This window comes from Nelumbo nucifera, chromosome 2 (assembly GCF_055504915.1).
Source record: "Nelumbo nucifera cultivar China Antique chromosome 2, China Antique-T2T, whole genome shotgun sequence".
NCBI lineage: Eukaryota > Viridiplantae > Streptophyta > Magnoliopsida > Proteales > Nelumbonaceae > Nelumbo > Nelumbo nucifera.
In genome coordinates, this window is record NC_142650.1 from 57,700,773 (window position 1) to 57,814,960 (window position 114,188).

At 38.8% G+C, this 114,188-nt stretch overlaps 4 protein-coding genes and 1 pseudogene across 7 annotated transcripts; 2 read left to right on the forward strand and 3 right to left on the reverse strand.

Moving 5' to 3' along the window:
• The first annotated feature begins 3,016 nt into the window (after positions 1–3,016).
• Positions 3,017–13,870, forward strand: LOC104586194 (uncharacterized). Its single transcript, XM_010243352.3, has 8 exons — positions 3,017–3,155; positions 3,495–4,792; positions 5,593–5,711; positions 10,925–11,548; positions 11,657–11,963; positions 12,936–13,101; positions 13,331–13,433; positions 13,537–13,870. Exons 2-8 carry the CDS (start codon positions 3,644–3,646, stop codon positions 13,652–13,654), a joined length of 2,586 nt encoding a protein of 861 aa, XP_010241654.1. The 5' UTR covers positions 3,017–3,155; positions 3,495–3,643; the 3' UTR covers positions 13,655–13,870.
• Positions 13,871–14,942: 1,072 nt separating this feature from the next.
• Positions 14,943–49,778, reverse strand: LOC104586193 (uncharacterized). Of its 2 annotated transcripts, XM_088897506.1 has the most exons (10): positions 49,443–49,778; positions 47,405–47,602; positions 47,134–47,256; positions 23,551–23,585; positions 23,257–23,425; positions 16,456–20,370; positions 16,243–16,356; positions 15,717–15,853; positions 15,584–15,630; positions 15,175–15,550 (listed from the first exon to the last, which is right to left on the reverse strand). In XM_088897506.1, exons 1-10 carry the CDS (start codon positions 49,521–49,523, stop codon positions 15,396–15,398), a joined length of 4,974 nt encoding a protein of 1,657 aa, XP_088753632.1. In that variant the 5' UTR covers positions 49,524–49,778; the 3' UTR covers positions 15,175–15,395. The 2 variants fall into 2 exon arrangements, with proteins under 2 accessions (XP_010241653.1, XP_088753632.1); XM_010243351.3 differs by having other exon boundaries at positions 14,943–15,630.
• Positions 49,779–51,761: 1,983 nt separating this feature from the next.
• On the forward strand, positions 51,762–52,187 carry LOC148802249 (pectinesterase 1 pseudogene; annotated as a pseudogene).
• Positions 52,188–73,688: 21,501 nt separating this feature from the next.
• Positions 73,689–75,195, reverse strand: LOC104586214 (RING/U-box superfamily protein). The gene has a single exon (XM_088897310.1). The coding sequence runs from the start codon at positions 74,623–74,625 to the stop codon at positions 73,828–73,830; it is 798 nt and encodes a 265-aa protein (XP_088753436.1). The 5' UTR covers positions 74,626–75,195; the 3' UTR covers positions 73,689–73,827.
• A 3,574-nt stretch (positions 75,196–78,769) lies between these two features.
• Positions 78,770–103,798, reverse strand: LUT1 (Cytochrome P450 superfamily protein). 3 transcript variants are annotated; one of them, XM_010243350.3, is made up of 10 exons: positions 103,077–103,798; positions 101,429–101,725; positions 101,152–101,349; positions 98,737–98,838; positions 80,942–81,082; positions 80,737–80,844; positions 80,414–80,496; positions 79,743–79,905; positions 79,533–79,591; positions 78,770–79,157 (listed from the first exon to the last, which is right to left on the reverse strand). In XM_010243350.3, the coding sequence occupies exons 1-10, from the start codon at positions 103,587–103,589 to the stop codon at positions 79,154–79,156; spliced, it is 1,668 nt and encodes a 555-aa protein (XP_010241652.1). In that variant the 5' UTR covers positions 103,590–103,798; the 3' UTR covers positions 78,770–79,153. The 3 variants fall into 3 exon arrangements, with proteins under 3 accessions (XP_010241652.1, XP_010241651.1, XP_088755211.1); XM_010243349.3 differs by having other exon boundaries at positions 78,940–79,153; XM_088899085.1 differs by lacking the exon at positions 78,770–79,157 and having other exon boundaries at positions 79,366–79,591.
• Between the last annotated feature and the right edge of the window lie 10,390 nt (positions 103,799–114,188).

Genomic DNA, 114,188 nt, shown 5'->3' on the forward strand with positions numbered 1-114,188 from the left:
TTATAAATATTGATTATTAATTAATGTGTAAAAAGAAGTAGTGGGACCCAGGCGGTTCGTGCGAAACTCGACCGAACAACCGGCTAACATTAAAGAACAACTGGCATTCGTCTGTATTAAAAAAATGGCTTGGATTCTACCTTCTTCTCGAGCATGGATTTGCAATAACAGTAAAAAGAGCCGTCGTATTCTATCTTCATATGACTCTTTCGGCCACCGGCAACAACCCATAACTGATCACCGGTGCTCGATGGTCTCATATACATTATAATAGTAGTTGTTGGTCGCCGGTAGTAAAAACAAAAAGATCTAGTTTTGAGGGCCCTATATTCTCAGGTAATGATTTGGGCTAAATTTTAACGGGGCCGACTATTGCTACTTGCCATGCCCATCCTAGCCACCAACAGTCACAGAAATTTCTCGGTTGCAGTTTCGATGCAAGGGGTGATGATGAGATTGTTGGAACAAATTTTTGAAATTCAAATAAATGTTTTGATATATATTTTTTCATGAGATTGAATTCATGAGACAAATATTGAGAAAAAAGAGTTCAATGTGATAAAATACAAAATTGAAACATGTTTGTAAAACTGAGATGAAATGTAAAACTAACCTAAGTGGTTGAAGTTGCAAACATGCAACTGAAAATTGCAATGAAGTGAATATTGTATGAATTTAAAGACCGGAGTAGAATTTAGAGTTTGGAAACTGATAGATTGAATGAGAATGTAGATTTATGGACGTGACTATATATATATATATATTAAGTTTATATTAATAATAAGATTTTGCGGGGCTCACCTTAATTGAATGAATGATGATCACCCATCGCTTTAATCGTACTTGTTTGCTTAGATTAGATAAATTCCCTTTTTTATGAATCTGATGGGTTTGGTCTAATCAAGGTTTTAGTGGTGTTTTACACGCATTGCAAGTTGTAGATATCATCATGGCAGTCAAGAGGCAAATGCAGACAAACTCAGACATTTGCTCATTCAACAATGCACAAACTTTCACACCCTTTTCAGGCCGGATCCCTGGTTAGGTCCCTTAGGTGGCGTTTGGTTTGTCACATAATTAATTTATTATCACTTGGGGTGTACTTTGAAGTCTGATATCTGAAAAGCAAAAAAGTTCTAAAACAAAGTAATTTTAAATTTACGTATTTGACTATTTGTTACGAATCAAACGTCTCTTAGCAAGTTTGGTGATCAAATGAAGGGTCATTGGATTTTTCCCCGAAAATAAGCATCAAAGTTATTGTCAAGAATTCAAAATAAAAATTCTTTGGACTTTTTATATAAACTAAAATAAAATTTTGTACCATGTATAGAGCCGATGTGGACCCTTGGATTGGACATATGGCCAATCCACTGGACCCCCTTTTTGATAGAAGGTCCAAATTGGTTATATGATTCATTCACATGGCAAAATCAGTGGGTTTGTGTAGAGATTAGAGAAGCTCCTTACTTGACCCAATTAAGATTTAGGATTTTTTTTCCCAAGTAATTAAACTAGTAATAGTTGCTCAACTTATAAAAATGTTTTTTTTTTGTCTTGTTAATTATTTAAATTTATTTTCCTTGCAATTCAATTCTCAGCCCAGTTGGGACTTCTTTTGGTAAAAAAAAAAAAAAAAGGTTAGTTGGGTAGTTTGTACCATTCTTTACCTATCTGAGTCAGTAGTCATGGGCCAAACTCAGAAAGCAAATTCAGAGTTGATGCAATCTCATGACTCTGCTTTCTTTAGAAACATTTAAAACCATCCAAAATGAAACTACATAGACAACCAAGTTTTTCCAAACAGAAAGAAAAGGAAATAGAAAACTCCCTATATTCATTATGGTCCTCATGTACAAGCATAGAATATAAACCTTTGCTTAATTTTATGTTTTGGGGTGTGAAAAACAAAAATAAATCAAAAAGTATTTTGAGCATTTGCTAATAATTGCTTTTGAAAACATAGGGTCAAAACACTTTTAATCCCAAAAGCACAGTGCTTGTTGGGCTTTAAAAAACACAAAACATGGAGCTAATCAAATGCATCCTAACCTTACTGAATATATATATTTTTTAATTTTTAATAAAAATGAAAAAAATAGTATTGTGATATTAGCATTTGAGATTTATTGATCTTTTATTTCTTTTAATATGAGATTTATTCGTTTTTCTAATTAAAAATCATGAAAAAGGAAATTGTTGAAGGTGATTTTTCAATCTCTCTCTATTTCTTTTCTTCCTTCCCGTGGCGACTCGCCCCCTCACACAGGCACAGTCACACTCTCTCATTCCTCTAAAGTTTCAAAGTTCAAATTCCCCTCCGAATCTCGATCCACAATTCTAAGGTGGGTTGTAAGATCGGACGGTCACGATCCTTCTACCAACCAATTTAACACTTTTATCCTCTGGTCTATTCTCACCTTTTAGAATGTCTCTTACGGTCTTACCTCATCTCAAATATCACATTCTCTACGGGGAACCCGGAGGGGGTATTAAGATTCTAATCCGGAGGTTCCGATTGAATCATTTCTGTCTACTAACAAGTATCAATGATGATACATACCACTATGTCGTAGTGAGCAAATGGCCCCACAAACCTTGCAATGATAAGCAACAAAAGAAAAACTCAATTGATCTAAGGTCATGATTTCTGGGCCCACGAGCAGGCATTGACCATGACCTGGAAAAACGAGGGTCTACGGAAAAAACCACGGTTGAGTAAAGCACCATAACAAAGAAATATTAACATTGAATTATGATTTATTAATATTAATTACGGTAATAAAGAGTGGTAATTTCGTAATTTTGTGGAAAGGCCAAGTAATTTTGCCACGTGGCAACCGGTTGAGGCTCTTCGATTAATATGATGCGGTTGTCGCGAAAATTAGTATTAAAAGAAGAATTCAACTCGGCGCTTCTCTTGTTATATTATATTTAATAATTATTTATCTAATGAAAAAATAAAAATATATATAAATATTAAAAAGGAAAGAAGAAACTCGTCTTTTGTGTTCCTCTCTGTATTTATATTTGTGACTCCGTCTCCATTGTTGCTCTCTGACCCGAAGAAAATCCTTGATTGTTTACGTTGATGGTTCTGTAAAGTTAGGGCTTTTTGGTTTCTTGTTGTGCGAAGGAACGTCAGAGCTTTAAAGGTACGTTCTTTTGCATTGTTTGATCTCTATTTGCCCTAGAAGCTTATTCAATCCAATTGTAGTTGGTTTGGTTCTTACTCTGTTTTTCGATCTTGATTCGATCGAATTGAGTATAGAAGTCAGGATTCTTGTTATTGTTGTGAATAATTTGGTTGGACTATTCGGTTTTAACCGTCCAATTCATTTCTTTTCTCCAACTGTAATCGGACTGTTCGTTGAGGATGTGAATCGATTGCCCCCTGTTTTAGGGCAGTGTTTGAGCGTAATTTGGATTGAGTTTTGTTTTGTTTCTTTGTGATTTTGAATAAAAGTTTTGGTTTTTCTTTTTATTGTTTACAGGTTATAGGCATTTTCGGTGTTTGATCCTTGACTTTAAGATTCGAGGGGGTGGGATGTATTTGTCATGTGTCGGGTTCGCCTTCGAGGCGAAGGGGGGTAGGTGGTAATTTGAGTGTTTGGGGGAGGGGAGGGGGTGGGCCGTGGAGAACATGACTGATTTTGGGCCGCGGCTACAGAAGCAGGAGAGCAACGATGCTCGTGCCGAGTTCCAGCGGGGATTGGAGGAGTTGATGCGCGGTCATTTGGATGATTGTATGTCATTGGCTTCCTGTAGCTCTACTCGAGATCAGGACGATGACGATGAGGAGGGTGACCAGCTTGTACGCCGGAGGCGACGGTCGGATCTCGAAGGGGATGACTTGGCGGAGTCCTCCGCGGCGCGAAGGCGCCACTCTCGTATATTGAGTAGGTGGGCTGCCAGGCAGGCCCAGGAGATGATTACTACGATTGAGAGGCGGAACCGTGAGTCTGAACTTATGGCCCTCGCGGGTTTGCACACTGTCTCCATGCTTGATTCATCCTTTCTGAGGGAGTCACAGTCTCCATCTTCAAGACGGCAGGGGGCTGTTGAGAGACCTAACACCCAGGCATCCTCTCTCCTGCAAATGTGGCGGGAGCTGGAAGATGAGCACATGCTCAACCGTGCCCGAGAAAGGATGAGGCAACAGAGGAGTGTTAACTCCAATTCCAACCTCTCAAGCACTAACGAGTCTGAAACTCGGGAAAGTGAGCATCGAGGGAGTTCCGAAGATGCAAGTGAGAGTGAGAATGAGTACGGGACTTGGTCCCAAGGTCAAATGGAGTCACAGAATGAACATGGAGACCGCAACAATTCTAGCCGTGAACAATCACCAGACATTGGGGAAGTTGAAAGGGAGAGGGTTAGGCAAATTGTCCGGGGATGGATGGATAGTGGCATGAGTGACCATGCATCCAATGTTTCCCAGAGGAACAACAGTCCTAGGGCGGAATGGCTTGGTGAAACTGAGCGTGAAAGAGTAAGACTTGTGAGAGAGTGGGTCCAGATGACAAGTCAGCAACAGAGAGGTGCTCGTGGCAGCAGAAGGGAAGACCAAACTGCTGGACTTGGTGTGCAGATTGAACAGGTTCGTGATGGCATGGTTGTTGACCATGATGAAGGCCAACCTGAGCACATCCGGCGGGAAAGGCTGAGGTTGCGTGGCAGACAAGCTCTCCTTGATTTGCTGGTGAGGATTGAGAGGGAAAGGCAGGGGGAACTGCAAAACTTGTTAGAGCACAGGGCTGTCTCAGACTTTGCTCATCGCAACCGCATTCAGGTCAGTTGCTTATCAAAGTGTTTATTGCTTTTGTATTTGCTCAAATTTAGTCTTCTTGTCTCAGTCCTGCATTTATTCTTGTCATATGCAATTGTGTAAAGAAAGTATAATACTCTGATTGAGCATTTTGAATTTTCTTATTGGGTTAGGACCTAGCCCAAGTGCTTAGCATGATTCATAATGCCCTTGATATGCTAAAATAGGGCATGGTAAGTCTTTAACTGTCTTCTGATCATTATGTAGAATCTGATTTGAAGCTAAAAAAAAAATCCTTACGGCAAGATAATATTTCTTTTGGGTTTTTATTGGCTATCTTTTGGTATGCATGGAGTTTTACTGTCATTTATAGCAAAGGTAGTATTGCATTAAATGTGCATTTCTGGTACTTTAGAGATATATATGAGAATCCACTCCATGCATATTTAATGTGATATATGAGTCTACTTAAAATTCTGTAAAGAGATCCATGATTTTTTTTTTATCAAAAAAGATCCATGATTATAGGTATAATATCTTTTTATCTTAAAAAAAATTCATAATTAGGTATTTGTTTCTAGAAGTTTGACTTTTATGATGGTGTTGATTCTAGTATATGGGGTAATTCTGTTCTGTCTATGCCATATTGCTACTTGTGAGTTAGATTTCTACATGAAGGCCATCCATGAATGTATGTTTGTTGTTGTGGTGTTAACTGTGTACTGTAGCCTATTATATGCAATCAATTAGGATTATCTCTTTATAAGGAAGATATTTGATTAAGTTTTGATGGCTTGGGGATCTGATGTGGTGTTCTTTTCCAGTCATTACTCAGAGGTCGATTCTTACGAAGTGAAAGATCTAATGAGGATGAGAGACCACCTTCAATGGCGGCAGGTGAATTAGGCCAGTTAAGACAAAGACATACTGTATCTGGTTTAAGGTAAGTATTTTTTTTTATGAAATGCCTGTTAATATTGCTTGATTTTTTTCATATTCTCTCTTTGCCTTCACATGGTTTTTCCTGTAGATTTTAGAATACTGCTGTGTTTCCTTTCTGCTTATCTGCTCAGTACAAAACGCTACTCTATTTTTTCCCATGTTCTCTCTCCCTTGTAACAGCCTGGTCCCACTCTTTGGTTATTTTGAATTATGCATGATATGTTTCCCGTCCTACAGACCTCTGAAATCAGAGATCAATGTAAGCGATGGATAATTTTATCTACATGTTTTTCTTAAGACATTGGATGTTGGATGAGTGTGCTCATAATGGAACCCATTGGATAAGCTGGTTATTGACCACTGAAAGAAGTTGCTGACAAGAACTTCACAAATTCATCTTAAGCTATCTGTGGCATCTATATTTATCTTTTGAAAAACTATATTCTGCTCCATTGACTCCTTTGCCTATGGTTGGTGATGCTGAAAAGGCAATGCAGAAATGTAAGCCTGCATGAATGGTTCTTTATAAATGTGGCAGCTATGGTGTTAGGCCCAAACATAGGCGTCAAAATCCTTATGATTTGCAATACAATCCCAAAAGGTTTCTATTTGAATCTTATGTATGAGTTCTTTTCTACAAAAATTTTACAAATTTTGTTTTAATCCTACAATTTGATTCATGAATCACAATTCATATGATTAATGTGATTTAATCAATTCAATTAGAAATTAGTTGTCTACTTTGTTATTTTATTGTTCCTATTTAGTTTTGTCAAGGATGAAGCAAAAAAGAAAAGTTTTTTCAAGGGAGATTTGTTTTTAAAGTCCTTACTTAAAAAAAGGATTCTAGGTTATTAAGACCTTTTAGAAATGATATTGAGTTTATTTTCCATCATATGTAGGTTAAAGAGCCATTGTATGTGGATGGTTTGACTTTCAAGTCAAACTTGATTATATCATCTTAGGCTTCTAGTGTAGAAGTGGTAAATTCTCTTGTTTTTGTACTGTATATATGTTAGATATGAATTAAAAGTAGGCTAAAATCACACACACGCACATATAAACAAGTTTGTAAAAAAAAATGGGAATACTTTTACAATTTATGATACAACTCACGATTTGATTCAATTTAACCTTTTTATTATTTACAATATGATTAAACTATTCAGAACATCCCAAAAATGTACATGGTTGCTATTTCACTATTCTTTGGTCTTCCAAGTTTCAGATGATAACCCTTTTCTACATAGAAAATAAAGCATTTTCTATCACATTCCTAGAGTAGGATATTTTCCCATCTATTTTCTTTATAAAATTGGAAAATTTTGTACAAGGATATGCCCCTCTTTCAGTGATCTAAAAGGCGTGCCTAGGTGCATAGGCGAGGCGCATTTTAGGGTAGGTGCCTCGTCCAGGTCCTAGGTGCAGCACTTTCAAAAGGCACATGCTTGGTGCGCCTTGCGCCTTGGCCCAGGCGTGCATCTTTTGAAAACCATACACTTTTTTGCTTTTTTTTTGAAACTAGCAGCTGGGCCGGGGGCTCTGCCCCCGGACCCCCGACAACACCCCTTGGGAAGTCCATGTTAGGGTCTTAAATTCTTAAATCTCACACAAAAATAATGATTTTATAATTTTATTTGCCTTTTAAGAAGATATTTTATTAAGATGAACGAATGAACAACATTAGCAAATAGGGGGGGTTCTCGGAGCTTAACATGGACTTGTTTGGCTTGCCTCGAGGGGTGTGGCACAAAAGCGACTTGTAGAATTAGGAATGTAATATGTTTTACATCAAATTAGCTACTTGAAGTAATGCAATTGAAGAAAAAAAGAGATAGTGGGCTTTACATGCTTGACTTGGTGCATGGAGCTTGGAGCCTCGGATCTAGTCCCAACAGCCATTGTAGCTATACATTGGGAACATCTTGCCATGAAAGACAAGGTAGATATTCCCAATACACGGCTGTAATGGCTGTTGGGACCAGATCTGGTTTACTTTCTTTGGCCTCCCATGCTACACAAAATGCAGATCAACCGGTATCAGCAGGCTTTTATGGTTTTGTCATTGATGTGCATAACCTTTTTCTTTCCTTAACAATAGTGATTGCATTGGTTAGATAGTGGAAATAACTGGTTATTTGATTTGGAGATTCGGCTATCATAGCATGTTTTCTCTGCTACATATTTTTATGCTGCAATCTGGTGGCTGCTAGTTTGTTGTAACAGTAATAAATTATAAAGGCTCCTGACGAAATTCTTGTAATGTCCACTCTAGTAAATGAGGAAAGTTTGTAAAGCGTAAGTAGAAAACAATATTATCTTGTCCTTATGCTTCCAGCACAAATTAAGGTGGGTATTCGGGTTGACATCTTGAAGGCCACATTGGATGCTGTCGCTTGTCTTGTGGGTTTTGTGGCAAGAGAGTGATACCATTTGCACTTAAGCCCTGTCCTTCATAAAAATTCTTTTGTCATATCATAATATGGCTTGTCCAGATTAGAGGGCGGTCTCATGTTCCCAACTCATCTACATCATGACAAATTGCAAACTAGAATTGATCACCCCCTCCTCAACCATAAGGCTTAATTTTTGATGGGTGCTCCTTGGGGAATCCAGGCCCTTGTAGAATGGGTGAAGTTTTTAGGGATTTGGCAGGGGAGATTCTTATAGTAGCAGACAAAATATCCTTTTGCCATGTCCAGAATCTGGGTTGTGCAGATTAGAGAGTGGTCTCATGTTGCCAGCTCATCTACGTCATGACAAATTGCAAACTAGAATTGCTTGCCCCCTCCTCAACCATAAGGTTTAACTTTGATGGTTGTTCCCTAGGAAACCCAGGCTTTTCTAGAATAGGTGAAATGTTCAGGGATTCAGCAGGAGAGATTCTTCTAGTCTTCTTGGGCTCCATAGGCTCTGGAGATTTTCTAAGAGCAGAAATCGCAGTCCTATTGCAAGTCTTTAGGTTTCGTTATTATATTATTATAATGGGTTACCAATAGATGAAGATGGAAAGTGGACTTATAGGTGGTTATTAGATGATTGAGGGATGGAAATGAGGGTCCATGGCTTTTTAGAAAGCATGCCAGGGAGGCTAGAGCTCTAGTGTCTAGATTGAAAACTTTGTTGAAAGGGGTATGGATGTCGGTAAACTCTTTATCAGATAGTCTAGCTGGAGGAGTGGGTTGGATGAATTTGTGCTGGGGGTTCATCTATGCATTATGATGCATGTATCACGGTAGACATATATTTGGTCATATATATCTGTATTTTTTTTGTTGTTTTGTTTACCCTTTACTGAAAGGTTCAATATGTAGGTTTCCTTTATTGAAACTGGGGGTTTGTATTTCTTGGCTTTTGTATCAATATATCTCTTTTGATTTGCTCACTGATCAACAAATGACCTAGCTATCAATTATCAGAAATAAAAAAAACCATGCTACCACCCTGTCCCCGACTCACAGTTATACTAAGACAAGGAGACTTGTTTGGAATTATGATAGTGGCCAATGTTCACATAATTGAAATTATATTGGTTGGGCCGTTCTCCTAATTCCTAACCATTGCTAAAAATTACAGTGGTTTAACAATGCTAATATTTCTTCAATATTCTGACCATACAATGTAAAAACTTCAGATAGCTTTTTCTTTGCCTTTCCTATGGTGGTAGGTTGTATTTGAGTATTAAGAGGATTAGATGCCCATGAGTTCTATTTTGCTTGGTTGCAATATTTCTGAAGTGCATAAAGGAATCATTAGACAAGATTTAGGAAATGATATTAGAGGACTTCTATTAGTGAATCTCTACTTGATAGCTTCTTCAAAACTCTTGTTTGGAGTTTAGGGTCTGGTGGTTGGCTAGTTGCCGTTTTTGATCCTGAGAATGCAAACCACTCTAATATTCATCAGGAAAGGACAATAATATCCTTGACCAAATGAGATCAGAGAACATACTAGAAAGGGCCTGAAAACATTTGAATATAGAAAAGTACTTTTGTAATATCTTGACCATAACTCTTGGACGATTTTGATCATATGCTCAATATACATATTATCTCTAGCATTTAGAAGATTATGAGAATGAACTTTAGATGCATAAGTAGATGTATGGAGCTTGTGGTCCATTACTTTTTAAAGATGAAAGGTAGTTAACAGTGAAAATACCAATAAATCTACAAAGTCTTGATTGAACCATTTGGGATCTTTTAGTTCACATAAAAGTATGATAAAACACTTAGATTATGCTTACAGTTATATGATTCTATAGGAAACATGCTAAGAAGATACTACCTTTGGATCATCAAGAAGAATAATCAGTGAAATATTGGTCCAAACAATCTAGAAGAAAAAAGGCATGACAAAAGCACTTGTCCTTTTTATTTTTTGTTATTGGCTTAATTCTTTTCTTTCCTGGTTAATTTATGGCTGGTAACTACTGACACAAAGTGAGCTTCAATATGTGGACTATAAACTTCAAAGCACACAAGGCATCAAGTTTGAGGGGCTTGAGTTGTTTAACCCTCAAAGTCTGTCTCTGTGTCCTAGCTTTTTTTTTTTTAATTTTTTAATTTTTATTTTGGTAAGTGAGAAACAAGCTACCCTTGTCTTGAATTTAGCAACTGGGGAGAGAATTTTGAGATGTGAACATCTAAAGTGATTCTTACACTGAATTCATCTTCAAGTAGTAAGCCAACATGTCTCTCTAAAGATTGATAATCTTTATCAAGAGTTTTCAAGTCTTTTATCATTGTGCATTTTCGGTTGGGTTGTAGATGGTATTGAATTCAAGCATCCAACTATTCAATGATTGTGTTCTATGTCTAGGATTATTGTGTTAGTTTGGACTTTGGACCTTCTCGTCCAATTTCTTGTTCTTTAACATATCCTAGTTTTTTTTTTCAACATTCTTTTTTTTTTTTTTTTTAAATTTCCCAGCTATTTGGACTATGTTTTCTGGATATGGTAATGGATGGACAAGGTGTTGGATTTGGAATTTACACTAGAAATTGAAGTACCTGACACGAAATGGTCTGGGTATCAATATCATAGATTTTGGGCTTAATTAATGTTGTATATTGATGTACTGCTGAACCACATTTGCACGAAATAGCACCTATACTAATTTTTCTTTTTGTTCGCTTTTCATTCACATCTGGATTGGATCTGTAGTTATATTTTTTTTTTGAATGGCCTGTTGATGCTTTTTTATGCTATCAGAGAGGGCTTTCGCTCAACATTAGAAAATATTGTTCGTGGCCAAGTGAACGGCCATTCTGATACCTCGTCTAACAACACCAATGGGCCCAGAAATGAAGTAATTCAGTTAAACACCCTACCCACTGCTGCAAATGAAAACCATGAACAATTGCAATCTAGGGGTCAGGAAAGTGAAGTTCGTCTGTTGCAAGAGCATACAGGTGAATTAGAAAATAACACAACTATTGAAAGCACAGGTTTGCAAGAACCTACTACTCAAGGAGGTGATTGGCAAGAACAAGTTACAGAAGATGGAGGTAGAGAATGGCAACTGCCTAATGAAGCTAATATTAATGAATGGCAAGATGGAAATAGGGAAGAAATAGATGCTAACTGGCAGGAGAATACAACCAGGGATTGGCCCCGGGAAACTTCAGGAAATGAGGGTGGAGAAGATAGTCATCTCCGAGAGGCACATGAAGAGTGGCATGAAGATGGTTCTCAGGAGGCTGTCGAGAATTGGTCTGATGGATCTTCAGATCCTCCAAGAAATCGACGTGCTGTTCCTGTTAGGCGGGTCAGTAGATTCCACCCACCTGATGATGACAATGTGTACAGTATGGAACTGAGGGAACTTCTGAGCAGGTATTGGATCTTATCTTCTGGTTCCAGAGTTTTATAATTATTAGAGCTATTGAGTTTTTATTTATCAATGATTTTGTTGTGCTTACTTGAATTTTGCTCATACTGTAGGAGAAGTGTTTCTAATCTTCTTCGTAGTGGGTTCCGTGAGAGCCTAGATCAATTGATACAGTCATATGTAGAAAGACAAAGCCGTTCTCCTATTGACTGGGATCTGCATAGGACATTGGTCCCACCTACTTCGCCAGAGCAAGATCAGGAGCAGCAAAGAGATGATCAGAATGAGGATTCCCCAGAAACTGTTACCAGACCTCCACTTGTGCTGCCATCTCCACCGGTTCCCCCTCCACAGCCTCTTTGGCAACAGGCTTTGAATCATGCCAACTGGTCTCGGCACGGCATACATCGATCAGAAATTGTGCGCTACTTTTCTTGATTACACTTAACTAGAACCCTTGTAGCATACAAATTCATTTTTTCCTTATCATTTGCATTTTATGTTGAAGTCAGTCATTTTAAAAGGTACATATGCTAATAGACAAAGAGGGGTTATTGCTTGGTGGAATGATAAAATCTCAGGCAGACCTGAACGAGGTTTGAGTTTGAGAGCAGCCACTTATGCACAAAGTTGCCGAGGTTTGGTCCATATCCAATCCACCCCTCCCAAGGTCCCCGATAGCTGGGAAGTTGTGGTCCTTCTTTATGTCAATATAGGCATAGATCACTCATACTTGATAACATGAACTCACCCTTTTGATGCAAAATGGAGGTTGCAAGCCGTATTACAGTTAAAAGTGTTGGGTGATGTTTTGAAAAATGGATTGTTACACCTTCGAACTGTGAAAATGGGGAATTGGGGCAACTTCCTTGGCCAATGGTTGACTGATTTGTGGTTAAACCATGAATCTGAAGCTGGTCAAGTTTTCAAAACATTTGTATTAAGAAGTCATTGTCAGAGTTGGGACTTTTAACCTGTATCCATGCTCTTTAATCAATGGCAACCTCCTGATGGATCATGACCTCAGAATCCACTGATATAGGATTTCTAGTGCTCCTGCTCCCATAAATCCCCCAACTTATGGGTTGGCTCCCCCTTGCACAAAACCTTATCCTTGTAATTTGTCCACAAATAACCATTTATTTGGTTGGTTTTGTTGTTGAAAGTAAATTGTCCCCGATTTTCTATTAGATGACTTTTTCCTTCAACTCCTTTTTCTATTGGCATAAATGGGAGATGAGTTCTCTTGTTGAGCCATAATCAATATATAAAAGACTATGTTCATTGTCATTTCTTAATGTGAACTGAACCTGCTACCTTTCAATTTCTCAAGTTTCTGCTGTTGCCTGTCCAATTTCTGTTTGAATTGATTGTGAATGCTATTTGGAGCAGGAGTGGGAGATCATTAATGATTTGAGGGCTGACATGGCTAGGCTCCAGCAAGGGATGAGCCACATGCAGAGGATGTTGGAGGCCTGCATGGATATGCAACTTGAGTTGCAGCGCTCAGTTAGACAGGAAGTCTCTGCAGCATTGAACCGGTCAACTGGTGGACAAGGTCTGTATACACTTCCAACACAAATGCACAGTTATAATGGTTTGTAAATTTGAATAGTACCAATGGAGGCCTTTAGTATGATTGTTTGCTGAATACTGTCTGATGGTCTGAGTCGTTTATGAGTCATTTACCTTGATTTGATTGACTTCAAATAATTTAATGCTGCAAGTCACCTATATCTCCCAATGCTTCCCTAAAAGTTGACTGGTGAAGTTGCTAATCATCGCAGGTTTAGGTGTGGAGTCATCAGAAGATGGATCGAAATGGGGTCATGTTAGGAAGGGAGCTTGCTGTGTCTGTTGTGATAGTCATATTGATTCTTTATTGTACAGGTAAGTGTACACATTTACTTGCCTTATCTGATATAAACAAAATGCAATATGTAAATATTAATATGCCCATAACCCATCCATACTTGTACCTTGTCATTTGCAGATGTGGGCATATGTGCACTTGTTTGAAATGTGCAAATGAGTTGATTCGAGGTGGAGGGAAATGTCCATTGTGTCGGGCACCAATTGTTGAGGTGGTCCGAGCTTACTCCATACTGTAAAGAAGAGAGAGAGAGAGAGAGAGAGAGAGGGGGGGGGAAGGAATAAAGGATAAAGAGAAGGAATGATAAGTTGTTGGAGTCTTCTTACTGCCTTTTTCCAGGCTCCTTCAGGTTCTTATCTGTAGATTGTTTTGTTCATTCTGCCGCTGCCGTTCTGATTATTTCTGGAACATATGTAAATGAAATATTGGAATGACAAATGGCACCTTCCATTCATCATTCTGGCCTCAATAAAGATGTCGAATGGAATATGAACATCCTCTCTAAACTTGCCTGTGTTACTGGATAAAGCTGAGTTAATGTGTGCACACATGAACGCGGGACACTGCATTACTATTAGCTCTTTATCATCACCAGTGGGATGACGTGCATCATTCTGGCCTCAATAAAGATGTCGAGTGGAATATGAACATCCTCTCTAAACTTGCCTCTGTTACTGGATAAAGCTGAGTTAATGTGTGCACACATGAACGCGGGACACTGCATTACTATTAGCTCTTTATTATCACCAGTGGGATGACGTACATCTTGTCGTATGGTCCAGTGTTTCCATTATATTTTCAGAAGCAGAACTCTGCCAGTTTAGCATACCATCCTTCTATCTTTTCTTTGCTTCACAGCCAGGTACCGGTCCAGTTTTCGGCCTTGCTCCTTATGAAACATTCTTTTTGAAGAAGGTCCAGTGTTTCCAAGCCTGTTTAATTTCTTCAACCCTAATGTGCCCAATTACCCATAACCACCAAGGGGGTGTTCTACAGTATGATTTTTCTTTTTCTTTTTGTTTTCATTTGTTTTTGAATTTGCCATAAAAACAAAAAATGTTCTTGAACTGTATAAGTTGGTTTTGTTTGGAAAAAAACTTTTCATGGTTTTGAAATCATCATATTGATGGGTTTAAAACAAAGATTTTATGGTATAGATATTACAACATTTATAAAACATAATATTCATTAATCAAATGAAAACACATTCTTTATACCAGAGGTTCAAGAAAATGTTTTTGGTTACAGGCTAATAATTTGGAAAACAAAAACATGAATATAACCAAGAACATGTTTTCCTGCATCTGTTTTGAACTCAATTTGAATCATATGAAAACATGTACTCTTTAAACAACAAATTCAGGTAACATGTTTTTGGTTACATGCTAATAGTTTTGAAAACTAAAAACACGCACCTAACCAAGAACATGTTTTCATGTGTTTCTGTTCTAAGAATTAATTTGTTATCAAACTAGCTGGTTTTGATGTCTCTAGAACTTGTAAGAAGAAAAATAATTCACATCGGAGAAACGCCCAATACAGTGGGTTTCTTTGCATCATTGAAGTGGGTTTACATGGGTGAGAAAGACATTGGTAACAAACAGCTGATAACAAAGCTCAATGAGACCCGCTGCTTGCTGGTCTTTTGCAGGTTACATACTCAAGGCCATTCGGCCCTGATTTCCAAAGTCCCGGTATTGTCAGACAGTTCAGTTAATTGCTGGAATAACAATGTTACCCATAATTATTGAGCTTGGATTTTCTTTTCCTTCTGTAATTACATTCAATGATGCCATATCATATGAGCAAATTATCGCAATTGACATTCTATACTTGGTGCTTTGGCCAGTTCCCTTTCCTTTTTACAAGAATCCTCCTCCCTTGGATTTTATTGAATATGAATAAGGACCAAAAAATTAAGAATAATTATCAAAAAAATGAGAATTGGATATAAAAAATTTGATGCTAAAGCAGATGATTCATGTGAACCACCTCTTCCCACTCTTTTGAGCCTTGAGCTTCATGACGAGTTCCTCGCGTTGAGCTTCTACATCGGCGAATTTGAGGCTCATCTGGAAATACCGCTCACGCATTTCTCTCAACTCTGCCTCTAGGGATGATGCCTTGCGTTGGTTTCCTTCTTTTCTTACAACACCTTCACCTTCAGTGGTATTTGGATGATCTACATGGCTGTTTTTCTCTTCAGATAGTAGACTGGAGGACATAATAAAAAGGGAACTTTATCAGCATCAATTTTTAGGAACATCATGGTCGATAAAGTCAGATATATTTGCACATACCTCCTAAGCTGTTCTTTATACATATCATTTGCCTCCAGAGCCTCGGAAAGTTCATTCTCAAGAACCTGGATCCTTGATAGAGGATCAACTTCTATGCCTTTGGGGCTTCTATGGTCATTATGATGAAAGTTATTACCCTGTAAAAAGCCAAAGGGAAGCTAGAATGTCTAAAAATGGCAAAAAATAAAAATATAAAGTTTTTATGGGCAAAAAATTGTTTCCATGACCAGTGCTAGGCCCATTTAGTGAAAGAATTGAAATAGCTTTATTTGGCTCCATCCTGGAAGTACGTACTTCTACATCTTCACGGTGGATATTAAAGCCACCTCATCAACATTCAGAAATTTTCAACAAAACAAAGAGGAGTAGCCTTGTAATGCATTGTTGAAAAGGGGGAGTATGTACGTCCAGGACAGAGCAAAATTTTTTTTCGAATTGAAATGACTGGCAATAGTATATACATAGTGATACTATTAGTTCCAAAGACAAGAGAAAGCGTGCAGGGAGTAATGAAGGAAACAATAACCTCTCCCAGGTATTGGTCAGCAATTAGATTGGGTCGATCTTCTGAAAACTGATCAGCCTTCTTGGATGGCAATTTTTGGTTTTCACCATGTCGATTGATATTTTCCGTCTTTTCCTGCCAAACATCAAGCCTGAAGTTAAACACTTGACTTCTGCTTTTCATTTGGCTAAATTGTCAACTAACAACAAGATTGAAGAATAGTGGGGGAGTTACCTCTGGGTTCAGTTCTTCATGAATTGTGAAAACATTGGTATTGGATTCAGAATATTCAGACAAATCTTTATTGCTGGACTCACTTTGTAATTGTTTTTCTTCTCTTTTCTGTTTAAGTTCCTCTTCAAGAACTTGAACCCTCTTGAGGTACTCATCTTTCTCCTCCACCAGGTGTTGTATCTTCCTCTGAAATTGAGAACTGGTTCTCTTAATTCGGCTAAGCTCATTTTTCAGCTCAGCATCCTGAGCACATAATGCTTCTATTGCAGTTAGATCACCCTTCAGCCTCAGAACCTTTTCTTCTAGGGCAACTTTGCTATGTCTACAATCCTCTAATTCAGAAACAGCCTCCTGCATGCTAGAAACTTTCTCAATCAATGAGACCCTTTCTGCTTTCAATTCTTCAAAGTCTCCGGACAGTAGCTGCAATGAAGACTCCAGTTTTTCCTTCTCAAACTTGGTTTCATTGAGTGAGTTCTTAAGAGACAAAACTTCGTCCTGAAGTTGTGATATTTTCTGCAACTGAGTTTTCAAGCTGGCAATTTCTTCCAATAGTTGTTGCCTTTCATACTCACACGATGTAAGTTTTCGTTCAAGACCATTGGAAGTACTTCTAAATTTCTCTTCACTAGATTTTACATCCTCTAACAATCTCATTAGTTTCCCATGGTCAGAAATTAGCAGTTCATGGCTTTGCCTGGACACAGTAAGTTCATCGACCAAGGCTTGAATCTTTGCAGCATTTTCTACTCGGAGAGTAGCTAGTTCATTCTCAGATGACTCAACTTTAGCTTGGACCTCTTGAAGAGAATCTTCCAGTTTTGCTTTATCAGCACGTAAACATGGTACTTCAAGTATTGCATCTGAGGCTAATCTTTCTCTTTCATCATGAGTTGCTGATATCTGATCAATGAGGTGAGCTACCTCTCTTTGGAGCTTCTCAACTTCGGCAGTTTTGTCCAAGTACTTCTGATTTATTAAGTTCATCTCCAGAACAAGTTTCTCTTTGTGCTCCTTGTTTTCATGGAGTAGAGCATCCAGTTCTGAACTCAGGAGTTTCTCTTTCAAGGTAGTATCTTCATATACTAAGGAAAGTTTTCTCTCTAAAAGTTCAACTTTGCTGGAGCAATCAGAGAATTTTATTCTTGATTCCAACAGTCGGGACTCCAAGTGCATGCAGCGCTCATGCAACTCTAGCTTTTGATTCCTCAATTCTCCATTCAGCTTCTGAAGAGAGCTGCATTCTTCAATGAGACTTTCAGCTGTAATTTGCAATTTTGGATTGGCTCTCTTCAGATATTCACATTCTTCTTGAGATTCTGACCATCGCTTTTGCATGTCCTGTAATTTTTGTTTGAAATCTACTTTTTGAGCCTCTATTTCAGTTACCAACCTTCCAATCTCATCTTGGAGATTACTGGCAAGAGATTTTGAATTGTCTAGTTCCAAGCGACTGGACTCCTTTTCATCTGTCAAATATCTTAACTGAGCTTCAAATGCAGATACGCGTTCTGATAACTTTATGTTCTCTTCTTCTAGATCACACAAATGAACTTCCAATTCATGCTTTTCACTTTCTAGATCTGAGCATTTCCTTTGAAGAGTCTTATTTGCAGAAGCATAGGAAGCCACGCTGTTGCTAAGAACCATCAAATCATGTCGTACATCATCCAAACATTTTGATGCAATACTCTTTTCCCTGAGTACAATTTCCATATTCTCCTCCAAATGGTTTTTTTCCTTTTGAAGAGTAGAAACCTGAGACTCTATCTTTCTATGAGATAGCCTAAGATCATCAACCTCTTCTATCTTTAGAGACAAGCTAGCTGCAAGCTCCTCTACCTCAGATTGCCTTGCCACCAGTTCCTTTCTCAAATCAGCAACTCCATCCTCCAGTTTCATTTCCAAACTCTCACATTCTTCAATTGAAAGACGAGCATTCTCATTCAAACTGCATTGGTCAAACTTCTTTTGTGCTTCAGAATCATCTACATCCCTCTCCTTGATATCTACCTTATTTTGAAGTGCATCTTCACACTTAATCTTTGCTTCCAATAATTTATTCAGCAAAATAAAATTGCTTAAGATAGCCTCAGCTTGTTCTTTGAGACAAATTGTATCTGTACTGCTCAATATTGCTAAACTATCAAGATCATCTTCACAGTTAGTATTTTCATGAGAACAAACACTACAACATGACTTCCTTGCATGAGCTAATGCCAACCGAAGTTGATTATCTAATTCAGTGAATATCCTTGAGATTTCTATGGGAAAGTTTGGGTCAGAATTTTCAGATCTTACACAAGAAACAAAGAGTTGGTCCTCTTTGTCAGTTTTTCTTTCTTGATACCCCTTCAACTGTCGTTGCAATGCAGTAATTTCTAATTCTCGTTCTTGCATTTCAGCCTGTCTTTTGTGAAGTTGGGAATCAAGATTACAGGCTTTATCCTTAGAGAGTTGCAGCTGAAACTCCAGTTCAGTACATTTTTCCTGAAGATCTATCAATTGACCTTGTAAGTGGCTGGTGGCAACTCCTTCACTAAACATCTCTTTTCTATTCAGTTCATCTTCCAGCTGGAGTATTTGGGATCCAGGGTTGCTGACTTTAGGCTCAGAAGTACTGGTAAAAACATCAACCTCATTAAAAGAAGCTCCTGATTGGAGATCCTTTTTTGATTTCTCAAGCTTAAGTATAAGCTCAAGGTTTTCATCTGTGAGCTCATTGCAATCTCTCTCTAGCTCCTGGACTTTTGCTTTTAATGCTTGGATTTCCTTGGTAAGATCAGGATCACCTCCACCATCCAACCTTATGTCCTCAGAACTAGGACTACCAGATAACTTTGCTTCTAAGTTAATTATATATTCTTCTTTCATGGATAGCTTATGTCTCCATTCAGCCTCAACATCCAATACGGTTTGGTTCCTCGGGCTCCGCTCAACCTCAATCATCTGGTTTTTTTCTTCCAGGGCTTTCTCTAGCATCTGTACAGTAGTTTGCAAACTCTTTTGGGATTCCTGCAGCTCCATCAGCTGGGACACCAAATTAGATGTGTCATCAACCGCTCCATCCAAATTAGATGAGGCCTTTCTTGTCTTCTCAAGTGAAGATCCCTTTGTTAAATTTAATTCCCCACTATCATCATTTCTACAGTTACAACTTTGAAGTGCTGAAAGATTATCTATTTCCAACCTCTGCTTCTCTATGGTCTCTTCTAATTCCTGAAGAATAGAAACAAGCTCAATGTTTGATTCTTGAGTTTTTTGCATCTGCAGAGTCAAATTTGCATTGGATTCCTGCTGAAATTTTATCTCATCCTCTAATTCCTTCTGAATATGGGTTATACCTTCTGCCTGAAAACTTGAACTTTCTGTTGCTGTTTTTTTCTCTGTTGATTCCTCCAATAGTGTTTTCAGTTGTTCAATTTCCTGTTTCAACCCATCACGCTCACTGTATGCTCCTGAAAGCTCCATATTAAGATCAGCTTGCCGCTGGGACTGGTCAGAACATTCCTTCTTCACTATTTCCAGATCAAACATTAACTTCCGGGCATTTCTTTCCCACATCCTAGCTTCTGCTCGGAGCTCCTCAATTGTTTCTTCTGCAACATCAAGCAATTCTTTAGAAGAACCAACATTCTTCATGGATGACATGGCAGTCACTGGATGCTGATTCTGGTGATGGTTGCTTGAACCTGAGGCCCTTGAATTAAACGATGAATGATTGGATCGAGACAGATCACCAGAAGGATAAGTTCCATATGGAATACTATTTGGGGAGCCAGTTGAATCTTGCCTTCCAATCAGATTATATACACCATCATTTAAATTGTTCCCAGGGGAGAAGCTTACCCTGTCTATGGAACCATCAGCTGAGTCAGAGCTATGGCGTGACTCTGATGCTGAAAAACTTGGGTCCTGCAGTGCAGTGGAAAAGAATTTTTTTTAGAAAAACAGGGAGAAAGTGGAGGCCAAGTGTTCATAGCTTCCTGGAAAGGAAAGCCAAATCAGTATTAGAAAAACAAACAAACAAAAAAAGGGAAAATGAAATCAGATAAATTAATTTGTCAACATAGAAAAATTTCTTGGACATTAGACTCTTTATCAGCCTCATTAAAATTGTAAGGAAAGTCACAAAGGAGATAAAGCAACCATCGAGGGCCTGTTCAAATTACTTCTGAAATATATTACCTCAGCTGCAAACTAGCAAGGGTCAGATCAGGTCCAGATCGTGGTAGACCCAGTCCTGATCTAATAAGGAAATAGGCATACCAGGTTCAGATCCAGATCATATAGCCTATAGGATATGCAACAGCACCAGATCATATAGCCTATACGACCTGCAAGTAACCGCACCAGAACCAACCCTATTGTTTGTCAGGCTTATTGGTTCTGACCAATAAGAACTATATCTAACATGGCCAAATTGGAATATTATTTTAATAATTAAACCATTGGTTCACTTTATAGTTAGACTTACAAAACTGGTAGTTTAATAACAAACCTGCTAAATGATAAGTTTAGACATATTATTTTAATGATAAACCTGTAAGAGGAAGTGAAAAATCTAAAAACTAGGGGGTTACTTTGTCATACACGATGAAGGTGCAATTTGAAGACCATGGCCCCTTTGTTTTGAGGGTATGCAGACTTTTCTGGAAGCAGTCAAAGAATGGGGATCCATATTCAATATTTAGGAGTTGGGTTGCCACATGATGTAAAACAAGCTGTGGCTGTTGAAATAATAGGTAAAGAATTGAAAGTGGAATGTTTTCTCCAAGTGGAAAGAAGAAACATATGATGCTTGCAATACTAACTGATATTGATTGGAAAGAGAGTGAGGTAGTCTTTCAGATGAAGAAAAGAATACTAGGTTCATGGTCAAACGTAACACTTTCCTACAAAGAAGAGATAAAGTTGACTTGAAACAGGACGCTAGAGTATTGTGGATAAAATCAGGGGCTAACACCATCGGTTTCTTTTTTTTTTGACCTGCTGTATAGCTAACAAAAGAAACAGGAAGAAGACAATCAAAAGAATGCTGGTGGATGGGAAAATAGAAGAGGATGAATACAAGGAAGCATTGAATTAATTGAATTCTTATCATGCTAAACCATATTTCTTTTTGGTAAATATTAGGAAACATTGAAAAATCCTTTCAGAGAGGAAGAAGTGTGGAGGATAATAAAAGAGATGGAGGGTGAATGGTTTTACAATGTCTTTCTTCAAAAGGTGCTGGGAAGTAGTGAAGGAAGACATCATGAGAATGCTAACAGACCTTCACTCAAATTCAGGTTTTGAAAGAAACCTAAATGCAACATTTATAGCACTTATCCTGAAGACTGGATGGGCAATGGAGTTGAAAGGTTTCAACAATAACTCTATTGGAGAGAATGCACAAAATAATCATTAAGATCTTGGCCCCAAGGATACAGGTTTGCTTGCATTCATTTTACAAACTCCAGGCACATTTCCCTAAGGAGGCAAGTTTTCCATGAAATGAGCTACAGACTGTTGACTTAGACGTGGTGCACCAAGGGTAGTATGCAAAGTTGACATAGAAAAGGCAAATGATGATTATGCATGCTGAAGCTTTCTGGACCATATTTTGGGGAAGGACATTAGGTGTGTTCAAAGAGATAATGGAGGAAATCTCTTACTAAGCCACTCGAGGCCAATTGGTTTTGAGAACTCATTAGAGGTGTAATTGTTAACTAATCTAGGGTTAAAAACTTAATTGCATGGTAGGGTCTGTTGACAGCACCGTGCAAACAAGATTTAGCTCTATTGTAGTGGAACATTATCCCATTCTATACAGCATCATTGACAACAAAAGTTCTCTTGTGGTTGAGTCATATGAGATAATTGACAACAGGCCTGTCTTGATCACTAGGTCACAGGATTGGGATTTTTTTTGGTGAATTCACTTAATTATTGCAGAGATTTCAGAGATACTCCTCCATTACCAGGCATACAGGACTCCAAAATAAGGAGATAGGATAAATTTGATGCGCTTACAGTGCACTCTTTATTTAAGTAGCTGATGGCAAACACAAAAATGTTCCAACACAAGATCTAGTATTCACTGGTCACCTCTAATATGCACTGCAGTCTCAGGAAAGTTCCTTATAAGAGAAACTCTAAAGAAGAGGTATGGGAATTCCATCAGCTAGCTGTTTATTCTGTCATCAAGAATTGGAGACAGCAGACCATCCTTCCCTACATCATTTGTTCAGTAAAAGTCTGTGGGAAGCTCAAAAGACCAAAAAATGGTCTTTTCCCGTTTAGTATTGCATAGATGAGCACATGGAAAGACTGAAAAATCTGAAAATCAGGAAGCTTCAAATGAAGCCTTTGGTCTTTCCACGCTGAAAATAGCCTTCCCAGACGTTTTTAACAGCCCAGTAGACCACAATGTGAACCAAACAATCTTGGTCTTTAAAGACAAGACCCAAAAGTTCAGTGCGTCTTCTTGTCTACTGGGCTGTTGAAAATCTACCTAGAAAGACTTGGCAAACAGCCCTGTAGTTTTTTGTTCCACCAAATATTACATTAGATGATCACCAGCTTGGTAATATGCATACAAAATTGATCTTCCTAAGAGGACTGGGCAAGGTTAAGGTGATCTGCCTGCAAAGTTGCAAGAGATTTGCAGAAAGATACATGCTTTGCAACAGACACTCAGAGATTCATATATTAAATACTTTAGCTCCTAATATGGCTCCTTTTAAGCAGCAAGAAATGAGTATTCAATGCTTAAGAAACAAAGCAAAAGAGATGGTTGAGGTAAAAAGGTAACCACACCCTACTCCCAAGATCTCCTTGATGAGATGTGTTTCCCAAATGGTTACTAGAAGTAGATCCAACACTTGTAGTGAAGATGATGTCAGACCCATCTGACCTACTATCCATATCATTATAGTCTGTATTGAGATCTTCCGGCTGGGGATTTGTTTCTTTCCATTGTTCAGCCCTGAAATATAGTTATCCACAAAAATGAAAAGGCAAAGTATTAAAATGGAGTCAGAGAATTCATAGGTATTGTAAGTGCCAGCTTGGTAAGTATGGTAATTGCAGTATAAAGCTAAAAGCAAAAACCTGTCTCTTCTTGGTGCAAGGCACTGGATTTTGACCTGCAAATTTTACAGAAATGGAAAAAAAAAATCCATGTTAGTGATGGATTAACAGCAAAATGCATGTTCAAGACAAAAGGACAACAAAAAAAGATGATCATAAAGTCAGCATGCATTGCAAAAAATGGAGGACGAGATAATTGATCTTCCATACATTTCATGATTTCACACCATGGTTACCATTCTTGGTATTAACAGTTCAACCATGTCTTTTAGTATGAGTTTGACAAGACTAACAAAAGCTCAATTGACAAAAAAGAAAAAGAAAAAATCATGGGGGTGGTCCTAGGCTTAAGTTTCAATCTTCTAAACATTTATTATTTTTAATAAAAATGGAATTACTTTTTATAGAAACTTTTAGACTTACTATTTAAAGCAGTTCTGGAATTACTATTTGTAATAAAATTGTGAGCTCCTACTTTATTTTCATTAAATTGGTTTTATTAGGATTTTCTAAGTCCTATTTGAATGTCCTAAGGGTTACTTGCAGGCATGGTTCAAAGTATCAACACATATTTTATCATATTGCATGACATGTATCAGTTTTCGAGGTTACCAATATATTAAATATTGAGAGTAAGGGCCATTTGATGTCCTTAAACACTAATACCTATCCTATTAGAATTTGTGAATTATCAAAGTGACGAAATAAAGGATATAAGAAATAGTGACTTATTGACACACTTGATACTTGAAAATTGAGTATCGAGCATGTCAATACTTAAACATGTTTATGGGTTTGCTTTAGTTTTGAAGCATTTTGCAAGTAATTATAGGTTAGTATTTTGGTCTAAATTGGAGTCTGTAAAGGGAGATTCAGCTCCTTATGTTTAGTCTACAAATGGGCAGTTTTAATTGGAATTTTAGAGTTGGATTAATAGAATTAGAGTTCATTTTGAAGTTACTTGTGAGTACCAGTTTGATCCTCTTTCTTTCTCTCTCTCTCTCTTTTTCTTCTGATGTTGCAATTTTTCTTCTCTATTCATATCTGAATATCTTCCTCTGATAATTCAGATCATTAATTCCTTCTTTACCAACCATGTTGACCTTCAATAAGACTTTTCTCCATTTAATCATTCATCATTCTCACCGGAGAGGGGGGGGGGGAGACATGCATATATGGGTGCTCAATAAAATAAATTTTAATCAAACAATATTTATTTTAACATGTTTATCCATACCATGCTTTATTGATGATTAAACCATGTTTCCTTTAAAATACTTAAAGCTTGTCAAATTTTGGTTCTCTATAGATTCAGTCCTGTTTGTGGTAGGAACCTGCCTACTACAGGTGTCCCTTCGAGGGAGACACAACCTCCTGAAGATTTTAAGAGAAGAAGAGAGATTTTGAAGGAAATATGATATGCATTAATCCTTAGGCTAGGCCCTTTTTATAGATGGACCCGAAACGAAAAGAAACAAGGTAAAAGCATAAAAGCAAAAAGCAAATCTCCCTAATCATTTGACTGTTACAAGGACCTGACTGAGGTCCTCCTGCCGAGGTCCCACCGACTTGACTAAGGTCCAAGTAGCAACCTGCATGACGTGGTGGTCAACTTGCCTACCCTACACCTCCGTTGACTTGATAGAGACCCAGTTGGCGACCTGACAGAGACCCAGCTGGCAACCTACCTCTATCGACCTGACAAAGACCCATCTAGCGACCTACCTCCACCGATCTGACAGAGACCTAACTAGCGATCTATCTCCGTCGACCTAATAGAGACCCAGCTGGTGACCTACCTACATTGACGACCGAACTAGGGACCTCGGCATTAGGGGTGACCTCCCCTGAGACCCTGCTAACCTGATTGGGACCCAGTTGGCGACCTGCTTGACGTGGTGACTAGTTACTTCGAAGTGAAACTGCTATGTAGGAGAGAAGTAGAAAGGAAGAAAGAAGAGAGAGAGAGAGAAGAAGAGAGAAGAAAGATTTGAGAGCAAAAAGGTTGCTGGCGGAGCTAGCTTTTTAGTATATATACTAGGGCGACAACAACTAAAAAATAAAAGAGGAGAATTACAATAGTACTCTACGGTACTACACTTAGAGAAATAACAACTTTTAATACTCCCCCTCAAGTTGGGACATAGATGTCAATCATGCCCAACTTGTCACATAAATCATGACTCTGTGAGTGGTGTAGCCCGTTTGTAAAGATGTTTGCAAGTTGATCTTCAGAGCTAACATAAGGAGTACACATTTCCCCTGTAACGACCTTTTCTCTAATTAAGTGTTTGTCGACTTCGATGTGTTTAGTTCTATCATGTAGCACTAGATTAGCAGCAATGTTTATGGTTGCTTTGTTATCACATAATAGGGTCATAGGTCTGTCTACTAAAAAACCCAACTCACTCAACGAATTTTTTAGCCACATAATTTCAGCCACTCCATGAGCCATTTCCCAATATTCAGCTTCAGCACTAGATCTAGCTACCACATTTTGCTTTTCGCTTCTCCAGGTAACTAAATTTCCTCCTATAAAGGTACAGTAGCCACTAGTTGACTTTTTGTCACTCAGGGATCCTACCCAATCTGCATCAGTGTACACTTCAACTTTCAAATGCCCGTGCTTTTGAAACAACAAGTCTATACCTGGGAACTTCTTAAGATATCTGAGAACTCTTTTTGCTGCTTCAAGATGAGTGGTCTTAGGAGCATGCATGAACTGGCTAAGAACACCCATTGCATAACCAATGTTGGGATGAGTTACAGAAAGATATAACAATCTTCCTATAAGTCTCTGAAACTGTTTCACATCCTTGATAGGTTCACCTTGGCAGTCACCTAATTTGTGGTTAGGATCAATAGGGGAATCAACTGGCTTCACTCCCAATTTTCTTGTATCCCGGAGTAGATCTAGGACATACTTTCTTTGGAAATGAAGATACCCTTTTGTGAGCGGGCCACTTCAATTCCAAGGAAGTACCTTAGAGGACCTAGATTCTTTACTTCAAACTGGGTAGCAAGAAAAATTTTCAACTTTTGAATTTCATCCTTCCACTTGCCAGTGATAATTATATCATCAACATATACCATCAGTGCTGCAATTTTTCCTTCCCCTCTTTTCACAAACAATGTGTGATCAGATTGACACTGCTTGTATCCTTTCTGCTGAACCACTACATGGAACCTGCTGAACCAGGCTCTCGGTGATTGTTTCAGCCCATATAATGATTTCTTAACCTGCACACTTTTTGTTCATTACCTTGAGCCCGAAAACCAGGGGTTGTACCATGTATACTTCCTTTTCAAGGTCACCATTCAGGAAGGCATTCTTGATGTCGAGCTGATGCAGATCCCAGTCAAGATTAGCAGCAAGGGAGAAAATGACTCTAATGGAGTTCATCTTGGCAACGGGTGCAAAAGTTTCTGCATAATCAACTCCATACACTTGTGTAAACCCCTTTGCCACTAAACGAGCTTTATACTTCTCCATCGTGCTATCAACCCTATGTTTAACTATGAAAACCCATTTACATCCAATTGAATCATTTCCCTTATGAAGATCTACTAGTTCCCATGTACTATTTTTATGTAGAGCATTAATTTCTTCCTTCATAGCATCTGTCCATTCAGGTACCAAAAGAGCTTCTTCCACATTCTTAGGGATAGGAACATTGTCAATTGAAGTGAGAAAGGCCCGAAAAGAGGGTGAAATGTTTTCATAGGGTGTTTAGTGGTGCAAGATCTAACACCTTTCCGACGAAAAATAAGAAGGTCAAGGTCATTAGCAACAGAAGTATCAATAGCAATAGGGTTAAGAATCGATAGGAACCAAGATACCTGAATGGGTATGACCCGCCCCTGGAGAGTTTGATGGCATTGGTGGTACAACTTCTAGGTTCTCCACAATTCTTGAACATGGTTGGCCTTTGTGACGACAAAAGAAGACACAAAAGGGAGGAGTATCAAGAAGAGGAGGGAGCTGAACCAGCTTCTCCTCATTCCTACACTCCCCCTGAGGAGAAACAGGGAAAAAAAAGTTCACTCTCAAAGAAAGAGACATCCATGGAAAATTAAAACTTCCGAGAAACAGGATCAAAGCAATGGTATCCCTTCTGAGTGAAAGAATACTCCAAGAAGATGTAAGGAATAGCACAGGGGTCTAATTTTCCACGAGTGGGTGACAAATTTTGAACAAAACAACGACAACCAAACACACAAGGAGGAATAAAAAGAAGACGAGCCTTAGGAAAAAGAAGCTGATGTGGGGCTTTGCACTATAACCAATGAGAGGGCATATGGTTGATGAGATAGGTAGCACAAAGGATAGCCTCAAGTCGAAAATGTTTCGGAACATTCATATTGATTAGTAAACCCCAGGCCACTTCAAGAAGGTGTCAGTTCTTTCTTTTAGCAACACCATTTTGTTGTGGTGTTCGGGCACAAGAGCTACGGTGAAGTGAACCACCTACGAAAATATTCTTTGGCATTATCTAATTGAAAGATTTGGATTTCAGTTTGAAATTGGGTGAAGATCATTTGGTACTTCATCCCTGGTTCACATGGGATATACCCATGTATATCTGGAATAATTATCGATAATGGTAAAATACTTGTAGCCACTCTCAGATGGTAAAATAACAAGGCCCCAAACATCAGAATGAACAATGTGGAAAGGAAATTCAGATTTATTATTCTTTGAAGAAAAATGAGTTCTATACTGCTTACTCAATTGACAAGAAAATTCTGAAACTGACATTGGCTTAAACAACTTTGGAAACACCACTTTTAAAGACTCAAAAGATAAATGACAAAGACAACAATAGATCTGACTCTTAGGCTTTGTGACTTGAAGACCAGCCTTATTCTCCAGCATGTAAAGCCCATCCACCATACATCCTCTACCAATCGTCTTCCCTAAGGCCAGATCTTGAATCACACAGTAAGAAGGTGTAAAGAACACTGATGTAGACCCCACTGTGTGATCCCCACAGTGTTCGTATGGTAGCAATATTTCTGTTAGATATGACAGTGTTAGTTGGTAGTTATTTCATCTTTATTATTAGTTATTTCTTATTCTATTTTCCATGTAAGCAATAAAGGCAATTCAGCCCTTTTACAATTAGCCAATAGTTATATAAATACTAAGAGAGGGTTGGCAGAAATAATCACCTACTCTCTCTTTTCTGAAACTCTCTTCATGTACTTCTTTTCTTCTTCTCTTCTCTTCTTCTCTTCAATTTTTCATCCTTTTTTCTTTTTAATTCAAGACTGATTGTAGTCTAGATCGACTACTTGGTACTAGAGCCGACCTAGGAACTCTTATGCTAGTCTGATTAGGCCGACTGCATGAGAACCTCCTAGGTTTGGAAATTTTTTCAACAAGGAAGGAGGATCGGTTGATTCTTGGAGGTTACTGGTAGTGTGCGACTGCTACTAAAGAGATTGTAGAAGTCTAGGAGAGTTCCGGTAGTCAGGAAGAATCAGAAGAAGCTTTGGATCCTCACGATTAGGGTTTTGCATCAACCAGAAGGTGGCGGCCAGAGATTTTTTCATAAAGTAAGCTTTTTCTTGTGATTATGTTCAGAAAAGATCATCTTGGTTTAGTCTGAGAGGTGCGGCTTCAGAATTTTTGTGTTTTCTTTAGGGTTTTGAGAGAAAACCCTAAAATTCAGAACTATTATTTGTTTCAGATCAGAATTTGAACTGGTTTCGTTTAGAATTCTGTTTTTTGTGTTCTTTGGAAGACCTAGCCCAGCTGTTATCAGTTGTTTGGGTGTTGTTTCTCCTATTACAGTAATTAAAAAAGGGTTCTTTATTAATTCTTGATCAAGAACGGAGTTCAAGAGTCAAGGGGAAGGTGTTTTTGGGACTAGCAATTCTGGTAACATGTCTGAGAATACCTTTTAGATTACAACAATTAAGTTTGATGGATCAAACTACCTAGAATGGGCTCAATCAACCATGATGGCCATTGGGGGTAGGGGAAAACTGAGCTACTTGTTGGGAGATGTGAAAGAACCAACTAAGGAGGACCAAACCTATACCAAATGGGTTCAGGAGAACTATTTGGTTATGACATGGTTGTGCAACTCTATGCAGCCACATATCAGCCAGGACTATTTGTGGGCGAAAACAGCTAAGGAAATCTGGGATGTCATGAAAGAGACCTACTCCCAACCCCTTAATGTTGCTAGGGCTTACGAACTAAAATGTGAGGTTAACAACCTTAAGCAAGGAGAGAAACCAGTCTCGATTTACTTCTCTACACTGAAATCTTTGTGGCATGAAATTGACCACCTAGAAACACTTGAGTGGGAAAGCTAGAAGGATGCACAGACTCATAGAAAGTAGGTTGAGACTAATAGGGTTTTTGAGTTCCTAGCTGATCTGAATCCTGAGTATAATATTGTGAGGCAACAACTACTGACAAGAGACAGTGTGACCCTATCACAAGCCTACTCCTTAGTGCATAATGAAGAGACTAAGAGAAATGTTATGATGCAGCATCAGCCCTTCCCACCAGCCTTGGCAGTAGTCAAACCTAAGTCTGGGGGTGATACAGAGAGGAATATAAAGAAGGAAGACAAGTGGGATCTAGTAATGTGAACATTACAAGAAACCCAAGCATACTAAAAGACACCTGTTGGAAGTTGCACCCTCATTTAGTCCCAGCAAAACTCAAGAACAAAAGGGGTAATGCTAATATGGCTGTTAATACTGATTGTGCCTCCTCATCGGGCACAAAAGGCACACCCCTAGACACCCTAGCTGCTGTTTGGGCTGCCCTGACTCAGTTGGAAAAGGAAATTGGCAATTCAGCTCAATCATCTCAACCACCATCAGCTCCCACATCAGCTTTTGCTCATTCAGCTACTCGGGCCTCAGCTTATCATGCTTCAGCTCCAGGTAACACTGAACATTATTGGGTAATTGATTCAGGTGCATCTAACCATATGACTGGCTTGCCATCACTGTTCACTACCTATCACTTATCTTTTGGCAGAGATAAGGTGTCCATTGTTGATGGTTCCCTTGTTCCCATTTCTGGTAAGGGAGACATCGAGTTGTCTAATGCCATATCCTTATCTTCACTTCTGCATGTTCCTAAGCTTAATACTAATTTGCTTCTAGTCAGTAGCATTACAAAACATCATAATTGTTCAGTAACCTTTTTCCCTGACCGATGTGTTTTTCAGGACTTGGAGACAAGGAAGGTGATTGGGACTGGCCGTGAGACGAATGGGATCTATCTGCTTAGAGAGAGTTCACAGTGGGAAGATAGTGAAGATAAGAAGTCTTATGTTTCTCAGCCTATTAGTCAGGTTATGCTTTGGCATAATCGGTTGGGTCATTTATCTTTTCGGTCTTTGAAGAGTTTGTTTCTTGATTTATTTGAGTCTGTTTAGATGTCCAATTTGAGATGTGAGAGTTGTGAGCTTGCAAAGCATTGTAGAACATCTTATTCATTGAGTAATAAAAGAAGTAATAATCCTTTTGATATTATGCATACCGATGTTTGGGGTCCTTATCACATCACTGCTATGGGGGGGTACAAATATTTCTTGTTGTTTGTTGATGACTATACCCGATTTTCTTGGGTTTACCTTATGCGTTCTCGAGATGAGGTTCCTACTTTGACCCGGATCTTTCATCAGATGATTTTAACCCAATTTGGGGTCAAAATCAAAATCTTCAGAACCAATAATGCGAAAGAATACTTTGCCAACCAATTAGCCTCCTATTTGCTTGACCATGGAATTATCCACCAAAGTACTTGTCCTCATACACCACAACAGAATAGGGTTGCTGAGAGGAAGAATAGGCACATATTGGAGGTGGCTAGAAGCATCATGTTTAACTCCAATGTGCCTATTCATTTATGGGGAGATGCTATTCTTACAGTAGTGTATCTCATTAACCGAGTTCCTTCAAGGGTTCTTGACATGAAGCCTCCATTTACCCTCCTATACCCTGATAAAGACTTGTTTATTGTTCCTCTTAAAACCTTTGGTTGTACTTGCTTTTTTAGATTCTTGGACCTCATCGTTCTAAATTTGATCCTAAGGCCTTCAAATGTATTTTTCTCGGTTATGCACAAACTCAAAAGGGATATTGCTGCTATGAACCCACTTCTGGGAAAAGATTTGTCTCTATGGATGTTACTTTCTTCGAGGATGTACCCTATTATCCTAGGATTTCTCCTCAGGGGGAGAGTAGTGAGTGTGGGGTTAACTCATCAGAAGTTCCTTTACCTGTTTCATTGAGTGATGAGGGATGTAATGGGGAGGGGTGTCAGAGGTGCTGGGATTTGAGAGTCTATCACAGGCGGTGAAGGCAGGTTGATTTCGGTCATCAGCAGTCCAGGCCAGCCCCAGTTCCTTCTACGGATCCAGATCCAGGTACTATAGTTCCTTTATCAGATATGGGTTCCACTAAGATACCTTCCACTGTTGAGCCCTTACCTCCTTTGGATGACCTTGACCTCCCCATTGTAGTCCGTAAAGACAAACGGCATTGCACCACATCCACAACCCACTGCATTTCCCAATTCTTGTCCTATGATCACTTGTTTGTTATGGACACACCGCCCGGCAGCGCACTGCGGCGCAGTCATAGGCAGCAGCACGCACAGCGGGCCGCCCAGCAGCCCGCACCGCCCGGCAACGCGCAGCACGCACTGCACGGCAGCAGCAACGCACCGCACGACAGCAGCACACACCTCATGGCAGCAGTAGTAGGGCGGGGCTCACATGACAGCTCATCAGGGTGGGCCCACACTTATCTTACCACATCAGCTCTGCCCGCCAACTCGCCTCCAGCTACACCAGTCCTCATCCCTTATCCTTATCTTTATCTTATCTTATCTTAAGTAAGAGTTGTGTTACCATTAGGAGTAGGTAATTAGGAGTTTGAGTTAAGTTGGAATTTGAGTTTAATTAGGAATTTCCTTTTGTAATCTCCTATTTAAGGAGCTACGAGTTGAAATAAAGCATTCAGTTTTCCAGTCAAGAAAAGAGTGAGGAGAGTTCAGGTGGTCTCTTGGACAAATCACCCATTCAGTTTCCGCAATAGGGTCTGCACGCAAGGGAAGGCGCAAGGGAAAGCAGGGCTTCTCACCGTGGACCGACCCGTGACGAGATCCTACGCGCGGGCCCATAACATTCTGGTATCAGAGCCTACCGTCATGGGGGAACAGGAGCCGCTGTCTTCCAGGGTCCACGAGCTAGAGCATAGGCTCGCTGAAACCAGCCTGGAGGTTCGTGAGGTCAACGATGATGTCCGGGAGCTGTGACGCCTGCTGGAAGCGTTCCTCTCCAACAAAGAAAGAAGCTTTGAGGGAACCGCCACCACCAACAACCGCCGTCTAGACGGGGCGGAGACGTCCAGCGAACAGCAGACCACTGCCCCAACAGCCATTGTTATTCCCAAGTATAGCTGTCTGGAATTTCCATCTTACAGCGGCACCGGAGACTCGTTAGGATGGCTGTATCACTGCAAACAGTTCTTCCGTAACCAGCGTACTGATGACAAGGATAAAGTCAGTCTGGCCGCCTTCCACCTATCAGAAGAGACGCAGCTCTAGTTCTACAGACTGGAGCAAGAAGAACCCTCTCTCAGTTGGGGGTAGTTTAAATCATATTGTCTCCTCAGGTTCGGACCACCGTTGACAAGCAACCCATTGGGCGAGTTAATCAACCTCAAGCAAACTGGAACCGTGGCAGAATACCAACGCCAGTTCCAAACCCTTCTCGCCAGAGCAACCTCGGTTCGCGCAGATCAGCAAGTCGACATGTTCACCGCAGGGCTAGCGGAACCCCTAAGGGTGGACGTGGAGATGCAACACCCTCCCAACCTGGTCACAACCATGAACCTAGCACGTGCCTTCGAACGCAAACTACAGCTCAGCCACGGGACCATCAGTATGGGGCGGCCTCCATCAGCATGGGCATCCCCGGAACCAGTCGGAGTGGCTCCATACTCAGCAGCCAGCCAAGAACGGAAGCCACAGACAAGAACCAATCCCAGATCGGCATCCAGTGCAGGGAGCAGCATCGTTACACCCCCCATTAAGCACTTGTCCAAGGCTGAGATGGCAGAACGCAGGGCGAGGGGGCAGTGTTTTAATTGCGACGAACTCTACTCAACTGGGCACAAGTGCAAGAGACTTTTCTGCCTCCTGGTGAAACAAGAGGAAGATGAGGATGAACCCCCTCCATGGGAACCCGATCCAAGAGGGCAAAGTCATCCAGGATTCCCTTGAGGGTGTTTTCGACACCCAATTCGAGCTTGAGGACAAGCTCGTAGTCCAGGAGGGGTGTGATGTTATGGACACACCGCCCGGTAGCGCACTGCGACGCAGTCATAGGCAGCAGCACGCACAGTGGGCCGCCTAGCAGTGCGCACCGCCCGGCAGCGCGTAGCACGCATCGCCCGACAGTGTGCAGCACGCACCGCACAGAAGCAGCACTAGGCAGCAGCACGCACCACACGACAGCAACACTGCGAGACGCGCGCACCGCCGGCAGCAGCAGTAGGGCAGGGCCCACATGACAGCTCATCAGAGTGGGCCCACACTTATCTTACCACATCAACTATGCCCGCCAACTCTCCGCCAGCTACACCATTCCTCATCCCTTACCCTTATCTTTATCTTATCTTATCTTAAGTAAGAGTTGTGTTACCATTAGGAGTAGGTAATTAGGAGTTTGAGTTTAATTAGGAATTTCCTTCTGTAATCTCCTATTTAAGGAGCTACGAGTTGAAATAAAGCATTCAGTTTTCTAGTCAAGAAAAGAGTGAGGAGAGTTCGGGTGGTCTCTTGGACAAATCACCCATTCAGTTTCCACAATAGGGTCTGCACGGAAGGGAAGGCGCAAGGGAAAGCAGGGCTTCTCACCGTGGACCGACCCGTGACGAGATCCTACGTGCGGGCCCAAAACATTGTTCCCCTCTTACAGGTCCTTCCTCACATCTATTGCTAATATTCCTATCCCTAGAACAATGCAGGAGGCCTTGTCAGTTCCTGAGTGGAAAGATGCAATGAAGGTTGAAATGGATGCTCTCTTAAGGAATAATACTTGGGAGCTAGTTGACCAGCCTAAAGGGAAGAAATCGGTTGGATGTAGATGGGTATTTACTGTGAAACATAATGCTGATGGTTCCATTGAAAGGTATAAGGCTAGGTTAGTTGCAAAGGGATTTACTCAAACTTATGGTATAGACTACATAGAGACTTTTGCTCCAGTAGCAAAGATGACCACTATTAGAGTTTTATTGTCCCTTGCAGCCAGTTACTCTTGGCCCTTGTTCCAGATGGATGTCAAAAATGCCTTTCTCAATGGAGACCTGTAGGAAGAAGTCTACATGCAGTTTGCCGATTGAATAAAGCTTTGTATGGACTAAAACAGTCCCCTGGAGCTTGGTTTGATAGATTCAGACAAACCCTTGAAAAGTTCGGCTATGTACAGGCCCAGTCAGACCATGCATTGTTCATTAAGAGAGTGGACTCTTCCTTGACCTTGCTTGCTGTATACGTGGATGATATTGTAGTGACAGGGAATGATAATGGTGAAATTGAGTCTCTCAAACAACTCCATCAAGAATTTGAGGTGAAAGATCTGGGAGAGCTACGATACTTCTTGGGTATTGAGGTAGCTAGATCTAAACATAGGATTTTTGTTTCCCAAAGAAAGTATGTTCTAGATTTGTTGGAAGAAACTGGAAAGTTAGGTGTTAAGCCTACAGATACACCTATTGAACAGAATCACAAGATCAGTGCAGAGGGTGGAGAGCCACTTGAAGATAAAGCTATGTTCCAGCGATTAGTTGGAAAACTCCTCTATCTTTGTCTCACACGACTGGACATCAGTTATGTAGTTAGCGTTGTCGGCCAGTATATGCACTCTCCTAGGACTACTCACTTACTTGTAGTTGAGAGGATATTAGCACATTTGAAGAGGTGCCCAGGTAGAGGTATACTATTCAAGAATAATAATCACATGAAGATAGAGGTTAATACAGATGCTGATTGGACTGGGAGTATTGATGATAGAAGGTCTACTTCTGGATATTGTGCTTTTGTAGGAGGTAACCTGGTCTCCTGGAGGAGTAAGAAGCAAAGTGTTGTTTCTCGTTCTAGTGCAAAAGCTTAATACAGGTCCATGGCTAATGGTGTGGCTGAAATCCTATGATTGAAATCACTATTCGAGGAGTTGGCTATTGCTTATGAGAAGCCCTTAATGATGTATTGTGATAATTAGGCTGCTATTAATATAGCTCATAATCCGATACAACATGACAATACTAAGCATATTGAAGTAGACCAACATTTTGTCAGAAAAAGGGTTTCATCTCAAGAAGTGTCTTCCGTATATCACCTCCAGCATGCAGCTTGCAGAACTTCTCACCAAGGTTGTTTCAAGGAAGAAGTTAGAGGCAGATCTATGCAAGTTGGGAATGACAAATATCTATTCCCAACTTGAGGGGGAGTGTAAAGAACACTAATGTTGACCCCACTGATGTGGTCCCCACAGTATTCGTATTGTAGCAATATTTCTATTAGATATGACAGTGTTAGTTGGTAGTTATTTCAGCTTTATTATTAGTTATTTCTTATTCTATTTGCCATGTAAGCAATAAGGGGAGTTCAGCCCTTTTATAGTTAGCCAATAGTTATATAAATACTAAGAGGGGGTCGGCAGAAATAATCACCTACTCTCTCTTTTCTGAAACTCTCTTCGTGTACTTCTTTTCTTCTTCTCTTCAATTTTTCATTCTTTTTTCTTTTTAATTCAAGATTGGTTGTAGTCTAGATCGACTACCGAAGGGAAAAAGGTCAAGGTCACTGAGCAGTTTAAGAAATTAGTAATATTACTAACAGAGAACAAATTAATGGGAAATTTCGGGACATGTAAAACATCAGACAGGGTAAGGCCAAAGGGAAGAGAAATGGTTCATTGACCAGCTATGGTAGTGTATGATCCATCAATTAGTCTCACCTTGTCTCTTTTAGAAAGGAAGTGATAGGTTTGAAAGTAAGAGGACATACCAGTCATGTATTTAGACACTCCAGAATTAATGATCCAAGGAGTGTCAGGGGTATAAGATGCTACGTAGAAAGTTGTGGCAGAGTTACTTGATGTAGATGCAAATGAAGTTGAGGGAGGAGCATCCATCTGACGAATTGCTCTACCATAGAGCTCTAAATGGTCATGGAAGTAATTAATAATATCCTCCCTTGGGTCAGATCCAAAGGCACGAGTCTGAGTCACAGTAGTAATGGGGGTTGATTCTCCTGAGAAGCCATATTTGCCATAGTGTTCTTTCTTGTACCTTGTTGTCCTGACCTTTTATTCAGATCTGAACCTTGCTTCTTACTCAAATCTTGAGCCCATTTCGGCTTCCCATAAAGATCCCAGCATGTATCTCGGCTGTGTCGAGGTTTCTGGCAATGAATACACCACAGTTTGTCTTTGTCATCTGTCTTTTTTTGAGAGCCCCCCCTCTTAAAGGTATTTTCCCCACCTGTAATCACACTCCCTTTTGCTGCCAATTCAACTGCATCCCCTCCAGAATTGTTCATCAAATTCCTTCTACTTTCTTCTAATTGTACAAGAGCATAAACTTCCTGAACTGAGGGAAGATCCTTGTTACCTAGGATCTGAACTCTGATAGATTCATATGCGAGATTCAAGCCATGTAGGAAAGCAAACACTCTTTGCTGAGAAACAAGTTTCTTGTATAATTTTGCATCTTCATCACACTTCCAGTCCACACTTTGATAATAATCTAACTCCTTCCAGACAGAGGTCAAGTCTGAGTAGTACACAGAAAGGCACCTCTCCCTCTGTTTACAAGTGGACGATTTTGCCTGTAACTGATAAATTTTTGCATAGTGATGCAGCTCAGAATAGGTTGATTTTGCTTGTTCCCAGATTTCATTTGTCGTTTCAGCCCACATAAAATTCCTTCTTATTTGAGGTTGCATAGACACTAAAAGCCAGGACATGACCATGCTATTTTCCTGGTTCCATTTGTCATGTTCAGCACTCCCTGAATTGGGTTCTTTGATTCTCCCATTTATATAACCTATCTTTCCCCTTGCAGTAATGTACAACTTGATCCCTCTTGACCATTTTAAATAATTTAAACCATCAAAAGGAATAACAACCATGGGAAAGGATAGGTCCACACCCCCACTCATTCCATTCTGCATTGAGGAAACACCGGACGTAGCAGAATCTTCACCGCTCATGGTTACTGTTGAGTTGGGCCTAGTTGTTTTTATTCTTATTTTAAGTTATTTAATTAGGAAGTTGTTGGGCTTTAGGCCCATTAGTTTATGTTTTTAAGTTGTGACTGTTCAGCTACATTAGTAGCCACCCTACTAAGGGCATCCTTGTAATATCTCATCCTTTAAGTTAAGTATAAATATAATGAGGGGTTGGCGGCTAGGGTTAATCTAAGAATCCTGGTTGACTTCCTACTCTTTCCTCCTTCTCTTTTCTTCTCTATTGCTGAAATATTTATCTTCCTCCTCTTTCTTTTCACAAGAACTTCGACTAAATTTGCAATTAGTGATTTCTACTTGGTATCAGAGCAGGTCGAAGGTTCCTTGAGTTGTTTTCTCATGCAGCCCTAGATCAGCTGAAGGTACCTGATCAAAGTTCTCAGGTAAGCCCAGTTTTTGGTGGATCTGTGTGCCCTGTAGCTAGTCTAGGGTTTCTCATCAAAATCAGGAAAAACTGGAGAAAGGGGAAGAGTCCTATTTTTGTTGGACTCTTCAATTTTGACCTAGGAAGTGGCGCCCTAATTTTTTAGGGTTCCTTGGAGTTTTCTGTAAGGGGCGATTCAAGTCCTGCTTGATTTGGAGGCTTCTAGAGAGAGCGGCTGCCTCTTCTCTTTCTTCTCTCATCCCACAAAAAAGGAATCTTTTGTGGGAAGACAGTCTAAGACACTGGAAAGGTGTTGGTTCCAGAAGTGTTTCGTTTGATCTTGTTGCATATTTCAGTTATTTTCTTTACATTTTTTTAGAAGCATGGAGGGTCACGGAGTTGTAAATAAGCCTGGGAGTGAAATGGGATCAGTGGGAAGAGGTGCTGGAGACCTTTTCGGGGCTGGGACCATTACTACAGTTAGGTTGGATGGTGCAAATTACTTAGAATGGTCACAATCTGCAAAGATGGCCATTGGTGCTCGTGGGAAATTAGGGTATATCACTAGTGAAGAAGTGAAACCCGAAACTAGCAACTCCTAGTGGGTACAAGAGAATTATATGGTGATGACTTGGTTGTGTAATTCCATGTTGCCCCATATAAGTAAAAATTTTTTATGGGCAAATACAGGTAAGGAAATATGGGATGGGGTTGCAGAAACCTATTCACAGAGGGAGAATGTTGCTAGAGCTTATTAGTTGAAAAATTAGATTATTTCTACAAGGTAGGGAGATAGACCTATTGCAGCTTATTTTTCAGCCCTTAAAACCTTGTGGTCGGAGATAAACCATTTAGAGACATTTGCTTGGAAAACCACTAAGGATGCAACTACCTATCAGAAACATCTAGAGAAGTATAGGGTGTTTGAGTTTCTTGCTGGCCTTAATCCTAAGTATGATATTATTGCAAGACAACATCTTCTTTCAAGGGACAGTGTTACCCTCTCCCAGGCATATGCCTTTGTTTCAAGGGAGGAGTGCATGAGAGATGTGATGATGAAAAATCCTGTTTCTGATCAGTCTGTCATGGTAAGTACTGTGAAACCTAAACAAAGTGGAGATCGGGGTGGCAGTGAAATCAAGAAGGAAGATGAAAGAGATTTGATCTGTGACTTTTGTAAGAAGCATAAACACACAAGAGATACTTGTTGGAAGCTTCACCCACATCTTGTGCCAAATTGACTGAAAAGTAAGAAGGGAAATGCACACGTGACAGTTACTGGTGACATTCCGGCCCCTCCTACTATAGCTGCTCTGGAGTCTGTTGTAGCTGTTGTAGTAAGGGCCAAACTTGAGAGGTATGGGCAACTTCTGAACCAACGGGATACAACCAGTTCCAGTTCAGCAGCAAGCGGACGGCAAGGTACAGGTGGCACTGGTGGAGTCCACTCTACTTCCTTTGCTCACACATCTACTTCCTTTGCTCACACAGGTAGTTCACACGTCACTGCAAATTATGTTTCTACTTCAGGTAAGGAGGGACCTCCTTGGATTATAGATTCTAGAGCCTTAGAGCACATGACCCATAGCTCTACTATTTTTTCTTCTTACCAGCTCTGTTCTGGCAGAGATAGGGTCTCCACAACTGACGGATCCCATGTTCCTATTGCTGGGAAGGGATCTGTCAAGATTAGTGATTCTATTTCTCTACCCTCTGTCCTTCATGTTCCTAGATTGAGCACTAATTTGTTATTTGTTAGTAGTTTGATTAAGAACTTGAACTGATCAGTAATTTTTTCTCCTGGTTATTGTATTTTGTAGGATCTAGATTCAAAGAGGACGATTGGGAGTTGTCGTGAAGTGAATGGGATCTACCTCTTGGATGTATTTCCTCCTCATCAGAGTCATCATGTCAGTAGGGACAGTGAGTCAGGGTCTGTGGGTCAAATTATGCTTTGGCATAACCGTTTGGGCCATTTACCTTTTTCTTCTTTAAGTCTTTTGTTTCCAAAACTTTTTGAGTCTGTTAGTTTGTCAAGTCTAGAGTGTGAAGGTTGTCAACTTGGAAAGCATTGTAGACATTCATTTAAACCTAGTAATAAAAGGTGTTCTTCTTCTTTTGATGTTATTCATTCGGATGTGTGGGGACTTTACCATGTTCCTTCTATGGGATGTGTGGGGACCTTGCCTCATATTTGTTAGAATATGGTGTTGTCCATCAGAGCAGTTGTCCCTACAGTCCACGGCAAAATGGTGTTGTAGAAAGGAAGAACAGACACATTGTTGAGATTGCAAGAAGCATGATGATCACATCTACAGTTCCAGTTCGGTTTTGGGGTGATGCAGTTCTCACAGCAGTATATCTGATTAACAGGGTGCCCTCTCGTATACTTGGATTCAGCACCCCATTCAGTCTCCTTTTTCCTGAGGGGGAGATGTTTCATATTCCTCTCAGGGTGTTTGGGTGTCTGCTTTGCACATATCCTTCGTCCTCACCGCTCGAAGCTTGATCCCGAGGCAAAGAAGTGTGTCTTCCTTGGATATGCAGAAAATCAGAAAGGGTACTGCTGCTATGATCCAGTCTCTGGGAGCCGGTATGTTACCATGGATGTCACATTTTTTGAATCCACGTACTTCTCAAAGAATCCTTCTCAGGGGGAGTGTTTTGAGGAAGTGAGTCAGCAGTCTATTCCTCTCCCAGTTCCAGTCCCTGTGTCTACTCCTGTGCTTGACCATCCTGTGTCACCTACCTTACCACCTCCTTTGCGTCCTGCTTCTCATCATTACTTACGACAGAGACTTCACAAGGAGGTTGATTCCACTACAGCAGAACTCACATCACTTCCTATTGATTCCTTGGAGACTCTAGATTCGGCTGACATGGATTCAGGTATTCCTCTTGGTCCCGCTACTGTTTCAGTTCTCATTGATTCTACTAACCCTGTTACAAATAACCTTGATCTTCCTATTGCTCTCAGAAAAGGGAAGAGAAAGTGTATTGCTCATTGTATTTCACAGTACTTATCCTACAGTGGACTTTCTCCTCCCTACCGTGTTTTTCTTTCCTCTCTTGACTCAGTGCCTATACCCAAGGGTGTTAGTGAGGCTCTCTCCAAACCTGAGTGGAAGACAACTGTGCAAGAAGAGATGGCAGCTTTGATTAAGAATCAGACATGGGACATTGTGGATTTACCAGAAGGCAAGGAGACAATTGGATGTAGATGGGTTTACACAGTAAAATATAAGGCAGATAGAAGTATAGAAAGGTACAAGGCAAGACTTGTTGCAAAAGGATACACACAAACCTATGACATTGATTACTCAGAGACCTTTGCACCAGTTGCAAAGATGACCTCTGTTCGGATATTTCTTTCTCTTGCTGCCTCATACTCTTAGCCCTTGTTTCAACTTGATGTGAAGAATGTTTTCCTAAATGGGGATTTGCAAGAGGAGGTGTATATGGATCTTCCTACTGGCTTTTATAGTGATACTGAAAAGGGAAAGGTATGCAGGCTTAAGAAGTCACTTTATGGCTTGAAACAATCTCCCAGAGCATGGTTTGACAGATTCAGAAAGGCCTTGATTGCTTTTGGCTACACTCAGACTCAATCCGATCGTACCTTGTTTGTGAAGCAAAGGGGATCTTTGGTGTCAATCCTAATTGCTTATGTGGATGATATTGTTGTCATGGGGAATGATCTAAGTGAGATTGATTGTCTGAAAAGGAATCTACATAAAGAATTTGAAATTAAGGATCTTGGAGAACTGAGACTTCTTAGGCATTGAAGTTGCAAGATCAAAACATGGAATTTTTATCTCTCAAAGGAAGTATGTCTTGGATCTTCTTCAAGAGATAGGGAAGTTTGGAACGAAGGCAATCAGTACCCCTATTGATCAGAACCATAAAATCAATGCATTAGAAGGTGAACTGGTAAAGGACATTAGGAAATATCAGAGACTTGTGGGTCGGCTGCTATACTTGTATATGACACGACTAGACATTTCCTATGCAGTAAACGTGGTAAGTCAATACATGCAAGGTCCACAAGTCTAGCATTGGGAGGCAATTGACAGGATTCTTGCTTATCTGAAGGGACACCCGGGCAGAGGCATATTGTTTACTGATCATGGACAATTGAAACTAGAGGCTTATACAGATGCAGATTGGGCAGGATGCCTTGATGATAGGAAATCTTCAGGAGTGTGCACCCTTGTTGGGGATAACCTTGTCTCGTGGAAGAGTAAGAAACAAACAGTGGTGGCTAGATCAAGTGCTGAAGCCGAATACAGGGCCATGGCACATGGAGTTTCAGAACTTCTCTGGATCCGTTCCCTATTAGAAGAAATTGGTGTACAAGCAGAAGAACCTATGATGTTATACTGTGATAACCAGGCAACAATTAACATTGCCCATAACCCAGTCCAGTATGACCGAACCAAGCACATTGAAGTGGATGACATTTTATCAGAGAAAGAGTAACTTCTGGAGAAGTTTGTCTTCCATACATTGCTTTTGATCTACAGCTCGCTGATGTTCTCACAAAAGGTGTTGCAAAGAACAAGCTAGAGCATGATCTACGCAAGTTGGGAATGTGTGACATTTACTCCCAACTTGAGGGGGAGTGTTGAGTTGGGCCTAGATGTTTTTATTCTTATTTTAAGTTATTTAGTTAGGAAGTTGTTGGGCTTTAGGCCCATTAGTTTATGTTTTTAAGTTGTGACTGTTCAGCTACATTAGTAGCCGCCCTACTAAGGGCATCCTTGTAATATCTCATCCTTTAAGTTAAGTATAAATATAATGAGGGGTTGGTAGTAGGGTTAATCTAAGAATCCTGGTTGACTTCCTACTCTTTCCTCCTCTTTTCTTCTCTATTGCTGAAATCTTTATCTTCCTCCTCTTTCTTTTCACAAGAACTTTGACTAAATCTGCAATTAGTGATTTCTACTGTTATAAATTCAAAACACTTTTAAAGTGGGCACAAAACCTTAAAAAGAGGCTAACACAAGGGAGAAAGGAAGCCCCTTTTTTCTTCAGAAACATAACCCCTTTTGATACCACCAGGTGCTGTTACCCCTTTTTTTTGAAAAACACAGGTGCTGTTACAGCACAAACAGGCCCTTCTTTGATAAACACAGGTGCTGTTACAGGGCGTACAGGTCATTCCTTGACCTATACATCAAACATAGATGCTGTTATAGCAAGTACAGGTCACTCTGACCTTCAGGTTCAGCATAAAAGCTGTTATCGCAGCACACAAAAGGTCTTCACCGACCTACAGATTTTACAGGGGTCAGTTGACCCCACAAATAAGGAAAGACAGAGGTGCTGGTCACCTCACATCCAACCAGCAAACCTAGTACAGGTTCTGCCCTGGCGCACGACCAGAAAAAAAGAGGGAAGGAGAGAGATTACTTCAGGCGTGAGAAGAAGACTTGATCTTCAATCACTCGAACAGTAGATGATGGCGGCAGATCTGGAAGTCTGGTGTGAAGGGAACAATTCACTCGATCTCTCCTTTTTAGATCTGATAGTCCAACTCTGATACCATATTATGCAGGAGAGAAGAAGAGAGGAAGAAAGAAGAAATAACAGCTTTTTAGTATATATACTAGGGCGACAACAACTAAAAAATAAAATAGGAGAATTACAATAGTACCCCTGAGGTACTATACTTAGAGAAATAACAGCTTTTAACAGAAATATTGTACCCGACTCCTATGGGATCACGTCACTCAACCGTTAGACCCATCTCCCGCGCCTCCCGCTTTGGAGTTAATCTACGCGGATTCCTTTTCCAACTGAGAAACTGCTCCTGAGCATGGTAGACAACTTCCTGAGGATCTTGGACGTGCTATGGCCGCGCCCTCCCAGAGATCTCGGACGTGTTACGGTCATAACTACCTGTGCCTATATAAAGGCGTCTCTTTCAATCAGGAGAGGTATGCGCGATTTAGCTCTCACAGCTCTCTAGCTCTCTCAAAACTCTTCGCTGACTTAAGCATCGGAGTGTCAACCCCGGGTAAAGCAACCTGGACACACTGATCTCTTTCTTTGCAGCTTAGCTAGGCGACCTACTGAGTTCGGCATCCGAGCTATCTGTCAGCAGGGAGCACCAGATCGCGCACCATCAGTCTTCAAACCGGGTAGGACCAAACCGGACACATATGGCATCCGTGAACTCTTTCCAGGTTGCCTGAGGGTAAGAATGGTGGAACCTGTTGAAATAATTTAGTTATTTGTGTTAGGGTCTGTTTGGCTAGGTAAAGAATTTTTTTTATTTTCTGTTATTTTTGTTATTGTACTCACTTACAGCAGGGGCACAAGGGTCTTTTCCCTTCTTATTTCTGCCGCCCTATATAATATAATAGAAGTTGTCGCCGCCAGTACTGTTCTATCACTCCAAACCTTTTCTTCTTCCTTTCTTCCTTCTCCTTTTCTCTCTTCTTCCCTTTTCTTCTCTACTTCCTCATATTTCAATCGGATTTATTGCCAAGAGAATCATTGGAAGCACATCATGGCCTCTCCTTCTAGGTGGATAGAGGCAATTGAAATCTTTTGGTGACCGGCTATGCCATAATATTCAAAATACAGTTCGGCCTTGTAAATCCAAGGGATCGGTTCATCACCTAAGGAGGGAAGTTGATTTTGGCCAATCGTCCGGTGTTGAGCTCCAGTCGTTGCTCTCCTTCTTGGCTTGATCCCTCTTACCTGGAGTCCTTGCTGGTGGAAGAGGAAAGCTTCTCACAATGTGTTACCATGGCTGCAAGTGTCTCCCTCGTTTCTCCGGTGAGTCTTTGCAAACTAGTCTCCAATCTTTCGAGCCAGTCTTCCATGGCTTTCGATCTTGTATTTGGCATTGTTGCTTGGCCTGAGGAATAACCAGGCTCTAATACCAAATGGTAGGAATCTACCTACTGCAGGTGTCCCTTTGAGGGAGACACAACCTCCTGAAGATTTTAAGAGAAGAAGAAAAGAGATTTTGAAGGTAATATGATATGCATTAATCCTTAGGCTAGGCCCTTTTTATAGATGGACCCGAAACGAAAAGAAACAAGGTAAAAGCGTAAAAGGAAAATGCAAATCTCCCTAACCATTCAGTGGTTACAAGGATATTCCCTGTCAAGTTAGTTACTCAGTGGTAGGAAAATATCCTCCAACGATCTCGATAATGCAAGCATGCTGATGAGGTCTTCTAGAATAGACCTGAGCTATGATGGGCCTGTAAGTGATCTGGGCCAGTGGGGCAACTTGGCTGGTACGTGGGTCGTTCTCAGGCTGGGCCCTAACAGTTTGACATTCTTGCTCCATTCCAAAATGTGGTGACTAGTTGGTTGGAGTTATCTGCTGAAAGTGGAGGTCATAGTTTCCCAGTTTACTTACCAAAAGGAAGGGAAAATGAGGAAAGGAAAGAAAAAGAAGAAAGACCCGATCTGTTGGATGAACTGAGACTGCTAACCTATAAGGTTACTATGAACAGTTCTGCCGTATGGAAAATAGCTTACAGTCTGTTTTTCCTCTTCCTAGTTGCATTGTCAATATCATATACCTTCAGGGCGTTTCTTTTATCCTTTTCCTATCTTCCCCCCTTTTCCTTTTTCTTTTCTGGATGGGGACTTTACTCTTTGAGCCTTTAATTCCCATGAAGGGATATCCTATATTCTTGTTTCCTTGTCCAACTTACCATTCAGCTAAAGATTGATATTGGGTAAGGGAATTCCAACATCACCAGTAATGATTGCTTTATGAGCATGACACACAAAAGAGGCTAACCTAATTTGATTACTTTAGGGAAAGAGCCAATATGACCTTATAGTTTCAATATGCTAATAAAGTCATTGGTAAATTAAGGGTTTTTTTTTATTTTAATTTCCAGATAGGTAAAAGAGGGTTGATATTCATTCTCCATGTTGAGGTACAATCTACAATGTTGAAAGTTAAGAATTTATCCAAATTGTCTAATATAGGAACATATTTTTCTATTTCCTATTTTATTCCTATTGTAGGTATAATAATCAAAGGCATTCGTGCTGCTAACCCATCTTGTAATAGGATATGGCCTATGCAAATTTTATAGTAATATACCTATTCTCATCCTCTAATTGATCAACCTTAGTGACACTTACTTTGATTTACAGAACATCCAGACATTATATAAATCAATGTTTAGAGAACTGGACCGGGCATAGAACCGGAGAAGGGAGAGGTTCACGGGTCAGGTTCGACCAAGGTCAAACCGAAGGTTGAACCATGATAATGTGGCATATAGATATATATACTACGGGTCACATAAATACTAATATATAATATATTTTACAACTTTTAATGTACTTAAATATGGTGGATGGATGGTAAGCTTCTTAATTTAAAAAAAAATGACTAGTGTTCAAGACTTTTAACTTGCATTTTCTTTAAAATACGTGCATAATAATGTAATGTGTACAACAAATAGTCATTAATTAGCATAAGTAAAGAGGTGGATTAGTGGTGATTAAGTAATCTATGAAAATAAGAGGTCTTTGGTTCAAATCTTATTAACAACACTTTAAAATTTCACTTATGTATGGCCTGGGTGGTTTAATGAAACCGAGACCAGTTCACCGGTTTTCCAGTTAAACCGGCTAGTCAGCCGGTTTTCAGCGGGTTTTGAGCAAGTCCAGTTTTTGGGGTGTGACCAAACTGGTCAGGGCCCCGAGTCATGGTTCAAACGGTTCAACCGGCTAGTTCGGTCCAGTTTTCTAAACATTGATCTAAATTACTTGAATTCATTGAGTTTTTCTTAATAAACCATGGTAGAAAATTACAAAACAAGAAATTTATGCATATAATAGCCAAAAAACATAAAGAAAGAAAAAGTATAAAGATAGGCTTGTAAAAAAAGAAGAAAAGAAAATGACATGAATTGTAATATGAATAGACAAAGGGGAATTTAGGTTTTGAAATAGCTCACTTGTAAAATTGTTCCATGATTGCATTTCTTCAATGGAAATGAAACAAGAACAGAAGCTCTTGAGCTTAAGTAGTTTGTTAGATTGATAACGACCTCTCCCAGAATACTAGATCTTGATGAACCCTAGAATAAGCATATTATTTAGAACTGCAAAGATTAGTAATCTTGAAAAGTAAATATTCAATGAAAACAGAAATGTTCTAGCCAATAGATTTGACCAAATACAAGTAACAATGATTAAAATTTAACAACCAATGAACAAGCATCAGACCATGGAAACAATAAGCTTAAAGAGACACTCTTCAAGCTCCTTTGAAGCATCATCTTGTGAAATCCATATAGATTCTGTCAGAGTTTCAGTCCATTGACAAGTTCCATTCCTTACTACTGCCTTACTCGTCTTGGCAGTTGTCCTTCCAGTTTCCAAAGAAACTAAAGATACCAAAATCTTGTCCCATCCTTTCGGTACCTGCATTCATATAATTATAGTCAACAAAACAATTCAACTATCAAATCCTTCATGGACCTAAGACTGCATGAAATATTGACCACACAGACGTTATGATCCATAAGAAAGATAATTTAAAGCCTAAGAGAAAAATTGATTAAACTAGGTTTGTTGTATTAATCCCGTAACTATCATTTCCTTCAGCAGCTTACAAATTTTCTCCACAAGAGTCTGTTTATTAATGTTAATTACTGTTGAATTAAGGGAATGCTCTTTCAGATTACCACTTTTCCTCACGAAGAGGAATCAACAAATAAGCATAAGATGGGTCTTACAGAGAAATTAATATATTTCCAGTCCAGAGAGCATATTTTGTGTTTCTCATAGGAACTTTTCAACTGAACCTGAGAGCATACAGTTACAGTTTCCATATCCTACTAAATATAAACTGCTGGAATTGCCCTAATCAGCCTACTTTTACTTATCTAAAGCAATGTTCAATTTTCATGTTCTATCAAAGCTGTAAATTGTTGGAGCACGAATACCGGATCATAGAAATTTGTAAAAGTGTTTTTTTTTCATGTAACTGGGCTACAGAATGGTTGGTATCCCATCCCACGAGCCTCAGGGTGGGTTTCAATCCCATGTCTCCAGTACAACCAGCAATAAACCACACTGTAAAATGTTGTAAAGTTGATTCTGATGGGCGTAAAAAATCAAAAGTAATTAAATTATTACCTGATAGAGGAATTTCATGGAGAAACAGATATAAATTTCTCTTTGTCTTGCATATTCTTTGTGAACAAGCTTAGCAGATTGATTAGACAACTAACATTAATTTTGACAGTTTGGAGACAAATAAGAAATTGTTTTCTAAATTTAAGTTCCACCATTCTTGTACTTTATCCTTCCAATATGCAACCATGTTGATTTCTCAAAACTCCATGAGTCGGATACCTTATTTGCATGTCTGGTTTAAAAACTTGTTTATTGTGTCTCATTCATGTTATATAGTTTGCATTGCAATTTAATTTCACTTTACACCGATTTTTGAGTTGGTATGTGAGCTTCTGTTCTACAGTTCTAGCATCTACTAATAAGTATTACCTACTACCTAGAGAGTTGTAGAGTAATGAGCACCTGATTAGCATCTTATTTGAATGGGACAGTAAAGGTTTCAACCTTACGAGTTTCTTTCTTGCAATTTATGAAGCTAAAATCCTTTATCTTTCCGGAAAGGGGGGGGGGGGGTAATGGGAATCTAAATAGTTCAGTATAGGTGGGATAATTAATTTGTACACAACTCTTTGAAGCTCAAGCAGGGAAACCACCTGCAAGCTGCAACTTTTGTTGGGTGTTAATCTGAGATTAGTATGCTTTTCACGGTAAATTGCACCATTTAATTCTCAAAACCGCAATTTCCTGATTGCTTCCTTTCTTTATTTTCCTTTTCTCCATTCGTTCTGGGGTTCTCATTCCTTTTCTCCATTCATGAGAAATTGGGTATTTGCTCAAATGCTGTCTATAATTCCGAACATTATCCAAAAAAAAATCTACTGACGAAATAAAAAAAGAAGTAGCGTATTTGAATGAAACAAGAAAGTTTTCAACAAGTAAACAAAAATAACGAAGAACGCGTACAGAGAAACGATCTGAAATCGGAGATGCTAAGACAAAGAAGAAAAGAAATCGCGGAAGCTGTTGACGACATGTGAAATATAGAAAGTTGGAAGAAAAGCCAAATCAAAACGAAATCTCCCACTAAAAACCTCAGTCACACAATTGCAGATCGCTAGAAACAGAGACGATGAAATTCCATAAAAGAACACCGAGGATCAGACAGAGAAGCAGAAGGAGATACCTGAAGTGCCTGAAAACTAGAAAGCCTGAAATCAACCTTCTCCCCAGGTTTGAGTGACTTGTGCCTATGCAGCTTGAACATGCTTCTCTTTCTCCTCAAATTCTACAAAATTTCAGTCCAGAAAAAGAGCAATAGCATTACTACCACCTTGTCCTTAAGAGTCCAGACTCATTGACTCATTGCTTAAGTTATTGGTTTATGTCTGTATATCTGTTTCCGTTTCCAGCTTACTTAATTCTAATAAAAATTTCTTTTTCTTGGCGTTTTTCACAGAAAGAGAGAGAGAGAGAGAGGATCTTCGGTGGAAGGAAGGAACGAAGAAATAGTTTGTAACGTAGCAGCAGTGGAAGCTTATGGCCCAGTTATAGTAGTTGGAAGGCAATTAATGGGCAAACGCGGCCGGTTTCATCATGCTCCTGCTTCCCTGTTTCCTCCTTTTTTTTTCTTCTTTTTTTGGTTTGTCGTTATTTTCGTTATTTTTTATTTGATTATAAATACCCCCTGTACTATAGGGTCATTTCGGACATAGGACCCCTCTTAACTTTCACTTTGTCACAAATACCCCTAATTCGTTAGTTACCTTAAAATCTGTTTAAAATTTTTTTAATTCTCAAATTACCCTTTTTTGTTTATTTGATTGATTTAAGATTTAATTAATTTTTTAAATATATTATTAAAGTTATCTCAATTACTATAGATACTCCAAATTTCTTATTAGATTCAATATTCAAATGAAGTGATAGAAGTTTCTTTCTAATAAATATAAATTTACGATTTAGTTTGGCTTTCATAAAGAGAAACATTAATGTAAGTGAAACGAATCAAGAATATAAAAAAGGAATTTTTTCTATGTCAATGGAATGATTCTTGATTCTTGTTATTTACTTATTTTAACTCATTTAATTTGGAGAAAATAGAAATAGTTCTGGGCAATGACAGTTTAAGATAAAATGACAACAAAATTATTTATTCATAATAAATAATTTACCGATTCTGGTTACTCGGTGTAGTTGCCATTAGACCTGTTCATGGGCCGGGCCGGGCTTTTATTGTCTATTAACAAATTTTTTTAAGGCCCGAGCCCGAGCCCGGCCCGACCATCGGGCCTACAATTTGGGCCCGAGCCCGGCCCTCATAAAAAGCCCGAAGCCCGAGCCTGGGCCTAGGCCCGAAATTTAGCCTATATTATTATTATTATTAATGTTGAAGCAGAATAAAGAGAGAGATAGATTGAAATTATAAAGAAAAGAATAAAATATATATATATATATATATTAAATTATAAATATATATTTTAATAAATATTATATTATTTATATATTTTATATATTAAAATATATATTATATATTTTATAAAATATATAATACTGAGTTGGGCCGGGCCGGGCTCGGGTCGGGCTTTTTTGACAAATCCCGAGCCCGGCCCGAAACACAATCGAGCTTACTGTGTTAAGCCCGAGGTCAGGCCCGCGGGCCTAATTATATGACCAAGCCCGCCCGGGGTGCGGGCCGGGTCGGGCCGCTACCCGACCCATGAACAGGTCTAGTTGCCATCTTTCTCCCTCCTTGAGTCATAGCGTACGGGTCGGGTTCGGATCTTGTCCTAGATACATCACCTTTTCGCGCCACCTGTGATTAATAATAAGAAAATGCATTTATACTAATTATTTCACATGTGACAAAGATAGGTCACACTGAGCGTTGGTTTGTTTGTATTGTTTTAAGGGTTTCTCGCATAAGGGCAACTTTTTTGCCTTAAATATCAATAAAAGATAATAATTTTATAAAATAATAAAAATAGGATAACTTTTTATGAAAAATATCAAGGAAGGGCAATGATACTGTTCATCGCCTTCCTCTTCCTTTGCCTGTGTGATTATTTTTAATCGGTGATGTTCCACGGAAGCTTCTCAACAATATTAATCCAGACACCACAGTTAAAGAGTCTAGCCAATCATTCCATTTCTCCTCCTCTTTGTTTCTCTACTTCCCATCTTTCTTCTCCTGGTTCTCTCCTTCTCTCAAGACTGAAGACTGAAGCACCATGTTCTATCTCAAAACCATAACTAAAGTGCTGCTGCTGCCTCTTCTCTTAACCCTCTCAACCCTTTTACTAATACTACTCTCCTCAGTAAATCCGATCAAAAAGGAACCAAAGTCCATCAAAATCCCACCATTGCACCTTCACAAACATCTTCAGATCGCCCATTCGGATGCCAGTCCGCTACAGTCCAGCACACAGTCAATGAAGTCAGTACATCTGCTTCTAACTGCACTGGCATCCGAATGAAGCGCAGAACACTCGACCCGCTTCAAGAGATGGCTCTGGATGACTGTCTCGAGCTTTTAGACGAGACTGTTGCTGATCTTAAAAGCGCTCTGTCCGGTCTGTCACCGAAAAACTCACCTTCGAGGCACTATAATGACTTGGGAACTCTGTTAAGTGCTGCAATGACGAATCAATGCACCTGTCTTGATGGATTCGCTCACAGTAAGGGCAACGTAAGAGAAGAGATCAAGCAAGGCTTGTACAACATAAGCCACTCGGTCAGTAATTCTCTCGCCATGCTTAAGAAGATCTCAAAGTCGAACAGAAGCTCCAAGGCTAAGGTGTTCCCAGAGTATGGCAGAATGGTAGGTGGGTTCCCGAGATGGGTGTCGCCTAGAGATAGAAAGCTTCTGCAAGCATCGACCAACACGACGAAGTTTGATTTGGTGGTGGCTTGCGCTTCTTGGAACCGATGATCTACAGGCGACGAAGTTTGAATTGGTGGTGGCTTGCGCTTCTTGGAACCGATGATCTAAGGAAGACGATGAACAGTATTATTGTCTTTCTTTGATATTTTTCAAAAAAATTATCTTATTTTAATTATTTTATAAAATATTATCTTTTATTGATATTTAGGGCAAAAAGTTCCCTTTATCTGCTAGAATTCCTTGTTTCTACCGGTGACGCTGGACTCTCCTCTACGTGGATAAGACCACTTTTAATGAGTGACTATTAATAACAATAACAATAATAAGAAAAAACTAAATAATAACTACCTTTTCAACTAACAACTGATCACATTCACACAGTGCTTTGATGAGAAGGCTTAAGGGTTAAGGGTTAAGGAGTAGGACCCACCAACATGTGTTGGAGCATCTGGCAGCAATCCTTCACTTTTGTAAATATAGAAGGAGAAAGATAAGTAGTTGGGCTTGGAATAGCCCTGTTAACTGTAAACCCCTGATCCGCAGATGTGAAATCGGACGGCTAAGATGCTCCGCTTGGCCCACTAATCTGGCATCCACCTGGTGGACCCTCACATCTCATCCTCAGTTCCTCATAGAATTCTTACTTGGTGACACAGCAAAGCAATGTAAAGCAAAAGGTCTTCTGTCAGTCTGTGAGTCAGCAAAGGACTCAGAAGAGAATCCAATCAGATCCACGATAGTCCAATAGTCCTCCTCGCTGTCAATCAGACCATCTTTTCTTGTTTCTTTTTCTCGTCAAAAAACAATGTCTCAGAGACTCAGAGACTCAGACTCAGCTGCGACCGACTTCACGTGATCCCCTTCGATGTATAGCCCCTTTAACCCCTGTTATTTACCAAACAAACCTGCCTTCCGTTCCGTACCCGTAATGGTTGGGTTTTCTTTTCCGTGGACACAGTTAGCATGTGGCGTAGCGCGTGACCGACTAACCGACGACGGGTACTTAACGACAACGAATTTGAACTTTGAAGGATGAACTTCTAGAACTAAGGACAAAAAGCCCTAAGACGTCAGATCTCATTGTGGGACCGCGTCAAATGAACGGCATTTCATATTCAAAGATTGTCTGACTTTTCTTTATTATTACTGTCTCCACCCTCCTGCGAAAAAATAACCCCTCACAGGCAGTCAGAGCCTCACAGGTAGGTTTTTGATCGGGTCGGATTCGAATCGGATTCAACTAATTACCTTAATTAAATTTTAATAGAATACAATGTTTTTAAAAACTGACGAAGCCCAACTGTTTTTGCCCTTTAGGTCATGGGTGATTGGTTCGGCCATCTAGGTTGAATGGGTTAGATCATGCCATTAGCATATATAGATATTATAATATATAAATAGATATTTTATTAATAAAAAATATATAACTCTTTTTTAGATGTAATATATATAAATAATGGGGTTTTGCAAAAATAATGGGATAAGGTGCCTTTCGATCCTTTGGATGCATCAATTTTGAAAAATTATTCAAAATCGAAAAAAAAATACCCAAATTGTCAAATTGAATATACAACTTATGACCTACTGACTAAATCAAATGGATCAACAATTGAACTGCTCAGATAGAACAGTTTTTTATCAAATGGCGGATTTCATGCAAACCGAATCAAAAATATTGATAAAATGATGAAAAATAGTTCAACCAGCCGGATCAATGGCAAAGGCACACAGTACGTGAATAGTATCGGCTGTAGTGTGTTCAGTGATCACGATGTAGGCCAGGGTTTTTCTGGTCAGAAGATCCGAATTCGAATTACCCGGACCTCAAGCAGGTGATATGTCCTTGTTTGGGAATAAATGACCATACACGGATATGCTATTTCAGTTGACCAATCAGGTATCTTTCAATGGATGTAATAGCATTTGCTATGGACCACGGTACAGAACATCGAACATCCATTTTCCTGACAACCAGACATTTATTTTTTATTTTTACTCCCCCTACTTTGGGGTGGAAGGTGGAGGGTTGCTGAGAATAAGGCTACGATCCGGGTTTCGGATCGGATCCATCCACATTTGGATTTTATCTGATTATAAAAAAAAATTGTGAATCCGAATCCAATATAACGTTTGATTGGATTTGGACGAGTTGGATGGATTCTATTAAGATTTTATTGGGTTTTTGGAAATTTTAAAACAAAGAAAGAACATATAATTATAAAAAAAAAAACAAAATTAATATAAAAAAACAATTTTATATAATTATATAAAAAGTTGAAATGGCTGGATCACATGCATAGAAGAGCATTTATAACATATGTGGGACCTGTAACAAGTTAAAGTGGTTGAAAAGGTTAGGGGCAATTAAAAGTAGGGGTGTCAATTGGAGTGGATTTGGTCTAATCCGGTCCAGTCCAATGTGAGTCCATTACAAATGGACATGGTCCAATTCAGTCCAATGAATATTTTGGATCATTTTGGACTGGTCTAGAGACTGTTCAATTTGTTCAAATTCCTGTTAATTTAGATTGGTTTCAATTTAAACCTAGTCTATTGACACCTATGTTTTTGTCTTTTATCAATAGATTAGATATTGGCTCAATCCAATATAAATTCATTATGGATGGATCAGGTCCAATCCAATATGTTATATTGGTCCTTCCAATCCGTCCAAATTCAATATCTTATTGGTCCATCCAATCCGTCCAAATGGATTTTGATTTGAATGAAGTCCAACCCAAAAACTGGTCCTTTGACACCCCTAACTAAAAGGGGTATCAGTTGTAGTAAGAAATGATTTAAACACTCACACAATTTAATAATGAATATAATACTAAACATAATGGAAAGGCGAAATAATGTTCATATAACCGGCCCTATATAATTTAAGGTATTGGATTTTGGGAGTCCACTATAAGAATGCAGTCCAGCTGAATTTTTGTATGTTTTGACTTGGTTTAATTAAAATATTATTATGTTCGAGTTTATCTCGAAATCTAGAAAATGAATATATTTTTTATATTATATATGTATGATATTATATATATATATATATAACTCAAGTTTAAATAATTAATCAAATTTCCCTCAAAATTTATATTCAATTTGAATTGAACTTAAATCGAGTCTAATAGAATTGAAGGCCGAACTATTTAATTGGAGCTTGGTTCGACTGCAGTATAAAATAGAGAGTAGTTGCCTGAGCCCGAAGTATAAGTCATTTCCAATCAACCCACCTCGCTTATTTATGGGTTGAATATAAAGGTTCAACTAACTGGGTATGACAGTGAATATGTGAAGTGGTAGAGTAAAACATACCTTGACCCGACCCTATCAGATCGGGTACACATAAAGGCTGGTCTGCACTAAACCTGATTGGTTGGCATAATGACGTTGAAAATTTGTATATTCTTGATACAGATCCGGGTTGGGTCCCACAATCCTATTCTGATTAACCGGGTTATGCCAGGTTTACGTTAGGGCTGACTTCCGGTTGCGTTCGGTTGGTTCGGATCATCCGAATCACAAACTGTTGAATCGCTACTTCAACCTCCCAGACCTGAACAGAAAGTTACAAGTGAAGTTGATGGTGCCTTACACCATAGATTTCGTTTTAGGTACTTTTTTTTTGTAGGTCCGGGCCGGCCGGTCTGGTATTTGGGGGGTAAGTTATTAAATATTTTAGTCTAGATTTATAGATATAGTGGGCCGGGCTGAAAATGATAACACCTGTAAATTGCAAACCTCTTTCATCATAAACCCATTAAGACTGATTAGAATTTACCAATGAAATGGGCTTCCTTCAACAGTCATCAGAGTTGCAGGAAGAATAATCAATAATAGAGGGATATTTATTTGCCAATCAATTTCAGTTTGAAGCCGATGGTTGTGTCTGAACTATATAGCTTGATAGCGAAGGATGATATTAGCAAGGCCAAGAGAATGGATGTCGGCAGGGGCTAGGATATAGAGCATTTATGAGGGCACAACATAGGGCACTAGGAGGTTGGAATTAGACATGTTTACGTGTTGGGCTTTTTTTCTTTATTGATAGAAAATATTTAGGCCTGAGCTTGAGTCTATAGATTTGAATTTTTATCTAAGCCTAAAAAATATTGGACCGAATTGGTCCAACGGCTACTTGGCCCATGAACAGATTTAACTGGAATTAAGATGTAGTGGTGTTCTTCAAAATTCAAAAAACTGAAAAACAGAAGTAAATTGAAGAAAACAAATTGAAGGATCTAGTTGACTAATTGATTCAGTTCAGTTTGGGTTAACTTACAAGAAAAATTGGTGGTTATATATAAGAGTGTCAATTGGACTGGATTTGGTCCTGTCCAATCTGGTCTAATGTGATTTGTATTACAAATGGACCAGGTCTAATCTAATTTGATGAATACTTTGGACCATTTTGGATCGATCTAATTCAATATCTGGACTGTTCAATCTGCTCAAATTAGTTTTAATTTAGATTGGTTCCAACCGAAACCTAGTCCATTGACACCTGCATTCTTATCTTCTATCAATAGACCAGGTATTGGCCATACCTCACAAATACAAATAGGCTGTTTTCAAGACTTGAACACTGCTATATATATATATATATATATATATATATATATATATATATATATATATATATATATATATATATATATATATAAATTAAATCAGTCATAAAAAATCAAAATGATCAACGAATTAACTAGCGGTTTTGATCCAAAGTATTGCAAAAGCTGAAGGATTGGTTCGATTTCAAAATTATACCCACGGTTTGGTTAACCGAATCATGAATACCCCTATTAAGATGTTTCAACAAACCACTCAAGTGTAGTGTTTTACTAAAACCAATGTCAAAGAAAATGTGCAGAAACAAATGAAGTTTGATCTTCTTAACAAGGAATTTGAGCCAAGCATTTGCAATTGATGTTGATCATGCAGGTTTTTAATTGGGTAACGTGGAATTGATGGTCCATGGACCATGGAATGAGTAGGAAAGCTCAACCTCCCAGAAAATGGAGATGTTACAAATGAAGTTGATGGTGGCAACCTGGTCTCTCTTCTTGTTTGTTTCTTCTAATTATTTAACCAACAAATTCAATGGCATTAAATTGATTCCCTTTCCTCATCCCTCTGCTGTTGAAGTTTGGTTTCTGCTTCCAAACAGTACAGAGAGAGATACATAAATGTCGGTCTTAATTATAAAGTTGGATGGATTAATCTCAGCCGTTTGTCCTGCATTGTTTAACTCTAATTAAGCAAATAAATAGCGTGGGATACGTTGTTTTATTGCGATATTGAAACAATTTTATGAATCACAATGTACTTTGTACTAGACGTCAAAAAGCTAATAAGTGTTTGCTTCAGCTGGGTTCAAATCGGGTCAAACTTTTGCAAAAAGCAGGTTCTTCGCGTCAAACCTGGTTCAACTTGCAAAGATCCAAATCTTGCTTGAGTTAAACCCAAAACACCCCATTAAATTCCCATTTCTCTCTTATTAAATGTCTCTTAAACCCATTTGACCTTCTAATAATTTTTTTTCGGTATTGCATCAATCTATATATTTATATATCTATTTATATACATAGCAAGACAGTCTATATCATGGTTTCTGAACCGTCATTGACCCACACAGTCAGACCATTTGGCCCGGGAATCATCCAGGCAACCGGTTCTGTTTTACCCCAAACCCTATTCTTAGCCAAAAACCATTGAATTGGTCAACAAATTGTTGACCCGAGCAGTCAAACTGTCGATCTATTCGACCCATTCAATGATTTTTGGCTGTTTTTAAAATTTAATTGTTATTTATTTATTTATTTTGTCAAAATGGGTCATCCATTTTAACCGGTTGGTTAAACCGTCAATCCAAAAATCGATGGCTAGAACGGTTCCGATTCCGATTCTGGGTCATTTTTAAAACATTGGTCTATATCACAATGTCTCTCCTTGCTCCATTACCACTACCCTCCATTTTCCTTGACTCGCTCTCCTCTCCACTTCCCACCACTCCTAAACCGCCATGTAATCACCCCCACTCTCTTCCCACTCCCAACCTGGTTCCTCATTAACTCTCTCCTTTCCTCTTCTCAGCCTCTCTCCCAACAGCCTATGTTGTTGAGAGAATTTCTGGAAATGTCACATTACCATGAGAATGGGTAAATTAATAATTACATCTTAATCTATTTTGACTAAAAAACAAAGCATGAGTGTGAATAGATGAACTGCCCAGAACATGCCCAACCCAGAAACTGTCTCAGCAGCCTATGCTGTTGGGCCCCAATGGCCAAAGTTAACCCCACTCCCCTCCTCTTTACTAGAGTCCTTGTCCATTATGCCTCTTAAGGAAGTTGATCTTCTCCATGGTTTTCAAAACCGGACCAGACTGGACAGTAGGATCGGAAAAACTAGAAACCGGTCATTCTGTTTTTCCCCAAAACTAGATTTTTCCCAAAAACTATTGATTTTGGTCAGCAAACCGCTGACCTGGGTGGTTAACTGTTCGAATGGTTTTGACCATTTTTATTTTATTTTTATTTTTTTATCAATACGGACCAACCGTTCAAACCCAAACAATCAGACCGTTCGACCCAAGAACCAGACCCCTAACCAGTTCGTTCTCCGGATCTGTTTTAAAAACATTGATCTTCTCATAGGAGAGAGAAAGAGATTACACTTCAACCATCCCAATTCCCATCTCCAAATTTTTTCAACTTTAGGAATTAAATTATCCCTAGAAATTAGAAAACAGTTTTGTAAGGCTGCCGAAAAAATAAAATATCTATTTTAGGAAATGGAGTCATATGGATTATTTGCATTGATCTATTTTCGTTTTCTTTAAAATATCTATTAATTTATGCTAAGTTGATAATGTTAACCAATAATTATAAACATATGTTTATGTGCTCTGTGTCGTCTATAAATTTGTTTGTCTTTTGCAATGGCACTCTTAATGTAGATGAGGCGGTGAAGAACATTGTTGAAGGAGGTGTTGAGCCTTCTCCAATGGCAACACATGGATTATTAGGAATATCGAGCAGTTCGTTGCTATTCTCGATGCTAGGTGTATGTTTTATTTGATTTTCCCTTCATTTGCAGTTGTTCATGCATGCCACTGTGGTTGCTTTTCAAATATATCTAATTGCGCCTCATACAAGACGCAAGCTTATTCGTCAAGCCAGGTAGGAGCTTTTCCTTTCTTCTATTTAATGGTCCACTTTTGCTTTAACTTCTCTGGTCCTTATTCATTCAGAACGTTCTTACAATTCCTTTTACCTTTGTTTATTGTCGTTGTTAATCTACCATAGTTTCCATCCCATAAACAACCGATGAATATTTATTTTAGAGAACAACTATTTTGTTGTTGTCTCCTTCATTTATAAAGCGTGACTCTTCCTTTCGCAGAGATTGTTCCTGATGCAAATTAGGTCATGTAAGTGGCTAAAACTCTCTATTTTTTTTTTTTATCGGTCTCGATTCAGTTTTTTAAACTATATCAGGCTGGTGTATGCCATTGTAAAGAGGTAAGTATTTTTAAGTAGTTGTATGTTATTTGTATTTGATTCAAAGCTTTTGGTTGTACAGGCATTAGAAGTCCTTAACTATCAATAAAAAATTAAGAATTCCATATTGACAAAATGGTTCAGCACAGTTGAACCAAGAATTTTTAGATGTTTTCATTAAGGTGGTTGCAACAATGTTGGATGCCTTCATGAGTTAAGTTACTTATTTTGGGTTTCATTTAGACTACAACGGAAACGTAGAAGACTTCAAAGGTTTTTATCGGACCCGCATAGTGGACCCATTTAACACATCCTTTGTCATATGGCAATAATGAATTATAAATTGGCATGAATGAAACTAGGTCCAAATATCTGGCTAATACCCAACCCTAAACGACCTTAATTACTACTAACATTTATTTATTTATTTATTATTTGCTTAGTGGGGCTACAGAATGGGGGTAGCCTATCCACACCCTAAACTCATAACAGTAATTTTTTAGAATTTTATGATTTTAAAATTAATAATAAAACTTTTTTATTTTACTAATTTAAATATCTGATAGGAAACTTTTTTATTCATTATCAATTAATAAAATTAATCAACTTTTGGATTTTCTCATGCATCACACGGGATACTACTAGTACATATATAGCAAGACGGTTCACATCACCATGCCTCTCCTTTCTCCATTACCCCCACCCTGCATTCTCCTTGACTCTCTCTCTCCTTTCCCCTTCCCACCACTCATATTAAGCTAAATCAGCGCCCTCTATCTTCATTTCCTAATTAGCTAGCTCAATATATTTTACCTAAAACCTCTCTCTATAACTCACGCTTATCACCTTCTTTACCCAAATAACTACTCTCCTAATTAACTTAATTCATCTCTCTCTCTCTCCTAAGCAAATTCCTATCCTATTGAAACGTCTCTTAATAAAAACACTCCTAAAACCTCTCCTTATTCCTAAAATATTGTTCATAACCAACTTTTTTATACTCTTAACTAATCCCCCACCCCCACCTCCCCCCCCCGATGCACTCTCTCTCTCTCTCTATATATATTCGATCCATTTAACTAAAGTGATGTGGTTTATTGGATCGGATATGGTTTGGTTTTCATTAATCTGACCCAGTTACAACCCATTTACATTGTTTATAATTAACTAATACCAAAATAAATTAATTAATTTTGTGATTAATTAAAAATTCTCAAACAATATTACTATTTTTAATAATTAATAATTTTCTTTAGTAATACCTTGGGGATTAATTACTAATATTGTCGACAATTTACAAATAGTTTACCAAAATTAATTAATTATTTTTAGGATTAACTGAAAATTGCCAAAATTTACTTAAAATCTATTATTTATATCCATGATTTATTAAAAAATTCCCAAAATTTAATACCAAATTACTATTTTCAGTAATTAATATTAGTGATATATTAATAATTCATTATTAATTAATTAGTGATACGTTACCAACAAATTAATTAATTACCAATAATAATTAATTATTTTATTAATATCAAATTTTAAAATTAATAATTGTTTCATTAATAATTAATTTGATTATTAAATTAACTATTATTATTGTTAATAATAGTAATATTTTTATAAATTAAGAATTATAAAATTTACTAATTCATAATTGAGAATTATAAATTTACTAATATTTTTAAATATTAATTATAAAATTTAAATATAAGTATTAACTATTTTGTGAATAATTAAAAAATACTATAAAATATTACTATTCTTAGTAATTAATATTACTATTAGTAACTATAAATTAAAATTAGTGCTATTAATTACTAGGGGGACCCTATGATGCATGAGTTTTGTTAGAAGAATTTGAGGCAAAAGGAACTAGAGGTGTACCTTGGGTTGTGTGGGCCTAACTCGAACTCAAACTAATTCAACTCAAGCTTTTGCACAAGTTGGGCTTGAGTTATTGAACTTCAATCTGGGTTTAGGCCAAAAAACTTAAGGCTAACCTAAACTCAAGTTGGGCTTGGGTTGAGGTCTCAGGTAGTTTAAACTTGACCTAACCTAATTTTATCAATATGTTCTACATGTAAATTAGGCTATAAAGCTCAATACACCCAAGCCCAAGTCTAGCCTAAGATGTTAGGTTAAGCTCGGGTTGGGCCTAAGTTGGTAAACTCAGGCTTGGGTTTGTAAATTATCAACCTAGCCCAACCTCTGCAAAATCTTCGGTTGAATTGGGTCAGGCTTGGATAAGACCTACACCCCTAGCTCCTTTTGCCTCAAGTTCTTTTAACAAAGCCCATACATTACACGGGTCCCCACTAATATTACATATTATAAGGGGATTAAGGGGCAGAGATTGAGTAGAGTGCACGTGAGATCCATTGGCCTTACCATAGAAATCCTACAGTTAAGCGGATTTGATCATGTGCCTCCTATTTAAAGGGATACCAACTTACCATTCGGCTATTGAATTGAGGTGTATATTGAATAGGTTACGTCTGATTTAGGGAGACAATCCAGGCCAACCTTAAGAGATGGCCCTAGGCCCAAACCCAGTTGAGGTTAAAGCCCAAGTTTGCCAAACTAACCCACACAACTCGGGATGGGCTCAGGTGAGTTTAGTTGGGCCTGGGCAGGTTGTCCAAATCTGAAAGTTTTCTCGCTCATTTTTGCACATTTATTTATTTATTTATTTTTGTTTTGGTTTTACAGTAAAATTGGATACCACTCCAATTCCAAACCTAAAGTAAAACTATCTAAAAGGAAGGGTATTTCTCTTTTCTTTGGCTTTTTGTTTATTTTTATACAGGTTTAGTTTGGAAAGAGTACAAAAACAAATATGTATAATATAAATATATATAAAATAATACAAAATACAAAGTTTTTACACCCTACATATTTGTATTTATTCTCCTTCCAAACTGAGCCACAAGGTTTGAGCTAAAACCAAAACAAATCAAGATGGTTGTGAACAGGTTTAGTTGTTTTCTCGCATCACATTCACTCCACGCGTAGGGGGAGGGTTTTGTTTCTAAAAGATTGTTATGAAAACTATTAAGGGTATTTTTGAAACAAAAAAACTTGGGACTCATTCCTTTTCACATTTTCACTCATTTCAAGAGATCATATTACCATAACCACACGAAAATACTAATAGTTCCTAGCGAAAGATTCATTAAATAAAGCAGATGAAAAAAAAAAATCAAATGCAATCTATAAGGAATATTTTAATAATATATAAACTAGAGAATAGGTTTTAGTAAATATTTGAAGCTATGGCTTAGTGCATGAAAGAATTTGCATTAGCGCCCCACAGCCCATCCCGAACATCTCCCCATAACAATTATGGGAGATGTTTCCAATGCACACTGATATGTCAACGCTTGTGGGGTGCCAATACGATCTCGGCATGAAAGTAGATGACCCAATTGTTTATATTAATAAGACTCCATTTGTTTAGTGGTAAATAAGAGGGGGAAAGTTGGTCAATGGGTATTTTTTTTTCATTGACCAGCTTTAAAATATTCTTTTTGCATTTATTAATTGGCCCGACAATAAAATCAGCTCCGCTTTCCTTAGTAAAACTTACTCATCTCCCAGTAGAGGTGTAAACCAGGATGCATCGCTTGCGGCCTAGCACGGCATGGCCTGATGGTCATGGGTTGTGCCACGGCCTAGCACGGCCCGCACTGTTGTGTTGTGCTAGCCCGTAGGCTTGCAAGCCGGGCCGACATGACCTGCAGGCTAGCATGGCCCAGCCCGACCCGTAGGCCCACATCGGGCCAAGCACAGTCAGCCCGAAAAACTAGCCGTTGAGACCCCCCAATGGCTAATTTCAATTTTTTGGGTTTTTTTTATAGAAATACCCCCCCAATAGCTATAAACAGTTATATGGGGGTATATATGTATTTTGGCTTTAGGGGGAGATAAAATGACAATAATGCCCCCCAATAATTATATAACAAACAACTTAGGGGGTATTTAGGTAAAGTGATATAGGACTTTATAATGACCAAATACCTCTCCCAACAATTAAAAAAACGATTAGTTTTTAGGGTATTTTGGGGAATTAAATTATTTTTAATTCCTATAAATAGCCTTATCATCCACCATTCTCATCACCAATTCTCATACTCTCTTATAATCTCTCAAATCTCAATCTCTTCATACATCATGCATAATCATACTCTCACATATACTCTCATGCTCTCTCTACTCTCCAATTCTCAACTTGATTCATGTTTTAATAAGAAGAAGGCTTGCTCGGGTATCTCAAATTAGAAATTTGGGAGACTTTGAGGATTGAACTGTTGAAATCAAGTTGAGATTCTGAACCGGAAATCCGGGTAAGTGCAATTAAATTAATTTTTATTTTTTATAATTAAAAAAAAAGGTTGGCTCTCCTTTCACTCTTCACACCAATTCTCCAACATGGTTAATGTTGACGATGTCGATGTTCAGTTGCAATATGATAGTGTTAGTGTCGATATGGATGCTACTGATATTGTCGACGTTCCCACCCCTAGTACTACTACTAGAGGTAGGGAAAAGAAAAAGGAGAACACTAGGTTGATTAGCCCGGTTTGGACAATGTTTAAAATAGAGAAGGTTAAGGGGAAGGGAAAGAGAGTTGTTTGTCAAAAATGTAGGAATGACTTTAGCTACAGTAGTAGTGGTGGTACTGGCCACTTGAGCAAACATTTGGGATGCCATATGATAAAAGAAGAAGAAGGGAAAAAACATCACAATCACAAATAAGAAGCGAGATTTTTGATACTTTAAAATATTCCCAAGAAAAAATGAGGCAAGAGTTAGCAAAATATATTATGCTTACTGAACATCCATTTTTATTAGTTGAAGATACTAAACTTGAAAAATTTTTATGTAGATCTGTAAATCCACAATTAAAAAAAATTATAGAAATACTATTAGAATAGATGCTTTAAAAATTTTTTATTCATATAAACAAAATTTAATTTCTATGTTATCAAATCTTAATTCTAAAATAGCAATTACTTCTGATATTTGGACATCTAGATTTATAAGTTATTGTATTACTGGTCATTTTATTGATGAAAAATGGTTTTTACATAAAAGAAATTTAAGTTTTACCAAAGGTGTAAATCAGGTCGTGCCGTTCGCGGCCCGATACGACATGACGAGATGCGGGTCATGCCAGGCTTGGCATGATGGTTTGGGCCATGCTAAGCCTGGGGTTCCAAGTCCACGGGCCGATACAGCACGGCCCGTGGACCCGTAGAGGGCTACGCTCAGCCCGTCTGATGAACTAGCCGTTGGGGGGGTCCCCAATGGCTAGTTTCAGCTTTTTGGGGTGTTTTTTATAGAAATACCCCCCAACAGCTATATAATAACTATATAGGGGGTATTTAGGTATTTTGGTTTTGGGGGGAGAAAGAATGACACAAATGCCCCCAACAACTATATAACAACTAGTTTGGGGGTATTTTGGGTAAAGTGATAAATAAATACAATGACCAAAATACCCCTCCTAACAACTAAAAAAATGGCTAGTTTTTAGGATATTTTGGAAAATTGAATTATTTTCAATTCCTATAAATAGCCCTATCCTCCACCATTCTTATCACACCAATTCAACAATTCTCTTAATCTCTTCTCTACTTCTCATACTCTCTCAAGTTTCAATTTCTCATACATTCTCTGATTCTCCAATTCTCAACTTTATTAAAGTTTCAACAAGAAGAAGGCTTGCTCAATAGCTCAAGTATCTCAACTCTAAAGTTAGCAATTTGGGAGGCTTGGACTCTTGGAGTTGAAAGGCTTCAACCGTTGAAATCAAGTTGGGATTCCGAAACGACAATCCGGGTAAGTGTAATTAAATTAATTTTTATTTTTTAGAATTAAAAAAAAATGATCTGCTCCTCCCAAAACCAATTCTCCAACATGTTCAATGTCAACGATATTTAATCGTAGCATGGTAGTATTAGCACGGATATGGATGCTATTGATATTGATGGAACTTCCACCCCTAGTACTGATATTAGGGGAAAGAAAAACAAGACCACTAAGTTGATTAGCCCAGTCTAGAAAATATTTAAAATATAGGAAGTTCAGGGAAAGGAAAAAAGAGTTGTTTGCCAAAAATGTAGGAAAGACTTTAGCTATTGTAGAAAGGGTGGTACTGGCCATTTTGATAGACATTTGCTTACCCATGAGAAAGAAGAAGAAGAAGAAGAAGAAGGGAGAGAAATAACACAAACATAAATTGAGCCAGGGGGGTTGGTACTTTTAAATATTCTTAAGAAAAGATGAGGCAAGAATTAGCAAAATACACTGTACATGTTGAACAACCATTTTTGTTACTTGAAGATACTAAAATTGAAAAATAGTTACGTAATTTTGTAAATCCACAATATAAAAAAGTTTCTAGGAATACTATTATATCATATGCTTTAAAAATTTGTATTCATATAAACAAAATTTAATTTATATGTTATCAAATCTTAATTCTAAAGTTGTAATTACTTCTGATATTTGGACTTCTAAATTTAACACAAGTTATATTTGTGTTATCAGTCATTTTATTGATGGAAATTGGCTTTTAAATAAAAGAATTTTAAGTTTTATTAGGCTTGAATGGCCACATATTGGCCTAACTATTGCTGCAAGTATTTTTAATATTTTACATGCTTATGGAATTGACAATAAATTATTTTCTATTAGTTTTGATAATGCTAGTAATAATGATTCAACAATAAATATTTTAAAATCTCAATTAAAACCATGTATAAATGGTAACTTATTTAATATCAAATGTGCATGTCACATTTTAAATTTACGTATTTAGGATGCTTCAAATATTATTTCTACTCATATTTCTAAAATTAGAAATTGTATTATATATATTAAAATTTCTGGAGCAAGAAAATAAGAATTTAAATATTTATGTCAAAATTATGGTTTAAAATATAAACATTTTATATTAGATGTTAAACATAGATGGAATTCTACCTATGCTATTAGAATGTTATATTAGAAAGTTGTTTTTCTCACAAACAAATTCTTAGTGACTTTTATAATGCAAAAATGCCTATTGATATTATATTTGAGGAAGATTGGGAAATGGCAATTTGTATAAGAGATTTTTTAAAACATTTTTATGATGCAACTAATGAATTATCGGGTATTTATTATCCAACTAGTTATAATTTAGTTTATCAATTAATGATGATTAGTTATTGTTTTGCAAAATATAGAAAGAATCCACAATTTAAAAGTATTGTTGAAATAATGGAAAATAAATTTAAAAATATTGGGAGAACATTTCTTCTCTTTATTGCTTAATTGCAATATTAGATCCTAGGATTAGGAAAGATGGTTTAGATATTTTACTTGAAACATATTGTGAAAATATGAATACTAAAATTAAAAATAAAAAAGAAGAAATCAATAGTTTATTATCTGAAATGTATAGTTTATGTGAATTTGAAGTAACAAGGAATAATAAAAATTCTACAACTTGTACAACTGCATCTTCCACTTCTGAACTTGAGTATAGTAGTGAAAGAGAAAAACTTTTTTATTTAATAATAAGTAGAAATCCACTGCCTCAACAACAAGTTCATTTACTGAACTTAATTTTTATTTACAAGCAAATTTTTCTACTTTAGGTGATTCTTCTTTCACTTCGGAGGGAACAAATAATTTTGATAATTTAGCTTGGTAGAGTGAACATGCAAAAAATTATCCAGTTCTTGCTGCCATGGAACGTGATCTACAAACCCCTTTGGTGTCTATAGTTCCACCGGAGTCTTGTTTTAGTGTAGGTATTAGGGTGTTGGACAACAAGAGAAGTTGTATGAATGATGAAAGTCTAGGGATGTGCATCTGCTTTAAAGATTGACTGGATGTTGAAGATAGATTACAAGACAAAAGAGGGCATGGCACTACACCTAATGTTTCACCTGAAGCAAATGATCAAAATCAAGAACAATAGGAGAAAATGATGAAGTCAATATTTTTTGTATAGCATTTTTTTCAAATTATTGTAAAAATTGTTTTTAATTTTATTTAATTTATTTGATATTTTTTAATAACAATTTTTATTTTCAATTTGTAACTATATTGTATTTTTTTTATATTTTATTAATTTATTCCATTTTCTAATTTTCATATTTCATTCATCCAACCATTGTATGCTTTTTATCATTCAAATTTAAATGAAATAAAATTCCTATTTTTCTTCCAATTTGTTATTCACTTTGAGTCTTTGTCTCTTTGACTTCTTATTTGGTTAAGTATTTTTTTTTTCATTTCTTTGTTAGATTTCTTATTTTTCAAATAGTTCTCAAAGGAAAGTTAAATATTTTAGTTTTACTTAGCAAATAAATAAAAAAAATAAAAAATGTCAAAAAAAACAAAAAAAAGTTTGGCCCGGTTCGGCCTGTGGCCTAGGTTGATATGACCCAGGCCCACGGCACGTCCTGCAGCCCGCTCAACCCAGACCCATGGCACGGTATAGAACGAAACGGGTCCGCACGGGCTTGGGTCATGGGCTGTGTAGGGCTGACCCCCCAAATTATCCTTGGGGAGGGCGGCACAGCCCGCAGACCGGCACAACCCGTTTTACACTTCTAAGTTTTACTAAGCTTGAATAGCCACATATTGGCCCAATTAATGCTACAAGTATTTTAAATACTTTAAGGATTTACAAAATTGAAAATAAACTTTTTCTATTAGTTTTGATAATGCTAATAATAATGATTCGGCAATAAATATTTTAAAATCTCAATTAAAACCATGTTTAGATGGTAAATTATTTCATATTAGATATGCATGTCACATCTTAAATTTATGTATTCAAGATGCTTTAAATATTATTTCTCATCATATTTCTAAAATTAGAAATTGTATAATATATATTAAAAGTTCTGGAGCAAGAAAACAATAATTTAAATATTTATGTCAAAATTATGGTTTAAAATATAAACATTTGGTATTAGATGTTCAACATAGATGGGATTCTACTTATTCTATGTTAGAAAGTTGTATTGTTTACAAACAATTTCTTACTGATTTTTATAATGCAAAAATGCCACATGATGTGATACTTGAGGAAGATTGGAAAATGGCAATTTGTATAAAAGATTTTTTATGATGCAATTAATGAATTTTCAGGTGTTTATTACTCAATTAGTTGTCTTTTAGTTAATCAATTATTTATGATTAGTGAATGTTTTGCAAAATAGAGGAAAAATCCACAATTTCAAAGTATTATTGAAATAATGGAAAATAAATTTAAAAAATATTAGGAGAAAATTTCTCCCCTTTATTGCTTAGTTACAATATTAGATCCTAGGATTAGGAAAAATGGTTTAGAAGTTTTATTTGAACCATATTGTGAAAGTATGAATATTGAAATTGGAAATAAAAAAGAAGAAATTAATAGTTTATTATTTGAAATGTATAGTTTATATGTCTCAAGTGGTAGGGCATAGGAAATCTTGTATAGGTGCAAGTTCCACTTTAAACAGCTAGTTCCAGTAGTGGAAAAGACAAAATTCAGTCTCTAATAAATAAGAGGCAGAAATCTACTACCTCTTCATCAACAAATTCATATACTAAATTTAATTTTTATTTACAAGCAATTTTTTCTACTTTAGCTTATTTATACGACTCGGAGGAATGGGATAGTTTTGATATTTTAGCCTAGTGGAGAAGACATGAAAAAAAAAAACTATCTAGTCTTTGCCACCATGGCATGTGATCTACTAACCTCTCTGGTGTCTACAGTTCCATTGGAGTCTTGTTTTAATGTAGGTACTAGGGTGCTGGACGACAAAAGAAGCTACATGAATAATGAAAGTCTGGAGATGTGCATTTGCCTTAAAAATTGGTTGGATACTGAGGATAGATTACAAGACAAAGGAGGGCACAAGAGCGGAGCTAGTATTTTTTATTGACGGGGGTCAAAACCTAGAAAACATGGATAGGGGGCCAAAAGCTAGGAAACATGGGTAAGAGGGCTAAAATATAATTGGAACTTTATTAGATTTTTATGGGAATTTTGAAAGCATAAGGGGGGGGGGGGGCATGGCTCCCCTCTGCCACCTTTGGCTCCACCCCTAGGAGGGCATGACATTACACTTGATGTTTCACCTGAAGGAAGATGCAGGTGGAGGTGAAACTTGAAGAAAAATGATGAAGTCAATATTTTTATATTTTTTTGTATATTCAATATTTCAATTATTGTATTTTTTAAATTTTATAATTATTGTAATTTTTTTGTCAATTTTATTTAAATTAGTTGTTATTTTTTCAACAATGTAATTTTTTATTTTCAATTTATAATTGTATTGTATTTTATTGCATTTTCCATATTTCATTCATTCATTGACCATTGTATTGTTCAAATTCAAGAAATAAAATTCCTTTTTTTTTCAATTTGTTGTCCATTTTGTATTTTGTTAAGTATTTTTTTTCTTTGTTAGATTTTTTATTTTTCCAATTTGTTCCCAAAGCTCAAAGGAATTAAGGAAAGTGAAGTATTTCGTTTTAGTGTTTACTTAGTAAAAAAAAATAATATGACCCGGTTCAACCCAAGCCCAAGGCATGACCCGTAGACCAATCTGACACAAGCCAGGCCCGCAGCCTGCTTGGCCCAGGCCTACAGCAGGGCACGGCCCAACACGGTCTTGGGCCATGGGTCGTGCCGGACTGACCCCCTGAAGTATCCCAGGGGAGGGAAGCACGGCTTACTTTGGCCTGTGACACGGTACAACATGGCCTGCACTTTGCATGGACCACATGCGGACTATGCCGTGCCAGCCTAACATGGCCCAATTTACACTTCTATCTCTTAAGTGGATAAATAACTTTCCCACTTGAAGAAAATTTTATAATTTACCCATTTTAATATAAGATTTATATAGGTAAAGATGTCATTTTGTTACTTGCCTCAAAATCATAAGAATTTAGTAATTAAGTTACACTTATCCAAATAGGTTAGAATGAGACCTAAATGTTTGTTGTAATGATAAAATGTTGGGCTGTTAAGCGTGAGAACTTAAGTTCTCACGTCGAGACGACCATCTACAAATCAGGGCTCAGCTAATTGCTTCATCTTTTCTTTGTACAAGGCAAGAGAAATGCTAGTTGTGCGAATATAATAAAGTCATTTAGCACAACCGCACAAGATTTCTGAGCTCAATAATCGAATCTACTCAGGCTTGGTGTTAAGTGTGGGCTCCACTGTCAATACGATGGGGTTGGGTACTTGGGTGTATTAGTTGGACAACTTGGAATTATTACTGGGTATTTGCACGAGATCTCCATGCGAATATGCGATGTTTCCTTTTTGCGGAAGGCCGAGCCCAACTTGGAGGCATAACGTCTGTCTCTCTCTCTCTCTTGATACACTTACAAAATACAAATGCATCAGACACCATTAATCAGGAAATTTGTGTAGGTCCACTGCATCCAAAGACGAAAAGGAAGGACTAGACTGAGTGCCAGCGCACAAAACTCCAACACCAACAGGTTCAGAAAGAAACAGAGGTCAGAGGTGGATAAGCCGATAGATAAGGTTAGGAGTCCGGATCTGCTCTCTGCTGCACTTTGTGCTCAGTGCAGTAAGTGCAAGCTGCTAAAAACAAAAAAGTGCAGCAGATCCGAGCTCATACTGAAAAGGTGGGTTGGATTATTGGACCGGATATGGAGATAGAATGGTCTTACGCTGTGGAACCCATGGGCATTTGGATGAATTCAATTGGCCCAAATGAATACAAAGTTACCGATATAGTGATACTTTTACGTGCAAGCAGACATCTTGTGAAAATAAAGCAGAAAACGTTGTAGATGGTAACTAATAAAAATATGAGACGGTGATGAGCTGGGCTACTGCCTTTTTACTTTTGTCAACCTTTCGATGTTAAAGGCTGCGTTTGGTTGCAGTGCAATTTTATTTGCATTATGTGAATATAAATGAAAAGAATGTAAATTCTAGTTTAATTTTGTTTTGGATTTTATCTTATTATGTTTCTTATTTTATTTGACTTCATTTGTATTTCAATCTAAATAAGTTAAATTTTGAAAAAAACAACAACAGAATTTGCATCTAAGGGTGAGCATTATTTGGTTAAAACTGAAAAATAAAACGAATTAAAAATTTCATTTTGGATTTTTCGGTTCAGTTATTTTGGATTTTGATTAATTCAATTTGGTTAGTTTTTTTTTTCGAATATTTTGATTTTGGTTTCAGTTTTAAAATTATAAACTCAGTTAACCAAAAAATTGAATTAATCGAACTTTGATATATATATATATATAACTGCACAAAAAATTTTGGTTTTGGTTTGATTTATTTAATTCAGTTTTTAACGGAATAAATCAAATGCTCACTCCTATTTAAACCTAAATCATTTTCGCTACCATAATTTTGCATCGGTAAAAACCAAACACAGCCTAAAGTTTCAGATTGAAACTGAACATGGGCTCTGAAGGGCAGGGCTAGGTTGTTAGGATGTGGCCCAACCCATCTATGTTCTGCTGAAAGCTTTTGCGCTGGATACCAGGAGTTAATTTGATTCTCCACGGGGCCATGGTTCCTTTCATGTCATATGCTCTACATGAAGACTGGGGCAAGGAATATGATACAAGAAAAGAAAAAAATACCGATAGTTTAGATTTGAAAAAATAGAAAAAACAAACACAATGTGGCAAAAAGAAGATTGGATCTGCTCCTCACACTTGACGCTTCACACGCACATCCTACTATGTATTGAAACATCTCCCTAGTTATTAGTCATTATTCACGGGAGATGTTTCCAACACACGGTGAATGTCCGTGTGAGACGCCCATTTGTGAGGAATAAATCCCGTCACTAAAAGGTTATGTACTGCAAAGTGAAAAAAAAAAAGCATGAATCAATTATGAAGTGAGACATTAAAATTATTATCTTTAATATTGTTAAAGTCTTTAACATGATTGAGTATATACGGCTAAAACTGATAAATCAAACAATAAATTTTGATATTGAAATTTTCAATTCAGTTAATTCAGTTTTTGGGTATTTCGGTTTTTACATTTGAAAGCTTGGTTAATGGAAAAAAAATAATAAATTCACTGAGGAATATATATTCAATATATACAATGAAATTGAATTTTAACCAAAATAAGCAAATAAAAAAAATTCAATTTTGTTGTTTTGGTATTCCTTAATTCGGTTTTTGGTTCAGCTTTACTGTTTAGACATTAATATAATTAATTTTAATTTATTCAGATCGGGTTTTAACTGTATAAATTAAATGTTCACTCCTATACACAAATACATTTTGTAAAACGTGAAATAATGAAAAGATAAATAGATAATGTGACATGTTAAAATTAAAATTTAACATATTACAAATATTCATTACTAAACTATAATACTATATATGAAATTTTATAATAAACCTAAGCTTATGAAATTTCAAACATAACGACTGCGCACCTCGTCACCAATATTTCTTGTTAAGTGAGAAAACCATGTGGCCCCCCTTTACACTTTTCTTTGCGAGAAAAGAATTCCTATTAAACTCAGAGAATTTTAAATGCTGATGCAAGGTTGGGTATCAGTTTCACTTTGTATATGGGCCCATAAGGCTAATATGAACTACCAGACTGAATACGTGGCCAAACTATTGGCTAATATTGGAAGATTTTTCCACGTAGCAGAAATAGGTGAGGGGAGGTTCCACCAAAATCTAACTACTCTTCCCAAGTATCGACAAGATCTTGAGTATCATTTCACTTGTTCGGTAAGGTGAGGTCCCACACTCCCACAGTTCCACTCCCACCCATTCATTTCCTTCATATTTATCTATTCCCTTGTTCGAAAAACATTGCGCTATTAACCATTGGATTGATTTGGATGTCATGATAGTCCAAATCGACGGCCCTACTATAGCTTGATTGTATTTGTATGTCTTGAAAGCCCAAGCCCATTATCCCAATGATGACGAAAACGATTGCCCAAGCCCATCCAACAACCAAAAATATCAGAGGGGAGAGAGAGAGAGAGAGATAGATGGTGTAATTGTTGTATGATTGTATGTACAAGGAAGAAAAACAAAGTGCACACGTGTGCCAATACACGTGCGTAACTCAAATGTCCTACTCCTACCGACCACCCGTTTGTCGGAAGCTCTCATTCAGAACTCAGGACTCAGAAGCTCAGTCTCCTCGGAAGCGACGTCCTCTCCCCTGAGCTCCAACAGTAGCTACTCGTCCTTCTCATGCCCGACCGTACCGGTACAACCTCCTCCCTTTCTATCTCCACAGACGCACCTCTACTCTCCGCCGTTGATGATCTCTCCTCCTGTTGACGATCGCAGCAAGTACACTGGTTATCGCTTCTGTCATTCGCCGCCTGCTCCTCCTCCTCCGCTATATCCACAGAGACGTCGCTGTTCTTGGGGAACAACTGCGTGGAGCGGCAGAGGGGACACGACCCATGAGCCGACAGCCAAATGTCTATGCACTGTGGATGAAACACGTGCCCACAGTAAGGAATCACCTTCACGGCCTCCCCCTCGTCGAATTCGCTCAGACACACGACGCAGTCGACGGGCTCCTTGGCGCTCCCGTCGTAGGCGAACACCGGCAGAGACTTAACGGTATTTGGGTCGAGACCACGGGGGCAGGACGCCGACGAGGCTGACCCCGCCCTGCGCTGCTGTCGTCGGCGGCGTGAGAGATCGAGGGTGTTCTCTTCGGCGAAGCGGCGGATGTAGATGGAGAAGAAACCCATGAAGAAGAGAGCGGTGAGGAGCACCACGACGGTTAAGGCCATGGAGGAATCGAAGGTGGAGATGGGTTGCAGGGGCCTTCTAGTAGTAGTGGAAGAGTTATTTGCAGGGGTTAGAGTTGGGACTGAGGAGTAGCCATCTCGAGGCAGAGAGGGTGAGTGGCTGGTTCCCGGAGGCGCATCGTTGTTGAGCAACTTACGAATGTGGGGCTTCATGGATGGATGAGTGGATTGTTGGTGAGATTGGAAAGCGCGGTTTGCAGAGATAGAGGGAGTGATAAGAATTGAGGGAACGAGAGACAACGTGAACAGAGGATCTTCAGATCTTGGCTTTATACAATTTGTTTGCTTTTGGATTTGAAAATTCAATTCTGAACTCTGGAGAGAGAGAAAGCTGCGACTGTTGTGGATGGAGATTGGATAAGAGAAAGAGGAGACAGACGGACAAATTGACGATGAAGCTTTGATTTGGAGTGGATCTGGATGGGTTTTAGGGGAGAATGGCCCACAAAACAGAGAGAGACAGAGACATGATTGAGGGGCATATGCTGTCTGTGTAAACAAGAATTTGAGAGGAAGCGATGAAACTGCAACAGTTTGCAAGTTGCATTGCACCCGGGTTTGTAGAAAACAAGGAAACAGCCTCCGGTTTTTGGGTTTGGCAGGTTCAGCGCTTCACTTCTCTACTGTGGGACTGGAACTGGGTTTTAATTCTAAATTCTAATAAATATCCTGTGAAGATATATTTTTTTTAATAACAAAGAGAGGGCCAGAGACGGGACTATAATATGGGTTCGAGTCTTTTGGATGTTGACTGAATGTGACTGTATTGGTCTTAGTTTTAGCAACTACAACAACCACCACCTATCTCCAGTCTCCACCTCGGAGACTGAGAGGGAAAAGCAAAAAGTAAAGAAACAGAAAAGAAGATTAACCAGTCCCAAAAAGTGGAAAATGTGAACAGTTGTTTGAAATATAATTGGTGATCAATAATATATGGATTAATTAATGGGTCTCATCTCATCTCACCTCATCTATCTGCATTTGCCTTTAGGGTATTTATTGCACTAAAGTTAAGAGATAAGTATCTGAAATAGGCAACCAACCAAATCAACCAGGTCAATTTTACTGGTTATGTTGATCTGTGGCATGCCAGATGTTTTAGTTAGAAACCATTTGATGGTGGGTTTTGATTCTTCATGGGTAACTCATTATAAGGGGTCCCAGAAGTATGGTCTCCTCTCCTCAGACCCAAGACGCTACCTCATTAGTAATGGAGCACTTTTGCAAGGGCCCTTTGTCCTAAACCTAACAGTCATTTACATAAGATCTCTAAACCATCATTTCATTTTATCCATGAGATCTCTCCTTTTCCATAGCTGACAGTTCACAATCAGTAAGCCCAGAGCTCTGGTGCAGGCAGAAGCCAGCCCCCCGGCCCTTGCAACAAATGCTCCATGTTGCATATCCATCACAGGAAAGCTTTTGTCTCAAGCAATGGACTCAGGGTCTATCATCAAAGCTGTGAAACCCTAGCTTTCCTCAGTTTGGCTGAAAAGAAAGAAAAAGAATCTTTCTTTCCCAATTCATTTCCTTTTCCCTGAGACGCTCTCTAGTATTACAACCTGATTTTTCTTTTGACCAAAGAGCAGAAGAATCAAATAGGGTCCGTGTGATAAAATATGTACTCTGGAGTCTGGAATACTGAAATATGGATAAGTTGGGATTTGGTAATTAAGCAGATAATTGGGGGGAAAATATCCAAACCACCAGCCCTGCAGCTCTGTGTAGGCGGTTTATAAATACAGTAGGTAGGTCTGAAGCAAGAAATGGGCTAAAAGACAAAAGGGTTGCTCTCAAATCATCCTAATAAACATAAAGCGACCCTTGTTTCTTTTATAGCTTGCGTGGCTCTCTCCCCACTTCTCCCATCAATCCAAATCCAAAACACGGCCCCACTACTAGTAATTAAACAAAACAAAAACCCAAATCCATATGGATTTCATATAGATAGAGGCGGCCCGGCCTTTAGTCAGCATTTAGTTTTTCACATTTGGCAGCTGAAGGGTCCCACTTCCACGTGGCAAAAAGGGGTTCAATGAAACTTGAGAAATAAATCAATACATAGTAGGTATAGGGATGACGTGGGCCAGATTCCTAACAGATGGATGGCTTGGATTGGCCACGTCGACGCCGGCTTTGATGTGGGAAAAGAATATGATATATTCATATTGACATGTAGTAAGCAAAATTAGCTTGCTCATGTCTAGGGGATCAACGTCAGCTACAGCCACTGGTTTTCTTAGCAAAGACTATCTTCTTATATTAATCACACTTAAACCCACTATTTTCAAAACCGAACCAGACCAGATGGTCAGACCAAAAAAACCGGGAACCGGTCACCTGACCGGTTTCATTTTTCTCCAAAACCGCTTTTTCCCTCAAAACCATTGATTTTGGTCAATAAACCGCTGCATCGGCCGATTACCCGTCCAAACCATTTGAACCATTCAAACGGTTTTGACCATTTTCCAATTTTGAATTTTTTTTATCAGAACGGACTGGCCATATGGATCGAACGGTTGGACCGTTCGAACCAGTAACCGGACCCCTGACTGGTTCGGTCACCAGTTCGTTTTTAAAAACCATGCTTAAACCGTGTTAGCTGATAAGTCTAATCATTGAAAATAACAGTGATAATACTGAAATAAGAGAGGCACCACAGACTATTGATTTGCTGCTTCATTGTTTCTTGCAGCCGTTCTCTGTACATGGTCAGCTCTGGGCTGAGATTGTTTATCGGTTCACTAATGGTAGACTTCTAGAGTGATCTTCCAATTTGCTCACCATTTTACTCCATTGACCTGCGCCCATCTTTGCGTGTTGTCTTCTCTCTCTCTCTGGGCATGTTATTCATCCTAGTGCCGTAGGAATTACGATCTATTATTGGTAGGCAGAAAACAAAGTTCAAATTGTTTTCTTATATAATTTTTCGGAAAACCATTTTCATTGTTGAATTGTGGGAAAACCAAAGTTGTATTTGGATAAGTTTCTGCTCCATTTGGAAGGAGTACAAATATGCAAAACCTTTTATTTTATATTATTTTGTATATATTTATACGGTGCATATTTGTACTCCATCCAAACTGAGTCTTCAGGACTAGTGTTTTTAAAGCCTAAAAGCACAAAAGCCCAATTTCAGAGCCCGTTTAAGAGAGCTTCAGCTTTGATTAAGCTACTTTCACTGAGACGCTTGAAGAAGCTACTAGAAATATTCACCGGAAAATCACTTTCTTGGCTCAATGAAAATATAATTGGGCTTTCTGGGTTTTCCACTAAACATAGCTTCTAAGCTTTCCATGTGAAACCCACCTTGCAAAGTCAGAAGCCACTACATGAAACTCTCTCAAACAGGCACTTGGGAAATTGGGCTTTGTGCTTTGGGGCTTAAAAAATGCATTGGCTTCATATTGCTATGTTTCTGAAAAAAAAAAAAAAACAATTCTTACCAAACGCTTGAAACAATTTTTTCCCACATCCCAAAGCACAAAAACAAAAGTTTATCCAAATGAAGCCTGAGCCTGAATCGAAGTCACTAATCTATTTGGTCAATCTAGATGAATTGGGATATGCTCCCAACAAAACTGTCCCAACACACTTCGAACATGATCTATTTGCACACCTCACCACGAGGCTGGGGCCCACCATGATGTGTGGACACAGATCATGTTGTAACGTGTTGGAAGTTGGAACAGTTTTCAGTTGGGACCAAACCCCACTAGATGCTAGATACATCTATGAACCCAGACACTCCCCAGTGGGTAGACCTGTTCATGGGCCAAAATTTGAATGGGTCCACCCCAAATCCCAAGCCTGACATAATGTAAGTTAAGCCCAAAGCCCGGCCCGTGAACAGGTCTACCAGTGGGTCCATCTCAAGAAGCAACTCAGATCTGCCCACAAAAATCCTACCCACACGTACCCACATGACACATTAAGAACATCGCCACATGAATGATAACATTCGAACATGGGAGATGTTTTCAATGTACAGCTGTAATGAGGCGTGGGTAGGAAGATTTCTAAGTATTCTGAAAATATTTCAACATTTCAAAATTTTGGCGAAAGCAAATTTAGGCAAATTATTCAGCGAAACTTCTTAGTGTAGTTGAGTGAAATCAGAATATTTTGAAAATTTACACAATTGCAGCCAAGTTCTGAATGGGGGGGGGGGGGGGGATGAGATGGCGTTTGTCAAAACCACGCCACCTTCGTACTGCAATGCCATGTTCACTCAAAAGTCAAAACCATTCATGCAAATGAAAATCAAAATAACAATATACAATGAAAGACAAAAATATTGTCCACAATCTATTTGGTAATTCATTCATAATTTCATATGATAATTGATAGCAAATCATTACATGTAAGAGCTCCATGAGGTATGAAATATTAAACCTCCTATATTAATCCATACTTCAAATCAGTTGGATGGTTACATCTTTTCTCTAGCAAATTTTCAGTAAGCCTGTATATGGATTATGGGGAAAATTTGAAAATGGAACAGAAAATTTTCCAAAATCCACCACTTTTCTGTGTTTTCTTCTCATTCTGTAAAATGAGTTGTGCAGAGAATAAAAACTACTGTACTCAATGTGTGTTTCATCAATGGAATAGAAAATAAATAATTAGGAAGGCTAGCAATTCCATTATCCACCAAATCCTGGAATCCATGCCCTTCTTCCTATCTGCCCCACAATTCAAACACAGCCTAAATAAGACTTGCAATAAAATTTTCAAGGCTGAGAGAGCTGACATGCCTTTGTGAAAATCAAAATGGAAAGTATGCATGCTAAACATATACTACTAACTATTTTCAAGATTTTGTATTTACTTGCCTTGCTCGTTGTGAGGATGATATATTTAATTTAACTCAGAACAATGCATGTGCTATACTGCTATCTATCCATCTATCAGATGGATGAAATAATAGAACATAAATTTGAATTGGAGAATGGTTTGCCAAGAACATCAAAATACACAAAATTGATGTTTGTTCCTATCGTATGGTATTATATAACAAACTAATGTGGAGATGTACATACAAATTTACAAGGACTCACCTAGAGGATGAAACCAATGCAGGCTGGGTTTTCCGTTGACTCAATTTCATATACAAACCCTGCAACAATGATTCCCATTAAAACACATCATTTGAAATATATCTGCATCAAAGTCATTCATCATTGCAATGACAAAAAATAACACCAGAAATTCTCTAGCTTTCTTCAAAACATGGATCATGAAAAAAAAAAGTAGTTGAGTATTATTACATTGGTTGTATGAATTGTAGCTCCTGTGGTCATGCTAATTTTCTGGTCAGGAACCAAATCGAAGTCAAAGTGTTGCAGAAAAATTGCAAGTGCAACAATTGCTTCAAGCAAAGCAAACTGATCGCCAACACACTTTCGAGGACCTCCACTGAATGGAATGAATCTACAATATAAGTTCTCCAAAGTTAGATACTCCCAAGGATGATGAATTATGATGGAGCAGGAGAATAGTTGGTTGTTCACAGAAAGAAATCAGGGATGAGCTTTAATGAGAACCTTCATGACAGGACATTTTTGAGCCGTCAATCAGGCTAAAATTACTTGATTCGGACTCACAGGGATTGATATGATGCATATGTTACTGTAACACTTGGAAGGTGAGATATAAAGCCCAATACAGTAGCTTCTGTACAAATGCGTATACTACCAGGAAGCCCAATGTATCCTGTTAATCCCTCAACTGAAATGTTCTATTTCAAAGTTTATATCCCGGGACAATCCAGTGAATCCTCCCAAGGACTCCATCTTGGCTCCTCTTGGATATAGGTACATTAAAAATGACTCAAATTACTGAAGAATTCAATTATTCCAAGATGGGAAGATAAATAATGATCTAGAATCAGAAAGGAGTCTTGATCCCATATTTAGAAATATCTAGGACAAACAAATACCTGAAATCAGTGTTAGTCTCATTAGGCACCGGCCCTTCCAAGTCAAATCTTTCTGGAACAAATTCTTCTGCTCTCTCCCAAACCTTAAGAAACACAACCATACAAGTGAATATATTACAATTTGCAAATTTAACCAAAAAATTACAATTCCTGTACCAGTTCTTACTTTTGCAGAGCTCACACATTGAAATTTGACCCAGTTTAAATTGTGTTAGATCATATTTAGACTCACCAAGTTTTGGTGCCCAAGATTCAAAATTATAGGCAGTTTCTGCTACTGCTATAAATAACAAAAATAACAATCCAAAAATACAGGATCATACCTGTGAGGAATGGTGTATATTATACACAGATATCATTATATCTTGACCGGCATTAACCTTATAATTTCCTGGAAGGACATCAGCTACTTGAGCCCGCCTTATCAGCACCTGCAAATATTGCAAAGTGGCGTTGTCAGAAACAATTGTTACTGCAAAAAGAAAACTCCTCATCATTTACTTTATAAGGAAAACACTTGCAACCTACAGGGGGATGTGGGTATAGACGTAATGACTCATTTATGCAACGTGTTAAGTACTTCAGCTCTTTTATATCTTCATAGGTAGGAGGCCTTCCCTGAAGGACTTTATCAACTTCATCTTGTGCTTTAGTCAGAGAGGATTTATCCTGCAGGTAAGGCATACCAAGAAATGGTTCAATGTAGGTTCAAAGTACTGATTTCACTAGCATAAAAACACAAGGTAACCTGTCAAAAGATTGAACAGAAAACTTATATGATGGAAAACATGAAAAATGAGATGGTTTTGTAAAAGTAGGTGGCAGGACCCAACCCAACATGAGGGACTTTTTTTATCAGTAACATCAGGGACTGTTTTCTTTTAACATTCTTTAAATTCATTATAAGTACAAGTTTTTTTTTTTTTTTTTTGAAAATAAAAGAACAGGAATTTTATTAAAGAAAAAAAAAACACTGACTACAATCAAGAAGGTGCTAAGATAGCACCACCCAACAAACGCAAAACAAGCAGATTCCAACTAAACAATAAGAAGACAGCAATGCAACTGGCAAAAACACCTTTTCAACAGCTCAGATCACCCCGAGAGACAGCACCTAAGCAAACAATCTCATACCTCATCATCAAAACAACCTTCCTTCCCTACTTCCTCATTCCAAATTTCTCCCCCTTCCCCAACCCTGGTCTTAAGACTCATCCCTCCTCTTCTCATACTCCTCAAAAGCTCTTCTTGCAAAAGCCTCACCTCCCAAGAAGAATAGACCCAAAGACTTACCAACCTCCACCTCCCTATCAACAAGCACACTTAAATCTACTCTTCCTTGTTGTGCCTTCTCCCTACCAAATGTCCACTTTGATTCAAATCCACCCCCCTCCCCCCAGGAAGAATATTCAATGGAAAATCAAAACTCCTTTCAAGGTCCTGTGCATTCTGACCTTCCCCAGCCAGCGCATCAAATATTGGGAATCTGGGTTTACTCCCTTTTCTTTTGTACAGTTCTTTAAATTTGTTAGTTGGACCAAACCCCACATGCACTAAATGGGTTTTGTTTGAAGGTCTTGATTTTTTCAACAATGAATCATCAGATTCGGTTTATCCTCCTACGCCAAATCTACACCAAGCTTTCCAACCACCACTTCAGCAACCAAAGACGTCTCACTGTTTTCATTAAACGTATCTTTGTTCAAAGTAGGTTCGACATGAACAGAAGCCACATCACAAACCTTAACTACTGTCTATATCCCATCCGCCCCTTCTTCCTTGTCCTCTACTGCCTTTCCTTTCTTAACTCTCTCCTTTGCCTCCACGATCGAGACCACTCCATTTCTAGAATAATCCATAGCCCCCTTCTCCACATCCTGAAGGCAACCAATGTTCCCTCCACCTGCTTCAGCGTTCCCTCCTCGAGACTTCTTTCACCTTAAAATCAGAATAAGCCTTAACCCTGACACCTTTCTTCTTAGGACCTCTTATTTTACTTGCTCGAGAATCAAACTTTGAAACTAAGCAATTCCCATAAAAAAGGTGTCCTCACTTGACCTTTTAAGTCCTTTGACAACAAGGGAAGACTTTTCACCTTCTTGTCTCTAAAGCTCCCCAATAGCCTCTTTGACTTCCCCCTCCTCCCAAAGTCCCCAGCCACGTGGCCTTCATTAAATAAAACCACCTCCCCCCTCCAGCTGAAATTACCCTTCTACTCCCTGATCTTTCCTGCCCATTGTCTTCTACCTCTGGACATCCCTTCATCTTCCCGTTTAAAGCCTAACCAGCAAGAAGAACCTCTTCCCTCCCAATCTCTTCCTCCTACTTCCTTATCTCCAAACTATCCACAGTAAATACAGAACTCCTCTCCACCCTCCAGAAGGTTTGGTCTTCCCCTTCCAAAAAGATCCACAGATCATAAGGTTCCCCTGCAAAGTGCAACTCTACATCATTTGGGATTTCAGCTAAATCTTCAACTTCCGCAAGAATTCTCACAAAATCTATCTTTTCCCAACTCCTATTTCTCACATCAAAACTCAAAAATTTTCCACAGAGGTCTCCAATCTTTTTGAAGGTCAATGGTCCCAAGCATGCAGGGGAATTCCCACCACACCACTAATTTTCTCCTTCCGTTTAGAACTGCCCCTGCTGCTGGAAACCACCAGCCTAACCTTAAGTTACATTCATCTTCTCCTTCTCTGACTCCAAAGTCCAAGCCACATCGTCTCTGCTCTGGAACATAAACAGGAGCAAGCCACCAGCCAAATTTATCACACCCAGAACTCTTACCCCATTCAAGCTTTGCCTAGGCCTCAACCATCTCCTTCTCCAACTCGGAGCCCACAAACCTACCAATGAGGCACACCTCCAAAACCTTCAGCCACTCATTCAAGTTTTCTTCTTGTCTCACATTGACTTGGACCACAACAACATCTCGACCTCTGGTGAAATTCATTATCATCACTACCAATGATTTAATCCATTACTTTTTGCCTCCAAAGCCTAACAGTGATCCCATTGTCTAGAAGGTTGTTGTGTATGGGCTAGTCTTTCACATTCTTTTCCTCTTTTGAATACAATTGTGAGTTCAATATAGAATTTACCTTCTTAGAAAAAGGAAAAGAAATGCAAATGTCTGTATATTTGGGTCCTTGTGTATACAAAGCCAACAAAAATTACAAAAATGAAATTTTGTTATTTGAAAAATATGTCAATAAATGGAAAATGTGTAAGAGGAAGCAAAAAAGCCAAACTTGTACTAGGGTCAACATAGAAAAGCCTTAGAATAGCCTATGAAGAGACCTTAGGATATGTAGAGAAGATGGGCCGAATGGCCCATAGGCTGTTTATCCTTTCTTATCTTTTATGTTCTTTGCTGTAATGGGCCTATTCTTTCTAATGTTATGTTCTTTTAATTTCTTGCCCAACTAAGGGCCTCTTTGTAAATTATTAAAGTTTAACTTAATAAAATAGTGTTAGGGGTGTAAGAGTAGAGATTAAGGTTCGAAACTTTCTTACTCTGAACCCTTATTGCCGCCATCTTCTTCTTCATCTTCTCTTCCTTAGAAGAATGATTTCTGTTGTTTTATTTTGATTTCTGCATCTGTTCTAAACAGTCCTTTATTCTCAAAAGACTGTTTTTCTTCTTGGTATCAGAGCAGGCTCGTTTTTCCCTCTTTTTCACCTTTTTTTTTTCCCATACACAGTGTGTATGGAGAACTGAACCGTACGGACTGTTAGAGGTCTCGGTTCTGCCCAGTTGTTAGTGGTTTCTGGAGAGAAGGGGACTGACTGTGTCGCCTCCTTGGCTGATTCCAGTGTACTACCCGAAACCCTAGTTTCCTAAAGAAATCTGTTTGCGAGCTCCGCAGGGTGTTTGGACTGGGTGCTCAGTGTTTGGAGGTTTTCTGATTTTATTTCTTGAAGACTGAACCAAGTTGGTTGGTGTTCCGTGTAGTCTACAAGGTGCGGCTTCTGTTTCTGTTTCTCCCAGCTTTCGGGTGTGACTCAAATTTGTGGTACTGCTGCATTGAGGTAGGCTTAACACAGTTTTTGTTCCATCTTCATTCGGTGTCTTTTGAAGTTGATTGAAATCCTTTTGAAGTGTTTAAAGAGATGAACTCCTCAGAGATTGAAAACAAGAATGTTGTTGAATCTAGGCAGGTTCCAGGAGCCTCTGTTGACTCTTTACTGATTGTGACCACAGTCAAGCTGGATGGAACTAATTATCTGGCATGGTCACAATCGGTAAAAATTCATATCTGTAGTAGAGGAAAGTGGGGTTTTATCTCTGGGAGCAAAAAGGCTCCCTCAGAAGATGATCCATCTTATGAGAAGTGGATGCAAGAAAATTATACTGTTATTGGGTGGCTTGTGAACTCAATGCAGCCACAGATTAGTCAGCACTATTTGTGGATGAATTCAGCAAAGGAAATCTGAGATAGTGTTGCTGAAACCTATTCCCAAAAATTAAATGTGGCTAGAGCTTACAAGTTGAGAAGTGATGAGAAGAATTTAAGACAGGGGGAGAAACCTTTAGCTGTATACTTCTCAACACCGAAGTCTTTGTGGCAAGAAATAGATTTGATAGAAGCTGTAACCTGGGACACCACTAATGATGCAGAGACCTACAGAAAACTAGTTGAGAGAAACAGGGTGTTTGAGTTCTTAACTGGACTAAATCCAGAGTATGATATTACAAAACAAAATATTTTATCCAAGGATAGTGTCTCACTATCACAAGCATATGCCTTGGTAAGTAGTGAAAAGAGCAGAAGGATTGTCCAGGTTCAAGGGGCTGGTCTAAATGATCACTTTACTAATATGGGAGTGAAACCCAAAGGGGATGCAGGGACTCCAAGTGACTTAGGGAAGAAAGAGGTTGTCTGTGAGTACTGTAAAAGGCCAAAACACACTAAAGACAAGTGTTGGAAATTACATCCTGAGCTTCTACCTCTTCAATTTCAGAAGAAGCATGATAATAAAAGGGCAGGGAGTGCTAATGCTGCTGCTGGTCCAGATAGTGACAAGTACCCATGTAGTTGTTCAAGACTGCTATCAGTCTTGATCACTAAGAAACTTCAGGTTCGATGAGAAGAGAAAGTGAGAAGTAGAAGAAAGAGTGATGAGAGAGCAGTAGAACACAGGTTCTGAGGAGAAGAACATAATCTCAATATTCTGCCGCCGCCACTTTAATTTAATATTTATATGTTATGCTAGTTACATGAAAGGACATATCTGCCGTTGGTGTTTACATCATAACTGCTAACACATAACAACATAAAACTGAAAAATAAATAACAACTAGGAATAACAGAATAACAAATTGACCACAGCTGTGACTAGATACATTCTACCCTATGGACAGAGTGGGACCACAGCTATGGGAACCACATCAATGTTCTCTACACTCCCCCTCAAGTTGGGAGTATATGTTCATCATTCCCAACTTGGATAGATCCGCTTCTAGCTTCTTTCTTGATACGGCTTTAGTGAGGATGTCCGCTAGTTGCATACTAGATGTGATGTAAGGGAGGCATACTTCTTGAGATGAGACCCTCTCTCGTACAAAGTGGCGGTCAACTTCAATGTGTTTGGTTCTGTCATGCTGTACTGGATTATGTGCTATATTAATGGCGGCTTGATTATCACAATACAGCATCAGGGGCTTCTCATACTCAATACCCAACTCCTCAAGTAGAGATCTTAGCCATAGGATTTCAGCCACTGTATTCTGCTTCAACACTTGACCGGGAGACAACACTTTGTTTCTTACTTCTCTAGAAGACAAGGTTTCCTCCCATAAGGGCACAATATCCTGAGGTAGACCTTCTGTCATCAACACTCCCAGCCCAATCAGCATCCGTATAGACCTCCACCTTCATGTGATTGTTGTTCTTGAATAGTATACCCCTACCTGGGCATCTCTTCAAGTAGGCTAAGATTCTTTCTGCCGCAAGAAGATGTGTGGTTCTAGGAGAATGCATGTATTGGCTGACAACACTAACAGCATAAGTAATATCTGGCCGAGTGAGGCAGAGATATAGGAGCTTTCCTACCAATTGCTGGAACATAACTTTGTCTTCAAGAAGCACCCCACTCTTGGCACTAATTCTATGGTTCTGTTCAATTGGTGTATCTGTAGGCTTGACACCTAACCTCAATACCCAAAAAATACCGGAGTACACCAAGGTCTTTCACCTCAAATTCTTGATGAAGAAATTGTTTAAGGGACTCAATCTCATGGCTATCATTCCCTGTGACCACAATATCATCAACATATACTGCCAGTAGTGTCAAGGAGGACTCCACCCTCTTGATGAATAGGGTATGACCTGACTAGGCCTGTACATAACCAAACTTCACAAGAGCCAATCTGATCTATCGAACCAAGCCCTAGGTGACTGTTTCAAACCATACAAAGCCTTGTTGAGCCGGCAGACCTATTACCTATTTCTGCATCATAGAATCCAGGAGGCAAACGCATGTAAACTTCTTCCTGCAGATCTCCATTCAGAAAGGCATTTTTCACGTCCATTTGGTATAAAGGCCAAGTGTGACTTGCTGCAAGGGACGATAGGACTCAAATAGTGGTCATCTTGGCTACCGGTGCAAAGGTCTCCAAGTAATCTATGCCATAAGTCTGTGTAAACCCTCTTGCAACTAACCGAGCTTTATACCTCTCAATAGATCCATCTGCATTATGCTTCACTGTAAATACCCATTTGCATCCAACTGGTTTCTTTCCTTTAGGCAGATCAACTACCTCCCAGGTGTTGTTTTTCAATAGGGCATCCATCTCAACTTGCATTGCATATTTCCATTCCGGGACGGATAGGGCTTCTTGCACTGTTCTTGGAATAGGGTCATTGGAAATGGAACTAAGGTAGGACCTGTAGGTAGGAGATAGGCGATCATAGGATAAAAAATGGGAAATACAGTGGGCTGTAGATGTGGTACAATGTCGTTTCCCTTTACGGACTGCAATCGGAAGGTCAAGATCATCTGTAGGAGGTGAAATGGCAACGATAGGGGAAGTCTCTGTGGGCCCTGGGATTGTAGTACCTGGACCTGGAGCTGTAGATGAGATTGGAGCTGGCCTGGACTGCTGATGATCAGGATCAACCTGCCTACACCGCCTGTGATAGACCCTCAACTCCTGATCCCTCTGACCACCCTCACCATTGTAGCTCTCCCTCAACTCCTGATTGCAGCTCTCATCACCCAATGGAATAGGTAAAAGAACTGCCCCACTCTCACTGCTCTCCCCCTGAAGACAAGGACTCAAACCCCCACTCTCACTGCTTTCCCCCTGAAGACAAGGACTCAAACACCCACTCTCACTACTCTCCCCCTGAGGGGAAACCTGAGGATAATAGGGTGTCCCCTCAAAGAAAGTGACATCCATGGAGACAAACTTCCTCCCTGAGACAGGATCATAGCAACAATAACCCTTTTGAGCTTGTGCATAACCAAGGAAAATGCATTTGGAGGCTTTGGGTTCGAACTTGGAGTGATGGGGTCCGAGAAGCTGAACAAAGCAAGTACAACCGAATGTCTTAAGGGGAATAGAAAACAAGTCCTCACGTGGGTGCAGAAGGGAAAATGGAGATCGCATATCAAGGACCCTGGAAGGAACCCGATTAATAAGGTATACTGTCGTGAGGATAGCATCACCCCAGAAGCGAATAGGAACATTGAAAGTAAACATGAGACTTCTAGCCACTTCCAAAATGTGCCTATTCTTCCTTTCGGCAACTCCATTCTGTTGAGGTGTATGAGGGCAAGAGCTCTGGTGGATAACCCCATGATGAAGAAGATAAGATGTCAATGATTTAGCAAAGTATTCCATTGCGTTATCAGATCTGAGAACTTTGATCTTGGCATCAAACTGGGTTAGGATCATTTGGTGAAAATTTTGGGTCAAGGAAGGTACCTCATCTCATGAACGCATGAGATAAACCCAAGAAAAACGGGTATGGTCATCAACAAATAACAAGAAATATCTGTACCCACCCATGGAAGGTATATGGTAAGGCCCCCAAACGTCAGTATGCACAATATCAAAAGAATTACCACTCCTTTTATTACTCAATAAATAAGGCTTTCTACAATGCTTAGCAAACTCACAACTTTCACACTGTAACTGAGACAACTCAATAGACTCAAATAAAGCAGGAAACAGACTCTGTAAAGACCGAAAAGACAAATGACCTAATCGGTTATGCCAAAGCATAACCGGACTCACACTCTGAGAAACAAAAGACATCTTCTCAACTGGCTCTCCCTGACGGAACCACTCCCTGAGCAGATAGATCCCATTCGTCTCACGGCCAGTCCCAATCACCTTCTTCGTCTCCAAGTCCCGAAAAACACATCGGTCAGGGAAGAAGGTTACCGAGTAGTTCATATGCTTGGTAATACTACTGACTGAAAGAAGGTTAGTATCAAGCTTAGGAACATGCAAGACAGATGACAGGGAGATAGTATCTGATAACTTGATGTCACCCTTCCCAGAAATAGGAACCAGGGAGCCATCAGCAATAGATACTTTATCCCTACTAGAAGACAAATGGTAAGTAGTAAACAATGAAGGCAAGCTAGTCATGTGATCAGATGCACCTGAGTCTATTACCCAACAAGGTTCAGTAGTACCTGGAGCTGAGGCATGATAGGCTGAAGCTCGAGTACCTGAATGTGCGAAGGCAGATGTAGTAGGGGCTGATGGAGACTGCGGTGGCTGAGCTAAATTTCCAACTTCCTTTTCTAGCTGTATTAGGGCAGCCCGAACTTGCAGCTAAGGTCTCTAAAGATGTTCCTTTTGTGCCAGATGAGGATGTTGAATCAGTGTTCACGGCTACATGAGCAGTGCCCTTCTTGTTTCTCAACTTCGCAGGAACCAAGTGAGGGTGCAATTTCCAACATGTTTCTTTTGTATGTTTGGGCTTCTTACAATGTTCACATACCACATCCTTCTTGTTTTCCTTCCTCCTGTCCTTCTCTGAATCACCCCCTGATTTGGGTGTGACCGCTACAAAGGCTGGTGTGGGGGGCTGAGGTTGCATCATAACCTTCCTTCTGGTCTCTTCACTGTGTACAAATGAGTATGTCTGAGAGAGAGTCACACTGTCTCTACTCAAAATCTGTTGTCAGACAATATCATACTCTGAATTTAGGCCTGCCAGAAACTCAAATACCTGGTTTGTCTCAACCTGCTTTCTATATATCTGTGCATCTCTGGGACTCTCCCACTCAAGAGTCTCTAAGTGATCAATCTCACGCTACAAGGACTGCAAGGTAGAGAAATATACCGAAACTGGTCTCTCTCCTTGTTTAAGATTTTTCACTTCACATTTCAATTCATATGCTCTGGCAACATTAAGGGGTTGGGAATAAGTTTCTTTCATAACATCCCATATCTCCTTAGCTGTCTTTGCCCACAAATAATTCCGGCTAATATGAGGCTGCATAGAATTACACAGCCATGTCATAACCAAGTAGTTTTCTTGAATTCACTTGGTATATGTCGGGTCTCCCTTGGGAGGTTCTTTCATATCTCCCAAGAGGTACCCTAATTTACCTCTTCCACCAATAGCCATCATGGCTGATTGGGCCCATTCCAAATAGTTTGATCCATCAAACTTTACGGTCGTAATCTGACCACCCATTTCAGAAACACTACCATAACTAATGTTCCCAAGGCTGCCTTCTGCCTGATTTTTAAACTCCATTTCTGTCAAGTCTCAAAATAGCACTTGAACTACCAATCACAATCAAAAACAGTATGGGCCTGATCTGTATTCATAGTGTATGTGCACAAAACTGGGATAATTCTGATCTGAAACCAACTAGCCAACACAACAGTAGCTGTCCGTAGAGCTCTAACCCCTTAGGACTCTGAAAACAGCTTAAAAAAAAATCTGATATGCTTGGGAAAGTTAGGGTTTTAATCAGTCCTTAAAGTGAACAATTCAGTTGCACAATCCAAACAGTACTGTATAGATAGACTTGCAGTAGGGTTAATAAGAAACCCTAGAATCTGATCAAACCTACCAGTAAACTTAAGGGCAGCTCTAGGTAGATCACAAGGTTCAGTCAAACCCTAGGGCTTGCCGCAAGATCACTTTCAAACCCTAGAGTAGAGAGAAACACAATTGAGACAGTTCGGCCTAGGGTTTGCTGTAAAACCCTAATGAATCGAAGAGAGAAAACCCTAGAATGGTTCGGCCTTCCCCTCCAGATAGGTCCAACCTATCTTCTCTGATAGAACTTCTCTTAGAAAGTAAACAACTTACAAGGAAAAATTGTTCGCTGCCTTCTAGGGTTACCCGAACCCTAGTCTTCTTTGATCCTTCCTGACCACCAACACTCTGCAACCCTAGCAAGTCTCTAATAGCTGCTAACACTTTTGGCGATCTCCAAGAATCAGTCTGCGAACTCCTCCTTTTTAGCTTCTAGTCCTAGGAGATTCTCATGTGGTCGGCTGGTATTAGGCTCACATGAGAAACCCTAACTTGGCTCTGATACCATGTAGTTGTTCAAGACTGCTATCAGTCTTGATCACTAAGAAACTTCAGGTTCGATGAGAAGAGAAAGTGAAGAAGTAGAAGAAGGAGTGGTGAGAGAGCAGTAGAACACAGGTTTTGAGGAGAAGAACATAATCTCAATATTCTGCCGCCGCCACTTTAATTTAATATTTATATGTTATGCTAGTTACATGAAAGGACATATCTGCCCTTGGTGTTTACATCATAACTGCTAACACATAACAACATAAAACTGAAAAATAAATAACTAGGAATAACAGAATAACAAATTGACCACAGCTGTGACTAGATACATTCTACTCTACGGACAGAGTGGGACCACAGATGTGGGGCCCACATCAATGTTCTCTACATACCATATTGAAGAGATGACAGCTAGTGCGTAGTTAGCAGCCATGAAAGCAGAATATGAGAAGTTTGGGAGGATGATCAGTCACCTAGAGGGTGTGACTTCTTCTTCCAACCCTTCAGAAAATTCAGCCTCTTCTGCATTTGCTCATTCAGGTATACAGGCTTCTGCCAATCATGCAACCATTTTAGGTAATCGTAGTATCCCTTGGATTATTGATTCAGGTGTTTCTGATCATATGACCAACCTTTCTACCTTGTTTGTTTCATATGATTTACTTCCTGGACGTGATAAAATCACCCTAGCCGATAGTTCTCTTGCCTCTATCTCCGGCAAGGAAACCATCAAGGCTACAGATTCCCTGTTCCTACCTCATGCTCTTCATGTACCTAGACTAAATACAAACTTGTTATCTTTAAGTAATCTAACTAAGTCATTAAACTGTTGTGTAACCTTTTTCCCTTCCTATTGTGTTTTTTAGGATCTGGAGTCTCAGAAGGTGATTGGGAGTGGCCATGAGGCGAATGGAATATACCTGCTTGATACTTCGGGGCAGTGCCCTGAACAACCTGGAAAAGCTGCTTTTGGGTCTATATCTAAAGAGTCTATCAGTCTAGTCATGTTATGTCATTTTCGTTTGGGTCATCTTTCTTTCTCTGCATTGAGTTGTTTATTCCTTGAACTGTTTAAGGGAATTAGTTTGTCCAGTCTTCATTGTGAGTCTTGTGAGCTGTCAAAGCATTGTAGAAATAGTTATCCCTTGAGTAATAAAAGATCTTCTCCTTTTAATATTGTGCACTTTGATGTGTGGGGGCCTTACCACTTACCCTCTATGGGTGGCTACAAATGTTTTATCTTGTTCATTGATGACTTTTCTCGGTTTACTTGGATATTCGTGATGAAATCCCGTGATGAAGTTCCCAGACTTGTAAGGCAATTCCATGAATTTGTCCTAACCCAGTTTGATACCAGGATTAAAATTTTTAGATCTGACAATGCAAAAGAATATTTTGAGAAGAACTTGTCCTGTGTTAGGACCCCAGAACAGAATGGAGTTGCTGAAAGGAAAAATAGACATATTGTTGAAGTTGCAAGAAGTATCTTGTTTGCCTCACATGTTCCTACAAAGTTTTGGGGTGATGCTGTCCTCACTGCTACCTACCTTATCAACCGTATGCCATCCAAGGTTTTGGGGTTTAAGTCTCCTTTCAGTCTCCTTCATCCGGACAATGAGCTTTTTTCTATTCCTCTTCGTGTCTTTAGTTGCACCTGTTATGTACATATTCCTAGTGTCCAAAGACATAAATTTGAACCAAAAACCCACAAGTGTATCTTCCTTGGTTATTCCCCCACACAAAAGGGTTACTGTTACTTTGATCCAAAGACTGGTACTTGATATGTCACAATGGATGTCACCTTTGATGAGCTTTCTTCCTTTTATGGTTCCTCTATGGAGGGACATTGTCCAAAGGGGGAGGATTTGTCGCAGGTCTTTGCTCTTCCTCTTCCTGTCCCAGTTGAGTCTTTTACTGAGTCTCTTCCTCCTTCAAATGAATCAAGAGAGGATCAATCATTCCACTCTTCCTATCCCAGTGTTCCTCCCCCTTTACCTCCTCGTCCTCTCTTTAATCCTAGGATGTATCAAAGGCAAAGATTCAGAAATGAGCAGATTGTTTCCCCTACAACACATGAGCCTCATGCACTTCCAATTACAGATGAGACAACAGGTACTGTTTCAACCCCTTTGGAGCCATCATTCCCAGACCTTGATATCCCCATTGCTATTAGGAAAGGAAAAAGGAAGTGTACTGCACATTGCATTTCCAAACACCTTTCTTATAATTTGCTTTCTCCTTCATATTTTGCCTACCTTTCTTCTGTTGCCTCTAACCCTATTCCCAGGTCTGTGTTTGATGCCCTGCACAAGAATGACACTTGGGAAGTGGTTGATTTTCCTGAAGGGAAGGATCCAGTTGGCTGTAAGTGGGTCTTTACTATCAAATATCATGCTGATGGCACCACTGAGAGGTACAAGGCTAGGCTGGTTGCAAAAGGCTATACACAGACATATGAGATTGATTATCTGGAGACCTTTACCCCTGTTGCCAAGATGACTTTTGTGAGAGTTATTCTATCTTTGGCTGCTCACTCTGACTGGCCACTTTATCAATTGGATGTAAAGAATGCATTTATGAATGGAGAATTACATGAGGAGGTTTATATATCTCTTCCTCCAGGGATGTATGAAATAGATATGAAAGGAAAGGTATGCAAGCTGAAGAGATCTCTTTATGGACTAAAACAGTCCCCTAGAGCATGGTTTGAGAGGTTTAGGGCTGCCCTTGTTAACTTTGGCTATGTACAGACACAGTCTAATCATACTCTCTTTGTGAAGAGGAGAGGGTTCCTGGCAGTTTACCTGATTGTGTATGTTGATGATATTGTTGTGACTGGTAATGATGTTTCAGGAATTAATGATCTCAAATTTTTCCTTCATACAGAGTTTGAGATCAAAGATCTGGGGGAATTGAGATACTTCCTTGGCATAGAAGTTGCTAGATCCAAGGATGGGATTCTTATCTCTCAGAGGAAGTATGTTCTTGATTTGCTCTCTGAAACAGGGAAGATGGGTGCTAGACCAGTTGCTACTCCTATTGATATGAGTCATAAACTCTCTGCTTCAGATGGAATATTGTTAGAAGACAAAGGAGTCTTCCAGAGACACATTGAAAAACTTTATTTATGCATGACTCGGCCAGATATTGCATATGCTGTCAGTTGCATCAGCCAATTCATGCATGCTCCCCGGGATACTCATATGGCAGTAGCAGAGCGAATCCTGTGTTATTTGAAGGGCTCCCCTGGAAAGGGAATTCTGTTTGCCAAGCATGGCCATATGAAACTTGAAGCCTATACTGATGCTGACTGGGCTGGAAACATTGATGACAGAAGATCTACTTCTGGGTATTGCAGCTTGGTGGCTGGTAATATTGTCTCCTGGAAAAGCAAGAAACAATCTGTTGTTGCTCGATCTTCAGCAGAAGCAGAATATAGAGCCATGGCACATGGAGTTTTTGAACTATTGTGGTTAAAATCATTGATGGAGGAACTGGGGATTGAGCATGACAAGCCAATGATGTTATACTGTGATAATCAGGCCACCATCAACATTGCTCACAACCCAGTATAACATGACAGAACTAAGCATATTGAAGTTGATAGACACTTCATTCGAGAAAGAGTGGCTTCTGGTGAAGTATGTCTACCTTTCATCTCCTCTGAAGGACAGTTAGCAGATTTTCTCACCAAGGGCATTCCCAAGGCTAAACTTCAGCATGATACTGGCAAGTTTGGCATGATTGACATCTATACTCAGCTTGAGGGGGAGTGTAGAGAAGATGGGCCGAATGGCCCATAGGCTGTTTATCCTTTCTTATCTTTTATGTTCTTTGCTGTAATGGGCCTTATTCTAGGCCTATTCTTTCTATGTTATGTTCTTTTAATTTCTTGCCCAACTAAGGGCCTCTTTGTAAATTATTAAAGTTTAACTTAATAAAATAGTGTTAGGGGTGTAAGAGTAGAGATTAAGGTTTGAAACTCTCTTACTCTGAACCCTTATTGCCGCCATCTTCTTCTTCATCTTCTCTTCCTTAGAAGAATGATTTCTGTTGTTTTACTTTGATTTCTGCATCTGTTCTAAACAGTCCTTTATTCTCAAAAGACTGTTTTTCTTCTGGATATTCAATCGATTTGATTATCTTGGAAACTTCTAAAACATAAACATAATAAAGAAGTGTAATTATGTCAAACTATGATCTAAACTGCAATTTGAGTAAAACTCTTTATTAATTAGAAAGAGAAGATACAGGTGGTACAAAACAGAAAAGAAAACAAGGCCTACAAGAATAAGCTGAACCTAGTCTTCACAGAAGACTACCTCATACCACAAGATGATCCCTTTACATGTACATAAAAATAGGTCCCAAGGAATGGAAACATTTCCCTCCCCAGCATATAATGCTGTCTTGTTTACTCCAGATATGGTTACACACCCTGCAAATTCATTACCTGATCTCTTGATCCAGGTGAATGAGATGTTCAGCCTAGATGTAAGTACTCAGCCTCTTATAAAATGTAATATCTCTCATGGTCCCTTTTTTCTGATAATTAATATCTCTCATGGTTCCTTAATAGATATCATTTTACCTCTTCCCAAAAATAATAAAAAAAGCTCTCATGGTCACTCGTTTTTTCTTTTTATCAATAACTTAGTGAATTTCATTAAGAAATAAATAAGCGATTACAAGGAGTAGAGGGGAGACAAACTCCCTTAGCTCCCACTCCCCAAAAAAGAAGAAAACATTACAGCATCAGCCAAGCTATTGGCATCTCTCTTAATCCATTTAGATTGAATTTCCATTCTTTGAGACAAGTCTCTGAACTTTCTTTTTTCATTTATATACTCCCACCAGTCCATCTCCTCCTCCTTTTGGAGCTAACCAATAACGAGCTTTGAGTCCCCTTCAATAATCAGTTTGGAAACATTTAACTCCTTGGCTTTCTGAATTGTGTAAATCTCAGTCCACATCTAGCCTTCGGAATTCACATGGAATTGTCTATTTTGTTTTCAAATCTTAACCGTAAACATCCATAACAATTTCAACAATTGATGTCACAAGCATTTTCTCTGATTTTTCAATATCTTCCTATTTTTCTGAATTTCAATATGTAATCATGTATATATAAGACAAGATTGAAACCAATCAAATAATGGGACTATAGCCCTTGTCTATTGAATTAGAACAATGCTCTCAGATTATAGCTTAATGCACTACCAATGCTTTCAACAGCAGGAACTGTGTTTTATAAATAAATACCAATCATTGTTGTTTTTAAAAAAATGCAGCAGAGACACTTCAATGTGTGTTTTCAAATATTGAAACATTATGTCAACTATAATTACACATGAAACAACCCTCTACATTTCTGAAATCAGGTTCTTCAAATTCCATGTTTTATATTTTATATATTCCACTTTTAGATTGCATATCAGACTTGTCTTTTACCTTTGACACTTGGTAGTAAGTATATATTGCAAGAAGTGCAATAAATACCACCTAGGGAAGCAAAGAAGCTGGAGAAATTAATGAGAGATTTCCTGTGGGAACCGGGACAACAAAAATGATCACTGGGTTAGATGGGAAGTTGTGTGCAGAAGTAAAGAGTTGGGCGGATTGGGCATAGCAAGGGTGGTTAAAAAAAAAAATTAGCATTGCTAGGGAAATGGCTTTGGTGTTGGCCTTTGGAGAGAGAAAGGTTATGGTCGGAAGTATCCATGGCAGTTCAAAGAATGGGTGGGATGCTGGTGTATCAAGACAGGCTAATTTAGCAGCACCTTGGAAGGCCATTCTCACAACACTCTTCCTCAGTTTCTCAGGTATATTGGGTATGAGGTTTGTTCTGGAAACTCTGTCTAGTTTTGGGAGGATGTTTGGGTGGGAAAACCCCTTAAAAGACCTTTTCCCCTTGTTATACTCTGTCTCTCTTTATAAAAATGATTGGGTCTCAAAATTTGTTTCAACATCGAGAACTCCTTTGGCTTTGAATTGGGATTTTAGCTTTCATAGAGGGGTAAGGGATAACCAAATTGATTCTTTGACTGATTTGCTCTCCCTCTTCAATTAGGTTTGTTTGGACCCAACAGAGTCAGATAAGAGGGTGTTGGATCCAAGGCCCAAAGGGACCTTCACTTGTGCCTCTTATTTTAAGTCTCTTTACCTTTCTCCTGGTCCTTAGTTGTTCCCTTTCAAGGAAGTTTGGTATAGGCTGATTCCCCCAAAGATCATGGCCTTTTGTTGGGAAGTGCACCTTGGGAAATTAAAAACTTTAGATAACCTACAAAAGAGAAGACCTCTCGTGTATTTCTCCCAACTGTGTGTTCTCTCTGTACAGCTCATGGGTAGGATTGCTATCACTTATTGATTTCCTGTCTGTTCTCGGAAGAGTTATGGGTTTGGCTCCTCTCGTTGTTTGGGTGTAGTTGGATCGTTGGAATCTACCGGCAGGTGTACACATGATTTTTGACCACTTTGCCTTCTCTTGGCCCAGAAAAAGAGGGAGAGTCATGTAGAGATGTGCTCGGGCAGCTTTGCTTTGGACCTTATGGGAGGAAAGAAATGCAAGAGTCTTCCAAGAAAAGGAGAGGGGCAGTCTAGGTTTGAAGGATTGTGTTCTGAATAGGGCAATACAATGGCTAAAAACCATGGAGCTCTTTCAGCAATTCTCCTTTAGGGATCTTTGGAGAAATTGGTTGACAGTAGCAAGCTGTTCCTCCACTAAGGGGGGAGGGGGGGGGTGTTGATAAATCGGAATGGAGAGGCAGTCCTTTTGTACCTGGGTTGTCTAGGACATGGAGATTCTGTTAGGGCAGAATTACTAGCCGCTGTACAAGGGGTTCTTTTTGCAAGCCAGATGGGGGTGGAGCATTTGATTATTGAAGGGGACTCTAAGGTAGTGGTGGATGGATGAATAATCCCCAGAATGCTGCTTGGTGCTACAAAAATGAAATCAAGAAGTTCAAATGGCTGACGAGGAATATGTCTACTTCTATACAGTGGGTGGGGAGATCAGAAAATGCTTTGGCGGATGTGTTAGCCAAGAAAGGGGCAAATGGGGAAGACCTTTTCTGGGCTCAATTGTGACCTGTGTTGTTTTTTCCTTGTAATTTGTTGGGGGAGGCTGCAACTCATGCCTCCCTGAGGGTTGTATGAGCTTTCATTCTCAAACCTTTTTACGATCTAATAAAATTTCATCATTTATCAAAAAAAGTGCAATAATCAGTGAGTATCAATCAGCTTCAAAAAGAAAAAATATTGGTGTCATTAACTGCTAATTCCAGCCCAAACCACCGTTTCCAGAAAGGCAAATGAGCAAGGGAAAATATATAAGAAATGGAAATGGGGGATCTTGTTGAGTCATATGAGGCAGTAACAATTGAGTTAGACTAAAATGCAAGTATGAAAGGGAATATGGTATAGGGAAGGATTTTTTTAGGAGTCGTGAAAGAGGCCAATAAAGCAGGACCATTTCCAGATGGATTTGGAGTGTCATGGTGGTAGGTTTTCCCCCAATTGTGATTAGCTCAGTCAGTCATTTTGGGTTGACGAATTTCCTTTTTTTTCCTTTAATTTTTCTGGGTACCAGCACACCTTTCCTTGTTTGCTAATGAAGTGCATTTTGATTGAGGAAGGACAGGAATTCATTTTTGTATACATTTATCATTTCATATGATCTTTTATCCTAGTAAAAGTGCTACTAATAATAAACAAAAAATTACAAGAAACACCCCAGGAAAAGAATAATACCTTTCTTTCATTTGAAAGGAATGAAAATATAAACTGTAATGCCAAAGATACAAAGAATAATACCTTACTTAGAAGATATAGTGTCCATGTCAGGACTGATCCAGTTGTCTCATGGCCAGCAACCAGCATTGACAAAAGATCATCTCGTAATTGTTGACTTGAAACCTAAACAAATTTTGAGTAATAAAGCAAAGAACTTAAAAAGAGAAAACCAATGATTAATCAAGTTCAAACAAAACCAGAAAGCCTCAGCCCTTTCTTGGAAAATGAAGTTGAAGTACAAGGCTCATAATTAAATACTACACCATAATCATGTTAAAAAGAAAAAAAAGTCAATCATTTCTTGTCACTACGATTAGTTTAATAATTTGCAAATTAATTATTAGGTCAGTGACGTTTTAAACTCATTAATAGATAATAACCATATCAAGATAAGCATACATCCAGCATGAAATCTAAGATGATGTGCATAGATATACATATGTGTTGCACTTGGATGTATATACTTTCACTAACTGGTGGATGACAATATGCATGCCAAATTTATTCAAAAATTAAAGTGTATGTACATGGAAATATTAATAAATAATAACCATATGAAGGCAAAGCCTACATCTAGCATGAAATCTAATGTGTTTGTGCACACACATAAACACATAGACTCACTATAGTGTATAGAGGTGATAACATTTATGTTAAATCTGTTCAAAGAAACACTGTGTATGTAGTATGTACATGTGCAAGCTCATGTCGTGAACCAAAGCAGTAAAGTGTTCTGTAAGGAAACAAGATAACATATCTCTGTTCTTATAGAAAGGTAACAAAAGAAATTGTAAATATCAAACTGACAAGGACTATGATGGAACCAACCAGAATGCACCTAGGACCATGTAATACAGTTAGAATAGGACAGAGAGTAACACTACAGTAAAATGTTGTTGAATAATCAAGCAAAAGGTAGATGCTACAAGCTACGGTTCCATGTGAAGAAGTTGGAGAAAGTAGACAGATAGAAGAAAGTATAAAAGGCAGAACCAATTCTTGCCTGAGAAAAAATGAAGCAAAATTGTATGCACAAACTTTCTTTCTCATATTGATTATGGTCAGTGTTGCATGGTCCCTCCTAGATGGGTGAAAGGTCATGTCAGACACATATCCAAGTCCAACACTCCTTGGACCCTTGAGGGCACTTCTACAAAACGTTACATTTTTATCTCTTAGCTTGTTTGACATAAATGAACAGCCAATCTTCAAGATTAATCCTTTTTTCTGTGTGTGTCAAACATCACTTAGGCTCAGTTTGGGAAGAGTGCAAATACAAATATGTGCAATGCAAAACCTTATATACGATATTTCTAAACGTTGTATTTGTACTATACATATTTGTATTTGCACTCTTCCCAGATAGAGCCTTAGGCTCAGTTTGGGAAGAGTACAAATACAAAAATGTATGGTGCAAAACCTTGTATATTCTATTCCTAAACCTTGCATTTGCACTGTACATATTTGTATTTGCATTCTTCCCCAACTGAGCCTTAGGCTGTGTTTGGTTGCAATGCAAACAAATTTGCACTGATGCAAAACTATGGCAGTAAAAATGATTTGAGTGTAAATTCTTACCTATTTTTGTTTGAAATTTTAGCTCATTTTCTTTGATTGCAGTAAAAATAAAGTAAATTAAGACATGAAGTAGAATAAAGTAAAACCCAAAACAAGATTAAACGAGAATTTGCATTTTTTTAATTTGCACTCCCGTGCATTTGTACTAGTGCAAATAATATTGCACTGTAACCAAACACAGCCTTAGTAACAAAGGCAACAATTTTTTGTAGGTACATAATATTAGAATTCAAAAAACATGAATTATATTAATAGTATACATTTTACCATAAACATCTCCATTTGTCTATGTTTTCTCATCTTGCCAAGTCAGACTCTTTTACATGCACCATATTCTGACTCCCATGTCTGTGACAATGCAATGCTGATTATGGTGCATAAAATACAATACAGATATGTCCAGGATTATTATTTAAATGTTCTTTTAGTGGATGCTAAATGACAAAAATGATATAATGATAGAACTTCTTTTCAGTTTTCATGAACAATGCCACCCATCTAAATAGACAGAAATCAGCTTGTATATATGACTAATAGAACAAGTTTACAATGCAATAAACTTGCCAGTGAGGAGCAACTTGATGTAAGTTGAGGGTTCTCAAAGATCCCGATGGAGGTTGAAAAGGATGTAGATTGAAGCCAAGGACTGACAATCTCAAAACAAAAATCAGGCCATTGATAGAGTGGAACAACAAAACAGGATTCATGTAGCCAATCCAAAAAGGATAAGGGTCAGTTGAGTTGAGCACAAGTAATGATCTTCATTAAAAGTAATCATTCATGCATACTAGACAATAATCACAAACCAAAATTAATGATTCAGAAATTGAATACGTGAATCTATCAAAATGAACAGACCTCTTCCCTGCTTGCAAGCAAGAAACGAAGGATACTTGGATCTGTGTCGTTTACATACTCCTCCCCATCAATCAATTCACCTTCAGCTTCCACAATTTCCTTGCACTTCACAATAAGTTCTTCAACAGTTCTCCTGATAACTGTAACAGCTTTTTCTGCTTTTATTTGTCTTGGAATGATTTTGCACAAAGCTCTAATCTGCATCATGAACAAAAAAGAACCAAAGGTATTGATTTTGCAATACAGAAATAGGAATATAATTGATGCAAGAACCTACCTTCCAATATGGTAAAAGATCAGTAGAACGAGCCTCTGCCTCTTTCAATGCAGTGTAAACTGCATCAATAACAGGACTATCAGCAGTAAGCGAATCAAAATTGTGGTTGAACACTGCCAAACCTATAACATCCAATGTTAATTGAGAAAATTTTGCCTCCATGTTCACTGCAGCACCACTGAGTGCATCTGGTTTGAGCTTCTCCACCAACCTCTCAGCACATTTACAGAAGACCCTATCAACTATTATGGATAAGTACTTCTTGTGAAGAGACGGAACCACTGCTCTGCGTCTTACCTATCAAAAAATAAAAGTTATTCCTCAAATTGATTCGTCTTAATATTGAGAACAAAATGAGTTCCAACCATGGGAAGTTAACCTTGCGAACAACCACAACTTTCTTTAAACCTCTAACCAGGTTTCAGGAACTCAATAACTCGTCTAAACATGATTATTACTGGGTAAATTTAGTTCCAGATTTGATAGAGTTTACGGGGCAGTCAGTCTAGTACTAAAAAAGAACAATGGAGAATACGATTTAATTAGGACAGAATTTATAACCCTATTATAAACAAAGCCTTTAATAGGCTCCTTGAGACAACGTAGAGGCTACCAAATTTTTGGTCACTTTATCAAAGTCTTATTTTATAACAAAGATGAATCTGTTTGCTAATTCCATTGAAAATTAGTTCAGGAGTTAAAAAGGTTAAGTTTTAAATTGGCTCGAACAGGGACAAAAGAAAAGAAGAATTTTTTTCCTATAAATACTCAATAATCATGTCTATCTACGACCCCAGGTGACGACAGTAGTGTAATGAAAAAAAAATGGAAAGAAAAACCAAAACAGTGTAATATGTAACACTAATAAGCGAGTCCAGATCTCCTGCCCACGAGAACCCTGCCCACGTTTATCGCAGCCACTGATAAACCCAGAAGGTTGTTGCGCACTCCTAAGAAAAATCCCAAGTTCCTGGATTTACTTGGTCAGCTAGCTATTTGTTGAAGTTCTGTTATCTGTTATGGTTTGAATTTGTCAAGGTCAGAGCTAGTCATTAGGAAAGTTGTTACATTCTGTTTCCTCGAATTCAGGTCAGTTAGCCAGTAATTAGGAAAGTTGTTACATGGATTTGCTTTGAGTTTGTTTCCTAGAATTCAGGTCAGTTAGCTAACATTTAGGAGTAAGTTGTTACAGGAACTAGTATTTATGTAACCACTCTAGCTGGAATGAGAAAGCTGAATTATTCTCTCTCAATTGGTCCATCTTTCACCAAAAGAAAGTATTATTTTCTGGTTGCCTTGAATCTGATTGGGACCTAACAGCCACACATGGAGAACATCTCACCCTCTGCATAGCATTATGCAGGGGGAGATGTTCCCAATTCACGGTGGGGTGGTGTATTGTGGGTAGGCGTGGGCAGGAGATCCAGAGTCCTAATAAGCACTGTGATACCCCATAAAATGTAGCCATTAATCTAACACCAATCGATAACATTACAAGTAAGAGAACCTTGCTATAAGCCATTGCAGTTGAAAGTTGAAACCAGTCCCATATATCAAAAAAATACTAATGGTGCAAATTAAAGAAACCATATATAGTTTTAAAGGCTTCAATGCACTTCAATAACAAGAACGAGAAATGAAGAATTACCGTCCAAAGCGGGCCTTCAGCAATGGCGAAGCCGGACCCAAACAAAAACTCAGAGACCTCAGAGACAAGACCCTTGGCATACTTCCCATAGTTCCTCAAGACATGCTTCGCAATAGCTGGGTCACTGACAATCACAAAATTACGAGGCCCCGCTGCGAGCCGATAAATGGGTCCATACTCGTTCATCCATTTGAACAAAGGGAGGAAAAGAGCACCGCCCAAAAGATCAGACACATCTTCGAGCTTGGCATTGGCAATGGGTATGCCCGAATCGTCACGGCCAATGCTAAGGGGCCTGGTTAGGGAAGTCAGCCAGTCTGGGCTGACCCATGACCCATTGCTACTCAATTTCTGGTTTGAATTAGAAGAAGAAGTGGAGTCTCGCTCTGCAGAGGATTTAATGGAGAGAAGATGAGGTGGGTTTCTTGAACAGAGGAATATGGGTTTGTGAAGGTGTTGTTGGATAGGATTTGTACAAGGAGATAAGGAAGTGAGAGATACCGAAGAGACCATGGTGGAAAGTCAAGGAGTTTAAATGGTTCCAATTAGTTAATATTTGCAACGCAGGACTGGAGGTTTGTCTTCTCTGTCTCGCCTATCATGCTCGACTCTATGTGGGTTAACGTTGGAGAGTGAGAGACTGCCTGAAGAGGGATCTCAGAGGCCGAGCTTGGCCGTACACTTGCTTATCCTAGTAGTTAGTTTTTGTGTGCTGGGAAGTGGTAACAGTCTGTGGTCGAAAGGTTATATACAGGTATCGGGAATCACTCGTGATGTGTTTGGTTTGATAGAAAATAAGAGAGAAACAAAAATCCCTCAACTTTCTGCTTATCCCTTATTTTTATTTTTGTGAAACCAAACACAGCCTTAGAAAAAAGTATAAAACAGTACTATAGATAGATAATGTAGAATACCTAGAGAATGACATGAGGTAGTATTCTGATATTTTTATTTGACACCCATAAAATTGTTTATGTCGTAAATTTATATTATTATTTTATTTGATTTTTATGTAAAGATTTATTATTTAATTTAAGAGATTAAATCAAATTTTATTTATAAATAATAACCTACGTTATGGATTTTACATCATTGAAATGAGTTTTTTAGTATGAATAGGTAAGCACATTATGAGTAAGTTGTTGTTTGAGTGGGAATAATCACTTTTGAGATGATCTTTTTAAAGAAAACTTGTTTGAGAGGGAGAAGCTCTCTAGTTTGAGGGCTAGTTTGTTTTAATGGAATATACAATTGGGGTTCCAAGTCCAACTCAAGCAATCATTGGATTTTCTAATTTCTATTAATATTTATTAATTATTATTTTAAGTAGAATTTATAGGGTTTTATTTTTTGTTAATTATTGATTTTATTAATGAAATCAATTTTATCTATTTATTTGTTATGATTAGATAAATTTGTATTAATTTTATTATTATTATTATTTTGCAAGAATTTAAATGGAATTTAAATTAATAAAACATAATTATAAAATTAATATTTTTTAATGAGAGCATGGCTATTGAATTGCCCGTTCTTCTTTTGGACATTTTTTTAAATATTTTGTATATATAGCGAGCTCCCTCTAAGTAGGGTGTGGCTCAAAAATAGAGAGTTAATGACAATTTTATTATTATGGAATCTAGAGTACCAAGTAACATATAGTAGATGAGTTATAGAAATCAGGTTAAGTTTTTTTTTTTTTTTCTTGGTAAGAAAGGAGTAAGTTACTAAAGAGAAAGAAAGATTACACAGATGAAGGGGGAGTCATCCAATTTGCCAGCCACAAAGGTAGGGCTTCTATGTAACAACCACAGTTTGAAGGGCCCATTTTTGCAAGATTATGGGCTAGCATATTGGACTCCTGCCTAGCAAAAGAAAAAGAAATGTTCAAGTCTTTACATTCTTCCAGAATATCTTTACAAAAAAAGAAAGCTCCAGAAGCATTAGATGGATTATTTGCGATTAGCGCCTGATCTAGGGATTTACTATCACTCTCTATCACAAAGGACCTTTGTTTAGCAGTTTCCCTAGCTTCACTCCTTGGAGGCAAGCAAAAGCTTCTGGTTGGGTGGGAGAAATTGCATCTAAGTGGCCAAAAGATACACCTTCCAACAGACCCAAATGGTTTCTTGCCGCTACACCAAAATTTGCTTTCCCTTCACACAAAAAGTTGTTGTCTACGTTTATCTTCAAGAAGTTTAATTCTGGGGGGTGCCACAAAATAGTTGATTCAGTCAACTCAGGCACTTGCAAAGTACTTGGTCATTCTTTCAGCAAAGTCCTCTTCCTCTCCTTCTAGGCTCTATTAAGGCAGATGAGATTCTTGTAAAGGTTAGGCAGTTCATTATCAAAAACAAATTTGTTCCTACATTTCCAAATAGTCCACAACAAGAGGGCCGAGTAACTTAGGAGCTCTTCTTTTCTATCTTTCCTTTGGCTGCATAGATTTATCTATTCCAAAAACCAAATGGAAAAGTCATTTGGGACATTCTCTGATCTAAGACCCAAATTTGATCCGAACCAAAGAAACTTTGCATGATTGCATTTAAAAAGTGCATGTATAACCGTTTTTGGCTCTTTTTTGCAGATAGGACAGTAAATGGATTGGGATATCCTCTTGTTGACTAGGTTCACGTTGACTGCAATCGAATTCCATAAACATCTCCAAATGAAATGTTAAATTTTAAGATCAGTTTTTAATTTCCACAGCTCCTTCCAGGCTTCTCTATTTTGATGAAGGCTATTGTTTGGCAAGTGGTTTGAAAGAGGGGTGGGGGAATCAAACCTTTCTTTGCTTGCTATGTAGTAGGATGACTTGACAGAGAATCTCCCAGAAGAGTTTCCTTTCCAGATTAGCCTATCCTCCCAATTTCCTAAAGCTAAAGGATTTTTTTTTTATTTGATCTTCTATCTCTTTTGTGAAGTTAGCTTCCAAGATGGCAGAGTTCCAACACCTTCTATCTTGATCTATTAGATCTTTGACCCAAAAGGGCCCATTGTTTCCTGGATTAGGTCCCATTAAACGGAAATCTAGCAAATCCTTTAACCAAGGATCATTCCAAATCCTGACTTGATCCCCTGAATTTACTTCCCAGAAAGCTCATTTTTTCAGAATTTCCCTTCCTGCTAGGATGCTTTGTGATAGAGGGCCAGCTCATCATCTAGGCAACAGCTCATAAGATAAGAGGCACATGCAGGATAAGGATAATTCCAAGAAGATTCAAGATAATTCAAGGTAATACCAAGAAGATATGATAACCCATGCGCGGATAGACCCAGGGAGATCGGATGGTGGAGATCGAGGCAACCCCAAAGAAGACGTCGATCCTAGCTAGAAGATTAGATGTTTAGATCACTTACAACTTTTCTTTCCTAGTTACTCTACAATTTCCCAAATGTATTATAAATATAGTTATTTCCAAGCTAATAGACACATTCAAGTTTTCGCAAACTTTTCTCTCTCTTCTAGAGATTCACGTATAGCTCTCATCGGCTTCACTACGAAGCCTTATGTTCATCCGGTGCTTGCATAGCCAGCCCAGTTTATTGCTTCTACGCTGCGTCAGGTGGTATTAGAGCAGGGAGTTCGCCCAGTCAAATGGCCAACCAAGACGGTAGCAGTTGCAACCCACCCCGTGACAGAGATCAGGGGTTACAAGCTGTTTGGAGAGCAATCGAAGAGCTGCGCACAACCATACATAACATCGAGCAGCAGTTGGCAGAGATCGCTGGACAACTACGGACCTTGTTACGGGAGGATGTTCCACGGAACCAGGAGAATCCGTATCCAATCGAAGGAGACGACCACGGTAGACCACTTGTCAATCCTGTACCTCAACATCCTGTTCTTGACGATGACAGTGACGATGAGCTAGAACTCGGTGTTGCTCCAGTTAATCCCGGCGACGGCAGAAACGGTAGAAATTGGCGCAACCCCGGTAATTTTAATTCCCGTCGGAATAATGATGAGTTTAAACTCAAGGTCGATATTCCTACTTTTAGTGGGGATTTGGATATAGAGGGACTTCTAGATTGGATCACAGAGGTCGACCGTTTCTTCGAGTACATGGAAATCCCAGAAGAACGAAGGGTGAAATTGGTAGCCTTTTGAATGAAGGGAGGCGGATCTGTCTAGTGGGAACGCATGAGAGAGACCCGGATCAGAGAAGGAAGAGGTCCTGTTCGAACCTGGAGGCGCATGAAACAACTAATAAGAGGTAGATTTTTACCCCCAGATTATGAGCAATATATGTTTGAATCATATCAACGATGTGCACAAGGTTCAAGAAGTGTCAATGAATATACATCTGAATTTCTAAGATTGGCTGAACGAAATCAGCTATCTGAAAGTGATAACCAGCAGGTAGCCCGTTATCTGAGCGGTTTGAGACCGGCTATCAGAGACAAAATCGGCGTCCAGATGGTTCTTAGTGTACAGGAAGCAAGAAACCTAGCATTGAAGGCTGAATTAATGTTCCAAGAGAGGACCCGAGCGGATAATTACCACCGGTACAGTGGAAGCGACAACAGACCGGCAACAGTCGACAGGAACAAATCAGCCCCAGGAGCGCAACCTTCTCACCCGGTGAGTACAGCTAACGCCGGTAAGGCCATCACGGGAGGAAATACTCGAGGCAACCCTTCCAACCCTCATAAACCCAGTAATCCCTAGGCAAAACCTGCTCCTTTTAAATGCTTTAAGTGCAATGAAGTGGGACATAGGTCCAATGACTATCCCAGAAGGAAGGCAGTTAACATGGTAGAGAGGGAGGAGGAGGAAGATGTTGAAGAGGAAGTATATTGTGGATTTGATGGAGAAGATGAAGAAGGTCCCTATGAGCATGAAGAATACACATGTGTTTGTGAGGAAACTGATGCTGTCCCAAAGAAGCGAAGATACTACTCAACGACACCGGCTGTTTCGCACTAGATGCACTGTACAGGGTAAATTATTTGATTTAATTATTGATAATGGCAGTCTGGAAAACCTTATTTGCATGGATGTGGTACAGCAATTACACCTACTTCCTGAGAAGCATCTGAACCCATACACAATTGGGTGGATCAAAGAAGTCGGCGGCGTACGGGTGGAGGAACGCTGCAAGGTCCCATTCTCCATTGGTAAGTACTCTGATAAAGTATATTGTGATATTGTAGATATAGATGCTTGCCATATTTTGTTAGGAAGGCCTTGGCAGTTTGATATAGATGCAAAACACATGGGTAAGAAGAATACCTACCAACTCGAGAAAGAGGGTATATGTTACACCTTATTACCCATGGCAGGAAAGAATTCCCCAAAGGCTCCAAAGACAGAGGAGAAAAATTTCCTTACCGTTACACATCACCATGCTGAATTTGTAAGAGAATGTAAGGATACCCGCGAGGTCCACTTGTTGGTGGTAAAGGGAGAAGGCATGAATGAATCACTGGGGGAAAACAAAATTCCAATGGAAGTGCAAGGACTACTTGATGAGTTCCATGATATAGTCCCAGATGAGTTACTTAATGAACTCCCACTCATGCGATATATCCAATACCATATTGATTTTGTTTCTGGTGCTAGTTTACCTAATTTACCCCATTACAGGATGAGTCCTAAAGAAAATGAAATCTTACGGAAAAAGGTAGAAGAATTATTGAAAAAGGGGCATATTCAAGTCAGCATGAGTCTTTGTGCAGTACCAGCATTGTTAACACCCAAAATGGATGGGAGTTGGAAAATGTGTGTCGACAGCAGGGCCATTAACAAGGTCACTATTGGCTACAAATTTCCCATTCCCAGGTTGGACGACATGCTGGATCAATTTGATGAAGCTGTAGTTTTTTCCAAAATCGAAAGCAGGAGTGGTTACCATTAGATCAGGATCCGTCCCGGAGACGAGTGGAAGATAGCCTTCAAGACTAGAGATGGACTGTTTGAATGGTTAGTCATGCCCTTTGGACTAACCAATGCGCTCAACACCTTCATGAGACTAATGAATCAGGTACTGCACCATTTTATTGGTAAATTTGTTATGGTATATTTTGATGACATCTTGATTTACAGCAAATCTGTCACTGAGCACATTGGACATATTAGGGAGGTACTGAATTCGTTAAGGGAAAACAAATTATATGCTAATTTAAAGAAATGCACTTTCATGAGAGATAAATTGTTGTTCCTAGGGTTCATTATAAGTAAGGATGGAATTAAGGTGGATAAAGAAAAAGTGAAAGCCATTAGGGAGTGGCCGACCCCATCAAGTGTCACAGGTGTAAGACGTTTCCATGGGTTAGCAACTTTCTACAGACGATTTATCAAACACTTTAGTAGTATTGTAGCTCCCATTACTGAGTGTTTGAAAAAGGGAAAGTTTCAATGGGGAGAAGAACAAGAGCAGAGTTTTGCTCTCATAAAAGAAAAATTATGCACTTCTCCTGTCCTTGCCTTGCCAAGTTTTGATAAATTATTTGAAGTTGAATGTGATGCCAGTGGAGTTGGCATAGGGGTTGTATTGTCCCAAGAAAAGAGACCCATTGCCTTCTTTAGTGAAAAGTTATGTGAATCCAGGAGGAAGTGGTCCACTTATGATAAGGAGTTCTATGCTGTTGTTAGAGCACTGAAAACTTAGGAACATTATTTGATTGCTAAAGAGTTTGTTCTTTACACCGATCACCAAGATCTTAAGTATCTCAGTAAGCAAAAATAGTTGAGTGACCTGCATGCAAGATGGTCTGCTTTTCTTGATAAATTCCCATACAAAATTATGTATAAGGCTGGGCAGCAAAACACAGTGGCCGATGCTCTTAGTAGACGTATAACCCTCATCAAGACTCTCAGTGTTGAAATTTTGGGCTTTGAGTGCTTGAAGGATCTGTATGCCCAAGATGCGGACTTCCAACAACTATGGGAAAAATGCATGAATCGACAACCAGCAGGTGATTTCTACATTCATGATGGGTTCCTTATGAAAGGGGAACAATTATGCATCCCTTGCACGTCCCTCCATGAAAAGATCACTAGGGATCTGCATGGGGGTGAGCTAGTAGGACACCTTGGAAGGGACAAAACAATCGAAGTAGTGAAGGGGCGTTACTACTGGCCGAAATTAAGGAGAGATGTGACTCTTATTGTGAATAGATGCTATGTCTGTCAAACAGCTAAGGGACAGACCCAGAATATTGGCTTCTGCATGCCTCTACCTGTCCCTACTGCGATTTGGGAAGACTTGTCCATGGACTTCGTGTTAGGCTTGCCAAAGACTCCAAGAAATATGGACTCCATCTTTGTGGTGGTTGACCGGTTCTTCAAGATGGCACATTTCATCCCATGCAAGAAGACCACGGATGCAACAACAACAACTAAGCTATTTTTCAGAGAGATTGTCTGTTTACATGGGGTACCTAAGACCATCACATCGGACCGAGATACGAGTTTCTTGAGTCACTTCTAGATGACCCTATGGAGATTATTTGACTTATCATTGAATTTCAACAGTACAGCCCATCCACAAACAGATGGACAGACAGAGGTGGTAAATCGGACCTTAGGTAACTTGATCCGCAGTATCTGCAGGGAGAGACCGAAGTAGTGGGATTTTGCCATAGCACAAGCAGAGTTCGCTTACAATAATGCAGTCCATAGCTCTACAGGTAGATCTCCGTTCTCTATTGTATACATGAAGGTTCCTAATCATGCGTTGGACTTAGTGAAGCTACCTAGAGTACCTGGTCTCAGTACCTCTGCAGAACAGATCCAGTCCGTCCAAGAAGCCGTACAACAAAAACTAGAGCGAATCAACGCAAAGTACAAGATGGCGGAAGACAAGCATCATCGGCACCAAGTGTTTGATGTCGGTGATGAAGTTATGGTGTTCTTGAGGAAGGAACGGATTCCCGTGGGAAAGTATAACAAGCTACAACCTCAGAAGTACGGTCCATACAAGATCATGAGAAAAATCAACAACAATGCTTATGTTGTGGACTTACCGGATCACATGGGTATCTCTAAGACATTTAACGTTGCTGACATTCATCGCTACCTACCAGAGGCGACTCTTGCATATCCCAGTCACAACTCGGGGTCGAGTTCTTTCCAAGTGGGGGAGAATGATGGAGGGCTAGCTCATCATCTAGGCGACAGCTCATAAGATAAGAGGCACATGCAGGATAAGGATAATTCCAAGAAGATTCAAGATAATTCAAGGTAATACCAAGAAGATAGGATAACCCATGCGTGGATAGACCCAGGGAGATCGGACGGTGGAGATCGAGGCAACCCCAAAGAAGACGTCGATCCTAGCTAGAAGATTAGATGTTTAAATCATTTACAACTTTTCTTTCCTAGTTACTCTACAATTTCCCAGATGTATTATAAATACAATTATTTCCAAGCTAATAGACACATTCAAGTTTTTGCCAACTTTTCTCTCTCTTCTAGAGATTCACGTATAGCTCTCATCGGCTTCACTATGAAGCCTTGTGTTCGCTCGGTGCTTGCATAGCCAGCCCGGTTTATTGCTTCTACGCTGTGTCACTTTGCCATCCCCAAGAGCCTCTGTGTGGGAATTCCTCATTCAGAAAGTTCTTCCTTTTAACATATTTTGCCTTGATAACTTGACACCATAGATTATGCTCTTCTGTATAAAGTCTCCAAGCCTGTTTAGCTAAAAGAGCTTTGTTGAAGCAATGAGGGTCTTTAAAACCCAACCCACCATCATTTTTGTTTCTGCTAATTGTTTCCCAGCTGACCCGGCTGACCTAGTTGATTTTCTTTTTATCCTGAGAGCCCCACTAGAACTTTCTTTGGGATTTTGCCATGTCATCACAAACAATCTTAGGGATCAAAAAGCAAGACATGGTGTAGTTTGGGATGGCAGCTACTACTGATTTTAAAAGAACTTCCTTCATTTCAAAGGAGAAATTCATGCCATTTGGAAGTTTTGGGTTGGATTCTTCCTAGTAGATAATCAAACAACACTTTTTTTGGTCTGTCAATTTCTATAGGTAGGCCTAGATAGATGCCTGGGTGTTCCACCTTTTTACTATTTAGTCTTCTACTCATTATCTTTTGCAGTCTTGGGTGAAAATTTTTGTTAAAGAAAATATCAGATTTTGAGAAATTTACCTGTTGATCAGAATACCTTTCATACAACTGAATTGCCTCCACTAGATATTGACTTTCAGATGGTTTTTCCCTTGTGAAGAGGTAGCTATCATCTACAAAAAAGAGGTGGGATATTATTGGACAATTCCCGTTTAGTTTCACTCTCGATATTTTCTTCTGAATAACAAGGTGATAAAGGTATGCAGAGAGTGCTTCAGACACAAATAGGAACAAGTAGGGGGATAAAGGGTCTCCTTGCCTAATTCCCCTTTTTGGGTGTAAGAATTTCCTCAGAACTCCATTAACAAGAATCTGGTATGACACTGTTGATATGCATTCCATGATCCAATTACCCATTTGTCCCCAAAACCAATCTCTTTTAACACCCTCTCTAAGAAACTCCACTCCACTCTATCATATGCCTTGCTCATATTTAGTTTAATTGCTATCCAGGCTTTTTTTCCTTTGCATTTTTTCATATAGTCAATTATATCATGGGCAATGAGTATGTTGTCATGAATTTGTCTGCCTGGAATGAAAGCACTCCTATTCTTATTGATAATTTTGTGCAATAAAGGTTTAACTCTATTAACCAGGATCTTTGCTATGATTTTGTAACTGGTGTTGCAGAGACTGATTGTTCTGAAATGGCTTGCTTCAGTGGGCTGTTTGACTTTAGGGATTAAAGCTATGAAGGTCCTATTTAATTCTTTATTTAGTTGGTTAGACCTAAAGGAATCTGAGATGGCCTTGCACAGCTCTGGACCTACAATTTCCCAATTTTTTTTTGGAAAAAAATATTATGGAAACCATCAGGTCTCGGAGCTTTAAGGGGAGCTATCTGAGACAAGGCTTCTTTAATTTCTTCCTCTTCCAGATCCCTTTCTAGCCACCTACTCTCTTCTTGAGAGATTTTCCTGTTTAGAACCTCCAGAATTTCATCCGGACTCGGAGTGCCTGAAGATGTGAAGATATTTCAAAATGATTGATTAGGACCTCTTCTACTTGGTTTTCCCCTTCCACCCAAATTCCTAGTTCATTTTCCAAACTTAGTATCCTGTTTCTTCTTCTTCTTTTCATTGTTTGGGCATGGAAAAATTTTGTATTTTTGTCCCCATGTTGAAGCGAGTTCACTCTAGATTTCTGGGCCCACATTTGTTCCTCCCTAAAGAGCCAAATTTCCAAATTTGCTTCCAAGGTCTTTATTTTATCATCATTTCTTTGACTCTCCTTATTCAGCTCAATCTCAAGAGATTTTTTAATCTTACCAATGTTATTCTGCACATTCCCAAAGACCTCCTTGTTCCAAATCATCAGCTTTTGCTACAGGTTTTCTATGTTCTTCTAAAGATTGCTCTGAGGTGACCTTGAGAGATTTTCGCTCCAATTGATTTGGATAGTTTCTTTGAAGTTGTCATGAGTGAGCCACATTTGCTTCATTCTGAAGGGCCTAATCCTATTCCTCATAGTCTCTTTAGTGTTAATTATAATCAGATAGTGATCAAAACCTAGAGACACTGTGACTTTGACTTGGGCTCCTTTGAAGATATTGCTCCACGCTTGATTACAGACTACTCTGTCAAGTTTAGCTTCTATATTCTCATCTTCCTCTCTCTTATTAGACTAGGTAAATTTGAGGTCATGACTTTGGATTTCAAAGAGGCCACACTTTCTGAGAAAATTTTTGTTCTGGGCTAAGGTGATGGATTTGCTAGGAATCCCTCCTTTCTTCTCTTCCTTATTGAAGATCATATTAAAATCCCCACAACACTGCCAAGGACCATTTACAAGAGTGGCAAGGAAATTCCACTTTTTTAAAAAAACTTTCCTTTTTTGCTACTTTGGTTCCCCATAAATGAAAGTACAATACCAACTTGGACCTTTAACATTGATAAATTTGACATGGATAAAATTGTTGTATGCAAAAAGAACTTTGTTTTGTATATCCTTTTTCCAAAATAAAGCCAGACCCCCTTTCAGTTTTGCAATTCAGGAGGGATTGTTTAGTTTTCATCAAGAAAAAG

Coding starts and splice junctions, on each gene's coding strand:
- LOC104586194 (XM_010243352.3), top strand. CDS start 3,644: ATGACTGATTTTGGGCCGCGGCTACAGAAGCAGGAGAGCAACGATGCT. Junction 4,793..5,592: donor CTCATCGCAACCGCATTCAG/GTCAGTTGCTTA, acceptor GTTCTTTTCCAG/TCATTACTCAGAGGTCGATT. Junction 13,102..13,330: donor CCGGTCAACTGGTGGACAAG/GTCTGTATACAC, acceptor TAATCATCGCAG/GTTTAGGTGTGGAGTCATCA.
- LOC104586193 (XM_010243351.3), bottom strand. CDS start 49,523: ATGTTCAAGCTGCATAGGCACAAGTCACTCAAACCTGGGGAGAAGGTT. Junction 23,586..47,133: donor ATCATGGAACAATTTTACAA/GTGAGCTATTTC, acceptor TAAAATTTGCAG/GTCAAAATCCAGTGCCTTGC. Junction 15,631..15,716: donor TATAAAGAACAGCTTAGGAG/GTATGTGCAAAT, acceptor TATGTCCTCCAG/TCTACTATCTGAAGAGAAAA.
- LOC104586214 (XM_088897310.1), bottom strand. CDS start 74,625: ATGAAGCCCCACATTCGTAAGTTGCTCAACAACGATGCGCCTCCGGGA.
- LUT1 (XM_010243349.3), bottom strand. CDS start 103,589: ATGGTCTCTTCGGTATCTCTCACTTCCTTATCTCCTTGTACAAATCCT. Junction 101,350..101,428: donor ATCTTTTACCATATTGGAAG/GTAGGTTCTTGC, acceptor TTCATGATGCAG/ATTAGAGCTTTGTGCAAAAT. Junction 79,906..80,413: donor GAGACTAACACTGATTTCAG/GTATTTGTTTGT, acceptor CTTATATTGTAG/ATTCATTCCATTCAGTGGAG.